The sequence below is a fragment of the Dipodomys merriami genome, unplaced genomic scaffold (assembly GCF_024711535.1).
Source record: "Dipodomys merriami isolate MVZ:Mamm:240054 unplaced genomic scaffold, mDipMer1.0.p SCAF_70, whole genome shotgun sequence".
NCBI lineage: Eukaryota > Metazoa > Chordata > Mammalia > Rodentia > Heteromyidae > Dipodomys > Dipodomys merriami.
In genome coordinates, this window is record NW_027206291.1 from 4,164,679 (window position 1) to 4,300,950 (window position 136,272).

At 53.6% G+C, this 136,272-nt stretch overlaps 9 protein-coding genes across 13 annotated transcripts in view; 4 read left to right on the forward strand and 5 right to left on the reverse strand.

Annotated features, from left to right (window-relative positions):
* Positions 1–6,196, reverse strand: part of Spmap2 (sperm microtubule associated protein 2) — a 13,740-nt gene extending 7,544 nt beyond the window's left edge. The window contains exons 1-6 of one of the 2 annotated variants that reach the window (XM_070007926.1): positions 5,888–6,196; positions 5,554–5,667; positions 4,700–4,761; positions 3,412–3,481; positions 927–1,044; positions 1–19 (exon numbers count right to left, since the gene is read on the reverse strand). The exon at positions 1–19 is cut by the window's left edge and continues 141 nt beyond it. In XM_070007926.1, coding sequence (XP_069864027.1) covers positions 1–19; positions 927–1,044; positions 3,412–3,481; positions 4,700–4,761; positions 5,554–5,667; positions 5,888–6,195 — 691 coding nt within the window. In that variant the 5' untranslated portion in view covers position 6,196. The remainder of the gene's footprint in view (positions 20–926; positions 1,045–3,411; positions 3,482–4,699; positions 4,762–5,553; positions 5,668–5,887) is intronic. The other variant, XM_070007927.1, reaches the window with a different exon arrangement.
* Positions 6,197–21,374: 15,178 nt separating this feature from the next.
* On the reverse strand, positions 21,375–25,423 carry C2cd4c (C2 calcium dependent domain containing 4C). 2 transcript variants are annotated; one of them, XM_070008131.1, is made up of 2 exons: positions 25,254–25,423; positions 21,375–24,764 (listed from the first exon to the last, which is right to left on the reverse strand). In XM_070008131.1, exon 2 carries the CDS (start codon positions 24,717–24,719, stop codon positions 23,448–23,450), a length of 1,272 nt encoding a protein of 423 aa, XP_069864232.1. In that variant the 5' UTR covers positions 24,720–24,764; positions 25,254–25,423; the 3' UTR covers positions 21,375–23,447. The 2 variants fall into 2 exon arrangements, with proteins under 2 accessions (XP_069864232.1, XP_069864231.1); XM_070008130.1 differs by having other exon boundaries at positions 25,106–25,423.
* A 972-nt stretch (positions 25,424–26,395) lies between these two features.
* Positions 26,396–52,948, reverse strand: Shc2 (SHC adaptor protein 2). 3 transcript variants are annotated; one of them, XM_070008632.1, is made up of 13 exons: positions 52,487–52,948; positions 46,746–46,816; positions 43,891–43,951; positions 43,630–43,749; positions 40,903–40,956; positions 40,665–40,716; positions 40,437–40,563; positions 38,526–38,691; positions 37,924–37,987; positions 34,537–34,659; positions 33,139–33,449; positions 30,911–31,044; positions 26,396–30,507 (listed from the first exon to the last, which is right to left on the reverse strand). In XM_070008632.1, exons 1-12 carry the CDS (start codon positions 52,946–52,948, stop codon positions 30,916–30,918), a joined length of 1,740 nt encoding a protein of 579 aa, XP_069864733.1. In that variant the 3' UTR covers positions 26,396–30,507; positions 30,911–30,915. The 3 variants fall into 3 exon arrangements, with proteins under 3 accessions (XP_069864733.1, XP_069864732.1, XP_069864731.1); XM_070008631.1 differs by having other exon boundaries at positions 26,396–30,500; positions 34,537–34,689; XM_070008630.1 differs by having other exon boundaries at positions 34,537–34,689.
* A 2,224-nt stretch (positions 52,949–55,172) lies between these two features.
* Positions 55,173–59,785, reverse strand: Cimap1d (CIMAP1 family member D). The gene is made up of 4 exons (XM_070008068.1): positions 59,659–59,785; positions 59,093–59,200; positions 57,068–57,181; positions 55,173–55,657 (listed from the first exon to the last, which is right to left on the reverse strand). The coding sequence occupies exons 1-4, from the start codon at positions 59,783–59,785 to the stop codon at positions 55,173–55,175; spliced, it is 834 nt and encodes a 277-aa protein (XP_069864169.1).
* Positions 59,786–68,357: 8,572 nt separating this feature from the next.
* Madcam1 (mucosal vascular addressin cell adhesion molecule 1) lies at positions 68,358–74,552 on the reverse strand. Its single transcript, XM_070007889.1, has 6 exons — positions 74,479–74,552; positions 73,951–74,033; positions 73,048–73,320; positions 72,503–72,829; positions 70,497–70,973; positions 68,358–68,648 (listed from the first exon to the last, which is right to left on the reverse strand). Exons 1-6 carry the CDS (start codon positions 74,493–74,495, stop codon positions 68,476–68,478), a joined length of 1,350 nt encoding a protein of 449 aa, XP_069863990.1. The 5' UTR covers positions 74,496–74,552; the 3' UTR covers positions 68,358–68,475.
* Positions 74,553–80,534: 5,982 nt separating this feature from the next.
* On the forward strand, positions 80,535–88,426 carry Tpgs1 (tubulin polyglutamylase complex subunit 1). Its single transcript, XM_070008472.1, has 2 exons — positions 80,535–80,910; positions 87,663–88,426. Exons 1-2 carry the CDS (start codon positions 80,537–80,539, stop codon positions 88,198–88,200), a joined length of 912 nt encoding a protein of 303 aa, XP_069864573.1. The 5' UTR covers positions 80,535–80,536; the 3' UTR covers positions 88,201–88,426.
* Positions 88,427–100,801: 12,375 nt separating this feature from the next.
* On the forward strand, positions 100,802–109,823 carry Cdc34 (cell division cycle 34, ubiqiutin conjugating enzyme). Its single transcript, XM_070008633.1, has 5 exons — positions 100,802–101,208; positions 105,099–105,185; positions 105,467–105,564; positions 105,930–106,064; positions 109,238–109,823. Exons 1-5 carry the CDS (start codon positions 101,032–101,034, stop codon positions 109,449–109,451), a joined length of 711 nt encoding a protein of 236 aa, XP_069864734.1. The 5' UTR covers positions 100,802–101,031; the 3' UTR covers positions 109,452–109,823.
* Positions 109,824–114,006: 4,183 nt separating this feature from the next.
* Gzmm (granzyme M) lies at positions 114,007–124,572 on the forward strand. The gene is made up of 5 exons (XM_070008482.1): positions 114,007–114,088; positions 121,376–121,535; positions 123,214–123,352; positions 123,444–123,707; positions 124,324–124,572. Exons 1-5 carry the CDS (start codon positions 114,034–114,036, stop codon positions 124,495–124,497), a joined length of 792 nt encoding a protein of 263 aa, XP_069864583.1. The 5' UTR covers positions 114,007–114,033; the 3' UTR covers positions 124,498–124,572.
* A 9,739-nt stretch (positions 124,573–134,311) lies between these two features.
* Bsg (basigin (Ok blood group)) overlaps positions 134,312–136,272 on the forward strand; it is a 9,699-nt gene continuing 7,738 nt past the window's right edge. Inside the window, exon 1 of the mRNA XM_070008360.1 lies at positions 134,312–134,453. Coding sequence (XP_069864461.1) covers positions 134,387–134,453 — 67 coding nt within the window. The 5' untranslated portion in view covers positions 134,312–134,386. The remainder of the gene's footprint in view (positions 134,454–136,272) is intronic.

Genomic DNA, 136,272 nt, shown 5'->3' on the forward strand with positions numbered 1-136,272 from the left:
CCCGGGACACCTGCAACACCTGGAAACAGAGATCCGTGGGGAAGAAGTGAAATGGCCCACAATCCCTTGCAGAGTTTAGAGCCAAAGATGCCCCGCCCCCAACCCTTGTCTCAAAGCAGCACTAACAAACAAACAGCAGCAGCTCAGCCAGCACCAGCGGTTCCTACCTATACTCCTAGCTACTCAGCAGGCTGAGATAGAAGAATCACAATTTGAAGCCAGCCCAGGCAGGAGAGTCTGTGAGACTTATCTCCAATTAGTCACCAAAAAAAGCAGAAAGTGGAGCTGTAGCTCAAGTGGCAGAGAGTGAGCCTTGAGCAAAAAAAGCTCAGAGACAGTGGCCAGGCCCTGAGTTCAAGCCCCAGGACACTCTCTCTCTCTCTCTCTCTCTCTCTCTCTCTCTCTCTCTCTCTCTCTCTCTCTCTCTCTCTCTCTCTCTCACACACACACACACACACACACACACACACAGATGCATTTAGCAAAAAGATTATATATAAAAAGTTCCTTTTTGTGGGACATCAATGGCTCATGCCTGTAATCCTAACTACTGAGAGGCTAAAGATCTGCTAGAGGCTGAGATCTGACAATTGTGATTTGAAACCAGCACAGGCTTGAACTCAGAGCCTAGGCACACTGTCCCTGAGCTTTTGTGCTCAAGGCTAGTGCTCTACCACTTGAGCCACAGCTCCACTTGTGGCTTGGTGGTAGTTAATTGGAAATGAGAGTCTCACAAACTTTCCTGACCAGGCTGGCTTTGAACCTTGACCCTCAGATCTCAGCCTCCTGACTAGACAGGATGACAGGCGTGAGCCATCAGCTCAGCCTGTTGCCTTCTTGTCGCCTAACCTGGATGCTTCAAAGTGTTCTCTGTCACCGTACCCACTGTCTGGGCCTGCGCAAGGCAAGTGACAAGCTCCACCTACCTCAGACATGTCCATGTTCCAAATATTAGTACGGATCTTGGGGACTGCCAGTTCCTTCAGCCGATCGGTGGGGTGGTATTCCAATGTGGGCCGAGGGATGGGCCAGATGGGCGTAGTCCTAGGGAGCATCCACAGTTTAGGTTAATCACCAGCCTGTCCCAGGGGATGGGGGTGGAGCGTCAGTGAGCCTTTGTGCATGTGTGTATCCATTACTGAGCCTGTTTCTAGAATAATGGGAGTCTAAGAATTTGCCGGGGGGGGGGGGGGGTGATGAAAATGTCTCTAAGAGTAAGCCAGGCACCAGTGGCTCACGCCTGTAATCCTAGCTACTTGAGAGGCTGAGATCTGTGGATTTCCAGTTCGAAGCCAGCTCAGGCAAGGAAGTCTGTGAAACTCTTACCTCCAATTAACCACCAAAAAGCCAGAAGTAGCCCTGTGGCTCAACTGGTAGAGTCCCTACCCTTGAGCAGAGAAAGCTCAGGGACAGTGCCAAGACAGTTCAAGGCTGGCATAAAAATCAAACAAAATTAAAAAAAAAATCAGCATGACTAGTAGAAGTGTCTCTGTCCATAGGAGACCACTGTAAATTCAGAGACATGGTATAGATGCCTTTCCACACGCGTGTGTGTGCATCGCCACCTTTTCTGTTCATCTCGGTATCTTAGGCTGAGCACAGGTAATTCTGACCCCATGTGTAGCCAGTGATGGTGGATTCAGATTTCTGCGTGTACAGCTACTCAGAACACACGAGTAAGGACAGCTTGGGACTCCTGCCAGCTGGCCTGCCATGTTTATAAGCTATGTACAGCCTCAGTTGGGCCATTGCGAGAGTCAGCCTCACCAGTACCAGTACAGTAAGATTTGCTTTTCATATCTGTGAGAGAAAAACTGTCTTTTCTATCAAAGTGTGTTGCTTAAAAGTTCCTGCTTTGCCAGGCACCAGCGGTTCACACCTGTAATCCTCGCTACTAAAAAGGCTGACATCTGAGGATCATGGTTCAAAGCCAATCTGCACAGGAAAGTCCGTGAGACTCTTATCTCCAATTAACTACCAGAAAACCAGAAGTGGAGCTGTGGTTCAAAGTGGTAGAACACTAGCCTTGAGCAAAAAGAGCTCAGGGATAATGCCCAGGTCCTGAGTTCAAGCCCCAGGACACACACACACACACACACACACACACACACACACACAAAAGAGGTCTGGGTGCTAGTCGCTCACACCTGTAATCCTAGCTACCCATGAGGCTGAGATCTAAGAATCTCAGTTCAATGCAGCCCAGGCAGAAAAGTCCATAAGACTCTTATCTCTCTAATAAACTATTCACAAAATGCCAGAAGTGTCACTATGGCTCAAGTGGCAGAATGCTTGTCTTGAGCAAAAGCAACTCAGGGACAGTGCCCAGGCCCTGAGCTCAAGCCTCAAGATAGGCAAAAGAAAAAAAAAAAAAGCAGAAGGTATGGGTATATTTTGAGATTATCTGTGTATTGTTAATCCTATACATTTTACCCTAGTCAAACTAGCCAATCCTGAGAAGATTGTGAACCTGAGCTCAACCAATCAGAGCAAAGGGGCGGAGCCTTCTGCATAAAGTGATAAATAGGGAAGCAGCCAGCCTGCTCTGGGTGCTTGCTTGCTTGCTTGCTTGCTTCCCAGATTTCTGGCTGATGATGCATATTTTACCTTGCTGAGACAATTCTTTATTTTCCTGTCTATCGTGACTCCAGTAGTTCTAAGCCTCATAGATCAGGTCTCAGTCTCCTGAAGCTAGGATTACAGGCATGAGCCACAGGTGCCTGGCTTCAGTGATGTTATTGAATATTTCCTTACTTGCATAAAGATGGGAAGTTTGTGTGTGCATAGCTCCAAAGACCACTTTCACATGCATGCGAGGTGAGAGAGAGCCACCAGCCATGTGTCCTGAAATCGGAGCATAAGGTAACTGCTCATCCTGCCATTTTTATCTTTAAGTCAACAGAATTGTGGGGCTTGAAGAGGCTTTTTGTTTTATTTTGTTTTGGCAAATGCTAGGGCTTGAACGCGGGACCTGGGTGCCATCCCTGAGCTTCTTTCACTCAAGGCTAATATTTTACCACTTGAGCCACAGCCCCACTTCTAACTTAATTGGAGATAAGAGTCTCACAGACTTTCCTGTCCAGGCTTGGGAACTGTGATCCTCAGATCTCAACCTCCAGAGCAGCTAGGATTACAGGCATGAGATGAGCTACTGGCACCCGGCTTGTGATGCTGCTATTTGAGCTCTCATTCTCGCAGATGCCTGCTGGGCTTCTTGTGTATGCAATCTCTGTAAGCCCCAGTTTGTAGGTGGGGTTAGAGTCACAGGGCAAGAGCTCCTCAGGCCATCATCTAGGAGCCCAGGTGATCCTAGGATCTAGACTCTCTCTGGCCGATCCAATCCAGGGAAGGGAGAAACAGGAAACACTTCCTTGCCCACCATGCAGCACCTGCTCAGCCCTCCTCCCTCACCTGTTGTTGCTATAATACTCCAAGTAGAACCTCCTGGGCCTCGACAGTTCCTCCACTCGTGGGGACACAGCTAACGGAAGAGAAAATGACCCAATTGCCACCGTGATGCTGGGCCCTAGCATGAACCACCTGCCCATCCCAGGGTCTCTGCGTGCTCTGCTCTGTTGACCGTAGACCTAGGCAGGAGGCACGGGCTGAAGACACTGCAGATGCCTCTCAGTACCAGACACATGGCAGACAAGTGGGCTCTGCTGCTCTGGGGTGGGGACAGCAGGCTTGAGGGCTCTCAGGACAGGTCTGAGCGGCTGGAGCTACAGCCCAGCTTATGCCTCCTTTCTAGCAATCAGCATGGACACTGGGAAACTGGATTTAGGTCTGAAGTGTGTGTGAGTCTAGGGTTTCCAGTGTTCAGGGAATCATTGGAATTGCAGGTGAGAGCTTGCACCATTACTCCTCTCCAAAGATGAGCTCTTTGGGATCTTTGGCTTTCTCTTTCTCTCTTTCTCTTTCTCTTTCTCTTTCTTTCTTTCTTTCTCTCTCTCTTTCTTTTGTTCTTTCTTTTTGTTTTGTTTTGTTTTTTTGTCGATCGTGGGCCTGAACTCTGGGCTTGGGCTCTGTCCCTCAGCTCTTCAGCTCAAGGTTAACGCTCTACCACTTGAGCCACAGTGTCACTTCCGGCCTTTTCTGCTTATGTGGTGCTGAGGAATCGAACCCAGGGCTTCATGCATGCAAGGCAAGCACTCTACCACTAAGTCACCTTCCCAACCCCCCCCCTCTCTCTTTCTGATGTTGGGTATTTAATTTGGGGCTCTACGCTTGCTAGACAAGCTCACTACTACAGAAAGCATGTCTTCAGCCCTTTGTCTTCTGAACAGTATCTTCCAATTCTGCCTACGCTGTCCTTAGGTTTGGATCCTTCTACCTCCACTTCCAGAGTGGCTGAGATTACAGGCATTCCCCCACCATGCCTGGCACATTACGGTGTTTCATTAAAGGGAGCCACACCCTCAGAGCAGGGTAGAACCTCTCTTTGTCAATCAAACACTGCTCCCTGGAGATCCTATCCTGTGCCCCTTACACCAGAACTATCTCCGAGGGCTTGGGCTACTCAGGCAATCCAGTCCCTAAAATGGATCAGGGAGAAGAGCCCCCCACCCCCCAGGGGGTCGATCAGAGTAGGGAGGGAAGTGGTTGCCCCTGCTTTGTCTCTGACCCCAGGAAGCCAGGTGCCCAGCACACCACACGGAGATGGAGGCCATCTGGGCTGCCCGGAAATCACCCTACTTACTGGGTACCGTGATGGTCAGAGTGGTATCCTTAAGGAATCGCTCAGTCCAGTACACGGAGGGCCTGGAATACAGCCGGATGGCTCAGAGCAAGGCAAGTAGAGGCCAGAGCCTGCGCCCAGCTGCAGAGGGGAACCTGGGAACGCCTCCCCCACCCCACCCCCCAGCAGACAGGAAGTCCGCGGCCTGGGGAGAACGGAGGGAGAAAGTGGAAGAGCAAGAGGGTCCAGTCAGGGAGGGGAGACACCATAGAACATCTGGAGCTGGCCACTGGTTCAGAGATAGGGGCAGCTGGAACAAGAGAACCCAGATTTCTCAGGGAGCAGCGACTGCCAACGTTGAGAAGAGAGAAGAAATGAGAGCTCTGGGCCCACCCGCCCACCCCTCCCCCCTCCCCCAGTGCCTGAGAGGAAGAGGATGGTGGCTTCAGTGCAGCCTGGGAGGAGGCATTCACGGAGGGGGACAGGACCACCCCCCAACTCACCATTACAGGCAGAACTGTAATGTAATGTCATCTTGCGTGGGGGAAATCCAGGTATAGCCCTTACAACAGCACCCCGGCCTGCGGGGAGACAGGGACCCAGGCCCTGCCTTTGGCTCTGGGTGCCTGACTTGCTCCCCATTTCCTCTTTGTTCTTTGGACACCACCCAGAGGGCACCCAAGGGTCACCTTGTCCCTGGGTCCCCACTTCCAGTGTGCTGGCCTCTCCCAGAAACCCCTTCACTGTCTAGGCTTCCTGACCTGATGGTGAGGGCGAAGGTGTCCATGGTGGGGAGGGTGGGGGGCCAGTGGGGTCAGGAAGGCTGGGGAAGGAGATGAAGGGGTCCCCTCCACACTCAGACTGGCTCCTCTCACCTGTCTGTAACACTTTGCCAGTTGGTCTTGGGCCTTGACAACTCATAGAGCCGTGATTGTCTCCTGTTTCTGGGCCTGGAGAGACTGACGGACTTATCCGTGATGGTCAGCTGACTGTGGGAGAGTTCCTTGTTGGGGGGGGGGCCTGGTCCACACCCCCCAAGGTATCTGGACCCTCAGAGAACTCTCAGGCCTTGCTCAAACATCTTTCCTCGGTCCTGAGCCATGAAACCCACCGCTATCTAATCCTGGCCTGAAATGGGGTTTTCAGATGCTGGGGTATCGGCTTCCTCCCCACACCCAATCGTCCCCCACCCCTCCACCGAGCGCCCACCTCGTCTCAGGAATGTCATCCTCCCTATCCTGCCCCAGGGCCTTTATGAGGCTCTGGACGTCTGGCAGCAGGTCCTCCTGAACCATCTCCTCCTTGGTGATGGACCCATGCTGGGTCCCCAGCTCCACCCCATCAGGGCTCTGGGTCCGGGGCTCCGAGAGCCACTGGCTCTCACTGAACGCACTCGGCGACTCCACAGGGGCATCCTCCGACTTCGTTGACTGTGAGGTGGTGTCTGTGGGCAGACTCAGCTGGCACTCTCCCATGGACAGGGTCCCCTGGGAACCCTCAGCCCTGCTCCCTGACATCCCAAACATATCTGAGCTCACCACGGCAACGGGAGAATGGCCCTCCCCGGCCCTGGGTTCTATCAGCCTCATTCCAAGCCCGAAGTGGAATGTGGCTGTCAGGTGGGATGGGGCAATATGCAGTTCCGTCCTTCCTTCCTTCCTTCGTTCCCTCCTTCCTTCCTTCCTTCCCTCCCTCCCTCCTTCCTTCCCTCCCTCCCTCCTTCCTTCCTTCCTTCCTTCCTCCCTCCTTCCTTCCTTCCTTCCTTCCCTCCTTCCTTCCTCCCTCCTTCCTTCCTTCTTCCCTTCCTTCCTCTCCCTCCCTCCTTCCTTCCTCCCTCCTTCCTTCCTTCTTCCCTTCCTCTCCCTCCCTCCTTCCCTCCCTCCCTCCTTCCCTCCTTCCTTCCCTCCTTCCTTCCTTCCCTCCCTCCTTCCCTCCTTCCTTCCTCCCTCCTTCCTTCCTTCCCTTCTTCCCTCCTTCCTTCCTCCCTCCTTCCTTCCTTCCTTATCTCTTTCTTCCCTCTCCCTCTCCCTGTTCCTCTCCATCCCCCCCCCTCAGATTTTTCTGGTAATGTGTGCTGGTCCCAGGGCTTACCTGAATGCTCTCCCTTAGCTAGAAAGGCCTTCTTGCTCAAGACTGAGGCTCTACCAGTTGAGCAATTTCTTCACTTCTGGTTTTTCTGCTGGCTAATTGTAGATTTGGATTTGTCTGTCTGGGCTGGCTTCGAACCTCCAGCCTTAGATCTGAAACGCTTGAATAGCTGGGGCTATAGGTATGAGCCAATGGTGGCCAGCATGATTCGTCTTACATCTTCTCATGTCAGGAAATGACAGCAAATAGATTCAGGATTTGAAGTCAAAATGAACATTTTAAAACTTACAGAAAAAAAAAAAAAAAAAACTAAAGGAGCCAGCCTGGCTCACACCTGTAATACTAGCTACTCAGGAGGCTGAAATCTGAGGATCGTGCTTCGAAGCCAGCCCAGGTAAGAAAGTCCGTGAGACTCTTATCTTCAATTAACTACCAGAAAACCCTAGCGGAGCTGTGGCTTAAGTGGTAGAGTGCTAGCCTTGGGCAAAAACTCCGGGATAGTGCTCAGGCCCAGCCATGAGTTCAAGCCCCACGACTGACAAAAAGAACAATAGACAATATGAACTGGGAGAGAGTGAATGAAGGAAGGAGTGACATTGTCTAAAAAGAAATGTACTCAAGCCAGGCACAGGTGACTCATGCCTATAATCCTAGCTACTCAGGAGGCCAAGATCTGAGGATCACAATTTGAAGCCAGCCTGGATAGAAAAGTCCCCTTGAGACTCTTATCTCCAGTTAGCTATTCAAAACTTGAAAGTGGGGCTGGGAAGGTGGCTCAGTGGTAGAATACTTGCCTTGCATGCATGAGGTCCTGGGTTCAATTCCTCAGCACCACATAAGCAGAAAAAGCTGGAAGTGGCGCTGTGGCTCAAGTGGTAGAGTGCTAGCCATGAGCTGAAGAGCTGAGGGACAGCGCCCAGGCCCAGAGTTCAGGCCCACAACCAAAAAAAAAAAAAAAAAAAAAAAAAACCCTGAAAATGGCACTGTGGCTCAAGTGGTAGTGTGCTAGCCTTGAGCACAAAGAAGTTCAGGGACAATGCACAGGCCCTGAGTTCAAGCCCCACAACCAACCAAAAAAAAATGTACTCATTACCTGACTTATGAAATGGTAAACGCTCTGTACATCACCTTAACAGCAACAACAACAATAATAACAATAAAAAGATGAGATGGTGAGCTCCATACCAAGAAATTTGGACAGGTTGGAAAACAACTGATATCTCACAAGGTTGAGTACTTTATGCCTAGCCCTGAGTGGGTTCCCTCCTGGACTGTCCCTGGCACCGCAGGGACCTGGGGATGGCTTAGAGCAATGCCATGTGTGTGGGCAACACATGACTCTCAGGGCCTGCTGGAAGGGGAGCACTAGGCAGCAGTGAACCAGAAGAGGTTCATCTGCATGGTAGCGTGTTGGAGTCATTGGGAGCTGACAGTAAAGCTCAAAGGTCATCTTGACCCCTGTGCTCGCTTAAAGGCACGCACAAGGAACTGGCTTACTTAAAAGACACCAAGTGCCCAGGATTGCTTTGCTGTGTCTGTTTTAAATTTTCCTTGTTTTTCTGGACTATAGTAGAGTGGCCTGAGTGTGGGGGCCCATGAGGATGCACCGAGCAGCATGTGTGGAACTCCCAATACCCAGGCTGCTCCCATACTCTGAAGAGGATGACCTTACAGGATACTGACTTTTATATATGCCCAGGAATTAATTGAACTGCTTCGGCCATTTCTAACTGTAGCAGGGCTGATGCTTATTACTGTGCTAGGTGGGGATGTGAGGTAACTGGGATGGGCTCTTGGATCATGCACGAGGGCCCTCCCTATCCTTGTCTGGAGAATCTCGCCCCCCAGAATTGCCTCGAACCCCCTGCATGGCCAATGCTATTCTTACCAATGTAATCCTGTTAAAACAACCTTTACAGAGGAGGGAAAAGGATAACTAACTGGGAGGTGGGTCTGCAGGTGGCTCGGTGGTAGAGTGCTTGCCTTGCATGCCTGAGGCCCTGGGTTCAATTCCTCAGCACCACATAAGCAGAAAAAAGCTGGAAGTGGCGCTGTGGCTCAAGTGGTAGAGCACTAGCCTTGAGCTGAAGAGCTGAGGGACAGTGCCCAAGCCCAGAGTTCGGGCCCCACGACTGGCAAAAAAAAAAAAAGGGGGAATCTGTAGAGCACATGGGCAGCAAAGATGGCACTGAGAGGGAGTTGAGTGGACAGAGCCCGATTTGCTTTACGTTCAGTGCATAACCAGCCCGTGGACGCTTAGGTGCATGATAGGGTGTGACCTTGACAGTGATTGGTTCCTCTTCCTCCCCTGCCATGCCACCCGCTCTTTTTTGCTTTAAAAAAGGCTTGCTCTGTGTTAATAAAGGAGTTTTCCTGCTTGACTTGACTCCCCGCTCCGTCTGATTGTCTCCCGGGCTGAGGGAGGCTGGGAACGGGCAAGCGGACACACTTACCTTTCCTTGGACCAGTAGCATAGATCCAGCTCAGTAATACAGAAGGAGCAGGCCCATGGTCTCAGAGAGCTTTGACTTTCAGCCAGACAGATGGTGAGAACAGTTCCCAAGAGGTGGAAGGGCTTCACAGGGCGGCGCATGCGCAGGTAGAAGCCCTGACACTGGCGGGGAGGGGTTTCCTGCCACCTCCTCCAGGCAGCTGGGATGTGGGAAGGGCTCAAGCCTGCTGGAAAGAGGTGTCAGCAGTATGTACTAATGAAAACTACTTTACAGTGAGCTAACCCATGCTCTTGTAATAAAGATGGGGTCGGAGGCATGGTTCAACTGGTAGAACATCTGTTTAGCAAGTGCAAGGCCCTGAGTTCAAACCTCAGCATTTCCCCTCCTCCAAAAGAAGACTAGAGTGGTCAAATGGCAACAAAGATCTAGGATGGTGGGGGAAGTGATGGCTGGGGTCCCGATGCAGAGCTGAGAAGGAGCGGGTGTGGGCCCTGCGTGATGGCTTGGGTCTGAAATGCTCCCCCTCCCCCACCAAGGGCTTATGTGTGGGAGTCTTGGTCCCTTGTGCGGCGGTGTTCAGAGTTAAGGCTTCCAGGAAGTGCTTGTGACCTGGAGTTTTATTTGGCTATTGCTCAAGGTGGGCAGAGCCTGCTCAAATCACAGCCCTCTGGCCTTGCAGCTGGCAGGGTCACAGCACGGCAGCAGACAGCTCCTGCTAGTGTTACAGGGTTGTCTAGAGATAGATGATAGATAGATAGATAGATAGATAGATAGATAGATAGATAGATAGATAGATAGATAGATAGATAGATAGATAATCGAGGGATAGATCTATCATATCTTTCTTCCTCCTTCCTCCTCCCTCGCCCTTGCCCTCTCCTCCTTCCTCTCCCTCTCTGTCTCTGAGTCTAAGGGGTTTTGATACCCTGAACTGCGCTCACATTGGTCGCTGCTATGCAAATGAGGTATAAGACAACTGGCCAATCAGAGAAGACCTGCTGAGTCACCAGTGAGTCTGCAGACCTGAAACTGTAGTCCTCAATTAGGTCCGCCTCCTACCTCACCCCCCCCCCCAACTAAGACTGAGAGAGGAACTAGAAAGGATGAAAGCAGACATTGTATTCCCCTCAGCTGGGATTTCCAAAACAGTCTAGCACTTTCTATGGTCTGGTCTCAGCTCACTAAGACAGCAATGCATTCCACGGCAAGATGTTATGGAGGGGCAGGGGCAGCCTGGGCCCTGATTTATCTACAGAACCTTCTAGCTTTTTAATTGCTTTTGCCCCCATTCTCTTGGATGCAACCACTGATAGATGGGTGATCTGATGCGATCTCTTTGAGGTGGAAGTAGTGTTGGGAGACGTGGGCCATGGGGGACAGGGGCTTGAAGGATTCTCTCACCCACTCTTGCTCTTTCTCTCCCCTTCCTGGCTCCCCCTCCCCACTGTCCCTGTCCCCTCCCCCCTCCTCAGCACCAAGCTCCACCCCACCCCACTCACCTCAGGCTCAAAGCTCCAGGGCCAACTGAACACAGACAGAGCAAAACCTCCCAAACCAGAGCAAACCTTTCCTCCTCTAAGCTGTTTTTCTCAGTTCTTCTGTGATAGCTAACAAGTGTTCCTCACCTGTTGATAAGCAGACCGCTCTGCACACTGAATTCAGAGCCCCCAAATTTCACCCTGAGCAGAGGATGGAGGAGCAGGTCAAGGAAGAGGAAGGAGAGGGAGAGGAGAAGAGAGAGGAGGAGGGGGGAGGAGAGAAAAGGGAGGAAGAGGAAGGAGAAGGGGAAAAGGAGGAAGAGGCAGAGGAGGAAAGCCTGCGAGATTGTGTGTGTGTGTGTGTGTGTGTGTGTGTGTGTGTGTGTGTGTGTGTGTGTGTGTACCTGTCCTGGGGCTTGAACTCTAGGCTTGGGCACTATCTCTGAGCTCCTTTTTTGCTAAAGGCTAGCACTTTAGCACTTGAGCCACAGTGCTACTTCTATTTTTTTGTTGTGATTCATTGGAGAGAAGTCTCTCAGACTTTTCTACCCAGGCTGGCTTTGAACCACAATCCTCAAATCTCAGCATCCTAAGTAGCTAGGATTACAGGCGTGAGCCAGCAGCACCTGGCTGTGGGGGAGGGGGTTGCGAATTTGAGGGAGGCCGAAGCAGTGTGCAAAATTCTGGAGAAAAACAGAAGTAGATGCAATGCCTATCATGACCACAAGGTGATGCCCTGCTCCAGGTCACAGGAGTCTCCATCAGAGACTTGCCGGTGGACCCACTGTCTCTGTCCTATTATACTGAGGATAGCTGAGCTCAGATAGGCAAAGCAGGGCGCTGGTGGTTGCACAGCAGGGAACTTAAACTCCCTCCAGTTGGGCTGTATTTGCAAAGAAAATGCATAGCAAAAACTCAAGGAAGCCAGAATGGACGGCAAAAGCCTTCTGGGTCTCAATTCCTCCGGGATTCCAGACACTGTGCACTCAGTAACCTTCCACAACTTCCACATTGTGCATAGGCCAGGCCAGACGCTGGCTGTTCACACCTGTAAATCCTAGCTACTCAGGAGGCTGAGATCTGAGGATCACACTTTGAAGCCAGCCATGAGACTCTTACCTCCAATGAACCACCAAGAAGCCAGAAATGGAGCTGTGGCTCAAGTAGTAGAGCACTAGCCTTGAATGAAAAATCTCAGGGACAGTCCCCAGGCCCTGAATTCAAGCCCAGGATTGGCACACACCAGCAAACAAATCTCCTTGGAACCATGCCCTGGTGGCTCAGGCTTTATAATCCTAGCTACAAGAGTCTGAGATCTGTGAATCGAGGTTCAGAGCTAACCCAAAGAGACAAATGTGAGAGATTCCTACCTCCAATTAACCGGCAAAAAGGCGGAAGTAGAGCTGTGGCTCAAGTGGTAGAGCACCATCCTTAAGTTAAAAAAGCTAAGGGACAGTGCCCAGGTTCTAAGTTGAAGCCTCAGTACTGGTACGCGCATGCGCGTGCGCACACACACACACACACACACACACACACACACACACACACACACACACACACACACACACACACAAGTTGGACCTTTTCCAGTGCTCTCTTGTTTGGAAACAGCAGGCTCAGTCTGGTGGTGGCCATGAAACCAAACCTTTCTTCTTCCCAGTTGTCCACACACCTTTCTGGCTGGGCTGCTGTTCTTGGAAACAGGGCAAGCATCCCAGGAAAGTGGGGAGCATCCTGAGGTTTTCCCAACCCGGTGGGGGGAGGGGCAGGGGATGGCCGGCCAGTGGCTGTCTTTTCCCAAACCCCTGGACCCCCCAATGCTCAACTGCCCCTGAGCAAGGTGAAGGCTGTGTCCACCTGTTCCTCCCTCCTCCCAGGTCTTTGTGGGGTGAGGGAGGGGGGACTGGGAACTGCCCAGGTGTCTCCCCCCCCCCCCAGGCACAAAATCACTGTGTGCTTCCTGGGGAGGCCGGGGCCTCTGGGGAGGGGGAGGGGGAGGAGGCAGAGCCCAGCGTCTGTGGCCGTTCAAGGCGCAGTCGGGTTCCTATGGAGATGCCCAGAGCGGAACTCGGAGGAGAGCTAGGCTGCGGGCCACACGCCCTGCACAGCGCTCCCCCAGAGGAGACTAAATTAAGTCCTTCAGGTGTGGGGGGGGGAGGGAAAATGAGCTGGGAGTTGAGTCAGCCCCGGGGAGGTGGGAGGGGCGGGGAGCTGAGGAAGATGGGGGGGCTCAGTCCCCCTGCCCCCACCCCAGCCCAGCCACTCAGCAGGGAAGAAGGAAAAGATGCCAAGATGCCTCAGAGATGGGGGGGGTGAGGAGCCTGGCTGCTTGGCGCTGTCAGCACCCCCCTCTGTTTTGTTCATACGCAGTCTGCAGCCTGAACAAAGCGTGGACATTTGGGATTTTCTCTGTCCCCCACTCCTCCACCCAGGAGCACCCCAGCCAAGACTGCTGCCCACACCCTCCACATAGGTCTCAGGGGAGGAGGGCTCAGGCTCCGTCTCAGGGGATCCTATGCCCCTCCCCCACCCCCAAGTGGTCATGAGCCCCTGTCCTGCTGCTGGAGCCCTGGGACGCTACCCACTCCCCTTTGTAGGGAGAAGTCAGTTCCAGAAGCTGGGGTCCCTCAGCTCACCGTGCCCGGTGAAGACAGAGATTAAACACATATGTTGGGGGGGGGTTGTTTGTTTGTTTGTGTCTGTCATGAGACTTGAACTCAGGGCCTGGGCACTGTCCCTGAGCTGCTTTTGCTCGAGGCTAGCACTCTACCACTTGAGCCACATCCAGCTTTTTCTGTGTCTGTGGTTTTGAGGAATGGAACCCAGGGCTTCATGCAGGCTAGGCAAGCACGCTACCACTGAGCCACCTTCCCAGTCCATTTATTTTTCTATCTATCTATTCTGGTGTTTGAACTCAGAGCCTGTGCGCTGTCCCCCAGCCATTCCACTCAAGATTGGTGCTCTACCCCTTGAGCTTGTTCATTGGAAATAAGATTCTCCTGGGCTTCCCCCCCCCCCCCCCAGGCTGGCTTTGAACTGTGATCTCAGCTCTCAGCCTCTTGAGTAGCTAGGATTACAGGTGGGAGCCACCCAGCTTTGATCTCTTCCTGCGTAATTAACAGGGATTTTTCCCTCTGAGTGGTGGGCAGTAGGCTGGGCTGTCCTCGGGGCCTGCAGGGAATAAAGCAGCATCCTTCCCCCCTCCGCCCCCCAGGATCTGCCCAGTCCCAGCAACCGCACTTATCTCCAACATCAGCCAGACCCACTGCAGTCACCTTGAGGAAGGAAGAGCGAGTGGAAGGAGTCAGTGGTGGGCAGTGGGCAGCCGGGAGCTGCACGGTGGGCTGCACACCATCTGTTCTTGTCTGGAACATGCAAAGCACCCTCCTCTCAGAGCTAAGGAAGCATCAGCCCCAAAGGCAGCTCTTGCTAGGCTCAGGAAACTGAGATCTCAGGATTGTGGTTCAAAGCCAGCCCTGGCAGAAAAGGCCAGGAGACTCTTATCCCCAATGAACCACTGAAAAAAAATGGAAGTGGCACTGTGGCTCAAAGTGGTAGAGCACCAGTCTTGAGCAGCAAAGCTCAAGGACAGCACCCAGGCCCTGAGTTCAAGCCCCACGACTGACCAAGAGAGAGAGAGAGAGAGAGAGAGAGAGAGAGAGAGAGAGAGAGAGAAGGAGGGAGGGAAGGAGGGAGGGAAGGAGGAAGGAAGGAAGGAAGGAAGGAAGGAAGGAAGGAAGGAAGGAAGGAAGGAAAAGAAAAGCAAGAGACACACAGAGATGAGCAGATGAGGACAGAGGTGCCAACAGGCAAGGAACACCCGGCTGGCAGCCACGCCAGAGCCATGAGGGAGGCGTGATTGGAGTCTCCCTCTGGCAGGAACTCACCAAGAGGAGGGGGAGGATGATGGGGGGATTGTGGGAGGACGATAGAGGATGATGAAGAAGAATTGGGGGGAATCATGGAAGATGATGGAACAATGGCGAAGAATAATGAAAAGATTGGGGAGAGATTATAGCGATGGAGAATGATGGAGGATAATGAGAAGATGATGGATGGGGATGGGAGAATGATGGGAGACCATGGGACGAGGAGGGAAGAGCATGGAAGGAGGGTGGAGGATGATGGAGGATGATAGATCGAGGGAAGACGATGAATGGTGGGAGAGCCAGGCACCAGTGGCTCACACCTATAATCCCAGCTACTCAGGAGGCTGAGTTCTGAGGATCATAGTTCAAAAGCAGCCCAGCAAGAAAGTCTGAGAGCCTCTTACCTCCATTAAACCACCAAAAAAAAAAAATGCTGGGAGTGGCTCAGTGACTCATTCAAGTGGCAGAGCACCAAGCGTGAGCAAAAGGAGCTCAGAGACAGCACCCAGGCCCAGTTCAAGCCTGAGGACCAGCACCCAACAAGAAAAGGATTGTGGGAGGATGAAAGGATTATGGGAGAATGTGGAGGAGGATGGAGAAGACAATGGAGGATCGTGGAAGATGATGGGGAAGATCGTGGAAGATTGTGGAGTGGATGGAGGGTCATGGGAAGATGAGGAGGATGAAGGAGAATGAGAGGATGGTGGGTGGAGGAATGGAGGAACTAGAATGACTTGGGCCAAACCCCAGTGGCAGCTACTGAAGGCAGCAGAGTAAAGAGTCCACTTGTGGGGCTGGGAAAGTGGCTCAGTGGTAGAGCGCTTGCCTTGCATGCCTGAGGCCCTGGGTTCAATTCCTCAGCACCACATAAGAAAAAAGAAAAAAGCCGGAAGTGTCACTGTGGCTCAAGTGGTAGAGCGCTAGCCTTGAGCTGAAGAGCTGAGGGACAGCGCCCAGGCCCACAGAGTTCAGGCCCCACGACCGGACCAAAAAAAAAAAAAGTCCACTTGTGAGATGTTTGGTCCTGTTTTTTTAATTATAGTTTTTATACTGGGAAGGGCATGGACCCATAAGTGAACTTTTATTATCGCTCATGAAATCACATTAGCCATTTTACTTACTTATTGTCAGCTCTGGGGCTTGAACTCAGGGCCTGGGCGCTGCCCCTGAGCTTTTCAGCTCAAGGCTAGGGCTCTACCACTTGAGCCACAGCACCACTTCTGGCTTTCTGGTGGTTCACTGCCTGGGCTGGCTTTGAACTGAGATCCTCCAATCTCAGTCTCCTGAGTAGCTAGGATGACAGGTGTAAGCCATCAACACCCACAGACAATCCTCATTTCTTCTGGGGACTGACTAAGGATTCTTGGCTCTCCTTTATCAAGGACTGCCCCCCCAGCTCCTCCCCAGTAGGCTTCTCCCACACTACCTTCTGACCAACGGTGAGGAAGCCTCAGCTTTCCCCCAGCTGCTGTTTACCTCTTTCTTGATTGTAGACATCTCGTGGGCGTGAAGTGCTATCTTGTTGTACTTTGGGACTGCGTTTCCCTAATGATGAGTGATGTCAAGCGTGTGTTCCTGTGCTTGTTGGCCATTTGTGGGTCTTTAGAGAAATGTCTGCTCAATCCTGCGCTTATTTGTAAATGGGTGGTTTGGCATTTTGTGGCTGAGGTGTAATTATATATATAATTTTTTTTTTGGATCTGGTACTTGACCATTTGGAATCCAGTAAGCATTTATAAATAAACTGAGCCCCGCCAGCCACCACCCACCACCCAGCCAGCAGATGAGCTACCCACCACGGCAGTGCTGTCTCCTCCCCCTTTCTGGCTGTGTGCGCTCTGGTTCGTGGGGAGATAAGAGTCTCAGAGACTTCCCTGCCCGAGCTAGCTTTGAACTGCCTCAGATCCTCTGGGTGCGGAGGTCAGCTCTGGGGAGGACACCAACACTCCAAGGATGCCCGTGGAGCTGTCAAAGGATTCGCCATAGGGTCCTAACTTCTGGAAGGAATCAGCAACCAATCAGCGAACAGCCACAGTGGGCCTACTGTGTGCAGCTAGCACACACTGAGCACTTTGTGAGTACAGCTGACACGTAGTGAGTACTTGCTGTGTTCAGGGGCCGTGCTGAGCGCTTAACTGTGTGCTTCCCATGTGCACTGAGGGCTTCCGGTGTATGGGCAATGCTAGGCAGGTCACATGACTTCCCTCCTATCATTCCCAGGTTAAGAAAAATCCAAAGCTTGGAAAGGAGTGAATTGTGGTTGTCTGAAGTTACCATGGAGGCCATGGCTCTCCCTGTAGCCTGGGGATGCTGAGCAGGTCATCCTTGGCAGTGGAACTGCCCAAGATAGCTGATCCCTTGGAGAGCTAAGACTCATCCACCAGACCACACAGTGGATCTTGCTGACCAGCCCTGCCCTGACCAAGAGGTCATCTACATGGAGCCAGGCACCAGTGGCTCATGCCTGTAATCCTAGCTACTCAGGGGGATTGCCATTCAAAGCCTGCCAGGGTAGGGAAAATCTGTGAGACTCTTATCTCTAATGAACCACTAGAAAACTGGAAGTGGCGTTGTGGCTCAAAGTGCACTAGCCTTGAGAGAGAAATGCTCAGGGACAGCGCCCAGGCCCTGAGTTCAAACCCCATGGCCAGAGGAAAGAAAGGAAGAAGGGAGGAAGGAAGGAAGGAAGGAAGGAAGGAAGGAAGGAAGGAAGGAAGGAAGGAAGGAAGGGAGGAAGGGAGGGAGGGAGGGAGGGAGGGAGGGAGGGAAGAAAGGAAGAAGGGAAGGGGAGGGAGGGAGGGAAGGGGAGGGAGGGAGGGAGGGAGGGGAAAAAAGGGAGGAAGGGCTGGGAAGGTGGCTCAGTGGTAGAGTGCTTGTCTTGCATGTATGAGGTCCTGGGTTCGATTCCTCAGCACCACATAAGCAGAAGAAACTGGAAGTGGTGCTGTGGCTCAAGTGGTAGAGCACTAGCCTTGAGCTGAAGAGTTGAGGGACAGCGCCCAGGCACAGAGTTCAGGCCCCAAGACCAACAAAAAAAGGAAGGAAGGAAGGAAGGAAGGAAGGAAGGAAGGAAGGAAGGAAGGAAGGAAGGAAGGAAGGAAGGGAGGGAGGGAGGGAGGGAGGGATCATGCAAGTGTGACAGACAGAAGCCCCCTCTTAGAGGCCAGCTCACGGGGCAGGTGAGATTCTATCCAGAGAATACACTAGTCTCTCACTCATACCCTCCAGCTGGGTTCCTCAGGCCACCAGAACAGAGTACCATGTGTGCACCTGTCTGTGCCAGTATACAAGGGAAGGTGCAGGGTGCTGGAGAGGAAACTGAGTCACAGAGACATGGTGGTGCCTTGCTAGGATTTGAAGGCTAGCAGGAAGAGGTGGCTCTGGGACCAGACTTGAGGACGGGTCAGAGGGTATGAGCCAGGCAGAGGGGCCTCTGGGTGCCCTCCCCCTACGCATGCCTCAGTTTTCCCATCTGAGAGTGAGGCTCAGGGTGGAGGGCCAATTTGCCATCCCACTCACTCAGTGAGAGTTTCTTGTTCATTGTCTTTTTTTTTTTTTTTTTGTCAGTCGTGGAGCTTGAACTCAGGGCCTGGGCACTGTCCCTGAGCTCTTTCACTCAAGGCTAGCACTCTACCACTTGAGCCACAGCGCCACTTCTGGGTTTTGAGTGGTTCATTGGAGATGAGCGTCTGAGACTTTCCTGTCCGGGCTGGTTTTGAACTGCAATCCTCAAATCTCAGTCTCCTGAGTAGCTAGGACTTACAGGTGTGAGCCACTGGCGCCTGGCTCAGTGAGGGTTTAATACACAGGTCCTTCACTATGTGGAGAGAATGTATATAACCCTGGAGCTGGTAACCTTCCCATCACACAGGAGGGGAAACTGAGGCTCAGGGAGCTGTGGAGCCAGGATCCAAGTTCACCTGCTTCTAAGAGCCCTCCCAGGAGAGGCAAGCTCTCCTCTCCTTCCCCCTTTCAGGGAAGGTTTTTTTTGTTTTGTTTTTTTGTTTTCCAATCAGCTGAGCTGGCTGCAATCCCTCTCCAACCCAGAGCAGCTGAGAAGAAAAGCGAATGCTGACTGGGATGCCTAGGTGGGGCCTAGGGTGAAGGGTCCCCTGAGGAGGAGCCGGGCAGCCTGGGGAGCCCACCCCACCCACCCACCCACCCAGAACCAGACTGGGCTCAGATCTGAGGACAGCCAGCTGGTCATCTTGGTCCTAATGCGATTCCTTCCGTTATCCTGGCCGTGCCGTACAGTTCTGTAGAATGATCTGGTGAATTCAATTCAATTAAGCTCTACCACCACAGAGCCTGCCAGCGCTCCCAGTACACATAGCCTGGATGGGGGGGGGGGGAGGCAGGCGGGCAGGGAGTGAGGGGGGACCCAGAGATGCCTCTGGGCTTGCCCAGGGCTACACAGGGAAGTGGAAAACTCAGCTTCAATCCCAGCCATCCCACACAGACCTCCCCTTCCCGCATCGGAGGCTGGGGAATAGAAATGCCCGTAATGTCTTGATCAAACAAAGACAGAGCGCGTGGGCTCAGCGAGAGGCAGGCAGGGCCGCGGGAGCCATGCACGGAGTCAGGGCACAGCCTGAAGGGGAATGGAAGTGGTGGGAGGGGCACAGATCTGGGTGTGGAATCCTGGGATGTCCCCAGGACACCTTGCTACCCGAGGCCCCTCTGTACCTCCCTCTACATTCGATTCTGTTCCTTTCCGTCCATTCACCCCCTCACTCCAGCCTCTCTGCAGATTTGGGTGCACCCAGCTCAGGCCTCAGTAAATGGGGTCCATTTCTTGTGCCTCCTCCAGTCTGAGGGTCCCACAAGGCAGGGCCCCGGGAGGACACTGCGACCAAGCTCTTGGCTGCCAATGGAAGAAATCAATTTGCTTGAGGGGGGAAAAAAGTTGGGGTGGGGGAGGGGGGATTTTCTTGGCCTGAAGTGAAACAATATGCAACCATGGGCTTCAGATCCGGCTGGATCTAGTTGCCCAACGTGAACGGAATCCTCCTTTCTTAGTTCTCCCGTTCCCTGAACTGATTCGACTCTGAAGGAGGGGCATTTATATGTGATGATTTACACCCACTTGCCTGTGGTAGCCTGGGGGCCCAGGACCTTCTCTGAGGGGAGCCAGACTCGGGGCAGAGGGAAACGCTACGCATGCTCCCATGGAAGAAAACCACACAATCCCAAGTACTTGGTGGCAGCCAGGGACATTGTCACACAGAGGACAGAGCTCTGCTCCAGTCAGCATCTTCTGGCAGAGCAGTTACACTGGCCAGGTGTGCAGGGGTGCATCCACTTGGGGGTGTGGCCTGAGGAGGAGGTGGGGGCCCAAAGGGCCAGGGGCTGGCAGGAGGAGGGACACTGCTGTGACCTCCAGAGGATCTGAGGGCAGGGGACAGCCAGAGCCCCACAAATGCACATGATAATGACTCGCCGCCGCCAACATGCTCCCGGTACATGCAGACACGTGTGTACACGGTAACACACAGCTACACATGCGTGCTGGACACACTGCCATCCGTATACTTGTTCGGTCATGAGCCAACACCCGTAGGATACACACACACACACACACAGGCACAGAGTGGCGGCATGAATCTTCTTGGCACACAGATGCACGCACACACACACACACACACACACACACACGCACGCGCACGCACACCCGCACACTGGGGGCCTGGGGATGAGAGGCCGGTGGGGAAGAGCAGAACCCGGTTGCCCTGGCAACACATCCTGGGACCCGCTGGGCCTCGTCGCGTGGCTCGTCTGACAGACAAGCAGCAGGAAAGAGCCTGCTGCGGACCCACATCCTGCTGGACAGTCCATGCATGGTCCATGGTTGCATCCTGAGCGATCTGGGTCTCAGCAGGGGACAGTGAGCAAAACAACCCAGCCTGGAGTCAGAAGAGGTCACCGGGTCCCCTCCTGGGAGGTCAGGGATAAGACCCCAGAAGACCACAGGGGTCACAGCCTGTCCTGATGGCTCAGGTGGGTCCCCTTGTACTAAGCCAGAAGTCAGGAAACAAAACCTGGGCCCAGTTCCCTGCTGCCCAGTGGCTTATGGACTCGGCCAGCCCAGTGGTCCCCACTATAGCCCTAGGACCCCGGGCCTTCTTTCACCCCCTCATCTGTCTAGAGTAGGAAGAGAAATCCTAGAATCCCTGCAGGCAGAAGGGGACATCAGATCCCATCCACAGGCCACAGCATGAGCCCACGGGACTCAGTGGCCAGTGAAGGGGTGAAGGGCAGGGTGGACCTTGGCCGCCCACCCAGTGCCCACCCTTGACATCCTGCAGATATGGTTCTCCACCCAATGCCCCTGGGTTCCCGGTACCAGTGGGGAGTTGGGTAGGCTAGAGACCAGTGTGAGGTGCAGGGAAAATGGGGGGAGGGCAGAGAAAAAGCCACTCCCCTCCCCCACCCTCCCTGCCCAAGGTGGAAGCGAAGTCCAGCCTCCCCTCACACCACCAGACAGGACAGGCCAAGCTGGCTTCTGTCTGACCAGGGGCTTTCCCTCACCTTAACAGTGGGTCGTGTTGGAGGGTCCCCCTGTGGGCAGGAGCCAAGGTCAGCTGACTCCGGCTGTGATTAGAAAGCTCAGCTTGTGATAGGGCCCCCTTGAGGTCGGTGTCCAGCGCCCAGGCTGCTGAGCATCAGGCTCCCCACTGCCCTCACCTCCAGGCAGCGGAGGTGGAGGAGGTAGCCCGAAAGGACTTTCCCTACCCAGCCTCCCGGAATTCAAGGCCAGACTTCCTTCCCTATTACTCCACAGCAGAGCGAGCAGACCGCCACCCCCACATTCCCGAAACACCTTTATTGCACTAAAAACAGCATTTTATAAACAAACACATTTGGGAAGAAGGTGTCATAAAGATTCGTCCACAGTCAACTTCAAACACAAAGATAGCAAACGGTGCAGAGATTAGAAAACGCGTGTGGGGGTGTGGGGGACCCCAAGGGGAACAGGGCAGAGGTCAGAGAATAGACAAGGCAGTTACAGGCTCCATGCAGGGTCCCCCTGCCCACCACCCTGGCCTGACCAGCCCAGGCCCCAGGGGTCCCCCACAACACAGGGACCCATTTCAAGGTCTCCCTCATTCTGTCTCAAGGGGATACAGATTTCTCTCATGGATGTACAGCAGGGGGCATAAGTTCCCTCTGGTCTTGGATGGGGGTCAGTTCCCACAACCCCTCTGTAGTGAGACCTAGGAGTCCGGAGGTACAAAACTAGCAAAGAGATTGACAAAGGCGCATCCTGAACCCCACAGCCGTGGGCCCAGCAGGCAGCCTGTTCCGACCTGCATCCTACAGTGTGGCAGAACTCCAGCGAGAATCCACACAGCCCTGCCCTGCACAGCTGTCCAACTCCCCGAACAACACAAACTCCACCCCCAGGGCCTCCAACCTGCCCCTGAGCCATTCGACCTGCCTGCCATAACCAGATCCTCCATACACAAGTGGAACCAGGGGCACTGGCCAAGGGGGCCGGCTGGCCGGGAGGACAGAGGGGTGGTCCTGAGGAGTGGGGAGGGGAGCTTCTGGCAGGAGGCTTCAGCCAGGCTGGCAGCTGAGGAGCCCAGGCTGAGGAGCTGGCCTGGAGGAGACAGCCCACAGAGCGCCGCCACCCTGAGCAGCTCCGAAGCCTTCCCTGCTCCAGCCTGGTGGTTGTGCTGTCAGGCATTAGCCGTTCCAGCCATGGTGATGGCAAGGGATTGCCCAGAGCCAGGGAAGGGGGGTGAGGGGTGGTGCAGGAAACCTTCTTCAGTCTGGTGAACATCGCAGGCAGAAGATGGTGTCATCAGGAGCTTTCCAGTGGCTCAATGCCTGTTTATCCTAGCTACCTAGGAAGCTGAGATCTGAGGGTCCAGGTTTGAAGCCAGCCCAGACAGGAAAGTCTGTTAGACTCTGACGTCCAATTAACCAGTAAAAAAGCCCAAAGTGGAGCTCTAATTCAAATGACAGAGAGATATCCTTGCAGGAGGGGGGGGAGGGGCGGTGAGCTAGGAGGCAGTGGCTCACACCTATAATCCTAGCTACTCAGGAGGCTGAGCTCTGAGGGTCACGGTTCAAAGCCAGCCCAGGCAAGAAAGTCTGTAAGCCTCTTATCTCCAATTAACCACTAGAAAACCAGAAGTGGAGCTGTGGCTCAGGTGATAGAGAGCTAGCTTGGAGCAGAAAAGCTCAGGGACAGTGCCCAGGCCCTGAGTTCAAACCCTGCAACTGACAACACACATACACACACACCAAAAAAACCAACAATGAGAGCTCAAGGCCCTGAGTTCAAACCCTAGTCCCAGCACACACACACATAAAGAGTTTTTAGGGCATCAGGGCAGAATGGGGTGGTGGCAAAAATGTGGGGAGAAGCTGATACCCACACGTCATCAAAGGGAAAGACTGTGTTCAACCTGGGAAGAGCAATCTTGGTGTACCCCCACAAATCCCTGGGTCCTTCACAACACTTGAAACTCTGGGGCTCTTCGAAAGAAAGAAGGAAAGAAGGAAAGAAAGAAAGAAAGAAAGAAAGAAAGAAAGAAAGAAAGAAAGAAAGAAAGAAAGAAAGAAAGAAAGAAAGAAAGAAAGAAAGAAAGACAGAAAGAAAGAAAGGAAGGAAGGAAGGAAGGAAGGAAGGAAGGAAGGAAGGAAGGAAGGAAGAAAGAAAGAAAGAAAGAAAGAAAAAGAAAGGCAGGCAGGCAGGCAAAGAGGACATTGTGGTCAGCATCAGTGCCCCTAGGGACCCCCCTAGTGCCAAGCCCAGGCTGAGTGAACCCCATCTCCCCACCGGGTCCCCAGCCTGTTGATCTGCCTCCACCGCCCCAGGTACAGGGGACGTGGTCCCCTCCTCCTGCCCCTGGCCGAGGGCACACCGGCCTTACAGGAAGGGGAGCAGGGAGGTGAGGGGCAGTTCCTTCTCCCCGAGCAGCGTGTCCCGCTTCAGGCTGCTGCCCTTGTTCACAACCTTGATCCTCAGGGCCAGCTTCCGGACGCTGGCCGGCCCCAGGCCGTCGAAGAAGAAGTCCTCGTTGAAGACGGGGTGGCGGCTGTTCTTGATGATGGTACTCCGCTGTTTCTGCAGCTTGCCGGGCACCAGGCACAGCCCCACGCAGCAGTTGATGCTGCGGGCGTCGCACGGCCGCTCGTACAGACCCTCGGCGGCCAGCAGGCGCACGCGCAACCGCGCCTGCGCCGCCTCGTACTCGGCCAGCAGCCGCACGCTGCCCCTCACCCCCATCCGCACCGTGTGCTCCCCGCGAGGGGTCTGGCCGGACTCGGGGCCAGGTTCCGGGGTGGCCCGGCGGGTGAGGCGCCGCCGGACCCCGGGGCTGGTGTCGGGCGTGCTGTCATCGGCGGACAGGGACCCGTGGCGGCCCACGGAGTGCTTGAGTTGGCTCACCTTGGCCTGGCTGTCCTGGGCAAAGCCCTTGAGCAGTGACACCGAGCGAGACAGCAGCGGGGACCCGAACGGAGACGACTCGGCCGAGGACCCTGTGTCGCTCTCCCCGCCACTGAAATAGCGCCCCGGGCTCATGAGGGCCCCCCCGGATTCCCGCGGGCCCCCCTCGCCCCCGTTGGCTTTGCCGCCGGCCCGGCGGCGCCCCGCACCCGGCGAGCCCACCTGGGCCAGGGCCCCGTGCTCACTGTGGAAAAGGGACTCCTTGCGGCGAGTGTGCGGGCTCTCCGCCAGCGTGGCGAAGCCGTAGGAGGTCTGCGCCTTGGGCACCGAGGGCAGGGACATGGCGCCTTGCGCCTGGGGGTCGGCGTTCGTGGCCTCCTCGGCCGGCCAGTCCTCCGCGCTCTCTATCTGGATGACATGCCTGGTGGCTGCCTTCAGGAGGCTGCGGCTCTCCGCAGCCAGCTTGGCTGGCAGCCGGGGGCTCCGCGGAGCTCGGCGGGGAGCGGCCGAAGCCAGGTTCTGATCCGACGGGGAGGGGCCCAGCTCGGCCTGGCCCTCGCCCGCCTCCGAGGGGCCCGAGGGCAGCTTGGGAGGGATGAAGAAGTCGGGGATCTTGTCGGGTGTCAGCACATTGCTATACAGAGGCCCCTTGGAGGCCTTGTCCCCGGCCTCGCCCCCTAGCCCCCGACCCCCACCATTCTCCCCAGACCCCCGAATCCGCTCCAAAAACCACATGTTGGTTTTTTTCATGAGGACAGCGAGCCCCGAGGCCGGGGAAGGGGCCGCACACAGCGCCTGGGGAGAGAAGGGGGAGGGGGTCAGGGGCGGGCACCTGTCGGAGGGAGGGGGGCACCTGTCAGGCCCCCCCACACACACCCCCGGCCAGCAGGGGCGGTGGACGGTCACTCTGGGGCGGTGGCCTCCGCTGGGGGGGGGTGGGGCCCGGATTCCTCTTCCCAGAGAGCCGGGGCTCAACTTCCCGGCCGCGGGGGAGGGGGAGGGGGCGGGCGCAGCCCCCCTCCCCCGGCCGCCCGCCCGATCCCAGCGCGCTCTCGACCCGCCCCCCCCTCCCCCGGGGAGGACCCGGGAGTGCGCGGGCCCCAGGTGCCCCGGCCCCGCCCCCAGCGGTCACCCACCTGTGGCTTCTCCCGGATGCGGCGCGGGATGGGGGAGGAGGGCGGTGGGGTCCCGGGGTCCCGGGCGCAGCGAGCCGATCGTCACCCCCGGACTCGCCTGCGGCCTGGGGTCCTAACGATCCGCCCCCGGGACTGGCCCTGGGCTCACCTGCCGGCGGGACCGCGGTGGCTCTGGACCGCTCAAGGCTCGGCGACAGGCCCGAGCGCAAGCTCCGGAGCCCGAGGTGGCAGCGCAGTCGCCCGCTCGGCGGGAAACCGCCCACCCGGCCGTATTCCTCCGAGTGAGGCCGCGCGCTCCGCCCCGCGCCCCCGCCGCAGGGCGGGGCCTCCGGATGGGGGCGGGGCCTCTTTGGAAGGGCGGAGCCTTGGAGGGGCGGTGACCCGGGGGAGTGGCCAGCGTGGGGCTGAAGCTTCAAGTCGGGGGCGGGTAAGAGGGTGGGGCCTCTGATGGGCGGGGCCCAGGGTGGGGTGGGGCAAACGCGGGTCCCATGTCGGCATCAGTGGGGACAGGGGGCGGGGGATGGTCCTTGCGAGGGGCGGGGCCTGTGTTATGGGCGGGGCCAACACGGGGTTGAATCTTAGTATCGTGGGGCGGGGTCAGCACCTAATTGGGCACAGAGGAGGGACCTCCATCACCTGGCCAGGTGGGCACCACTTGGGTACCACTTCCTCAGCTTCTGTGAGCATGTTAGGTATTAATGACCGACTCCCTGCCCAGTCTCCAACGGCCTTCCCCACGTCTGGACTCCAGACCCCCAAGCCCCTCTGCCATAAGTCTATTACTGTCCCCAATATGTAGATGAAGGTGAGTGTTGTTCTCTATATATAAAGATTAAGCCAAAACCTAGGCGCCAAGGCTCATGCCGGTAATCCTAGCTACTCAAGAAGGTAAGATCTGAAAATGGAGGTTCAAAGCCAACCTGGGCAGGAAAGTCTACGATTCTCATCTCCAATTAACCAGCAATAAGTCAGACGTGGACCTGTGGCTCAAGTGGAAAAGTACCAGTCTTGAGCAAATAAAAAGCTAAGGCAAAGCACCCAGGCCTTGATTTTAAATTCCAGTATCAGCATGCACATTGGGGGGGGGGGGGAATGGCGTGTGTGTACGCACACATACAAACTACACCAGAGAAATGTAAGACAAGAAGGAGGGGGCAACCAGCCAAGCCACTCGGGAGAGGAGTAAAGCCAAGAGGGACGTGTCCAGGGCTCAGACCCAAGCAGGCCCTCCAGGTAGCCAGACCTTTCCTGCTAGCCCCAGACTTCACTGCTACCTGACCCTCCCCTTCTCTCTTGCCTCAGTTTCCTCTTCCAGAACCCAGATGGCTACTTCCCTGACCAGCCTTAGCTTGACAAGCCAAAAAGATAAGGTATCAACTGGCACCCAGCAGTCATCTGGTGCTTTATTAATGATTGTCAAGAGCCACCCATATTCCAGAAATGTCCCTAAGTGCCACCGTGACCCATGCTAGGATACTGGCAGGATGAGTGACTGCTTGCCTATCAGCTGAGGAGTGGGTATGGGACCCAGGTCCTGTCCCCTGATACCTCCACACATCCTGGAAGCCAAGTGGGGTTGGAGGTTGATCATCCAGATAGGAGCAGGAGGCCAGAAGGAGCTGAGATCACCCCCAAGAAGGCCATCTCAGCTCGATTCATTGAGAGGGGTCCCACCCACTTTGGGCCAGAAGCCAACAGGAAAAGTACCATGGAGATCTTGTTCCTATAATGTCCCCAAGGCCTGCTCTGGGCAAATTGAGGGGTCTTCAGTAAATATTTGCCAGACACCAAGCATGGTGGTGCACGCCTGTCATCCTAGTGTGCGGGAGGCAGAGATAGGAGGCTTGGAGTTCAAGGCCAGCCTGGGATCCTGTCTCAAAACAAAGCAAAAAAAAAAAGAACAAGTCAGACAATTGTGCAACAAGAAAGATGGTCCTGAGAACCCTTGCTCAGTTCTGCAGTGAACTCCTCCAGGGCTAGGGAAGGGGTTCAGAGCCCCCTGTTTATTGCATAGTTGGGGGGTGACAAGGCCAGGTCTTGAGGATCACAGCTCAGCACTTGTGCTAAGTTGGAAGCAGCACCTCTCCTCCCATGTGGGGATCTCAGCTTCCTGAGTAGCTATGATCACAGACATGAGCCACTGGTGCCTAACCAGCATCACTTTGCCAAGCACCCAGCATCTGCAGAGAACCTGCAAGGTCAGTGTGGGCTACCGTTGTTCCCCAGATGTTCCACAGTGTAATCAAAAGTCTCAGCCATGATCCAGTCCTGGAAAAACTCAGAAGATGACATCACCAACAGGAAGTCCCGCCCCCTACCCCTACCTCCTTCACACCTGGAGAAAGAACCCTGCGATGAAAAGTACCTACTCACCCATACCCGCCCCACCGACAGCTGAGGACGCTGCCACAGAGGGAAGGGAGCCCAGCCCACCCAGCTGGCAGTGGGCAAACAAACACTAAGCAGTCTGGGCTGGCAAGGGTGAGGTACCCCCAGGATGCCCGGCCTTCCTGGAGCCTGAGAGGGTGCTGCAGCTGTAATTGCACACTAAGAAAAAGGGGGCACAGGTGGTATTGACTGGCCCTGAGTCGTGCCACCTCATGCTGGGTGGCTTCAGCGCCAGCCCCAAGCTGGGGACTGGCAGGAGGAGCGATTCTCAGATGCTTGAATCCCATCAGTATCCAGCACAGGCTTAGAAAGGTATAGATGGCTGAAAGAGCCAGAACCCAGGGCCCCAAGACCCAAGATCCAGGGCCAGTCCCAAAGAGGCCATGTATGCTCATGAGGCTCTGGCAGGGACCACTTCTATACTATCTTCTCCATCAGAACAGGGAAGGTGGCTCCAGGAGCTGGAGGAACAGCCCGTCTGAAAACCCCCAAGTAGGATTCCCCTCATTCCCTTAGGATCCTGCCCACAGCTTCCCTGTAAGCTCCAGGTGTCTACAGATAGCAAGGCCCTTGTTAGAGCCTCACAAAGCCTCCACGGCAGGGCAGGGGGTGGGGGAGCAGGACATATCTTGCCTAAATTGCACAGACTCTGAACTTGAACTCAGGACTCTCCTACACCCATCCCAAGTCTCCCAGGACAGGTTGGGCCAAGGAATGTTGGCTGACTGAATAGCTGAGGGTAAAAAAGGGGAGTAAGACTGACTTCACTGGAGTCAGAGCTGAGCTTCCAGCTCCCTGTTTGCATCAGTACCTCAGACTTTTCAGCAAAAAGAAAAGCAGGATGGGATTGGGCTGGGCCACAGCGTGATCTTGCTCTCCTCCTCGCCTGCAAAGCAGGGAGAACTTGAGCATCTGAACTTGTACAGGTAATAGCTGTTCTCACCAGGGCACCAGACACCTGGACTTCAGAGTACAGGATGGAGGCAGGGAGCCCAGGCCTCACAGGACCCAGGGCTAAGGGCGAATGAATTTGTGAACCCATAAAATACACTTAGACCTCTGTCATCAAGAGCTGGTATTTCATGACACTCCTCTGCTCAAGACCCCACTGCCTCCTCTCTATCTTCCCCTCCCTTCCTCATTGGAATGCATGATCTGTTCTTGAGTGTGCTGGGTCCATGTACCACAGGGCCTTTGTACTTGCAGTCTCTTTCGCTGAACTCTACCTCTACTTGGCCTGAAACATCCTCACAGAGGCCCTCCACATGTCCCGGAATATCTGAGTTGTAGGACTTTTGTTTTCATGGTTGTCAGTGCACATTTAGTGGTGATTTGCTCATGAGTACCACAAGGAAAAGTCTGACTGGGCACTTTTGTGTCCCTGTTGTTTACCAGAAGGTGTTTAGGATGCTGAAGGATGTTGGGTGGATTAAAAGATGGATATATAGATGGGTGGATGGATGGGTGGGTGGGTAGATAGATGGATGGAAAGGTGGGTGGATGGTTGAATGGATGGATTGACAGATGGATGGGTGTGTTAGTGGGTGGATGTGTGTGTGTGTGTATGGATTGATGGATGGATGGGTGGCTGGCTGGCTGGGCAGATGGACAGATGTGTGGATGAATGGATGTGTGGACTGATGGGTAGATGGGTGGATGGGTGGGTGGATGGGTGGAAGGATGGATGGATGGGTGAGTGGGTGGGTGAGTGGATGGGTCAATGGTTGGAGGGGTCACAATGAGTGCTGTCCCTGAGCTTTTTTTACTCAAGGCTGGAGCTCTACCACTTGATCGATGCCTCCACTTCCAGATTTTTGTTGGTTAATTGGATATTAGAGTCCCATAGACTTTTCTACCTAGGCTAGCTTCAACCATAATCCTCAGCTCTCCGTCTCCTGAGTAGCAAGGATGACAGGCATGAGTCACCAGCAGCTGGCAGGGGAAGAAAGTGTGGAAGTCTGGGAGGGAAGAGGGACTACAAGATGTTGGAGATAAGCTAGGTGAGGAGGAGCCAGAACATTGGACAGAAAAGCAGAAACCCAATTTATCTGGCAATAAAAATCAGAGGCATGGTGTCAGGATTCTGGAGGGAAGGCCACTTCCAGGGCTCTCCTCCCACCCCAGATCCCAACCCACCTTCTCCTCCTCCAGTCGGTTCCTGAGGACAATCGGGGACTCCTGAGCCCCCTCCTTAGCTGCCCTCTCAGGAACCTCATTCTACCCATGGAACCCATCCCCCAGCCCTGCCAGGACCCTGCGTATACAGGTGGCTGGCACTCGGTGTTGGGTCATTCCAGGTTTAATTACAAACAGAGTCCAATGTCCAGGCTGCATTAACAGCTGGGAGGCAGAGCAGACAGCCATCCCCGGCTCCCCTCCTATTCAGAGGGGGGAGGGGAGGGGAAGCGAACCTCACAACTGGCCGCATCAACTCACCTGGATGTCTCCCCGACCTGGTAGGTGAGCCACAAGGCCCCCTCCGCCCTCCCTCCCGTAGGCCAAGGTCAGCACATGCCTTAGATGAAGACCCCAAAGCACCATAATATCTCCCCTCAAAACAATGGTGCACCCAGTGTCTCTGGTAGGAAAATGGGAGCCCAGCTTGGGAAGAAATCCGCGTCCACACAGGCCTGGGACCTTCTGTTTCAGGGGACAACCTGAATCCAGCTGGGGGCCTAGAGGGGGACACAGAGCCCCCTTCTCTGCCCCATCAGATACCAGAGGCCAGGGCTCCACGCAGAGGCGGTCTGTGCGTGTATCTTCGTTAAAGGCGAGGAGGTCAATGTCTTTGGTATGAGCACCCTCTCTCCAGCACAGGTGGGGGGGCAGGGCCCTTCCCCATTTCCAGCCCAGGCAGATGATGGGAGAAAGATTCCCCAAGCTCATGCGAGAAAGGCGAGATGGTGGCGGTTCTGATTCCAGCGGTTCTGGGCTGATGGGGGTCGGAGAGAAAGGCTGAGAGACGTTAAGACTCAACAGGGACAGGAGCCAGGCTGAGGACGGCGACCTGTGGGCTGATGGGAAGGTGAGATCAGGGTCACCGTGACCACAGCTACAGACGTGGGTTCAGGTCCCAGCCATACCCCTGCTTCCTGTCAACAAGAGGGCTCCCGGGCCAGATGCCACTGGCTCACAACTGTAACCCTAGCTACTCAGGAGGCTCAGATCTGAGAATCCTGATTCCAAGCCAGCCCAGGCAAGGGGGGGGGCGGAGGGGCGGCAGGAGGGGGAGTGTAGGATACTCTTATCTCTAATTAATCACCAAAAAGCCAGACGTTGAGCTGTGGCTTAAAGGGTAGAGCATCAGCCTTGAGGGGAAAAAGAACTAAGCAAAAAAGTGAGGTCCTGGTTTTTAAACATCAGAAGAAATCTATACATGGGCAAAAGCATGTACCCCGGCTGGCACCCAATACCCACCTGACTCAGGGCTCCCGTGAGACCACGCCGCGCAGGTGCAGCTCGCTCTCTGCAGCGACGATGGGCTGTCCGTTCTGGAGGTGGTAGTCGATGAGGTGACTAATGCTCTCAAACAGGACATCCTTCGTCCGCACCTGTGGGATGGGAGGCCTCAGCATCAGTACCGCCCCACCCCCACGCCCACCCCCACCCCGGAGCTCCTCCCAGAGGGAGGCCTGGGCCCACGGCACTGCTGAGCAAGGCCTGCTCCCACCGCCCTCCACAGGACTAAAGTCAGAGTAGGAGGGCTCCAATTAGCCTCAGATCCAACACCATGGGCCAGGAGGCAAGAGAGCATACGCCTGCAATCCCAACATTCAGAATGCTGAGCAGGAAGACCACAAGTTCCAGGCCAGCCTAAGCCACAGAGAGAAACTTTATTAAAAAAAAAAAAAATCTGGGTGCTGGAGGGGCACGCCTGCAATCCCAGCTACTCAGGAGTTTGAGACCTGAGGATCGTGGTTTGAAGCCAGCCTGGGCAGGGAAGGCCATGAGACTCAACAAACTACTCAGAAAAAGCCAGAAGTGGCATGCATTGTGACTCAAGTGGCAGAGCACCAACCTTGAGCAAAAGAATCTCAAGGACAGCGGGCCAAAAAAAAAAAAAAAAAAAAGTTGGTAGGCACCCATGGCAAATGTATCTACTCAGGAGACAGATCTGAGGATGGAAGTTTGAAGCCTGCTGGGGCAGGAAAGTCTGTGAGACTCTTATCTCCAATCGACCACTAAAAAGCCAGAAGTTGAGCTGTGGCTCAAGTAGCAGAGCACCAGCCTTGAATGAAAAAGCTCAGGGACAGTACCCAGGCCCTGAGTTCAAGCCACACACACACACACACACACACACACACACACACACACACACACACACACACACACACACACACACACACACACACACACACACACACACACACACACACACACACACACACACACACCTCCTTGGAGCTAAGACTGGTGGCTCAGGCCTATAATCCCAGCTACAGGAGGCTGAGATCTGAGAATTAAGGTTCAGAGCCAATCTAGGGAGACAATGTGAGAGACTCTTATCTCCAATTAACTAGCAAAAAAAAAACTGGAAGTAAAGCTGTGGCTCAATGGTAAAGCACCAGCCTTGAATGAAAAAGCTAAGGGACAGTGCCCAGGTCCTAAATTCAAGCCCCAGTACCAGTACAAAAAGAACCAACAGGGGGGAGGGAGGATGGGAAGGGATGGGAAGGGGAAACAAAGGAGGAGGCTACAATGCTTGATAAGAAATGTACTCATTATCTCGCCCAAGTAATTGTAATCCCTCTGTACAGTATTTTCACAAAAAAAAAAAAAAAAAAGAAGAAGAAGAACCAACAAACCTGAGACTCCATCTCAATCAATGAACTGGAAAGGATGGCTCACACCTGTAATCCCAGCCTCAGGTAGAAGGACTGAGGTCTAAGGGCAGCCCTAGGCAAAGGCAGACACCCTACCTGACTGAAAAATGCCTGAAGCAAAACAGGCTGAGGGTGAGGCTCAAGGCAGCACTCCTGCCTAGCTAGCACAGGCTGAGTTCAAATCTCAGTACAAAAAAAAGATCCCAGAGGTGTCAAAATAGACAATGGATACTTTTCTCTTTCCTTTTTCTTTAAAAAAAAATTTTTTTTCCCACTCAGTTTGCTTGCTAGGCTGGTATTCTGCCACTTGAGTCACACCTCCAGCCCTACATTTTGCTGGTTCTTTGGTGATGAGTCTCACGGACTTTCCTGAACCACAGAGCCTTCAGATCATAGCCTTCTGAGTAGCTAGGATTACAGACGGGAACCACTGGTGGAGCTGGAGATGTGGCTCAGGTGGTAGAGCGTCAGCCAATGAGAGAAAGCGTCAGACACTGAGTTCGAGTCTGTCTCAGACCAGAAAAAGAAAAAAAAAAAGGGAACCACTGGTGCTTGGCCACATTTTAAAGTCAAACATCCAGTGCCATGCATCTGCTGATGAGGGGGGGGGGGAAATTCGGAGCTTGGTGAACCTGGAAAAGCCTTAAGATTAGAAATGTTTCTGTACACCCCAAATGCTCTGCAGACAGAGTAGTCCCTTGAACACTGGAAAATACTTTGCAATTCTATGGGAGCTGGAAAATGCTCACTGGACCCTGGCATTGGGCCCTGGCAGCCTGTCCCCTCCCTGCCCCCTTCCCAACCTCCCCCCCACCATCTTACCACACCCTCAGGGTCCACCAGCAGCAGGTGCTTGGGCTGCCCGGCTTGCATGCCGGTGAGGACATACTGCCCCGGGTTGGTGACACTGTCTCGCACAAGGAAGTCCCCGTCTGCTCGGAGCAGCTTCTCAGCCGCCCTGCGGCTCATGCGGCCGTGGTACCAGGGCTCCTGCCTCAGTTGCTCCTCCGTTGGGGCTATAGGAGCCCGACGGGTCGGGGGGCTGGGCCACTGGTCCTCCAGGGAGAGTGGGGTTGCCGTCATGCCTGACGCCACCGAGCACTCGTGCAACTTCAGGGCATCCTCAAAGGGGCCTGCGGGGGGGCGGGGAGGAACAGGAGGGTGGGGGAGGCAGGGGTGCGCAGCCTTGCCCTTGTTAAGCAGGTGCTCTTCCAATTGGGCCCCGCCCACTGGGTGGCTACGACTCCCCTTGAGGAACACCCTTGTCAGGACGCCATCTGAGAACCAGGTCCATGTAGGACACGCCCACCATGCCGCCACGCCCACTCTGGAGCCACACCCACCCACATGACACCATGCCCATTAGGGCACGCCCACTGCAGCTCAGGCCTCCTTCCGTCTGCCTTCCCCTGCCAGCATTTCTTTCCTTGGAAGCTCGCACACATTACGTTTTCTTGTCGCCCTGGCCTGCCCACATGTGAGCCTGTCACATGGCTCCTTGCTGTGGCAGGACCTCAGCACACACCATTGTGGCAGGTGACAAGCAGACATTTCCCATCCTAACTCAGTGGAGTGCTCTTTCTGCTCTGAGCTTCCTACAGACTGCCAAAGTAGCAGGGAAATACTGAACGTTGCCCCCCTCCAAGCCACAGGCCCTCACCACCCATGGAGGCAGGTGGCACAGATCTGTCATCCAGTCGCCAACCCTTACAATCCGAGGCTACAGCCCTGGCTCACACAGAACCTGACTTCCAACCCCAGGCCACCAACCAAGCCCACAAGCAGCCTAGCCAATCAGCACATGCCATCCTGTCCTCTGGACTAGGGGTTGGTCAATCCTCACACAGATGTTGTCTTCCTGGCTGGGGATTGGTTGAGGAATGACCATGCTGGGGGCAAGGAGCACTGGCTTGGCCAATCCACACACGTGCTGCATCCTCCTGACTGGAGATTGGCTGAGGGACACACACCATCCCCTTACTCAGCCAATGGGAAGCAGTGGCTTGCTTAGGGAATGTCCACACAAGCAGCTCTCTGGGATCCTCAATCAAGGAGAGGATTCAGCCTCCCTCATCAGATAAGGAAGTCAGTAGGGAGGCCTCCCCCATCAGGCTGTGGCCCACAGGAAGCAAGTCTGGACTCCCCTGGTCCCTTGTGGACTCCCCCCACATACCCCTCTCCCCCACCTTAGGCTGCAGGGGGGTAATAGGACAAACTTACGCATATCAAACAGGTCCTTCTTGGGACTGTCCTCAGGTGGCAAAGAGTCCTCAAGCTCTGGGGCATCCAACCCCTGGGTGTTGACATACAGGTGTTCCTCGTAGTCCCGTGGTCCCCTGGCATCTGCCTGCACATAGCCATCCCCAGGCGGGGCTGGGGAGCGAGGAAGGCCATGGGGTCAGGGACAAGACTCCGGGCAGGGGAGTGGGAACACCAGAACCTTCCTGTGTGGCTCCAGATGGGCAAGATGCAGGAATTTCATGCAAGTCCCCTCCGGAACACCACGATGAGCCCCCTCCCATCAGCACTGAAAATCCACAGGGCCCCCAGCTTGGGACACAAGTGGAGGATGCTCCCAGGTGGGGGCAGCTCCAGGCCAGCCATCCGCAGGCGGGAGGCCGGAGGTGCCGCAGGAAGCGGGCTCAGATGTTTACGTTCAATGCCCACATTTAAGCAGTAACAGCAGCAGCTCTGCCACCCTGTAATTATATTATCAGCGAGGCTTTGTTGGGTCCACCCTCTGTCTGCTCTATTTTAGAACTGACTTGCCTCTCTTCTTTTTAATTCTATTTCTCAATGCATAATGCATCCACATGGTTCAGAAGCCACAAATGCTTCACAAGGACCCTTGAGAGTCTCTCTGTAGGACCCTTGCCCAGGGGCCCGCGTGACAGGCAGGGGCCCACCGTCCCCTCACCCTCAGGCCCCTGGACCACCAGACTGACTTCTGCTTATCTGATGGGTGAGGAAAGGCATTGGGAGAAATTAAATCTGCAGTTTTCTTTCTTTTTTTTTTTTTTGGTTGGTCATGGGGCCTGAACTCTGGGCCTGGGCGCTGTCCCTCAGCTCTTCAGCTCAAGGCTAGCGCTCTACCACTTGAGCCACAGCACCACTTCCAGCTTTTTTCTTTTTGCTTATGTGGTGCTGAGGAATTGAACCCAGGGCCTCATGCATGCAAGGCAAGCGCTCTACCACTGAGCCACCTTCCCAGCCCCAAATTTGCCGTTTTCTATCCTGAGAAGGCTGGAAGCTGGGCGCCAGTGGCTCACACCTGTAATCCTAGCTATCAGGAGGCTGAGATCTGAGGATCACAGTTTAAGGCCAGCCTTGGTAGAAAAAAAAATTCTGTGAGACTCTTATTTATAGTTAACCAGAAAAAGAAATGGAAGTAGAGTTGTGGCTCAAGTAGTAGAGTGCCAGCCTTGAGCAAAAAAAAAAACAAAAAAACAAAAAAAACTGAGAGAGCCCAGGTCCTCAGTTCAACTCCAGTAGCAGCAGCAGCAGCAGCAGCAGCAGGAGGAAGAGGAGGAGGAGGAGGAGGAGGAGGAGGAGGAGGAGGAGGGGGAGGAGGAGGAGGAGGAGAAGGAGGAGGAGGGGGAGGAGGAGGAGGAGGAGGAGGAGGAGGGGGAGGAGGAGGAGGAGGAGGAGGAGGAGTCAGCAGAGCATCTTGGGTATATTCTTCCAGAACCTATTGCTAGGCAGGAAAGTCACAGTCTGAGAACCCAGCCAGCCCAAGGCCTGTGGTTGTGTCTCTGCTGTGTGGAATTGTATCATTAACCTCCAGGGATGTTGATTCCCACCCCAGCTCTACCACTGACGCTGCCAATTACCCAACATTCTGTGCCTCTGTGAAACAGGGAGAGCACTTGTTAAATAGTGAGAGCCAGCCCTTGTGACCATGTCTATAATCCCGGCACTTGGGAGCCTGAGGCAGGAGAAGCTCAAGTTCCAGGATAGGCAACATAGCCAGATCTAGTCTCAAAAGAAGGAAGAGAGGGCTGGGACTATGACTTAGTGGTAGTGCTTGCCTAGCATGCATGAAGCCCTGGGTTCGATTCCTCAGTACCACCTACACAGAAAAAGCTGGAAGTGGTGCTGTGGCTCAAAGTGGTAGAGTGCTAGCCTTGAACAAAAGAAGCTCAGGGACAGTGCCCAGGTCCTGAGTTCAAGTCCCAGGACTGGCAAAAAAGAAAGAAAGAAGGAAAGAAAGAAAGAAAGAAAGAAAGAAAGAAAGAAAGAAAGAAAGAAAGAAAGAAAGAAAGAAAGAAAGAAAGAAAGAAAGAAAGAAAGAAAGGAAGGAAGGAAGGAAGGAAGGAAAGGAGGGAGGGAGGGAAAAAAGGATGGAGGAAGAGGAGAAGAAGAGAGGGAGGGAGGGAGGACAAGGCATGAGAACGACAGCAGCAACTAGAATGATCTGGATGGTTGTTGGGAGTAGAGGGGTTCAAACCCAGTCTTGCCATCCACCAAGAGGAGCCCCTCTTAGAACTATATGGAGAAAGGAAGCAGACTATGGAGTAGACAGGTGGAAGAATTCCCAGATGCTGGAGCTAAGGTTCTGACGTGTTGGCAGGAGTTCTTGGTCAGAACTATTAGAAGGGGCTGGCTGAGCCGACGTCCCGGTGACACAGGATGAGGGGTAGAATCGGCAGTGCCACACAATGAGACCCCACCAGCGACCATGGCTGGACAGGACACACAGCCACACGTGTCAAAAATCTTGGACACCCGTTTGTTAAACATCAGAAATGAAATACAGACATGCCCCAGACATGGGCTGGCAGGCTGAGCCTCACATTCTTCTATAAGACAGGACACTGGGGCAGCTGCTGGCATAGAAGCTGGCAGCCCCTGGAAGGCAGGCCGGGGAGCACACTGTGTGAGTTACCAAGCTGACAGGGGTGGCTGCTCACCTAGGGTGAGCACACAGCCCTTGACTGAAAACCCGGTACCTGCTTGTGGCTCTACCTGTCATAGCAAACACCTGGACTCCACACAGGGAAATTTATATGGAGAAAGACCATGCCGTTGTGGCAAAGGACAAGGCATCTACCGTGCCTGGGAGTATGGGCATGGTGGCTCACGCCTTTAATCCCAGCTACTTCAGAGATGGAGGTCAGGAGGCTCTTGGTTTGAGATCCACCCAGGCACAAAGTGCACAGTTGGATGAAAACTCCATATCAAAACAGAGAGGCTGGGTATGGTGGTGTGTCACTGTAGTCTGAGCTGCACAGGAGGCATATCTGGAAGGATGGTAGTCTGAGGCCAATCCCTGGGGGCCTACTTGAAAAATAAGCAGAAAAAGAAAAGGAGGAAGAGGAGGAGAAAAGAAAAAAGTGTGGGAGTGGGGGGGGGGTGGGGGCGGCAGATGCAAGACACAGGTGGGATTCCCCAGCTTCGAACCTTGCAGGATCTGACCCCCAAATGCAACAGCTCCACCAGTACAGGGAACAGAATGGATGGCTCAACCGGAACAGAAAGAGTGAGGGGCACACATGCAGCCTTGGGGGTGAGCTGAGAAAAACAAGTGGGGAACAACAGTGGTGGTGGGGGACAGGAGAGGGCCCAATCCCCCATGGGCGAGAGGGGGGGTGGCTAGGGAGGGCCTACCTGGACCAGACACACCCAGGTCCCACTGCAGGCCACGGGCATCTCTTCGCACAGGAGAAACTCCCTGAAAGAGAAGCGTGGGTGGGGCTGGGAAGGTGGCTCAGTGGTAGACTGCTTGCCTTGCATGCATGAGGCCCTGAGTTCGATTCCTCAGCACCACATAAGCAGAAAAAGCAGGAAGTGGGGCTGAGGCTCAAGTGGTAGAGTGCTAGTCTACAGCTGAAGAGCTCAGGGACAGCGCCCAGGCCAACTTCAGGCCCCACGACCGACCAAAAAAAAAAAAAGAGAAGCGTGGGTACCCCTGGGAGTGTGCAAGCCCCTTTCCCAGCCTGCACCCCCCCACTGCACCCTCAAATAGTCTGGGGGCTGCTCCCCACCTGGCTCTGAGTACATCTGGTCTCCGCGCTGCCCCCTGGTGGTGGCTGCAGCCCTGGCTTTCTCTTCCTGACAGTGGGTCCTCCCCTGCACCACCTCACGCCCACAACCAGTGCCACTCATGCTCTGTAACACCCCCACCCCAGTCACACCCGGGGTCCAGCCCCTAGCGGCCATGTCAAGAGCGGCCCCAGGCCCCATCCCTCCACGGGGACAGCAGAGCTCACCTGTCCGAGGGCCCCGAGGGCTGCCAGCGCACAGGGCTGGGTGACAGCCAGCCTGGAGTCCACCAAGCCACCCAGGGGCGGCTCCTTTCCCGGGATGCTATTATAGTAGTTGTGTTCTGAAGACTCTTCCTCATCCCCCCAAGCTGACTCCTCCAGCCCGGTCAGCCTGGGGAGACAGAACAAGGCATCAGGGGTGAGGACACTCAAGTCCCCATCTGGTGCTCCACCTGTCAGTAGCACCTGCTCCCCGAGAAAATGTGAATGCCTGGGCTAGCTGGGTGCTGCGGCTCACGCCTGTAATCTCAGAAGGCTGAGATCTGAGGAGCAAAATTTGAAGCTAACCTGGGCTAAAAAGTCCATGGGACGTGTGTGTGTGTGTGTGTGTGTGTGTGTGTGATGGGAGTGTGTGTGTGTGTGTGTGTGTGTGTGTGTGTGTGTGTGTGTGTGTGTGTGTGTGTTCCAATACTGGGGCTTGAACTCATGGCCTTGGCATTGCCCCTTAGCTTTTTCCCCTCAAGGTTAGAACCCCATCACTTGAGTCATACATACACTTCTTTTTGCTGGCTAACTGGAGATAAGAGTCTTGAAGCCCGGGTTGGTTTTGAATCTCACTGCTCAGATCTCAGGCTCCTGAGTAACTGAGATTACAGGTATGAGCCACCAGCACCTGGCTCACCAAGAACCACACAGGGGACAAGCAGCAGGAGCCACCACCAGCAAGGGAAACCCAGGGATGCCCCCAGCCCATGTGAGGGGACAGACATGCCCACGCTGCCCTGGATGCCAACCTCACCACAAACAACGTCCAATGCCCACCCCATAAATTAATGAAGTTATGTTCTTTTTCTTTTAGCAGCACTGAGGTTTGAACTCAGGACCTTGCACTTGCCACACAAGTGCTCTATCATGTAAACTATACCTCCAGCCCTTTTTTGGCTTTTCTTTTTCAGAGTCTCACGTTTTTGTCCCAAATGGCCTCAGACCATGGTCCTCCTATTTACACCTCCTGAATAGTTGGAGTTATACCACCATTCTCATCTGGTTGATGAGATGGGGTCTCAATAACTTCTGATGGTCACAAATTATGATCCTCTCGATTTCTGTCTCCTGAATGGCTTGAATTACAGGCAGGTGCCACCACCCCTGTCCTACAGTCTGAACTTCTGAGAGTCACAAATGTTCCAGGATCAAATCTACCTGTCATCTGTGCTTGCTCAGCTATAAGCTATAAAGGTATGTTCCCTGATTTCAAATCCTAAAACTTCAAATGGTTGAGAAAAAGCCCAAAGGATAATATTTTTTGTTGTTGTTGCAGCATGGGTAAAGTTATCTGAAATTTAAATTTCTGTGTCTATAAATAAAGTTCTGCAGGCACCCGGCCATATGTATCCATTTATGTACATTTTGAGACAAACTGGACACAATTTGCCCTTGAGGTTGGTGACGCTCACTGTCTGGTCCCAGAGCAGCAACAGCCAGGGCTGAGCTCTGGAACTCATCTGGGAGGGAAGGAAGGAGGAAGGGAGGAAAAGATAGAGGGAGGGACTGGATGCTGGTGGCTCACACCCAGAATCCTAGCTACTCAGGAGGCTGAGATCTGAGGATCACAGTTCAAAGCCAGCCTAGGCAGAAAAGTCACTGAAACTCTTATCTCCGATGAACCACCAAGAAAACCAGAAGTGGTGCTATGGCTCAAAGTGATGGAGTGCTAGCCTTGAGCAAAAGTGCTCAGGACCAGGCTCTGAGTTCAAGCCCTACAACCGTGGGGGCGGGGGGAGGAGAGAAATGGAAGGAGGGAAGGTGGGAGAGAGGGAGGGGATATTCTCAGGACCCAAGAGGGACAGATAGAGCCAGGTCCATGGGTGAAAGGCAGAGCTGGCCACCTGGCCCAGCAGATTCCTGTGTATTTACCTTTCGGGGGGCACAATGGCCTTGGGGGGACTGTGCAGATACTGCTTGAAGCGCAGCTCAAAGGCTTGGCCCACGGTGCTGATGACACTCTGGGCGAGGCCCTCACAGCACTCGAGGATGTGACAGGCTGGAGGGACAGGGACAGGGGTCACCGTGACTGTTGTACGGCATCACCCCCTCCCTGGCTATTGCCTGGGCCCTCAGCTCTGGCCTCCCGCCATGGCTCACCTCTCTGGTTAATAGGGTCCTTGGCGACATAGGCCACGTAATCCGCCATGTCCTGGGGAAGAGGGCCGGTGGGAGGGTCAGCGGGGCCGGGCCACCGTCCGGGTCCTGCTCCCCAGCCGTGGGAAGGGTGGGGGTCACGGGCAGAGCAGGTGGGGTCTGGGGAAGGCGAGATGGTCTCGAGGCTGGAAGGGCAGTGGGCACGGGGCCTCACCCCTCCCCAGTCCCTGCCCAGCCTTACCGTGTCACCGCCCGACGCGAAGGAGATAGACTGCATGTGGTGGCTGGCGATGACCTGTGATGGCAGGGGGAACTCGAGGTCACAGGCGGGCAGGGCGGGAGAGTGGGGAGAGGGGACAGGAGGAATAGACCAGGCTGCCACAGGGGGCGGGAGAATGGCTGGGGCAGGGATGTGGGGCTGAAGATGCTCCCCAACTGGTACCCACCACAGCTGTCCCAGAAGAACATGAAACCCCTGGAAGAACTGGGGCCTAAGGAGGGTGTGACAAGACTGGGTCACACAGCTACATGTGTAGCAGGACAGACCACCCACTGGAGACACCGTCATGTGTGCACCTGCCTGAACCCACAGAGACAGAGACACAGTGACACCCCAACACACACACACACACACACACACACACACACACACACACACACACACACAGAGGCAGGTGCAGAGACACACAAACATTCAAGTGAACACATTCACAGATGAGCACACATACACACAGATACACACACATTCCAGGCTCCCATCTCCTGGCAGTGGCATCTGCATGCTCATTTGCATGCTCGTTTGCATACCAATTTGTATTTGTTGGCATACCCCCACTTCATCTGCCACCTGTCTCTGGAATCCCTGCACAATCCTTTGGAAGGACTGGGCCGGCCTTGTGCTCCCCACAAAACAGCTATTAATCAGCTCCGTTACCTTTGAGGCTCTCCAGGGCCCAATTCCCCTGTGGAGAGCCCTAAGGGGGCCACAGAGATCCTTGGTGGCCCGTTTGCAGCACTGTGGGTCAGTGCCATTCGGGCTGCGCCCCACAGCAATCTCCAGCATAGTCCATCATGCCGCAGCTGTGCCCGGAGCCTGGCCTCTCCACCTAGTATCTAATGCCAGCCTTCACACTGTCTATGTCTCACACATCCAGAACCAGCCTGCTGAGCCCCAGCCCCTCCCTACGGTCCCCACTGCCCTCTTCAGCTGCCCCTCCTGGCTTTCACTTCAGGCTGCCACTGGGAGCCCGCTCCTTCACTCTTAGTACCAGCCTCCCTACCTCCAGGAAGCCTCGGGATACCCTTCTGAGTGATTGGGAAGCTGCAGTAGTCTTTACTGTAGCACAGCTCTTCTCCAGCCTAATACGCAGCAGCACCCACGGCCTTCCCATGTGCGCAGGCAAGACGCCAGCCTCCCAAACTCCACTCCCTACACAGGCAGTACGGTCCAGCTAAGAAACTCCCCACAGGCCCTCAAGGCCCAGAGCTCACTCACTGACCCCCAGTGGCTCCCGTGGCAACGTGCCTTATCAGCTTCTCAGGGAGACAGGACTCAGCCCATGACTACAGAGTCCTCCCACAGATGGGGCAAACAAAGCACATTTCTGACAGGAATCTGTGGGCTGATCAAAGCTCAGCCTCAGGGTGTCTGGTGTGGTTGTATATGTCCTCTTGTGCCCCAGCCTTGAGATCTGGGATGGCAAGAGGTCAGGGATGCGCACAGACCCATCAGCCTCCAGCTGAATGCATGCTCACTACCTTGCAGCTGCAGTAGGAACTGTTTTGTTATGCAGCCCCTACTTCACTAGCTGATACAATTCCATTGGCTGTACCACTGGCCTTGTCCATCAATTGTCCCTGATCCTGCTCTCAGAACAGACGACAAACTCCCCTCCATGACCCAGGCTGACCTCTTCCATGAGAAACGCCCCCTCCTTGTCAGTGTGGTCTCCACTGGCCTACCAATGCTCTCAGAACTGATCATTATTCCCTTATTCAGTTGCCATTTTTCTATTTCTCCCACAAGAGACTGGAAGCCTGTCTCCCTCCCATCCCCCACCCCACGCCAACACTGTGGATACTAGGCTAGGTCCTGAGCACTGCATGAAGCTGGGCAGCACCCCCGGCTTCCACCCACCTCAGACCAGGAGATTCTTCCCTGAGTCCTGACAGGGTGGACAGACAGGGCCTGGTGCCACCCCAGTTCTGTAGTGTCCTCTTAGTTCTAAAAGGGGCTCTTAGAACATGTTGATGGTGCCAGGCGCCAATGATTCATGTCTCTGATCCTAGCTACTCAGGAAGATGAGATCTAAGAATTGAGGTTCAAAGCCAGCCCATGCAGAAAAGCCTGTGAGACACTTATGTCCAACTGACCAGCAGAAAGCTGGAAGTGGAAATGTGACTCAAATGGTAGAACACTAACCTTGAGTAAAATAGCTAAGCTAGAATGGAAGGCCCTTTAATCCTCAATACTAGTGTGCACCCACAAGTGCATGCGCACACACATACAGAACACGTCTGTGGTTGATGTCATATGCTCTATAAAGCCTGCACCTACCCTGGCTCCACTTGGGTGTGACATACTTCTACAGGTCAGGCAAGTCACAGGGTTAGATGAGCGCTAAGGGAGGGGGTAGGAGTGTGGCCAAGGGTGGGGCGGGGCTGAGGACAGAACTGGTTGGGGCGGGGCTGGGGCGGGGCTGGGGCGGGGCCAGGCTGAGGACAGGGTTGAGGGCGTGGCTAAGGGAGAGTGAGGCAGGGCTTGGGCGGGGCCAGGCTGAGGACAGGGTTGAGGGCGTGGCTAAGGGGGAGTGAGGCAGGGCTGGGGCGGGGCCAGGCTGAGGACTGGGTTGAGGGCGTGGCTAAGGGGGAGTGAGGCGGGGCGGGGCGGGGCCAGGCTGAGGACTGGGTTGAGGGCGTGGCTAAGGGGGAGTGAGGCGGGGCGGGGCCAATGACGAGCCACACCCACCTGGCGCGTGGCGGGCACGGAAAGGTTGAGTCCATCCACCGATATGTTAACAGAAATGCTCATGCCGGCGAAGCGCAGGTTGCTCTTGCCCAGGATGGAAGTCAGTGTCTTGTTGGGGGCCTAGGAGTGAGGGCCACACAGTGAGAGGCTTGTGTGGGGTACAACTTGGCCTGAAGCCACAAGGGGCTCTTGGGGAGGCCACGCTGCCCCCCACCATGATCTCAGGAGACACCCACCAGCCCGGCCTCAGGCCTCACCCACCTTCTTCTTCCAGGAGCCCCGGACGCCGGGCACGGCCTCGTGGAGCCGATTGATGGCTTCCCTGCAGTTGAAGGGGAGAGGCTCAGACAGGAAGGGACTGGGGGGGGGGGCACAGGGAAGAGGCAGGAGCTCAGGAGGGAGCTGGGGTCTAAAGGGAAGAAGGATAGGGAAGAAATGGGGTCCCGACATGGGGGTGCCATCTGGCGGGGACAGCAGGGACACTAGCCCTACTTTTAGCCCCCAACCTCAGCTCCTGACCCCCTGGCTCCCTTTACCTTCTCTGTGGCTGTGGATCCCTGAGAGAGGGTCAGGCTCAGGGAGCCAGGCACCACAAATAGAGGTCCTGGGCTCTGAGCCTCCCTGAGAGGTCAGGAACCAACCTCTTCAGGACAGGAAACAGAAAAGCTGCTGGTCCCTGGGAGGCAGGATCTGTTCAGAATGCTAGGGTTACAGGAGGGGAGGGAGGTGGCCACAAAACAGGCCCTCAGAGATGTAGGTGTAATGAGCTACTCAGGAGACTGAGATCTGAGGATTAGAGTTTGAAGCCGCCCTAGGCAGGAAAGTCCAGACTCCTTATCTCCAATTAACCACTAAAAAAAGTTAGAAGTGAAGCTGTGGCTCAAGTGGTACAGCACTAGCCATCAGCGAAAGTGCTAAGGGACAGTGCTCAGGCCCTAAATTCAAGCCTAGTGGCAGAGAGAGAGAGAGAGAGAGAGAGAGAGAGAGAGAGAGAGAGAGAGAGAGAGAGAGAGGTGAGAGGTGTCAGCCAGGTACGGTGGCTCATGCCTGTCATCCTAGCTACTCAGGAGGCTGAGATCTGAAGATTGCAGTTCACAGCCAGCCAGGGCAGGAAAGTCTGTGAGGCTCTGATCTCCAATTAATCACCAGAAAACCAGAAGTGGTGCTATGGCTCAAGTGGTAGAGCGCTAGCCTTGAGCTGAAGAGTGCAGGGAGAACGTGAAGGCCCAAAGTTCAAGCCCCACACTGACTAAATAAATAAATAAATAGAAATAGTGTCAGAAATGACCCACCCAAGGGCTGGCAATGTGGCTTTGTGGCAGAGTGCTTGCCTAGCATGCATGAAGCCCTGGGTTCAATTCATCAGTACCACATACACAGAAAAAGCCAGAAGTGGTGCTGTGGCTCAAGTGGTAGAGTACTAACCTTGAACAAAAAGCTCAGGGACAGTGGCCAGGCCCTGAGTTTAAGCCCCAGGACTAGCACACACACAAAAAAATGCAAGAGAGAGAGAGAGGAAGGAAGGAAGGAAGGGAGGGAGGGAGGGAGGAAGGAAAAAAAGAAAAGACCCACCCAAGACTGGGGCCAGAGATGGGGCAGCCACTGAGGAAGCAATCCATGCTTCCACACAAGGGTAAAACCTGTCACCCTGTAACCCAGAAATTCCTCTCCTAGGGGGTCTGCCCAAAATAAGACACCTACACTAAGATTTAGTGTGTGGCTTCACTGACAGGACACATCCAGAACAGGTGGATCAAGACACAAGCAGTGGATTTGTGGGGGAAGAGGGAGGGAAGACAGGGTCACTGAATGGGATTTCCTTTGGAGTGATGGAATGTTCTAGAACTTCTAGGCAGAAGTTGTGCAACTTTATGGAAATACGTAAAACCATCATTTTGCCAGGCACCAGTGGCTCACATCTTTAACCCTAGCTACTCAGGAGGCTGTTAGCTGAAGGTTGCAGGCAATCTTCAGCCCAGGCAAGGAAGTCTGTGAGACTTAACTCCCCCAAAAAGTTGGAAGTGGAACTGTAGCTCAATTGGTAGAGTACTAGCCTTAAGGACAAAAGCTCAAGAATAGTACCCAGGCCCTGAGTTCAAGCCCCAGCACCTGCCAAAAAAAAAAAAAAAGTCATCATATTATACAGTCTTTAGAGATTGAGCTATTAAGAAAACTGATGCCAAGCCAGGCACTGGTTGCTCACGTCTGTAATCCTAGACACTCAGGAGACTGAGATCTGTGAATCTTGGTTCAAAACCAGCCTGGGAAGGAAAGTCCATGAGACTCTTATCTCCGATTAACCACTAAAACACCAGAAGTGGTGCTGTGGGTAGGGTGCTAGCCTTAAGCAAAAGAGCTCAGGGACAGTGCCCAGGTCCTGAGTTCAAGCCCCATGGTGAAAGAGAAAGAAAGAAAGCAAGAAAGAAGAAAGAAAGAGAGGGGGGGGGCTGGGAAGGTGGCTCAGTGGTAGAGCGCTTGCCTTGCATGCATGAGACCCTGGGTTCGATTCCTCAGCACCACATAAGCAAAAAGAAAAAAGCTGGAAGTAGCACTGTGGCTCAAGTGGTAGAGTGCTAGCCTTGAGCTGAAGAGCTGAGGGACAGCGCCCAGGCCCAGAGTTCAGGCTCCACGACCGGACCCAAAAAGAGAGAGAGAGAGAAAGAAAGAGTTGATCCCAATGAAGTAATTTTTAAACCCAGAGCAAGTGCAATCTATGAGTTCCCAACGAAAGAGGTGTGGATCCCGTTCTGCAAGGCCTGGCTAGGCTTCCTCCCCTTACAGTTCCACCCCAGGCAGCTCAGAGCACTGAGCTCCACCTGCCTCTCTGCATCCCCTCCAGGATAACCCTGGCAGTCACAGAAAACAAGCCAGCCTCTGTGGGTCCCAGCTCCGCTCCCCAAATCACACCAGGTTCTGCAAGGCAGGCGGCTGCTCCATCCTTCAGAGGGAAACCGAGGCTGGGAAGGGAGGGTAATTACCATGCACAGTAGATGAGGAGAGAGAAGAAAAAAATGCAGACCCAGGATGCTGTCCAAGCCTGTGCTTGCCCTACATAGCAATGTCATCCGTCCACCCACCTGCCACCTGCAGGAAGCTTCACCCCAGCTGGGTCTCACCTGGTCACCTGGGTCCGAGTGGTAAAATCCAGGGAGCGCATCGATCGAAGAACTTCAATGCATCCCATGTACTGAGGAGAGAGGAGAAAGTCAGCAGGAAGAGCCCCAACCCAAGAACCCACGGTGGTCCCCCTCCCCAAGGCCACCATAGGCCCATCCTCCCTCCCTGGACAATTCCAGCCTCTACCTCAGGGCCTTTGCATATGCAGTACCCACTGAGGCTCCATTCTCCTACCTGCTGGATCTCTCCCCATCCCCACACTCAACTACAAGGTCACCAGAGGCTCCGTGGTGGCCTTACTGTGGTCACCAGCCACATGGGCATGGCAGGCCAGAAAGACAGGGATGTGACAATCCAGTTCACTGGATCCTGGGGCCAGGCACAAAGTCTGAAGGACAGTTTAAGACAGAGAGCTTCCAGCTGATAAATCACAAACACGGTGGCTCACGCCTGTAAATCCCAGCTACTCGGGAAGCTGAGATCTGAGGATTTCAATCTGAAGTCATCCCAGGGCAGGAAAACCCATGAGACTAAAGCCAGAAAGTGGAACTATGGCTCAAGTGGTAGAGTGCCAGCTTTGAGCAGAAAAAGCTAAGGGACAGTACTCAGGCCCTGCGTTCAAGTCCTCATAGTAGCGCACGTGCACGCACACACATGCATGCGCACACAGGTGCACGCATGTGTGCACACACACACAAAACCATCCCTTGCAGACTCTATTTTAACAACTATTTCCGCAGGAGGGTGACTCATGTCCCAGAGGGCAACAAGTAGGTAGAACCCGACTGCCCTGGCATTCTTCCAACCCCATGTGGCTGGTGGCTAGGAGCATGTGCAGCCATATGGCCTCCAGAACACCCAGAATAGGCAAATACAGAGGCAGGAAGTAGACTCATGGGTGCCCAGGGCTGGTGAGATGGGGTGATTGCTCATGGGGACAAGATCTCCTTTAGGATGATGGAATATTCTGGAAATAGCCCTTTATCTTGCTTCCTGTCTACCATGATGAGAATTACACTGTTCTGCTACACCCTTCCCTGCTCTGATGAACGGATACTCATGAAACCATAAGCCATAATAAAGAAAGAAAGAAAGAAAGAAAGAAAGAAAGAAAGAAAGAAAGAAAGAAAGAAAGAAAGAATTCTGCCTTAAAAGAAAAAAACAAAGTTCTTGAAGTAGAGGGTAGCAGTTACACAACTCTGTTCATGTACCAAATGCCACCAAATTGTATACTGGAAAGAGATTCGTGGCTATTTTTGTTTTTATGATTTTTAGTCATTTTCTTATTATGTGTGTGTGTGTGTGTGTGTGTGTGTGTGTGTGTGTGTGTGTGTGTGCGTGCATATGTGGTGCGTGCACCAACCTGGAGCTTGAACTCAAGTTCTTAAACACTTGCTTGCTTTTTTTGTTCAAGGCTGGAGCTCTACTGCTTGAGCTATAGCTTACTTCTGTCTTTTTGGTGGCTAATTGGAGATAAGACTCCTTCCCTAGCTGGTTTTGAACTGTGATCTTCAGATCCCAGCCTCCTGAGTAGCTAGGATGACAGGCATAAGCCACCAACACTTGACTAATTTTTTTTCAGGGTCCAGCCGTGGGGCCTGAACTCTGGGCCTGGGCACTGTCTCTCAGCTCTTCAGCTCAAGGCTAGCGCTCTACCACTTGAGCCACAGTGCCACTTCCGGCTTTTTTCTTTTTGCTTATGTGGTGCTGGGAAATCGAACCCAGGGCCTCAAGCATGCAAGGCAAGCGCTCTACCACTGAGCCACCTTCCCAGCCCTTTATTTTTGAAATGGAATCTTGCTGGTTGCCTAGGCTGGTCCCCAACTCTTGAGGGCTCAAGTGATTGTCCTGCTTTAGTCTCCCAAGCATTAAGATGACAGGCATGTACTACTAATTAGGCTCAGCTTGCTTTGTGATTTTGATCTCAGGGATTTTTGTTGTGGTTGTTGTTGTTGTTGGTGTGTGTGTGTGTGTGTGTGTGTGTGAATACTGTGGCTTGAACCAAGGCCTCAAACTCACTTGCCTTTTTCCTTAAGTGGAGATCTACCACTTGAGCCACAGCTCCCCTTCTGGCTTTTCTGGTAGTTAACTAAAGATAAGAGTTTCATGAACTTTCCTTCCTGGATTGGCTTCAAACCAAAATCCTCAGATCTCAGCCTCCTGAGGGGCTAGGATTACAGGCACAAGCCACCACCCATGTAGAAACAAGTAGTTTTATCTATTTATATGACATCATTTCTAAGACAGTTTTAAGTAGCAAGGTGTAAGGCTGCAGGATAGCACGGGAGTCTTCCAGTGAGAGGGGGAGGAGGACCATGGGGTAGGAACACTCAGATTGAGCTTGCATGAGTGTAAGTGGACTGCAGGGCCCCATGCAGGGTCCCTGCCTCCAGACAGGACCTGGATGCTGATGGAGGATTGTGAAAACAGCCACATGCCACTCCCTCTCAACGGCCCGCAGGTCGGCTGTGCTACCTCTTTTGCCAATGGGATGCCAGAGAACGTCATACATCCTGGGAGGACATCTCGCCTGGCTGTGCCCCTTGCTGCACCCGGCACCTTGCGACCATGCCAGGCTGCCAGGCTAGCCGCTGGATGACGAGATTCACACCAGCTGGCACCTTGCCACACAAGCAAGACTAGGGAGACCACTCAGCCTTTGCCAACTACAGAACCACAAGAAGCAAGTGTCTGTGTCTGTGTCTGCGCTTCCCCCCAGAAATCCATGTGAGCAAAAGCTCACAGATGCAGGCAGTGACAACGAGGAGGAAAGGGCAGCACGTGAGGCCCAGGAAAGGAAACAGTAAGCGCCAGGCAAGAGGCAGGAGCCAATGTGGTCTCCACCATAGCTCATGTGGAGGAGGCTGGAACAGAGGAAGCAAGCAGCAAAGAGAGGAGCGGATGGGGGTGGGAGGCTAGAGGGGGAGGAGTTCCTTCTGAGAAAGCTGAAGAGCCATGGAAGAATTTCAGGAAGGGGAGTGACCTGATTTACCTGTTGGATGGGTGGAGGGTGGATGGATGGATGGATGGATGGATGAATAAGCAGATGGATTAGTGAATATATCATCGGATGGGCAGATGAAGAGTGAGTGGGTAAATGAATGAGTAGATGACGGGTGGATAAAGGGATGAATGGGTGGACAGATGGATGAATACATGCATAAATGGTAAGTGGGAGTACAGGTGAATAAATGGTTGGATGAATAAATGATGGGTAGTTGGGTGGCTGGGTAGATGAATGGACAGGTAGATGGATAAACAGATGAACAGATGTGTGGATGGATGGATAAGCAGATGGACGGGTGGATTAGTGAATGTTGGATGGAAAGATGGGTAAGTGAGTGGCTAGATGAAATAGTGTATGAATGAAATGGATGGGTATGTAGGTGGATGGACAGATGGATAAATGGATGAATGATGGGGGTAAATGGGTGAGTGGATAGATTAATGGATGGATGAACTGGTAGATAAATGAATGGATAGATGAATCATGGTTGGATGGATGGATGGACGATGGTTGGGTGAATGGGCAGATTGATTGGATAGATGTATGGATGGATGAAAGGATGGATGATGGGGATAAATGGGTGGATGGATAGAGATTAATGGATGGATAATTGGCAGATAGATGAAGACCGGATAGATGAATGATAGGTGGGTATGTAGATGGATGGACAGATGGATGAGTGGATGGACAATGGGGGTGGATGGACAGATGGATGTATGGATTAATGAATGGAAGAATGGACAGATAAATGAATAAAATGGATGAATGGATAATGGATGGGTAAATGGGTGTGTGGATGGATGGACAGTCAGATACATGAGCTCAGATGGACCAAATGCCAACCATGTCTCAGACAGGTAGTACTTCAAAAGGACCTGTGGACCCTGCCTCAGACCTGTAGTGGACAGCCTTGGAGGGACCGGGGAACAGGCAGTGCTAATGCCCCTGGTCTGCAGACCACACTCCGCTCTCATTGGCTGAGACTTCTTTGGTGAGCCCTGTTTTCCCCACCACGGTGTAGGAGATACCTCTTACAAAAAGGAAGAGGAGGGAAAGGCAGTCTTTTCTTCCCATGGACATGCTGGGTTCCGAAAAGCAGTGTCTGGAATTATGGCTGCCACTTTGTAACTAGGAGGGAAATCAAACCAGCCTGGTGGGGATAGCCATTCAAAAAGACAAAAAGAAAGCCTAGGCACCTGTGGCTCAGGCCTGCCATCCTGGCTACTCAGGAGGCTGAGATCTGAGGATAGCAGTTCAAAGCCAGTCCAGGCAGGAAAGTCTGTGAGACTCATCTCAACTACCAAAAAACTGGAAGTGGAGGTGTGGGTCAAGTGGTAGTGCACCAGCCTTGAGTAGATAAAAATCAGGGAGAGCATCCTGCCTTGAGTTCAAGCCCCAGAACTGGCATGGAAGGAAAGAAGAAGGGGAAGGAGGGAGGAAGAGGGGAAGGGAGGAAGGGAGGGAGGGAAGGAAAGAGGGAGGGAAAACTCCCCCAAACCTCCCTGAGAGCATGGACCACCTCTTTCTCTTGTTCTCCGCATCACCAGCACATGACAGTACACATACGTTAAATATTCTCTCCATTGATCAAAGCCTCACATTCATATTAACCCCAAACCCTGAACCCCAACTTGAGTATGTGCATTCTGGGGGTGACTTCCAATCCCAGCATCCCACACAGACCTGGCAGCCACAAGTTAGTCCTAAACCTCCAGGTCTGACTGGCCTTGGGAAGTGGCTCCATTCAAAGGAGCACACTTCCACATCCAAGGTCAAAGCCAAGGAGAAAGGGATGGCCCATCCCTTCCCCAGGGCGCAGCAAAGAAGTTTCCTAAACTAGACACTTGGCACAGCAGCAGTGGATGCTCACACTTGGAGAGGCGCAAGGGCAGCTCCAGGTCTGCGCAGAGTGCTTGTTCTCTGACCCTTCCAGGGAGCCTCCGTGTCTGGGGGCTCCCCACCATCTTTCCTGGGTCTGGGGTTGAGCTCCCTGAGTAAAACTTCCTCCTCTGCCTGGTAAAGACACCACATATTGCCTGTCATCCCTGACTACAGAGAAGGCTGAGATCTGAGGATCCTGGTTTCGAAGCCAGCCCAAGGCAGGGAAGTCCGTTGAGAGACTCTGATCTCCAGTGAACCGCCAAGAAGCCAGAAGTGCAGCTGTGGCTCAAGTGGTCGAGCGCCAGCCTTGAGCGCGGACCTGCTCAGCAACAGCGCCCTGGCCCTGAGTTCAAGCCCCAAGCCTGGCACAAAATATGACAAACCAGACATACACAAAAGCACGTGGGGAGCCCCGCCTGTGCTCGCCTGCTTGGAACCCGGGGTTCCAGCGCCCCGCCCGGGCCTGCGCGAGGGGGGGGGCTTCTGGTTGGGGGTCCACCCAAGTCCTCTTTCTCTTGACTCTCCCTCTGGGAACCGCGCGTTGTGTGTGTGGGGGGGGGTGTCCTTCACCTGCGCATGCGTGTCCCGCTCCCACCCACCGCCCTCTCCCCGCCCCTCCGCGCGTGACGCCGTGGGAACCCGACCCCCCCACACACACATACCGGGGGCGGGTGATGAGGGGGGCGGCTGTGGAGCGCGGGCTGGGCGTGGGGGTCCCGGGTGCTGGGGAGAAGAGGAAAGGCGGGCGGTGGCCACCTGGATCTGGGGGTGCGGGACCCCGGGACTGGGGAGGGGGACCAAGCCGAGGGTCGCCCGGCCCGTCCTCCCCCGCCTTCCCGCTGGCGCACTCACCCGCACGATGTAGGAGACGCCGGGCCCCAGGACCCTGGCGTCGGGGTGCAGCCAGCCGTGCGCCGGCTTGTGGATGAAGCCCCCCTTGCGCGCCCACTCGTCGGCGGCGTCGGGGGCCCCGGCCGCCCCGCGCGCCCCCCGCGGCCCGCGCGCCCCCGCCGCCCGGCAGCGGCCGAGCGCGGGCAGCGGGCAGGGCGCGGCGCAGCGGGGCTCGCAGGCGCCCAGCACGGCGGCGGCCAGGGCGGGGACCCCCGCGGGGGTCTCCGCGGGCTCGGGGTGCGGCTCGGGCGCCCCCGCCGCGCGCGCCGCCGCCGCCGCCGGGCCGCGGCCCAGGAACCCCGCGGGCGCCGCGAACTTCCACTGCGGCATGCGCGGCAGCAGCGCGCAGAAGGTGGTGGGCGCCTCGGGCTCGGGGGCCGCGGGTGGCGCGGGCGGCGCGCGCCCGCCCGGACCCTGCGTCATGGCCGCGGCCGCCGGACCGGACCGGACCGAGCCGACCCGGCGAGCGCCTGGCGCGGAGGCGGCCCCGGCGCCCGCCCGCCCCGCCCGGTGATGTCACCGCCCCGCCCCGCGCGCAGCCGCGGGGGGCTGCGCCCCTGGGACCCGCGCGCCCGGCGGGGCCCCGCGTGGCCGAGGCCGGCGATCCGCCCCGCGGGGGAAGCGGGGAGGCTGCGCACCCCGGACCCAGCGCGACACCCCCGTCCCCCCCCCACTCTGCCCAAGTTCCCCCAAACGGCCGGCTGGAACTGGGGCGGGGGAAGGGGGGCGGACAGGGGAAACTGAGGCCGGGGGCGGGGCAGGGGGCGCGGTCGGAGGCGGAGAGAACCCCCTAACCTTGAAGTCAGCCCTCGCCGATCGCGCCCAGCTCTCTTCCGAATAAAGGAAACTGAGGCTTGGGGAGGGAGGAGCGCGGCCCAGGCACACAGCGGGGGGGGGGGTGTCAGCCAGCCGGGCCGAGCCTCCTCGGCCTCAGTTTCCCTGCCCTGTAAGCCTCTCCCCCCCTCGTGTCTGGGGTCCCCTCCCTGGCGCCCCCTCGTCTGAACTCCAAGGCCTCTGCGCCCCGGGCCCGCGGGAGCCCCGAGGGCCTCTGGGACGGGCGACTCGGCTCCAACCCCGGGGAGAGTGCCTGCTCGGAGCGGCTGGGGTGTCCCGGTCGCCGGGGGGGCGTGGGGGGTGCAGCCTCCGGTCTCGGCGCCCCACCCAGGCCCAGCCAGGGCCGAGGAAACAAAGCCGGGGCCGGGCGCGGCGGCTGGAGGGAGGGACGGGGAGGAGCGGGAGCCAGATCGATAATCGGAGAAATGAGATCACGGCGGCGAGCTGGGAGAGGAGAGGGGGAAGGGCGCCCTACGCTTCGGCCGCGCAGCCAGCGGGGCCCAGCCACCGGCCAGGGCCCTGTGGCCGCGGCGTGGGGAAGGGGCAGCGGCCTGGCGCGGCCCGAGCCCGCCCGGGCTCCCCTCCCCTCCCCTCCGCTCCCCTCCCCCTTCCCCTCCAATTCCCTTCTCTTCTCTTCTCTTCTCTTCTCTTCTCTTCTCTTCTCTTCTCTTCTCTTCTCTTCTCTTCTCTTCTCTTCTCTTCTCTTCTCTTCTCTTCCTGTGTCAGTACTAGGGCTTGAACTCAGGGCCTGAGCTCTATCCCTTAGCGTTATGGCTCAAGGCTGACCCTCTACCGCTTGAGTCACAGCTCCACTTTCTAGTTTATTTTTGCTGGTTAACTGGAGGTCAGAGTCTCCCGGACTCTCCTGCCTGGACTGGCTTTGGAAGGAAACCCTCAGATCTCAGCCCCCTGAGTAGCTGGGATTACAGGCGTGAGCCCTTGATGTCAGGACCCTCCAGTCTCTCTGCACTCTGCTTCCTCTGGGTGAGCAGCACACCATGTGTCTTCTGAGATGCTATGCAGCCTGGAAGATCTTTATCAATATCCAGAATATGGTAAGCATTGTTGTGGGAAGGTACTAGAACACATCAGACTTGTATACATCCTTCAAAACCCAACTTGAACCCCCACACCTGGCTCCCAATCAAAGCCTGGGCTCTACCTCTGGCCTCCCCCTGCCCCCCAGCCCTCCTTGGGTCTCATCTGAACACCTCAGCAGCTGGAGAATGTGTGAGGGCAGTGTTCAGGTCGCCTTTCTGCGACACAGAGACAATGAAGTGCAGCCACGTGGTGACGCTGAGGGCACTGAGGAGAGATTTATTGGCAAGCAACTCTAGAAGGTGGAGGCCTGGGACCGGGACGGGCCTCGGGGAGGCGGCCTCCAGCCAAGTCTGGCAGCCACATCCCCGTGAGCAGCTAGGGCCCAGCCAACCAAAGTTTGTGACAGAAACTGGAGCTAAGCTGGGGACCCAGCGGGGCCGAACACTGAGTTCTAGGACACCAGCCTGCGTCTCTGGCTGGGGAAAAGAGACACTTCTTCCTGCCTGGCCCAGCCTGGCCTGGGGTGACCTGTGGGAAAGAAACTGGGGCTGTGGAAGGAGAATCCCTCATACCCCACACAGGGCCTCGGGTCGAGGCCCCCAGGGAAGATCAGGTGGCCAGGAAGGACCTCAGAGGGAAGGACCTCAGACAGCAGAGAGGGGGAGGAAGGAGGCTCCTCTGAGCCTCCTCTGTCCCCCACCCCACCCCCACCCCCTTACCCCTGTCCCAGGACCCCCAGGAGGGAGCTGGGAGGGCCTGTGCCCTGTGGCTGTCAGGGTGTCATGTCCCCAGCCAGCGTGGCGGCCCTCTTGGAGTGGCGGATGCCCATCGTATATGCGGGAGCCCTGGTCTTGTTCAGGGTGACCTGCTCGGGGCTGTGGGTGCCAGGCCCTGGGGTGTCCGCCAAGGGCCGTGGTGCCCGGGGCCGCCCCAGCATGGTGAAGGCCGGCCGGCGGCGCTGGTAGGTGTTGGGGTCCGGGCTGTCGTACTGGCCCGGGCCTGGCATCTCGGCCGGGTCCTGCGGGGGTCGCACTGGAGGGGTGCGGCCCCCCGCCGTGTAGCTGGGGCTGCTAGGCTTGATGAAGACCTGGGAGCCCCAGAGGGGCGGCATGGTGTAGGCATTGGGGGCGGGGGCCGTGGTGTCCAGGGGCTTGGGGCGCAGGCGGAAGCCCAGGGTGAAGGCTGGGGGGTTCCTCTGGCCGGCAGGAGGCACTTTCTCGGGGCTGTAGGCCCCGGGGCCTGGGGTCACCTCCAGCTCTGCGAGAATAGATGGAGAGTTGGCACAGGAGGGGGATCCTCGCCTGCTCCCCGCACCCGCTTCCTCCCGACAGTGACTTCTCACCCCTCCAGCAGGCCCTGAGTGTAGCATCATGTGGGACCCATGGGGAGCAGGGCCTCCCAGCAGCTGAGAGACTCTGCAGCACCCAGCGGGCATGGCGGGGGGCAGACCGGGGAGTGCTGGGGGCAGGGAAAGCAGACTTAGGAAGGCAGAGTGTGTGGGCAGCTAAGGGGGGGAGAAGATAGGGAGGTAGAGGGTGAAGGGGGGTGGATGGGCGGTAGATGGGTAGATAGAGTAGGTAAGTAGATGATGGATGATGGGTGGGTGGGTGGGTGGGTGGATGAGTGGGCGAGTGATAGGTGGGTGGATGGAAGATGAAGTGGTGGATGGAGGGTAAGTGGGGGTGTGGATGGATGGATGGATGGAAGCATGGACTATGGATGGCTAGGTGGGTAGATGGATGGGTGGATGGTAGAGGGGTGCGTGGGTGAATGGGAGGGTGGACGGATGGGTACAGGGATGGATGGATAGATGGATGGGTGAGTGGATGGGTAGATGGATGAGTAGTTGGATGGATGGATGGATGGATGTTCAGTGGATAGACAGGTGGATGGATGGATAAATAGGTGGATGGAGGGACAGATGGGTGGATGTAATGATGGATGAATGTTGAATGGATAGATGGGTGTGTGGATGGATGGATCGATGGGTGGATGCATAGTTGGGTGGATGAAAGGATGGATGGAGGGATAAATTGGTGGATGGATGGATGGGTAGATGGATGGATGATGGATGGATGGGTAGATGGATGGGTGGGTGATAGGTAGATGGATGGGTGGATGATGGGTAGATGGATGATGGATGGGTAGATGGATGGACAGGTGGATGAACAGCTAGACAATGGGTAGACAGATAGGTGGTGAGTGGAGTATGGGTGGACAGGCAGGGATTATGGGTTGGCGGTGGGGAACCAGCAGGGGGGCTGGTTCTCTGTGGGAGGGTAGGGGGACACATGGAGGCTGAGCAGATGGTGGGTAGATGGAGGGGTGCGGGGGGGGGGGACAATCAGATGCTGATGGTGGGGGACGGATGGGACAGTGAGTGGATGTGTGGGACATGGGGGGTGCAGGGTCAGGAATGGCTGGGTCAGTGGGGGTGAGTACGTAGCCACAGGCCAGCAGATGCAGAGGTGGGGTGGGGGGAGGATGGGTGTCTGTCCCTGGGGGCGGGACCAGCCTCTGCCCTCCAGCTCTCACATGGCTGCAGTCATGGGGGTCCAGCCACTTTGCCCGTCAGATGCTCCCAGAGCTCTGTGGCCCCTCCTCTGAGCCCCTGGACTTTTGGGGAGGGAGGAGGGACCCCCCATGAGATGTGGAGTACATACTCACCCCGCGATTTGCCGCGGCCCTGTATGGAGTAGGCGGGAGGACAGATGCGGCCAAACCGGGTGACTTTGGGGTCCAAGAAGTAAACCGGCCCCGGACTGGTGTCCTGGAGAGGCACTGGGAAGACGAGACCAGCGTCCCTCCAGATGATTCCGTACCCAGGCCAGGCCTGAGGTCCCAGGAGAGCTTGACTAGTGTCCCCCCACCCCCACCCCCACCGCGGGAGCTGCCACTACAGAGGTGCTCAGTGGAAAATGGGGGAGACAGCCTGGACTCCCCTACGGGGCTACGTGCAGGGTGGTAAGAATGACGCACAGGCTGAGTGTGGTGACTCAGACCTGAAATCCCAGCGACTCAGGAGACAGAACTCCGGAGACTTGCCATTCAAAGCCAACTCAGGGCAAAAAGAGAGAGCCAGGCATCAGTGGCTCACGCCTGTCATCCTAGCTACTCAGGAGGCTGAGATCCGAGGATCGCGGTTCCAAACTAGCCTGAGCAGGAAACTCCGGGAGACTCTTATCTCCAATAAACCACCAGAAAACAGGAAGTGGCGCTGTGGCTCAAGTGGTGGAGCACTCATCTTTGAGCTGAAGAGCTCAGGGTCAGCGCCCAGGCCCAGAGTTCAAGCCCCACAACCGACAAAAACAAAGTTAAGAGACATACACACACACACACACACCATCTCCATCAACAAACCAGGTATAGTAGCACACCTCTGTCACCCCAGCTACCCAGGAGGCATAGGGGATGCCTGGTCCAAAACCAGCCCTAGGCAAAAAAATGAAACTTCAGGGGGAAAACAAACAAACAGTGGGAGCAAAAAACAGCTGGGGGCATGGCTTAAGTGGTAGAGCACCTGCCTAGCAAGCCTGAGGCCCTGAGTTCAGACCAAAGAAAGAAAGAATAGAAAAGATCAGGGTGATGGGACCCCAGAAGCACACACAGCTTCTCTCTTTAGCCCCAGGGGGGCGTCTCCCAAGGACTGGGGGTGCCTGGGGTCGCCCCTCCTCAGCACATCCCCTTGAGGTAGGCCACAAGCATGCAGAGCGGCCTCTGTCCTGCATTTTCCCCGTCAGTCCGGAAGGCCAGGGAGCCCCTGGCGTTCCCCCATGTTTCAGGAGTCACTGTGGCTCTGGGATCTCTCTGGGAAGATAACCATGGCTCCTGTCCCAGCCTGTCCTCCTGTCCCTCCCACCCTCCGCAGCAGCACTCGATGCCCCAGCCTCACCTCTGAGGCTCCTACCCAACTCCTACTCATCCTACACAGCCCAGATCCCCACGCTACCCCCAGGCCTTCAGCAATAGATTTCCTTTCCCCCTTGTGCCCAAGTTTTGTCCCTCATCCAGGAGGTGTCCGGAGACCAGGATTTGAACCCAGTTCCCTTCATCTTGCCAATGTCTCTAAGGGATGAATTCCTACTGCTAACCTTGTAACAACAAAGTTGTCACATTGCTAACATTGTACAGAGATGGAAACTGAGGCACGGAGCAGTGAAGCAACTTCCCCCAAAGCCAAGCAGGAAAGGGTCACAAAACACAGGTCTTAGCTAGGGTATACCCTTTCTCCTGTCATTCTCCTTTTTTGAGTCTTGGTACTAGGCCTTGAACTCAGGGCCTGAGCACTGTCCTAACGTCTTTTTTCTTTTTTAACTCAAGGCTGGCACTCTACCACTTGATCCACAGCTCCATTTCCAGCTTTTTGGTGGGTAATTGGAGATAAGAGTCTCACAGGCTTTCCTGCCTGGGCTGGCTTCAAACCCTGATCCTCAGGTCTCAGCTTCCTCAGTAGCTGGGATTACAGGCGTGAGCCAGTGGGCCCGGCTTGGCATTCTCCTTATCAGGAAGCAAACAGGACCAGAGAACACAGCAAGTGTGAGGTGTGCCCAGCCCTGCCTTCCTGCCTCATCCCCCTCCCCAGGGAGCCTGTATGTGAGGACTGGGAGGCCCCCACAGGCTCCAGGACCACCTGAAAACTAGGACACCCCTCACCCCCTTGCCCCCCCCCCCCCCCGCCGCCGGCAGCCTTACCTTCACTGGGCCTACGAGCGAGCGAGTAAGCAGGACTGGCTGTCTTGGTGCAGTCATGGTTGATGTAGCCCACGGTGGATGGAAGGACATACAAGCCAGGCCCAGAGCCTAGGACCCAGAACCCAGGTCAAGGCTGGGAACCCCAAGACCAGGACAAGCCAGGGGCAGGAGGGGGGCCACCGAGGTATGACTCCATCTCCAATCACACAGTGGGACAGGACTGGAGACCATACAGAGCATTTCAGGATGAGGAAGAGGCTGTGCAAAGGCCCTGGGGCAGGGGTGAGAACTGAGCCTAGACCTTGACAGGTGGGGCTGGGAGGCGGGGAGGGTTGTCAGGGAATTGAGGCCAGAGGCAGAGAGAGAGAGAGAGAAAGTATCCCAAGTGGGGAAACTGAGGCCAGGCAGCAGAGACTCTGGCCCAGGTGAAGAGCCAGGCTCCTGTCTCCTGCCCAGCTCCAGATCATTGCAGGGACCCCCCAACAGGGCACAATAATGGTTCTCCTCCATCTATCTCTCTAGTCCCACTCTCCCCCCCCCCCCAGCCAGGCCAGGCCAGCACCCACCGTTCTCCAGTGTGGCCATTCCACAGGTCTTCCTCAGACCAGTCTCTGGGATGTGGCCCTCAGCCACGCGCCGGGCCAGGGGCACCGTGGCCCGACGCGTGGCAGGGTCGCAGCTGAGGGTCCCCATGGAGAGACCCTGGAGCCGGCTCCTCTGTCTGCCGCTCTGGCACCTCAGGCCGGGCACTGCCCTCAATCGGTGCTTGGCAGAGGTCTGGCCCTCACCACACCCTTGCATCAACCATACAGACAGCTCCTTGTCCCCCGGCCACAGAGCGCGGGGCCCCGGGGCCCGGGCCAGGCTGCTCGGCCGGACGCTGGCCTGGAAGTGGAGCTGAGATCGAGTGTCACCAGGCCCGGCTGCGTGGTCCAGGAAGGAATCCGGTGTCGGCAGAGCAGGTCCCCAGGGAGCCAGCCAAGCTGGGTGGCCAAGGCCAAGCCAGGCCCCAGGGAGCCCGCTATAAACAAGACACCCACAGCGGCCGCAGGGAAGGCACAGCGTGCTCACAGCTCGGTCCCCAAGCCTCTTCCCTTTCATTCCTTCCTTCCTTCCTTCAGGCTTCTAAGCAGCTACCGTGTGCCAGGCTCTGATGGAGGCCACGGGACAGGACAGGTGCAGACAGGTAAAGGACTGGCATCCCAGGAAGAGGAGACACCAAAGCCAGGCACCAGTGGCTCACGCCTGTCATCCTACCTACTCAGGAGGCTGAGATCTGAGGATCGAGGTTCAAAGCCAGCCCGGGCAGGAAAGTCCGTGAGACTCTTTATCTCCAATAAACCACTTCATTAACCACTTTTACCTCCAATTAACCACTTAAGTGGAGTTGTGGTTCAAGTGGTAGAGTGCTAGCATTGAGGGAAAAAAAAACCAAAAAACGAAACTCAAAGACAGTGCCCAAGACCTGAGTGTAAGCCCACAGAATGGGACAAATAAATAAATATATCAGGAGGAGTGTGGACCAGTATTGTTAGTGTAAGGAAATCAACTGCCTACCCCCCCAACACACACACACACACACACACACACACACACACACACACACACACACACACATTCCTGCTTCCTTTTAGAATGGAATAGGCTTTTGTTTTTGTTTTTTAATTGTATGTGTCAGTCCTGGGGTTTGAACTCAAGGGTGCTATCCCTAAGCATTTTTTTGGGGGGGGGTCTGGTCATGGGGCCTGAACTCTGGGCCTGGGCGCTGTCCCTCAGCTCTTCAGCTCAAGGCTAGCGCTCTACCACTTGAGCCACAACGCCACTTCCGGCTTTTTTCTTTTTGCTTCTATGGTGCTGAGGAATCAAACCCAGGGCCTCAGGCATGCAAGGCAAGCGCTCTACCACTGAGCCACCTTCCCAGCCCCGCATTTTTTTTTTGCTCGAGACTGGTGCTTTACCATTTGAACCACAGCTCTACTTCTGGGGTGTTTTTTTTTTTGTTCTTGGTAGTTAATTAGAGATTAGAGTCTCACCAATGTTCCCACCTGGGCTGGCTCCGGACAGTGATCCTCCTGTCTCAGCCACCTGAGTAGCTGGGATTATAGGTGTGAGCCACGCACAGTGTCCAGCCCTAACACAGATGTTAGGTCACATTTGCCAGCTCAGCCCTCTGGCGATATTAAGATTCTCCAAGCTCTCAAGTGTATGCAGACCCTGCACATCCCTGTCCCCATCCCCCCGTACCCCCTCTGCTCCCTGTCAGCTCTGGGCATGACCTCTGCCTCAGCTTCCACCCCTGCACCTAGGGGGGACTCTGTCAGCCCTGGCAACTCACCCCCCAGTTGCCAACCTTCCTGCTGAGCCCACTGAGTCTTCTCAATTCATCTTTTATCTTTTAGGTGGTGCTGGGGTTTGAACTCAGGACCTTGATCTTGCTAGACAGGCTTCTAGCCATTCTTTGCCTTATTTTTGTTTCAAATAGAGTCTCATGTTTATGCCCCACATACCCAGACCCACGAGCCTCTCCTTTACCCTTCCTGTGTCACAGGCATGACAGGTGTGTACCACCATACCCAACCTTGTATCGATTCAGAAAGGGGTCTTGAGACTTTTCATTATCTAGGCTGGCCTAGAACCTCAATTCTCCAGATCCCAGCTTCCTGAGAGTTGCTAGGATTGCAGGCATGAGCCCTCAGAGCCATCCGTACACCCTTTCCAGCCTGTGTGGCTGAAGCACAGGGAGAAGAGGGAGGAGGAGGAGGGAGGGCTGTGGGGAGGACTTGGAGGGAGCCAGGGAAGATGATGGTCCTAGCAAGGGACCCAATAGGCTGTGCTCACAGGTGCCCTCTGGTGGTGTCTAGCAGAACAGACCCTCAGCAGTGTCCTGAGACCAGGACCAACTACATGTAGGTCCCACTGCAAGTAATGGAAAAAGATGATGCCAAGGAAAGGGGCAGAGGAGGAGGAGGAAGAGGAGGTGGTGGTTTTGTTGTGCTAGTCCTGAGGCTTGAACTCAGAGCCTAGGTAGGCATTGTCCCTGATTTTTTTTTCTTGTTATTGGTTATGGGACTTGAACTTGGGGCCTGGGTACTGTCTCTGAGTACTTTCACTCAAGGCTAGCACTTTCAAACTTAAGCCACAGCACCACTTCCAGCTTTCTGATGGTTCATTGGAGATAAGAGTCTCATGGACTTTCCTGCCTGAGCTGGCTTTGAACCATGATCCTCAGATCTCAGCCTCCTGAGTAGCTAGGATGACAGGAGTAAGCCACCAGCATCCGGCCAATGATAGTATTTCTTATGTACTTTATGTGTGCAAACCGTATGTTTCTTGCTTTAAGACATTGAAAGTTTGGCAAAGTTGTCGGAAGTCGGTGTCTCACGCCTGTAGGCTGAGATCAGAGGATCAAAGTTTGAGGCAAAAAAGCGTGGAGACTGTCTTCAGTTAACCAGCAAAAAGAGGGGCTGGGGGCATGGCTCAAGTGGTACAGCACAACCCATGAGCGAGTCAGCCAAAAGAAAATGCAAAGCCCTGAGATCAAGTTCCAACACAGGCAAATGAATAAAATAATAAGAGGTTTGCCAAACCTGCTTGTGCCCCAGGATTTGTTTCTGTCTTGGTGCCCTCTGCTGGGAGAGTGTATTTGTTCTTGTGGTTGATGTAACCAATCACCGACTGGCTTAAAACAACATAGGTTTAGCTGGGCATCCATGGCTCATGCCTGTAATATTATAACATGTGAACACACAAAGCATAGACACATGTGTATGCACACACTGATGCACATGTAATGTACACAGGAACCACACATGGGTGTGCAGAACACAGGCACCCACAGATGCAGGAGCTGCAGAGCAGGACCCCTGCATTCTGACATTTAGACTCGGCCTGCTCAGCAGGTGTGTCTGTTCTGGACACCATGTCCAGAACAGACGTGTGTATACAGCAGTGTTGCCGAGCCCAGTTCCCTGTCTGTCTGTATTCAGGTGTCTGAACTCAGGGCCTTATGTTCATTTGCTGGTTTGGCTGGTGCTCTACCACTTGAGCCATACCTCCAGCCTGGCTTTTTTGCTAGTTCGTTTGGAAATGGAATCACACAGACTTTTCTACTCAGGCTGACTTCAAACCACAGCCTCCTGAGTAGCTAGGATTACAGAGGGTGTGTGTGTGTGTGCGTGCGCGCGCGCGTGTGTATGCGCGTGCATGCGCACATATACACACATGCGTGGGTCACTTGTACAAAGTTTGATGTCCCATGTAGGCAATGTAGGCAAATTTTTTGGCTTTTTTTGTTTTAGTTTGTTTTTCAGATCAAGTCTCGCACTTTTGCCCAAGGTCATGCCTTGGATCTTTTTCACCTCCAGAGTAGCTGGGACTCCAGGTCACCATGCCCTGCTCCATCTTTTTAAAAAATAATCCATCTGGTGGGTCATAAGCAAAGATGCCAGCACACTGAGGAGGTGTATCCCAGGGGACTGGGTTTCTTGGGTGACCTGTTGTTCCCTGTGTCCCTGGCACGTGGTGGCTGTGAGACTGGTAGAGGCCACGGCTTTGTGGGTGACGCCTCCTGCACCCTGTGCCAGGGCACACTGTGTCACAGCTATCTCCCTGGAGACCAGGCCCTTTGTGCTCTATCCGTACCGGGCGCTCTGACTCAGACTCACGCGGCTCTGTGGCTGCCTGCCCTTTTTGTCCCCTGGGGACTCGAACAAGGGACACTTGTCCTTCCCCTGAGGACACGGAGAACTTGCCGGGCTCCCAGTTCTCTCCTCTCTCCAGAAAGGGCTGTTGTCCCTGCAGGTCAGTGAGGACCAGCGCAAGGCTGGCTCATGATCTTCTGGGAGTCTAAACTCAAGCCCAGGAGCCCCCATCCACAGGAAGGGGCTGTGTGCAGGGAGCGAGAGAAGAATGCCAGCAGGCTCTCCTCTGTGTGTGTGTGTGTGTGTGTGTGTGTGTGTGTGTGTGTGTGTGTGTGTGTGTGTGTGTGTGTGTGCCAGCCATAGGTCTTGAACTCAGGGCCTGGGGGCTGTCCTTGAGTGTTTTTGCTAAAGGCTAGCACTCTGTCCCTTGAGCCACAGAGCCACTTCTGTTTTTTTAGCAGTTAACCGGAGGTAAGAGTCTCACAGGAACTTTTCTGCCTGGGCTGGCTTCAAACCAAGATCCTCAGATCTCAGCCTCCTGAATAGCTGGGATTACAGGCATGAGCTACTGGCCAGAGATTCTTATCTCCAATAAACCACCTAAAAAAGGGAAGTGGTGTTATGGTTTGAGTGGTAGAGCGCTAGCCTTGAGCAAAAGTGCTCAGGGACAGCGCCTAGGCCCTCAGTTCAAGCCCAACAAAGGACAAAGAGAAAAGAAAACCCGAGTGCTGGTGGCTGTCATCCTAGCTATTCAGGAGGCTGAGATCTGAGGATCATGGTTCAAAGCCAGTCCAAGCAGGAAAGTCCGTGAGACTCTTATCTCCAACAAACCACTAGAAAACCGGAAGTGGTGCTGTGGCTCAAGCGATAGAGCACTGTCTTGAGCTGAAGAGCACAGGGACAGCACCCAGGCCCAGAGTTCAAGCCCATGACCGAAAAAAAAGAAAAGAAAAGAGTTGGGCTGGGAAGGTGGCTCAGTGGTAGAGCACTTGCCTTGCATGCATGAGGCCCTGAGTTCGATTCCTCAGCACCACATAAGCAAAAAGAAAAAAGCTGGAAGTGGCACTGTGGCTCAAGTGGTAGAGCACTCACCTTGAGCTGAATTGCTGAGGGACAGCGCCCAGGCCCAGAGTTCAAGCCCCACGACCAGAAAAAAAGAAAAAAAAGCTGAAGCCACTGGCTGGCTGGCTCCTGCAGGTCTTTGCTCTCTCCATCTGCCTGCCCAGTTTCACCCCCATTTCTGCTCTGTGTGTTCACACCATAGGGATGGACACACACTTGGCTCCAGATCAGGACTTTGTGTTGATGCTTAGCAGCACACTCCTGCCTGTTTATCATGCTTTGGCTTGGTTCTGGGTGTCCTAAGAGCTCGTGTCCCCAGCATGGCTCCCTGGTAGGTACTATTGGGAGGTGGTAGGAACTTTACAGTGGGGACTAGTAGGAGGGTCATTGGTCACTGACGTCATGACCTCAAAGGGACCTGGGGGAACCTCCCTATTCCTCATTCATTTTCTCTTTCTCTCTCTCCTCCCCCCTTCTCTCTTTCTCGCTCTCTCTCTCTCTTTATCTGGCCCCTCCATGGCCAGGAAAGTTACACAGCACAATGTATAACTTCACCCACAGGCCCCCCAAACAACAACCCCAACAAATCACAGTCTGGAACTTCCAAACTGTGAGGCAAAATAAATTGATCATCTCATTTTTTTTAATTTATTGTTATTCTAAAGGTTATAGTTATGTAAGTCTGGGAATGAGTATATTTCTTTAGTCTTTCCCTCTACCCCCCAGTCCAGGGGCTTGAACTCAGGGCCTGAGCCCTGTCCCTGAGCTTCTTTTGCTCATGGCTAGCACTCTACCACTTGAGTCACAGCGCCATTTCCGGCTTTTCCTGAGTAGTATATTAGAGATAATAGTCTCACAGAGTTTCCTGCCCAGGCTGGCTTCAAACTGCGATCCTTGGGGCTCAGCCTCCTGAGTAGCCAGGATTACAGGCATGAGCCACTGGTGCCCAGCCTGATGAGTACCTTTCTTTTTGGACAATGTCACCCCCTTTCTCACAATCTCCCAGTTTTTCCCTCCTGTCCACACCCACAAGCTGTATAGCTCATTTAAAATGTAGTGTCTTATTGAGTATCATATTTCTTTAAATGTGTGTATTTGTGTATGTGTGTGTGCCAGTCCAGTTCTAGGGCCTGAACTCAGGGTCTGAGCTTTTTTGGGGGGCTCAACACTAGTGCTCTACCTCTAGAACATCAGCTCCACTTCCAATTTTTTTTGGAGCTTAATTCCTGCCCAAGCTGGCTTTGAACTGCAATCCTCAGATTTCAGCCTCCTGAGTAGCTATGATTACAGGCACAGAAGTAAGACTTAAGTTCCATCAAAACAAACTCCTTGGGGCTTATGTCCATGCACCTCTTACTCTGCTTGTGTCCCTGATGCCTTTAACAATGTTTGTTATATAGTAGACACTTAGTAAATGTGTGCTGAACAGGACCCTGCCCTCCAGGTCTTTATACCAGTCCTCACAAACACCCTCCAAACCTTAAAGCATTCAATTTCCCCAACACCATCAATAAAGCAGGCCAGTTCCTCTTCCTCTTCTTTATTGCCATCCTGGCAATAAAGTCCTGGTTCTTAGCAACCTCATCATCATAAGCCCAGTCCCTAGCAACAGGGATCCCACTTCCTAGCAACAGGACGCAGACACAAGCAACTGAAGCCCATATCCCTAGCAACAGGGTCCCAGACTTAACCAACCTGGTCCCAGCCCTTAGGAACAGAGAGGCTGGCCCCTAGCAACAGGATCCCAGCCTTGACAACCTTGGTCTCAGCTCTAGCAACAAGGCCTGCAGCCTTGGCAACGCGATCTCAGACCCAAGCAATAGGATCCTAGCCCTACGGCCCCAGCACCACGAAGCCCGCTCCCTCCCAACGCTGCAGGGCTCTGGTGCATTTGGCAAAATGCCTGCAGGCCGGAACAACACACCCGAGGAGAGGCCAGGGGTGACTAGATCTCCCCAGGAGCGAACCAGGGGTGACAGCCCCACCGCCCACTGCAGACACCTCCTTCCTGCGGGCCAGTGCGGTGGACTGAGCCCAAGTCAGGCAAGGAGGCGCGAGGATGGCCGGGAGCTGTGGGCGTGGCCCAGGCTTAGAGGGGCTGGGGCTGAAGTGGGGGCGGGGTCCTAGAGCAAAGGGGCGAGGCTTGGGGAATGATGGACAGGATCCTGGAGGAATAGGCGGGGCGGACACGGAGGGGCGGGGACACTGGGACTGGAGGCGGGGCGGGACCTCTGGTGTAGGCGGGGCCTTTGTGCGGGCAGGGCAGAGCGTGAGTTGGGCGGGGGTTCTTGACAGGGAGTGGTTTGTGGTGATTGGACTTTGAGAGCAGTGTTTGTGTGGGCGTGGCTTGTGGTGAAAGGGTGAAGGGGCGTGGTTTGTGGTGGGCGTGGCTTCGTGAGGGTAGGGGTCTGTGTGGGGCTGCTTAAGGCAAGCAGGTGTCTTGGGGCATGGTTTGTGATGGGCGGGGCTTTATGGGAAAGGGCTATGTGTGGTTTGTGTTGTGGGCGTGGCCTGAGGTGGGCGGGCATTGTGGGCGTGGCTTGAGAGGTGCTGTGGTAGAATGCCATGCTGGAGCAGACAAAGCTAAGGGACACTTGGGCGTTGGTAACACACACTTGTGATCCTAGCTACAAAGGAGCCTGAGATCTGAGGATCTTGGTTCAAAGCCAGCCCAGGCAGGAAAGTCCGTGAGACTCTTATCTCCAATGAACCACCAGAAAACCAGAAGTGATGCTGTGCTTCAAGTGGTAGAGCGCTTGCCTTGAGCCTAAGAGCTTAGGGATAGTGCCCAGGCCCTGAGTTCAAGACTCACCATCGGGAGGAGGGGAAGGGGAAGCCAACCTTATCAAGACAGTCAATGAGACTCTTATTTCCAATTAATTACCAAAAAACAAATAAAGTCGAAGTGGAGCTGTGGCTCAAGTGGTACACGCTAGCTTTGAGCAAAACTACTCAGGGACAGCACCCAGACCCTGTACTGTTACACACACATGTTTGAGCCCAGGCAGAGGTTAGCCAGACCTTTGATCTCACCCCATCTCCATCTGTGTATAGCAGGTCTCCTGGGGGAGCCCCTCCCAGTCCACCATCCATCTAGATTGTGGGGTGCTCTGACCCTACCAGGCCAGGCCAGCTCAGCAGCCCGTGTGATGTGTGTGGCCCCAGGACCATCCCCTTATTGACCACTAGAGGGAAGATTCTAGCTCTGAACTGCCTAGGCCTCCCCAGAGCTTCTTTCATTCAGCATCTCTTCATGGACTGACCTCCAGCCCTTCCCACACCCCTGCCCCAGCCACTCCCAGAAATGTGACACTTCCTTCCAGCCGCCTCTCTGTGTCTGCTCACATTCCTCTCAAGTATTCTCCCATTTCTTTGGCGACCCCTAGCTATTCCTTCACCCCCAGTGGCCCTTTTATCCAGAAATGCAAAATGTATAAGTGTTCCCCTGGCCAGCACCAGCCCTGTCAAGTGCACCTGTGTCTAACTATGGGGCTGATGAAGAAGGCACAGGGTTCTGGTGTTTTCCAACAGGACACAAAGCACCCGTGGTGGGACCACACAGACTTTATTCTCCAGCTCTGGATGGGCAGGTATAGGAAGCCCATGAAATGGGCTGCTGTCAGTCCTCTTGTTCCAGAACCCTGCAGCTGGCTGCAGAGAGAGGCTGACTGCTTGTGCCTCTCATTCTGGCAAAGGCAGGAGCCGCAGGGGAGCTGGAAGGTGTGTGTGCTCTTCAGCTTGGGTCCGCCAGTGTTTCCACAGACAATAGGTAAGCATCGCCAGCAGAAGCAGCCCCAAGACCAAGCTGCCTACCCAGGGGGCAGTGGGTGGTTGGACAACCTCAGGACCCGGTGCTGCAAAAGCAGGAAAAAGCATGGTCAGGCCTCTGTAGGCCCCCATCTCATAGTACTGACCCGAGTTTCTCAAGTCTGACAATGGACTTTCTAATTGAGATTTTTCATAGAACTTTACAATTCAGAAGTGGAAGCTGGGTGCTGGTGGCTCACACCTGTCATCCTAGCTACTCAGGAGGCTGAGATCTGAGGATCACAGTTCAAAGCCATCCTGGGCAGGAAAGTCCATGAGACTCTTATCTCCAATGAACCACCAGAAAACCGGAAGTGGCGCTGTGGCTCAAGTGGTAGAGCGCTAACCTTGAGCTCAGGGACAGTACCCAGGCCCTGAGTTCAAGCCCAAGAAATGGAAGAAAAGAAAAAGAAAAAAAAATCAAACAATTTAGAAGTGGGTTCACCAATGAGGTGGCCACTGCTTTAACTTGCATGTGAAATGCAGCCAGTCTGTATAGAAAACAGCCATCCCTTACAACCACACTGCTTCCCAGAGACACAGTGCAAAAACTTCAGAACGTATTAAAAAGAACCAAATGTTCAGTCTCAGATTCACATACTATACATGATATACATACATAATATACTGCAGGGCCCAGTCTTTTCTAGGCAGGCCCACTGACACTGAGCCACCCCTCCAACCCAACCTTCTTATATTTTGTTTATTTGGTGCTGCTCCTGGAGCTTGAACTCAGGGCCTGAGCATTGTCCCTGAGCTTTTCTCAAAGCTGATACACTACCAGTTGAGCCACAGCTCCATCTCCAGACTTTTGCTGGTTAAATGGAGATAAGAGCCTCACAGACTTTCCTGTCCAGGATAGCCTCAAAGCACAGTCCTCACTTATCAGCCTCTTGAGTAGGTAGCTAGGATTACAGGCATGAGCCACAGTACCTGGCTTCCAGTCCTTTTTGTTTTCATTATTTTTGGAAGTGCCTGTTTTTTCAAGGGTCAAGTCAGAATTAAATATGGGTTTGGAACCCTGGACCTTCAGATTAAAAGTCTGATGCACTGCTGACTGAGCTATCTGGGCCCCTTTGCTTTAGTCAATTTGGGATAGGGTCTTGTGCGTTTGCCCAAGCTGGCCTCAAACTCTCTTACAAAATGCTTTGAGATTTACATGATCCCTGGAATCTCCAAAGGATTCACAGCCAGAGGCTCACTGGACAGATGGGGAAACTGAGGCTGCACAGGAAATTGCAACATCTTTTGTTTTTGTTTTTTGTCTGAGACCAAAACTGGAACTGGGTATCTGATGCTTTTACTCGCTGGCTGGTGTTCTACCACCTAAGCCATGCCTCCAACCCCAACAATTTTATTTATTTATTTATTTATTGTCAGTCGTGGGGCTTGAACTCTGGGCCTGCGCATTGTCCCTCAGCTCTTCAGCGCAAGGCTAGGGCGCTACCACTTGAGCCACACACCACTTCTGGTTTTCTGAGTGGTTTATTGGAGATAAGAGTCTCACGGTCTTTCCTGCCTGGGTTGGCTTTGAACTTCGATCCTCAGATCTCAGCCTCCTGAACAGTTAGGATTACAGGCGTGAGCCTGGGCACCCTGCCCCAACAATTTTTTTTTTTTAAGGTCCAGTCGTGGGGCCTAAACTCTGGGCCTGGGCGCTGTCCCTCAGCTCTTCAGCTCAAGGCTAGCTCTCTACCACTTAAGCCACAGCGCCACTTCCGGCTTTTTTCTTTTTTGTTTATGTGGTGCTGAGAAATGGAACCCAGGGCCTCAGGCATGCAAGGCAAGCGCTCTACCACTGAGCCACCTTCCCAGCCCCTCCAACAATTTCTTATGTAAAGTTTTGATATAGGGAGTCTTGCCCCTCCCAATCTGTCCCAGGCACCAGTACTCACAGGTTTTCGGGAACACTTGGCCAGGTACATACAGGCTTGCCACCTGGCCACCTGGGTCCAGGCGACACTGGAACCAGCCCCCGGGGACGGAAGTGGCTGGTGGCACACTCAGCCATGCCCGGGCCCCAGCTTCCTTCCTATGATAGGCAGCCAGGCCCCCGGGAGCCAGGGTCCAGTGCACAGCCGTGCCGGAGCCACAGGGTGCCTCACATAGAAGCTCCCAGGGGGAGTCCTTCTCCACCGTCCTGGAGACCTGGTGGATCTCAGGGTGACAGGTCCCAGAGGAGCCGAGAACCTTGGGGCTATGTGTGGAGCTCTGCTGGGGGGTGGTGGGTAAGGAGGAGGTGGCAGGGTGTTCTGAGGAGACAGTGAGGGCCAAGTCTCTGGAGATGGCTTGGGGGGCGTCTGTGAAGGTCACGCTGGAGGACTCCCAGGAGGTGGCGCCAGGGGGCGCTGGTGAGGTCTGGCTGTGCTGGACTGAAAACAATGATTTTTTTTTTTTTCTTCTTTCTTTCCTGCTGCCCCAGGACCCTTCTTCTCCTGCTACAGCTGCCCCATCTGGACCCTGAGATTGGGCCAGAACCCCTCCACAAACCCCCTTCCACACAGGACATGACAGTGGGTTGGACCAGGCTGGTTGTCCCAGATTCTACTCATTCAGCAAAGCCAGCAGTGGGAGGCTGAGACAGATATTGGAAAAACTAGAGCTTTGGGGCTGGCACCTATAAGGTGAATTAATAAGTGTCTCTTGTGGGCTGGGAAGGTGCCTCAGTGGTAGAGCACTTGTCTTGCATGCATGAGACCCTGGGTGCGATTCCTCAGAACCACACAAGCAGAAAAAGCTGGAAGTGGTGCTGTGGCTCAAGCCTTGTTTGTTTGTTTGTTTGTTTTTTTTGGGGGGGGGGTCTGGTCGTGGGGCCTGAACTCTGGGCCTGGGCGTTGTCCCTCAGCTCTTCAGCTCAAGGCTAGCGCTCTACCACTTGATCCACAACGCCATTTCCGGCTTTTTTCTTTTTACTTATGTGGTGCTGAGGAATCTAACCCAGGGCCTCAGGCATGCAAGGCAAGTGCTCTACCACTGAGCCACCTTCCCAGCCCCGAGCACTAGCCTTGATCTGAAGAGCTGAGGGACAGCGCCAGGCCCAGAGTTCAGGCCCCATGACTGGCAGAAAATAAAAATAAAAAAATAAGTGTCTCTTGTTATCACGTGAGAACATGCTTAAAAAATAAAGCCCAGCCAGGCACTGGTAGTTCACTCTTAAAATCCTAGCTGCTCAGGAGGCTGAGATCTAAGGATGTGGTTCAACAAAGACAGCCCAGACAGGCAAGTCCAAGAGACTCTTATCTCCAAAAGGCTGGAAGTGGAGTTGTGGCTCAAATGGTAGAGCACAAAAGTTCAGGGACAGCACCTAAGCCCAGGGTTCAAGCCCCAGGACTGGAAAAACAACCAAGTCCAGGGCTGGGAATGTGGCTCAGTGGTAGAGTGCTTGCCTACCATGCATGAAGCCCTGGGTTCGATTCCTCAGTACCACATAAACAGGAAAATCTGGAAATGGAGCTGTGGCTCAAGTGGTAGAGGGCTAGCCTTGAGCAAAAGAAGCTCAGGGCCAGGCATTGGTGGCTCACACCTATAATCCTAGCTACTCAGGAGGCTGAGATCCGAGGATTACAGTTCAAAGCCAGCCTGGACAGGAATGTCCATGAGACTCTGATCTCCAATTAACCACTAGAAAACCAAAAGTGGTGCTGTGGCTCCAGTGGTAGAATGCTAGCCTTGAGCAAAAGAGCTCAGGGACAGTGCCCAGGCCCAGAGTTCAAGCCCCATGACACAGAGAGAGAGAGAGAGAGAGAGAGAGAGAGAGAGAGAGAGAGAGAGAGAGAGAGAGAGAGAGAGAGAGAAGCAGCAGCTTCTCAGTGCTGCTCAGGCCCTGAGTTCAAGCCCCATGGGAGAACACTATGACCAGCCTTACAGAAAGTGGGGTTCTGGGTGTGGACCGCAGGCTTACCTGGAAAGGCTCGGCAATGGCTTTGTTCCAGGCCAGGTAATCGCATGGTAACCCTGCAGAGGAGGGCAGGCAAGGTGGAGATTGCCAAGGCGGGCACCAACCAACGCTCCGTCACTTGGAACAGGGGACCCTCTGCTTCCTGGAGATCCTCTTCTTCCTCCTCACGACCCAGGGCCTGGACACCCTCTAGTTCTTGGTCTCCTAGGAGCAGGGTGAAGAAGAGGGTGTCCGGGCCCACGGGGGTGACGTTGTGAGTTGTGCAGGATACTTCTTGGCTCTGTCCAGGCACCAGAACTGTTGGGGACACTGCCAGCTGGTCCGGGAAGGCTGGGGAAGAAGAGGGAAGCCAAGGCTGAACCCAATGGAAAGTGTGAGTCCAGGATGAGGAGGTTGTGGGCCCCAAGTAGCCAGGACAAGCCGGGGCTGGGAGAATTCGGGGGAGAGAACAGTGAAGCATGGCAATCTGGGGAGGGGAGTCTGGCAGGATGGGGAGGGGCAGGGCACAGGGAAGGGCAGAGCAGGAACGGGACTGAATGGGACCTCACCGTACACGAGGATCTGCACGGAATGCTGGAAGTTGCGGGCCCCACAGGAGCCCACGCACCTCCGGGTGCCCGTGGCTGACAGCGTAGCCTCGTGCACAGAGAGCACGCTGATGCCAGGGCTGGACTGCACGGCGCCCTGGGTGATGTCCAGGCCATGCCACTTCACCAAGGCTACCATGCCATCCATGCAGGATAAGCTGCAGGTGAGCTGGCATGACCCACCCATTGGCACAGAGATCACCGGCTCCGGGGGCTCCACTTGGAGGGGCTGGCCTGAGGGGACAGGACGCTCAGTGCTGCACAGGCATCCAAGCCAGGCCCCCCGCCCTGAGCCCCCTCTGCTGCCTGAGTCAGTGGGGAGCCAGAGACCCCCACCCCCCCGCAGCCTTCCTCAACCTGGCTTCTTGGAGTCTCCCCTCTAAGAGCGTCCTCAAGCACCCCCTTTTGGAGCCCTTCCCTTCCCTGGGAATTCTTTGCTTTCCCCTAAGCCACCTCTCCCAGACTCCTCCCTTCTCCAACCCCTTCCTTTGTTTTTTTGTTTTGTTTTGGTGCAGGTACTGGGGCTTGAACTCAGGGCCTAGGCACTGTCCCTAGGCTTTTGTTTTGCTGTTGTTGTTGCTTTTGCTCAAGGCTAGCACTTGACCACTTGAGCCACAACGCCACCTCCAGCTTTTTGCTAGTTAATTGGAGATAGGAGTCTCCTGGACTTTCCTGCCCAATCCTTAGATCTCAGCCTCCTGAGTAGCTAGGATAACAGTAGTGCACATCAGCCTGTGTCTGCCTTTCTCCTGAGCCCTCTCCCCTCCCCAGCTCCACGTGTGTCCTACACCCCCTCCCATCCCCAACCCCTTTCCTTCTGTAACCCCCTCCTAAGCCCCTTCCCCTCCCAGCCCTCACACTTACCATGGCCTGGCTGGAGGAGCCCCAGGGACATGGACAGGGCCAGCACGATGGTTAGGCCGTGCTTCATGCTGGTCCCCTCTGTCCTGCTGCCAGAGCGGGAAGCGGTTTAAATAGCAGGGGCCCCGGCTGCTTCCCCACCCCCTCCCCTTGCTGCTCCCCAGGGGGTTTCCTGGGGGGGCTTTCCCAGCCTGACCCTCCACCCTGGAGATGGCCGACAGGCAAGGGCTGGAGGCCAGATCTTGAGCCAGCACCCCAAGACCGCAGTTGGAACAGACTGGATGGAAAGGTGTGGGCTGGTTCCCAGCCCTGTGTTTTATGGACGGGAAGGCAGAGGCTGAAGGCTTGAGGCGGAGGTGTTGAGCATGGAGGTCAAGTGTATGGAAATCGCAGGCTGCACACTCGCAGCTCCCCCCCACCCTCCCCCAGGTCAGCCAAGCTACACCTTCACTTCCGCAGACAGCCACCCGGGGGCAGCAGAGAGCAGCCTTCAGGACTGCATGCCAGAGAACCTTTGAGACCCTGCCATACCTGGAAAATATCTCCATGACCCTGCACTGCCTCCCTTCATCGTAAGACGAAGATCGGGGCCAGGCTGCTGTGATCCTAGCTTCCTCAGGAGGCTGAGATCTGAGGAGCATGGTTTGAGGCCAGCTGGGAAAGGAAAGTCTGTGAGATCTCCAATGAAGCACCAAAAAGCCAGAAGTGGAGCTGTGGTTCAAGCGGTAGAGTGCCAGCCTTGAGCAAAAGAAGCTCAGGGACGGGCTGGGAAGGTAGCTCAGTGGTAGAGCGCTTGCCTTGCATGCATGAGGCCCTGGGTTCGATTCCTCAGCACCACATAAGCAAAAGAGAAAAAAGCTGGGAGAGGCGCTGTGGCTCAAGTGGTAGAGCGCTAGCCTTGAGCTGAAGAGCTGAGGGACAGCGCCCAGGCCCAGAGTTCAGGCCCCACGACCGGACCCCCCCAAAAAAAGAAGAAGAAGAAGAAGAAGAAGCTCAGGGACAGTGCCCAGGCCCTGAGTTCAAGTCCTAGGACTGGCACCAAAAAAAAAAAAAGATGGGAGACTTATTTAGGGGCCACTTGATGGATAGGACTGGGCCCTAATCTCCCAGCTGCCTTTCCTGGATCTGAGATTGTTTTTATTCCAGTCCTGAGGAAAACCTAAAGTCAGTCCTTCATGACCTGCCCCCATCTCAGGCAACTACAGGGCCTTTGCTCAAGCTGTTTTTGTTCCTTGCTCAGTCTCTGCCCAGATGGCTCAGGCAGTGCCCCTCACCTGCCAGCCTCCTCCTCTGACTTTCTCTAGGTGAGGGCGTGGCTGCGCGTGAGGTCCTTGCGCCTCTACCTGAGGGGTGGCTGTGGTCTGCTTCCACCAGGACCTCACACCTCTCAGGCATGCAGGAAGAGAATAGAGGGGCTCAGGATTGGCCTCGAAGGACCTCTGGTGTGGCCTGTGACTCAGTTTCCCCTGCCTACCAGCCTGGGTCCTTTCAGTTCCTACAGTCCAGGAACATGGGAGCTGAAAGTAGAATTTGGAAACTGAGGCATAGACAGAGGAGTCTGGCCTGATGGGTCCAGGTATGAGGATGCCCCGACCAGGCTCCCTGGGGCCCATCCCCCCCATGCCCAGTGTGGTGCCAGGAAGTCAGGCAGGAAGGCAGCCTCCAGGACACAGGCCCTTCTTCCGGAAACTGGGCCCTTGACCCGGGCGGGGGGCCATGAGCCTCATGAATGGGTTGCTTCCCTGCCCTGAGCTGGCTTCCTGCCACCCTCACACCAGCCCGGGGAGGGGTCAGGCAGCTGGAGTCCTGCAGGCCACTCCTCAGCCTGAGACACGTACCACCACGGTCCACCCACATCCCAAAACCTTCCACACTCACTGTGGTGGGGAAGGGATGGGTGGGCCGGACAGAGGAAGAGCATTTGCAAAGGGCTGGGAGGGGAAGGCAAGGTTGAGAAGCACAGGGAGACAGAGGGATAGAGACAGAGAAGCAGAAGCAGAGAGAGACGGAGACAGAAAAACAGAGAAGCCGGGCGCCGGGGGCTCACACCTGTCATCCTACCTACTCAGGAAGCTGAGATCTGAGGATCTCGGTTCAAAGCCAGCCTGGGCAGGAAAGGCCGTGAGACTCTAATCTCCAATAAACCACTAGAAAACCAGAAGTGGTGCTGTGGCTCAAGTGGTAGAATGCTAGCCTTGAGCTGAAGAGCTGAGGGACAGCGCCCAGGCCCAGAGTTCAAGCCCCACAACTGACCAGAAAAAAAAAAAAAAAAAAAAAGACAGAGATAGTGGCAGAGACAAAAAAAAAAAAAAAAAATAGAGACAGGTGGGCTGGGAAGGTGGCTCAGTGGTAGAGCGCTTGCCCTGCATGACTGAGGCCCTGGGTTTGATTCCTCAGCACCACATAAGAAAAAAGAAAAAAAGCCGGAAGTGGCACTGTGGCTCAGGTGGTAGAGCGCTCGCCTTGAGCTGAAGAACTGAGGGACAGCGCCCAGGCCCAGAGCTCAGGCCCCACGACCGGACCCAAAAAAAAAAAAAAAAAATAGAGACAGAGAGAGACAGAAGCAGAGAAAGCGAGGACACAGAGACCGGAAACACAGAAAATTCCAGGGATAGAGACAGACACAAAGAGAGACAGAGAAAAGCACAGAGACAGACACTGAGAGACAGAATCACAATCAAGAGAGAGAGACATGGAAGGGATGGGCCTGGAGCTCTGAATGAGGTAACCACGGTCACCCATGCCCTCACCCCACCCCCAGCATGGCTGGACCCTGTTTGAGGCCACACCTGAGGCATCTCTCATCCTCAGCCTCTTCCTTGGGAGCCCGGCCTGGCTTCCTGTGGCCCTGGGCCCTGACCCTGCCTTCCTCTTCCCGGCATTGCATTGTCCTGCTGGGAGGAAGTCCTTAGGCCTCCCTCCACCGAGGGGCTAGCCCTCCCTGGAGATCTGACATTCTGGCCTCCTAGTCCACAGTGCAGTGAAGAATGTTTCAGAAGACTGCCATCGTGCAATGAGAAGGGGCTGCGGTGGGGAGCCCGGAGCACCCCCCCGGGACCTGACCCATCCTTCTCACTGGTCAGTTTGACTGATGGCTCCTTCTTTAGGGCTGGGAGACCCCCAAGAAGTGTGGATATTCAGCTGCTGGAGGGTGGCTCGGGCTTCTAGGCCTGTGGTGTGGGCCCCTAACTTTTAGATCTTAGGTAGTGTGGAAGGCTGGATGAGGATCAGGCTGCAAAAAGACATATTTTGTGTGTTTGTTTTCAGTGCTAGTAGTGGGGCTTAGACTCTGCCCCTTCGTTTTTAGCTACTACTTGAGCCACAGCTCCACTTCTGGCTTTTTTGGTACTTAACTGGAGATAAGAGTCTCACAGACCCTCCTGCCCCAGCTGGCTTCAAACTGAGATCCTTACATCTCAGTTTCGAGTAGCCAGGATTACAGGTGTGAGCCACCAGCACCTAGTCAGATGATGATTTGAGGTCAACCTAGGCAGGAAATGTTCAAAGGACTGTTTCTACTAATGGCTGGGCCAGGTGATATCTGCCTGACATCCCCAATGAGACCAGGAGCACAAATAGGCCCAGGATGGCCTAGGCATAAAGTGAAAGCCTACCTCAAAAATAACCAATGCACCTGGTGTTGTTGGCTCACACCTGTAATCCTTGCTACTCAGGAGGCTAAGAACTGAGGATCACAGTTCAAAGCCAGCCTGGGCAGGAAAGTCCATGAGACTCCTATCCCAAATTAACTACTAGAAAACTGGAAGTAGCGCTGCGGCTCAAAGTAGTAAAGCACTAGCCTTGAGCAAAAGAACTCAGGGACAACACCAAGGCCCTGAGTTCAAGTCCTATGACCAACAACAACAAAAATGCATTCAGGCACTGGTGTCCATGCATGTAATCTTAGTTATCCAGGAAGCTGAGATCTGAGATCATGGTTTGAAGCCAGCCCAAGCAGGAAAGTGTATGAGACTTTCATTTCCAATTAAGTACCAAAAAATCCAGAAATAGTACTGTGACTCAAGTTGCAGAATGCTAATTTTAAATAACCCTCAGGAGCAGCACCTGGGCCTTGAGTTCAAGCCCCAGGATTGGCACATGCAAGCAAGTGCCGTGCATGCACACACACACACACACAAGAATACAAAAATGGCTGAAGGCATGGCCCAGGTTGTTGGTAAAGCTTCTGGTTGGCACAAAGGAGGCCTTGAGTGTAATCCTTAGTATCACCACATAAAAGTAAATAAATGTGTGTGTGTGTGTGTGTGTGTGTGTGAAATGTTCACAGTGAAAATTAGGTGTCCTCATGGACATTTATGCAATAAAAAAGTGTTTTTGCTGGGCACAGTGGCACATACCTGTAATCTCAGCATTTAGGATTAGGCAGGAAGACAATGGGTTCCAGGCCAAGTTGGGCTAACAAGACCCTGACTCAGATTTTTTGTTTTTTGGTTGGTTATGGGGCTTGGACTCAAGGTCTGGGCACTGTCCCTGAACTTTTTGCTCAAGGCTAGCACTCTACCACTTTGAGCCACAGCGCCACTTCTGGTTTTCCAGTGGCTATTTGGAGGTAAGAGTCTCACAGACTTTCCTCTCTGGGCTGGCTTTGAACCGCAATCCTCATATCTCAGCCTCCTGAGTAGCTAGGATTACAGGCATGAGCAACTGGCACCAGGCTTGTCTCCGATTTTGTAGTATGTGTGTAAAATATTCAATAAAATACTTATTGTCAATAATGTATAAAAACAATTATATTTGGGTGAAATAAGAGATTTTTGTTTGGTAAAATTTTATTTATATCACTCAAGAAATTTGCTGGGCATATAAGCTGTTTCTGAAAAAGATTGGAGTATTCTTTGTGTCTGGATGGGATACTCCCCATGCCAAGGACACTAGAAAATAAGCACAGCTCTTGGCTGGCAGGGTGCCTGCCTTGGGGTAGCTGACCTTTTAGGGAGGTCCTCTTGTTTTCCAACCTCAGATGGAAACCTGAATGTTCCATGAGCACAATCACCTATCCCCGCTGCCCTATGGAGTTAGGACAGTGAGCCTCACTGGGCTATTTCTGTTCATAGAGGGCAATGTCTAGAAGGCGTTTGTGGAGTGGGTGCTCCTGAAGACAAGTAGATGGAAACTAGAGACATTGTTCTAATGTCTGTAAGGAGGAGTACTGGGTTGGGGCCAGCAAGCCTGTGCTTGGACATTCTGGCTATGCAGAGGGGCAGCGAGCCAGATGCAGGGCTCAGCAAAGGTTCCAGGGCCACTGTGAGGGTCAAGTTCCAGGTCCAAAGATTCTTTTTTTTTTTTGCGGGGGGAGGGGGGGCCGGTCGTGGGGCCTGAACTCTGGGCCTGGGCACTGTCCCTCAGCTCTTCAGCTCAAGGCTAGTGCTCTACCACTTGAGCCACAGCCCCACTTCCGGGTTTTTTCTTTTTGCTGATGTGGTGCTGAGGAATTGAACCCAGGGCCTCATGCATGCAAGGCAAGCACTCTACCACTGAGCCATCGTCCCAGCCCCCAGGTGCAAAGATTCTTAACAACAACAGAAAAGGATCTGTGGAAGTAATTCCAGCACTTGAGCAACTGAGGTAAGATTATGAGTTCAAAGCCAGCCTGAATTACATTGGAAGCTTTAAGTTTAAGCTACCTAGTGAGACCTTACCCCAAAAGTGGGGAGGGGGGGTGGAGGAGGGCAGGGGAGAAGATTTTAACTGGGTGAGAATGACTGTAATCCTACTCAATAGGCTGAGCTCTGAGGATAGTGGTTGGAAGAGCCAGGCCAGGCAGGAAAGTTCATGAGACTCTTAACTCCAATTAACTAACAAGAAAGCAGGAAGTGGAGGTGTGGCTGGAGTGCGGTGGAATGCCAACCTTGGACTGGGAATGTGGCTTCGTGGTAGAGTGCTTGCCTAGCACGCATGAAGCCCTGGGTTCGATTCCGGAAGTGGCACCATGGCTCAAGTGGTAGAGTACTAGCCTTGAGCAAAAGCTCAGGAACAGTGCCCAGGCCCTGAATTCACGCCCCAGGACTGGCAAACAACAACAACACCAATAAAAGAAAAAAAAAAAAGAATGCCATTGAGCAAAAAAGCTCAGGGACAGCACCCAGGCCCTGAGTTCAAATCCCAGGACTGGCACAAAAAGAAAGGAGGAAAAGAAAGAAAGAAAAAAGAGGGGCGAGCGAGGGGTGGGGGGAGGAAGGGGAAGGAAGGAAAAGGAGAGAAGAAAAAACCGAGACCAGGAGTCAGGTTGAGTCCACCACAGCTGCTCCCTCAGCCCGGGCCTTTTTGGTACCCAGGCAGCCTGGTTGCTAGGAGACCATGCTAACGAGATCTCGCCCACAACCAAAATGGCCAGCGAGCCAGCTTCATTCCCGAAACCAAGTCCTTCCCGGTGAGCCATTTTGGAGTCTGGCAAAACTACAGTTTCCGCACTGAGTCCAGGAAACACGGCAGAGTACCAGTGAGGACCTTGGGAAACGTGGCCGGCTGCAGTTATTACCAGGAGTCTTCCCGAGGGAGTGGCATGGGAAAAAGCATGCTCTGCCCTTAGGCAAAATGGCCGCAGAGCGGCCTCATGGTGCCATCAAAGATGGCGGCACTTCCGGTCCTGCTGCCCTCAGCGAAGATGGCGGCAGGAGAGAAGCGGCGGCCGTTGGTAGCCACGGCGGCGAATTACACGGACGGCGGCCGACCCTCGGTGTCGCGGAGCGCGGCGGCCGCCGAGAGCGAGGAAGACTTCCTGAGGCAGGTCGGCGTAACCGAGATGCTGCGTGCAGCCCTGTTAAAAGTGCTGGAAGCGCGTCCCGAGGAGCCCATCGCCTTCCTGGCGCACTACTTCGAAAACATGGGCCTGCGCTCGCCGGCCAACGGCGGCGCCGGGGAGCCTCCCGGGCAGCTCCTCCTGCAGCAGCAGCGCCTGGGCCGCGCGCTGTGGTACCTTCGCCTGGCTCACCACTCTCAGAGGTGCGGGCCGACGTTTGGGCGGGGCGGCCGGACCACAGTTCCCGGCATGTCTTGCACGAGCCCGCCCTTATCTCCAGCGCAGGTTTGCTGGGAGTTGAAGCGCAGGGCATGCTGGGAGTTGTAGTCCGCATCCTCCCCACCCCATTCCCCTTCTTGCATGCATTTCTGACCGTGGGGTGGCTACCATGCTGGGCCTGCAGACCTGCAGCCGAGTCAGGCCCAGCGAAACGGGCGGAGGGGCCCCACAGAATTCACGGCCGTGGGCAGGAGGCCTGGCAGGTGCACTGTTGGAAATTGATCTAGAGCTGGGCACAGAACCCCCACTTCACCTCCACCCCCCCCCCCCCCCCGTGAGGCTCCAGCCCCTAGCTGGAGAGAGCAATCTGGAGTCAGGGATTGTTGGGAGCCTTGGAGGCGGCTAAGAAACGCATGTTCCATATGGATGAAGGGACTTGGGATGTAAACCAGGGGTGATTGACTGGAGATGAGTGGGCTTGTGTCTGCTGGTCCCCAGAAGCAGAGCCTGAGATGGGTATTTGCATGGACCTGGAAGGAAGTGGGAGGAGGGGAAGGGCCTGGAGCTGACAAGAAAGGGTGACTTCCCCCAGTCCCCAAGGGAGCTAAAGTCCAGGGTTTGTAAACAGGTTTTGTTTTGCCTGGTTTTGTTTCTTTGTACCAGTACTAGGGCTTAAAATCAGGGCCTAGATGCTGTCACATAGCTGGGGGGCGGGGGGTGTGCATGCGTGAACATCACTGTTTAAACTCAGGGACTAGGTGCTGTCCCTGAGCTTTTGTTGCTCAAGGCTAGTGTTCTACCACTTGAACTACAACTCTTCTTCTGACTTTTTCCGTGTTTAGTTGGACATAAAAAAATTCAGACTTTCTTGCCCAGGCTGGCTTTAAGTCTCAGTCCTCAGATCTCAGCTTCCTGAGTAACTAGGATTACAGACATAAGCTACCAGCATCCGGCTCCCTTAGCTTTTTTTGCTTAAAACTAACACCCTACTACTTGAGCCACAGCTCCACTTTTGACTTTCCTGTAGTTAACCGGAGATAAGAGGCTCACATACTGTTCTGTGTGGACTGGCTTTAGATTTTGATCCTGAGATCTCAGCCCCCTGAGTAACTAGGATTACAGTTGTGAGCCATTGGCACCCAGCTAGGGTTTATAAATGTGACGATTACCCCCTTACCCCTTGTTAGGGCCTGCCAGAAAACCACCGTGACACCCAGGCACATAGAGCAAGCATAGGGACTGACAAGGCCAGTTCTCACAGGAAGAAGTGCCCGTCTTTGTCTGAGGTGATCTATATAACCTAAGGGACTAGGAGGTGGGGACCTTGGTGCAGAGATGTGGGCCAGGGACTTCATCATGGCGGGCTAGAATTTATAGCAGCTGCCTAAGTAGAGGATAAGGGGCCTGCAGCTGGCCAGTGAAGGTCACTTTAAGGGGGTTCTGTTACCTCATATGGTTGTAACTGCCCCAATGGAGAGTCATCTTAAGGTGAGGAGGAAGGAGGCCGATTATTTACTGCCTCCACCAAATTGGCCTAGTGCTCTATTTGCTCTAAGAAAGGTGCCTGTTGGACTAACATCCCTCCGAAGGAAAGTCTCCTTAGAATCAAAGGTGAGGATACAAACCAAATGGGAAAGGAGCTCCCAAGATGGCAGTGAGGAAGGGAATCTGCGGGGTGTGGGACGCTGTTGGGCCCCAGTGTCTATGAGGACAGAACTGATGAACCTTCCCACTAACTTAGAGGAAGTTAGTTGCAGTTCACTTGGGGCGGTGCTTGGCAAAGAAGGTAGACAGGCTGTGCAGAGACAGGGAGGGAGGGGGTGAACTGGGAGGGCCTGGGAGGTTTCCCTGAAAGAACACAAGCAAAGACCACAATCTGAGGAACCCAAACCTTACAGAGCCTACAGAGAAGGAAGGAGCAGGAAAAAGCTGGCCGGCCACTGGTGGCTTATCCTGTAATCCTAGCTACTCAGGAGGCTGAGATCTGAGCATTACAGTTCAAAGCTAGCCCAGGCAGGAAAATCTGTGGGATTCTTTATCTCCAGTTTACCTCCAAAAAGCCAGAAGTGGAGCTGTGGCTCAAGTAGTTGAGCACCACCCTTGAGCAAGAAAGCTCTGCATTCAAGCCTAGTACCAACATAATCAGAAGTGACTCTTCCAAGGGGGAAAAGTGATCAGTGGCAGCACCATCCAGCCTGGATGGAAATATTTCTTTTTTTTCTTTTTTTTTTTTGGGTCCGGTCGTGGGGCCTGAACTCTGGGCATGGGCGCTATCCCTCAGCTCTTCAGCTCAAGGCTAGCGCTCTACCACTTGAGCCACAGCGCCACTTCTGGCTTTTTTCTTTTTGCTTATGTGGTGCTGAGGAATCGAACCCAGGGCCTCAGTCATGCAAGGCAAGCACTCTACCACTGAGCCACCTTCCCAGCCCATAGATGGAAATATTTCTATGAATCTGCAGCTGCCCTCACAAATTACCACAAATGGAGGAGCTTCCAAAAAACAGAAGCTCATTCCCTCATCCTTGAAGAGGCCAGAAGTCTGGTGTGAAGATAGCAGGGTCACGTGGCCTCAAGAGGGGAAGCTCCAGAAGAGGATCCCTCGGCCTCCACAGCTGGCAGTCCCTTGACTTGTGGTCACATTGCCCCATCTGTGTCACTCCCCACTTGCTTCTGTGTGCCTGATGTCCCTTCTAAGCACACCAGTGCTGGCCTATTCCAGCCGGACCTCTTCTCAGTCAATTACACCTGGAAAGACTGTGTTTGGAAAAGGCCATGTTATGAGGTTGTGTATGGATATGGACTTGGGTGAGGGTGGATTTACTCAGCCGCATTGCATTATTTGGAAGCAACTTGGGAATGTGGCTCAGGTGACAGAGCACCTGCCTTGTATGCTCAAGGACATGAGTTCCATCCCAGTCCAGAGAGAAAGGGAAAGTAGGAAGGAGGGGATAACGGGAGGACCCAGCAGGCTAGCCCTACTTCGTCTCCCAGAGTCAGCCGATGAGGAAGTCGGGAGACAGGTTCATAAGCCTCCGCTGCATCTCAGAGCCACACCTGTCCTCTCCTCCAGAGGACAGTTGGGAGCAGAAGCCGGGGCTGCTCTGTCCTCTCCTGGCTTGGCATGTTATTACCCAATGTTGAGGGGCTGACCAGGCCATCCTGGGGTCTGATATGAAGGCCTATGGTACCCCCAGTTCCCTGCGGGAGTCTGTGGCTACCAGAGCCAGGGACAGTGGCCACGGTCTCCATAGTCAACCTACCCGCTCAGAGCACAAAGGCCACCACAGAGCAGAGCAGGAGTCGGACCCAGATTGCATAGCTCCTGGGGCCAGTGACAGCAAGGACACTGACTAGTGTTTCCAAGGAGAGCACTGCCGGGGAGACACAAGAAGGAGAGGCCAGGCTAGTCCAGGGTGCCTCAGCCTCAGACTGTGCTCTGTGCCCTGCGGGGCATCCTGGACACTCAGGGTGCCAAGCAGTTTCTCTGGCCTCCACCCACTCCATACTGCATACAGCAACCATACAAATCCCTCAGACACTGCCTAGAGTGCCCCCTGCTGGCCAAAGGTAGGAAGTGGCTGCCCTGGCTATGGAGACATTGTACAAATGTATTTCCTCTCTCTCCCTCCTCTGTTTCTTGTGCTGATCCTGGGACTTGAACTCAGTGCCTGGGTGCTGCTCTACCACTTGAACCCAGCTCCACTTCCGGGCTTTTTGGTAGTTTTTAGGTGAAGATAAGAGTGTCACAGACTTTCCTGCCCAGGCTGGCTTCAAACTGCAATCCTCCTATCTCAGCCTCCTGAGTAGCTAGGATTACAGGTGTGAGCACCAGCCCCCGGACCTCATATTTCTTTTTGCTGTCTTTTCTTTTAGCTACTTTGAGCTTAGGGCTTCCTCCTTGTTGCTAGCCTTGCTCACTCAGCTGTTGCCTTGCGACTTGATCCCTGCCCCCATCCTTGCCATTTGCTGTTTGTTTTGTTAGAGTCTCGCTGACTTTTGTGCCTGGATGGCCTCAAACTTCAGTGCTCCAGATCTTAGCCTCCCAAATAGCTAGGATTACAAGCATGAGCCTCCCAGCTTCTGGCTTATTTCCTTATTTCCAAGACATACTTCCCTGGCTGAGGGCCCTGGCCCCATTCTACAGACCAAACCACCCAGGCTTTTCCAAGTCCAGAGCTCACTTGATGCCTGGCGCTGCCCACCTAACACCTGTTGGTGATTCAGCCGCTGATCTCAGGAGCGGATGTGAGGCAGCTTGGAAGGTGGGCGTCCCTGCCTCGTGCCTTCCTTGCCCAGGCCGCTCATTGTTTTACTGTCACAGGGCTGTCATTGCCCAGCTGTGGGTTTTTCTGCCCACAAGACCGGAAGCCGCTGTAAACAGCTTTGGACAGCGAACCTGATCTAAGTTCCCCAGGAGATCAGGACGCAGAGAGGTAGAGACATGCAAAAACCCCACAGGCAATGACAGCAGGCAAACTGCGGAAGGCAGGTCTGGACTGGCACATGCAAACCCAAGGTGCCCAGTAGCTGCAAGAGAGCCAAACAAGAACTGATACTGTGCCCCCTCCCCCCTCCATCCTGGCTGCTGCCACCTCCAGAGATTTCCAGAGAAGTTGGACTCTGCTCAAGAGAATTGATGGCCAGACAGATTTCCATCACATGCAGCCCTGGGGAAAACTTGGCTCCTGGTCCTGTGAGTCAGGATGATCTGTGTCACAGCCCCTCAGTGAGTCGCACAACCACGGCTCTGCTGTGGGCTTACACGACCACACCTTGGGAAGTTGACCCTAGGGAGTGGCTGGTGGCTCTTAAGCCTCAACAGAAGCAGATCGAGTGCTCACCTGCCATAACCACAGCAAATGGCTGGCTTGGCCTGACCTGGGGAGGGGAATGTGTGTGGAAGAAAAACCTGGAAAGGTTGGCTGGACCCGCGTGGCCATCCAGTGGCCCTGGAGAGCCTGGAGGGGTGTTTGTCCCTGGCACAACCCTCAGATGCCAGAGCTATCTGCTCATGATATCCCAGAACGGCACCAGTGGCTCACACCTGCCATCCCAGCTACTCAGGAAGATGAGATCTGAGAATCGTGGCTCAAAGCCAACCTGAGCAGGAAAGTTGGATTCTTATCTCCAAAGAATCTTCCAAAAAGTCAGAAGTAGAGCTGTGGCCCAAGTAGTAGAATGTTAGCCTTGAGTGAAAGCTAAAGAACGATGCTCAGACTGAGTTCAAGCCCCAGCACAGACACACACATATGAAGAAAAACCAAATTTTTTTGACAAGTCAGTGCCCCCCTTGGGAGTCACACGCTCCACCTTTAGGGGAGCTTGGAAGTCTTCAGGGCTCTAGCCACAGCCAGCAAGTCTTGTTTGAGGCGACAAGTCTGAGGGTGACTTGTGACATAGCCACATGCCACTGTGGATGGACCGCTGCCAGCCCATCTACCTCAGGCTTCACAATCCTCTCCCTGGCCTGGGGGCACCTAAAAGGACTTACAAAGGGCACCGGGTACGGATGTTCCCCCCCCCCCCACGGAGCCAGGGTCAACTGAGAGTGACCACCACCTCTGGCTGGCCAGGACAAAGCCTCTGACCACAGGGCGCCTGCCAGTGTGAGCAGATGGCAGGCTGGCAGACGCCAGCCTGGCTCCATGACAGCCAAGAACCAAATCCTCAGGGAGGGATCAGGCGCATCTCAGTATCTGCCGCTCCAACCTGTTTTAGTGCGCAGGCTCAGACCCTGACCTGAGTGGCCATCATGACACAGGTGGCCAGGATTCCTGAGCATCTGCTACCCGTGGGGCCCCAGAAGATGACAGCGCATCCACTTCACAGGAAGGTCAGGGTATAATAGAGATGAACAGCCCCGCGCCCCCAACTGAGGAACAAGTGTAAACCCTGGATTCAACACCTCCTGTCTGGGATCCTCAGCCAGACCATTGGTCTGCGCAGATCCTCAGTTTCCCAATAGGTTGCATAATGCCTTTTGTGCTAACCACTACAGTTTACCTTCAGCAGGCATACAACACATAGTAGGGCCACGGACCCCCCACCCCCTCCGGCCAGGGCTGGCCACAGCATCAGCCAACCTGTGAAGAGCAGGGAGCATAGGAATCTTTGTGACCACCCACCTCCCACCTGGGAGCGTGGTACAACTATAAGTTCATGTAGGACCACTGAGGCTGGGCCCCAAAGAAAATGAACTTCCCAGCCAAGCATGGTGCTGCCCATCTGTAATCCCAGCATTTAGGAGGCTAAGGCAGGAAGATCATGAGTTCAAGACTAGACTGGCTACACAATAAGAACCTGTCTTAGAAAAACCGGTCTAGGTGCTTATACCTGTCATCCTAGCTACTCAGGAGGCTGAGATCTGAGGATCATGGTTCAAAGCCAGCCTGAACCAGATCCATAAGACTTATCTCTAGCCACAAAAAAAAAAAAAGCTGTAAGTGGAGCTATGGCTCAAGTGGTAGAGTGCTAGCCTTGAGCACAAAAACTCAGGGACAGCGCCCAGGCCCTGAGTTCAAGCCCCAGGACTGGCACTAAATAAATAAATAAAAGAGGGGCAGGACAAGAAAGATGACACTGGAACCAAGGCAGGTCTCATGCAGACACGGAAGTCCTTCCAGCAGGGAGCACGGTGATGCAAAGGCCCTGGGGTTGGGGAGGGGGCCAGCAGGAGTGTGCATGGGTGGCCGCCTGGCCCTCCACACTCCCCATATCCGGTTTTCCCCGCCCACAGGACAGCCTTCAATAACAACGTGAGCGTGGCCTACGAGTGCCTCAGCGCCAGCGGGCGGAAGAAGAAGCCAGGGCTGGATGGGCGCACGTACAGCGAGCTGCTGAAACGCATCTGCAGGGATGGCGGAGCCCCTGAGGAGGTGGTGGCACCCCTGCTCCACAAGATCCAGTGCCGGGACCACGAGGCCGTGCCCCTGGATGTCTTCCGCACCGGCATGCTCACCTGCTTCGTGCTGCTGGAGTTCATGGCACGCGCCAGGGCCCTCTTCCAGCTGCTGGAGGACCCAGAGCTGGCGGTGGCTGACCGCCGAGTGGGCCAGGCGGTGCTGGACACCCTGGAGGAGGCCCTGGGCACCAGCGACCAAGCCACCGCCCCCGTGTGCTACCTAGAGGCCGGCTCGCGCCTAGGGCCCGACAGCCTGGCTCTGGCCATGGACAGGGCAGCGGGCGGGCGGCGGCCCAGCTCTCCCATGGCCCGGCAGGAGTTCTTGGAGAAGGCCGTGGCCCTCTTCATCGCCAAAGTCAAGCCAGTGAGCTGAGCCTAGCCTACCGCTCCCCCCCCCCCACCGACTCCCAAAACCAGCCATCCAGCTGCTGCTCCTGGTGCCACAAGGATCTGGCCCAGGATATCCCCCGCATGCAGGTGGGGGCTCCCCACCTTTGGACTTAGGACATGGATGATCCAGCGGGACATGGCTTCTCCACAAACAGCTCCACCACCTTCCATGCTGGCCTGACCAAATAAAAGCTATCTGGAAGCCGCAACTGGCCGTCGTGTGGGGCTGCCGGCCTTGTCTCCACACACCCCTGCCCTAAGGGGGGGAGGGGGTCGCCTCCCACAGCCCGGAGCCCACAGAGGACACGGGGACCAAAGCCAGCCCTGCCACAGACAGGACTCTCTCACCAGCCCTGCCCTGCCCGTAGCTCCTCCCTGGCCTCAGTTTCCCCAGCTGTCAGAGCAAGAGGGTAACTGCAGCGAGCAGGGACTTCTCTCCCCCTCTTCCTAACCATTGCCTAACAGGAAGTAAGTCACAGCCAGTGGGGGGGGGGGAAACTGAGGCCCAGGAAGAGTCCCGTTTAAGGTGCCCAGTGCTTCCTTGGTGATGTTGTCCAGGTGCAGTACCCCCTAGCACCCAGAGATTTCAGAGAGCAGGAATAGGATGGATGGAGAATCCAGGCCATAACAGACCCCATATGTAACTGGCTCCTCACCCCTGAAGCTCAGTGTCCTATTACCTGGGGCTCCTGACCGGCTGTGCTACCTCAGGAGTCCCACATTCTCCAGATTGCCAATGACACCCCACACCCATTCCTACCCAGGCTGAGTTGGGCAATGGGTGCACCAGTAAATGGGTACTGGCCAAATCATGGCAGCTGCCTAGTTTCCAAAAAATCCCACAACAGAGCTCATCCCCACTGCCCAGATCAGCCAGGCACCAGTGGCTCACACCTGTTAATACTCGCTGCTCAGGAGGCTGAGATTTGTGGATTTCAGCTCCAGCCCAGGCTGGAAAATCCATGAGACTCTTAGCTTAGAAAACTGGAGGTGGCACTGTGGCTCAAGTGGTAGAGCGCTAACCTTGAGCAAAAGAGCTCAAGGACAGCGCTCAGGCCCTGAGTTCAAGCCCCAAGATCGACAAAATAAAAGATCAGAGGTAGAGCCTCCGCCCCCTCCTTCAGAGGTACACCTTAGGACCGCTAGGTCGCAGAGGTGGTGGGCCATGTGGCTTTTGTCCGCATCTCTCCCAGCCATCTGCCCTGGGGCCTGGCCTTGTGAAGAAGCCTGTGCAGCTGCACCTGTGCTCAGCCAGTTCCTCTGCATAAATGACTCATCGGCTTGTGGTTTTATGCCACTGGTTTGGGGGCAGTTTGTTGTGCAACATAGGTCACTGGAGTATTAATATGTCCCCTGTCATAGACCCATACCTGAGCCTCACCCACCAGCCCAAGTGGGCTGTGCTTAAGAACAGAAAACAAAATGTGGGTTATTCCCTGTGGAACTCACAGTCAGGTGGCCAAGGGCAGCTTTACTTTGTGCGTGTGCGTGTGTGCATGCGTGTGTGTGTGTGTGTGTGTGTGTGTGTGTGTGTGTGTGTGTGTGTGTGTGTGTGTGTGTGTGTGTGTGTTGGTCCTGGGACTTAAACTCAGGGTCTAGAAGCTGTGTTTGAGCTTTGTGGCACAAGGCTGGCACTCTACGACTTGAGCCACATTTCCACTTCCAGTTTTGGGGGTTTTTTTGATTAGTAATTAATTGGAAATAAAGAATTTCATAGACTTTCCTGCCTGGGCTAGCTGCAAACAGTGATCCTTAGATCTCAGCCTCCTGAGTAGCTAGCATTATAGGCATGGGTCACTGGGGCCTGGCTCCAAGAGCAACTCTAAATGTGGGTCGTCCAGGAGATGGAGATAGGAGGTGGAGTTCAGGCCTTTGTTCTGGGACAGACAGCTAGCAAAGGGAGTGACTGCCAGAGGCCTCTGTCCTCTGTCCACCCAGCTCACCTTCGGCCTCTTGGAGGACCACTAACCCCAAGGCACCCTCCATGATGCCTGCCATCAGCTTCACAGGTGTCCAGGCGTGGGCCTTGCTGACACAGCCAGCACTGGACTGTCTTCCCTGGCCTGCCCTGGATTTACAGCAGTGTTGAACACTTCATCCTGAGTGTGGAGGGGGCAGGCTCAGTTACCTCCTGGTGACCAAGGATTCTCAAGTTCACATTGCAGCTTTGCCATGGAGCCATCCAGACAAGAGAACCAAACACCCTCCACATCTCCGCAGTCCCGCTGAGGACCAAGCCCCCCCTCACCCTCCCTACATGCTGAGCAGAGCGTGGATGCCTCCCATCCTGGACCAGTATCTACTGCGTCCTGATACAAGCCCCTCATCCACTGCCCCTCCCTCTCTCTACTGCCCCATGCTGCAGGGGTGGGGGGGCCGAGGGAGAGACATCCATGGTGTCCAGACAAGGGTAAGACTTCCACTGTCCAGGGCAATGGGCTGGTGGGCTGGCAGGTTCTGGGCTCAATTCTGCCGTCATCTTGTCACCACAAGGCCTGTGAACAGAGTCAACTCAGGAAGCTGAGCTAAGAGACTCCACCGCTGTTTCTTCTTTTTTGTTCCAGTGCTGGGGCTTGAACTCAGGGCCCTCCCCTTCTCATTTGCTTTCACTCAAGACAGGCACTCTATCACTTGAGTCACACCTCTACTTCTGGCTTTTAAAGTCCAGGATGGCTTCAAACTAAGATCCCTAGATCTCAGCCTCCTGAGTAGCTAGAATTACAGTCAAGAGCCACTAGCTCCTCAGTTTGTTTCTGCCTGTTCCCCGCTCTCACACTGCCCAGATACACTGGCCTCTTGCTAGCCTGGCTTGCTGAACCTCAGTGCCTTTGCATGTGCTTTTTTTCTGGAAACACTTCTTCCTCTGGGTGTACATGGCTCACTTCTTCACTTCAGTCTGTTGACTCAAATGCCCCCTCCTCAGTAAGAAATTCTGCTCCATTCTCACCACTCCCTGACCCTTGACCTACCTTGTGTTTCTTCATCGGAATTGTTTTTACCAGAAATGACTTGTCTGTTTATATGCTTGCTCACCCTCCTTGCAGCCCCAGAAGCAGGACTTAACGCTTTTTTTTTTTCATTGCTATTTCCCCTTGACTTGCCCAGACAGTGGGAGTGGAGGAAATGAGGAAGTTAATCAGCTCAGGGTGGAAGAGTGAAACTCAGTGAGAAACATAAGTGTGTTCATCTCCTGTCACTTCTGTAATAAAGTAGACCAGGCACCCGTGGCTCATCCCAGCCACTCAGGAGGCTGAGATCTGAGGATCATGGTTCCAAGTCAAACTGAGCAGAAAAGTCCATGAGATTCTTTTTTTTTTTTCCGGTCGTGGGGCTTGAACTCTGGGCTTGGGCGTTGTATGTGCGCTCTTCAGCTCAAGGTGAGCACTCTACCACTTGAGCCACAGCACCACTTCCGGTTTTCTAGTGGAGATAAGACTCTCACGGACTTTCCTGCCCAAGCTGTCTTTGAACTGTGATCCTCAGATCTCAGCCTCTTGAGTAGCTAGGATGACAGGCGTGAGCCACCTGGCCCAGCCGTCCAGGAGGTTCTTATCTCCAATTAACCACCCAAAAGCTGGAAGTTGAGCTGTGGCTCAAGTAGAAAACATCAGCCTTGAGCAAAATGACAAAAAAAAAAAAGCTCAGGGATAATGCCCAGGCCCTGAGTTCAAGACCCAGGATTAGCATAGAACTAAATTTAAAGAAAAATTACATTAACCCATGCACAGGCAAACTGATCCTCCCAAGTGCTCCCAGGAGGATATGCATGTGGCCTGTCCCAGCTACTAGAGACCCTGCATCGCTAGGCTGGTGGCAGCTCAGTGGTCCCTCTCCCCTTGGGGGCACTGAAAGGCCTCCCCAAGAAAATCACTCAGACACATGGTCACATACAAGGAAAAGGAGTTTAATGTCAGTAACTTGACTGGCTACCTAGAAGGTAAGAGAGTAGCCGCTAGGTAGGACAGTAGCACAGAATGTGAGAGTGGGAAACTGCATTGTGGAAGGGGTTAATATTTACAATTGTAGCTCCACAAACAAGGGAGAGGGAAATTGCATTTTGGGGAGGGGCTGCCATTTGAGATTGCAGCTACCTGGCTTTTTGGAAAAAGCCTGTGTCACCTGCTTTGTGGGAAAGGCCTGTGTCATCTGATTTTGGGGAAAGGCAATTTTGTTTTTGCCAAAGGTCTAAGGTAGAAGACTAGGTAGGAAGATGGAGGAGATTAGGCTAACATTCCTCCCTTTTTGTTTATTTTTGACAGAGGTACCACGTTAGGGTGTAGGGGTGAAGGTCCCTCTTCTGTAACTAGTTCCTGCTGGATAATGGGCAAAGTTACATGGACGTGTTTGGATGAGGAGCAGTGTGGTATTGTCCCAGGGACATTTGATCGACCATCTGGTTGGTGAAGGCTCTTGCTCTTTCTGTGAGGATGTTTTGCAGGCATCTAACAATGCAAGGTAATATTAAAAGTAAACAAAGATGGCTGTAAGAGGACCCAGCAGGGGAACATTCATGTGGCTAGCGGGCTCCATAGGGATAGCTGCAGAGATGAGGGAGGGTTTCCAGCACATAAATCTGTGACAAGCTCATCTAGCGTCTGGATAATTTGTTTACCTGTCCTGACATGTTCACATAGTGGCAACACTTCCAAGAAAATGCATGTCCCACCTTTTTCCATAGTGAGGAGGTCTAGTCTAGGGTTCTCCCATTTTGGAGTGTGACATCAGCCAAAGAATTGAGCTTGTGAAAGGCACAGGGCCTCGGAGGAGCCCTCAATACAGGAGAGTAGACATTCGCTAAGTTGGTTAGATGTTATGGAATGGTAGAGACTTCCACCAGATAGCCCTATGGAGATGATGGAGGATACTAAACTCACCCCCACCAGGACTGGGAGAAAAATGGCCTGTCTCTGTCTGCCTGGATGTGGGTTTGAGATGAGGGTGCTTCAGGTTTTGAACTTAGTGTGGGAGTACAAAGTGGATTGTGGAATTGGAGAGACCAGGATGCGGAGGTTAGGGAGAGACTGGATTGATAGACCTGGTCAAGGAGGAGCTGTACCAAAAGATGGTTCCACTGGGGCTGTCCAGGGACTTAGTAATGGAGATGATTGTTTGCCACATGTTGGGATTTGACTGGACACTGGAGGAGTTATAAGTTGTATGGCATGGCATGGGGAAGTCAGTATAAAGTTGGAAGAGATTTGAGGGCCACGGTGTGATGGATGAGGAGCAGGTTTTATTTTTAGCAGAAATGTGAAGTTGAACCAAGGCCACAGGGGATTTTCGTAGCTGAGCACAAAGAAAGCCATTTGTTGTCATCAAAAGCTTGGAGAGGGCTGGGAATGTGGCTTAGTGGTAGAGTGCTCACCTAGCATACATGAGAGCCCTGGGTTCAATTCCTCAGCACCACATAAACAGAAAAGGCCAGAAGTGGCACAATGGCTCCAGTGGTAGAGTGCTAGCCTTGAACAAAAGAAGCTCAGGGACAGTGCCCAGGACCTGAGTTCAAGCCCCAGGACAGGCAAAATAAATATATAAATAAAAGCTTGGAAAAGAAAAGATTGGTTTAGTAGATTTCCCTGGGTAAGGGCCTTATAGGAGGATAGAGAATTTTTAAGGCTGTGAGAGGATTTTTTTTTAATGATATGGAGGGCTGCTTTGGGATTGATAGGCTCATATACCTGGTAAATCTGAGTTGTTCCCTGAGGTATCTTGGCATTAGTTGTACCCATGACTCTTACTTCCCACTTTGGTCCCACGGGTCATTTATTATAAAGGTAATGTTATGGATGTAGTTTATAAAAAGTTTTATTTTCCACAATAAAGAGTATCTCTTTGGTTTTGCTTTAAAAAAAAATTATTTTCCAGACTTAAAACTAGCCCATAGCAGTGGGTGGAGGCCTCGGGGATCACAGGCATGATATTTGCAGCTCCAGGAAGAGCAGCCATAATAAGTAGTGTCCTGTTTACAATAGTCTCTGTCCCAATCTGAGAGGAAACAGAGGTATTTGGGAACATAGTGGTAAATTTTTTTTTTTGTCGGTCATGGGGTTTGAACTCTGGGCCTGGCCACTGTCCGTCAGCTCTTCAGCTGAAGGCGAGCGCTCTACCACTTGAGCTACAGTGCCACTTCTGGTTTTCTGGTGGTTTATTGGAGATAGGAGTCTCACTGTCTCTCCTGCCCGGGCTGGCTTTAAACTGTGATCCTCAGATCTCAGCCTCCTGAGTAGCTAGGATTACAGGCGTGAGCCACCAGCGCCCAGCTGGTAAATTTCATTTTTGACGTAATTACATCCCGAAGTACAGGCTTGTCCTAGATCTAAAAGAAAAGATTTCATGGAGGGACACTAGGCCCAGAAGAGTACCCGTTGGAAGCGTGTGTGATACTATAAAAATGCCGTGCCTCGAAGTGTCACTGTGGCTCAAGTGGTAGAGCACTTGCCTTGAGCTAAAGAGCTCAGGGACAGTGCCCAGGCCCAGAGTCCAAACCCCACAACCAAATATATATATATATATATATATATATATATCTCAGATCATTTAGCCGGGTACTAATGGCTCATGCCTGTAATCCTAGCTACTAAGGAGGCTGAGCTCTGAGGATCTCGGTTCAAAGCCAGCCCGGGCAGGAAAGTCCATGAAATTCTTATCTCCAATAAACCACCAGAAAACTGGAAGTGGTGCTGTGACTCTAGTGGTAGAGCTCTAGCCTTGAGCTGAAGGAAGAGCTCAGGGACAACACTCAGGCCTAGAGTTCAAGCCCCATAACCGACAAAAAAAAAAAAAAAAAAAAAAGCCAGGCATATGGGGTATATGTCTGGGACTCTGCTTGAATATGGGTCCACAAATTACAGAGAAATTGATAGTAGCAGGATGGGGAGAAAATGGGGGTTACTCATCCATGGAGACCAGGTCCTCAGGATGTTTTCATGTTGGCAGGTGTTTCAGAATATTGGGCAAGCTCAGCTCTACTTCTTTATAATCCGCAGAGACAGAAATCCTATGGGAACTGCGGTATAAGAGAGCACTGTGGGCTAATGGAGCTTTATATTACAGTTGTGAATCCAATGTGGATGGCCCTGGACTTTAGAGGTTGTTGGGGTAGTAAGAATAATGGGGTGAGGAATCATCCCATTCAGTAGGAAGGCTGAAGAAGTAAGTGGAGGATTGGGGTTGTTGGGTATTGGAGACTTAGGTTCAATCTCCAGCCTGTAAGGGTGATGGGCAAAGGTATAGGGAGGGCAAGGAATCTTTTTGGTTACAGAGATAGGCCTCAAGTGTTGAAGAAGTGGTGGGAGCAGATGAGGAGGCAAGGGGAAGTGGTAGCCTGGAAAAGAGGAGGCAGGAGGGGGCGTTGACATTAGAAGTAGAAGGCAGAGTTGTTGTCCAGTCCTGGAGTAGGCTGCAAGTGGCAACTGTTCATTGGATAAAATCTGAAAGAAATCTTACAAGGCAGAGGCTCAGCAATAAGAAAAAAATATTAGAGGGCACACAAATGGCAAAAGGAAGGGTTCAGGGCAGAAAATTAAAAATTGCTGGGCGCCGGTGGCTCACGCCTGTAATCCTAGCCACCCAGAAGGCTGAGATCTGAGGATCGTGGTTCAAAGCCAGCCTGGGCAGGAACGTCTGTGAGACTCTTATCTCCAATAAACTACCAAGAAACTGGAAGTGGTGCTGTGACTCAAGTGGTAGAGGGCTGGCCTTGAGCTGAAGAGCTCAGGGACAGGGCCCAAGCCCTGAGTTCAAGCCCCACAAGTGACACACACACAAAAAATGAGCTGCTGATTTTATACTAGTGTACTAATCTTGACCTTAATTTAAATCACAGCCAACTTAGTTTCATACCAAATTTACTAACTTTACTCATAAACTCTATCTTCTAAAATTGTCACTTTATTATTTTTTTGGCCTGTGGAGACAATTACCAGAAAACCTTTAAAACAATTTTGGTGACAAGACACCTCAGCACATAAATTAACCTTTAAACACTTGCTAGAAGTTGAGATGAGGGAGCGCACATGAAAACCCACCACATGGCCAAAATGGCAAGAAACAAATCAGGATGGTAAGAGAATTTGGTGGCGCTCTATTAAGTGAGCAAGCAATAAAACAGGAGACAAACAGACAAGTAGAAAGTCAGAAAAGCAGAAAAGCAGGGTCACCCAGTAACAGAGTGTGGGTGTACTGGAGAAGAGACTGAGGGAAACAGACAGGATTTTTTTTTGTTTTGTTTTGTTTTTTGTCAGTCGTGGGGCTTAAACTCTGGGCCTGAGTGTTGTCCCTCAGCTCTTCAGCTTAAAGCTCTTCCACTTGAGCCACAGAGCCACTTCCAATTTTCTGGTGGTTTATTGGAGATAAGAGTCTCATGGACTTTCCTGCCCAGACTGGCTTTTAACCAAGATCCTCAGTTCTCAGCCTCCTGAGTAGCTAGTATTACAGGCGTGAGCCACCGGTGCCTGGTTCAAAGGTTTATTTTATTTTATTTATTTATTTTGCCAGTCCTAGGGCTTGAACCAGGGCCTGGGCACTGTCTCTAAGCTTCTTTTGCTCAAGGCTAGCACTCTACTACTTGAGCCACAGTGCCACTTCCAACTTTTTCTGTGTATGTGGAACTGAGGAATCGAACCCAGAGCTTCATACATGCTAGGCAAGCACTCTACCACTGAGCCATATTCCCAGACCAGCTCAGAGGTTTTAAAGTCAGAAGAATTTCAGCAGGGGAGCAGGAGGTTAGTCCTTTAATGAAAAGGACATGTAAGGATCATAGGAGACACCCCAAAGGAGTGTCCCAACTTGGAAGAAATGTAGAGAGGGAGTCTGGTTGTTGTTGTGAGGGAGGTTGGGTTGAGCTGGTTTGAGTGGTAGGGGGGGCCTAAAGGGAGCAAGTGTGGTGCACTCATTGTCAAGAGTGTAAATGGGCCAAATTTGGTTACACACCTGAATGAGCCTGCTAAGAACACATCCCAAAGGGGGAGTGGGAGGGGATGTGTGAGGAGAGAACGGTACCAGTTAGGAGGGACAGTGGGCATCCCCCAAAGTTCCTCAACCAGTAAAAGTACTGAGGAGACAGGGTGCGGGGTTATCACCCGTGATCCTCATATCCTGGGCAAAGGCCTGGAGGACAAAGGCCCAGAGGGAGTCCCAGAGCTTCATACCAAGACTTCTGGAAGTCAGCATCTGAATCTGGGTTTCTGGAACGGAACTCACTCACCAAGGAAGATCAGTAGATGTAGATGGCCACTGTTTGAGGTGAGGTCAGAGTGCTCGGAGATGGGAGAGATTACCTCAGGTGATTTTCTAGGTGGGCCAGAGGGGTCAGGGTTCCCAAAGCAGCTCAGATTCCCCAAGAGAAAGAAGAGCAAGGTCGACAGGAAGGCTTGATCCAACTCACGGCACCAATGAAAGGCTTCCTCAAGAAAATCCCTTGGACACATGATCACAGACAAGGAAAAAGGAGTTGAATGTCAGTAACCTGACAGGCTACCTGGAGGGCAGAGAGTAGCAGCTGGGCTGGATTCATATGGAATGTGAGAGCAGGAAACTGTGTTGTGGAAGGGGTTAACATTTATAGTTGTATCTGCACAAACAAGGGAGAGGGAAATTACACTTTGGGGAAAGGCTGCCATTTAAGATTGCAGCTATCTGCCTCACCTGTTTTTTTTTGGGAAAAGCCTGTATCACCTGTTTTGGGGGAAAGGCCTGAGTCACTAGATTTTGGGGAATGGCAGTTTTGTTTTTGCAGAAGGTCTAAGGTCTAAGCAGACTGAGTAGGAAGATGGAGGAGGTTAAGCTAACAGGCACACGCTCTCACATGTGTCTGCTTTAGCTTAACTTCTGCAGCCCCTTTGTCTCCTGAGACCACCGCTTTCTTCCTAGTAGGACAGGACAGCAGCAAAACACTATTGTGTAGGATTCCATAACATCTTTGATCTGCATGCTAAGAGCATTTCACACATTATTTAACATATTTTTTATAGCTAAGCAAACTTGGTTTAGCATTGGAGATACATGTCCAAAATCACAGCAGAACTTAGCTTTGAATGCAAGGCAGTTCTGCTATATGTGATGGAAGGCTAACTCAGAGTGGCTTAATAGAAAAAGAAGGAATGTATGGGCTTGACCATACGCATATTCTTGACTGTCCAAAGGAGGTCTGATGTGGCTGGAACCAAGCGCATACAGCTTTTTCTCTCTCACCCTCAGGCTCAGCTGTGTTAACATTGTTCATAGGCCTCAGTGACAAGATAGTCCCATAATCCCAGCTCAGGGCCTCTAGGCTCCCAGAAAAATGTCCCAGGACTGCATTGTCATTGGATGCCCACTAGTTCCAAGTTTGCTCCTGAACCAATCCCTGCAGAGGAGGGGAAGCTAGAACTGCTCTGATTGGATGACCCATCCTTTAGTGGGCAGCTGGAAGGCTCTGATTGGATGGTTTATCCTTGCAAAGCAAGGGCTGGGAAGTTAGTTCAACCGGAATCTTTTTTTTTTTTTTTTTGGGTCTGGTCGTGGGGCCTGAACTCTGGGTCTGGGCACTGTCCCTCAGCTCTTCAGCTTAAGCCTAGAGCTCTACCCCTTGAGCCACAGCACCAATTCCAGCTTTTTTTCTTTTTGCTTATGTGGTGCTGAGGAATCGAACCCAGGGCCTCATGCATGCAAGGAAAGCACTCTACCACTGAGCCACCTTCCCAGCCCCCTCAACCGGAATCTTTTAGACAGTGGGGATTCCCCCCTCCCCCGAAAAAAAACAAGTGTAATAACAGGGTGGCAAAAACTTGGTTACAATTTGCACCCACCCCTTTGGATGTTCTAGAGCCTAGGAACAGGTTCTCCTGTGGGCTAGCAAGAAGGGCTGAAAGCAACACCTCCTTCTACCCACTCAAGATTTCCTAGGGTATGAGGTGTTCAGAATAAGATCTTGGGCTATGATTAATTCTAATTATTGTTTATGGACAAGCTCCCTCGTGCCAATTGTATGACATCTCAGCATGGACAGCCCTGTCGTGGAGAATGAAGGTCAGAGAACACTCAGAAGCCCCCCCCTTTTTTTTGGTCGGTCATGGGGCTTGAACTCGGGGCCAGGGCACTGTCCCTGAGCTTTTCTGCTCAAGGCTAGCACTCTATCACGTTGAGCCACAGCACCACTTCTGGTTTTCTGGTGCTTAAGCGTCTCATGGACTTTCCTGCCTGGCGCTGAACCGTGATCCTCAGATCTCAGTCTCCTGAGTAGCTAGGATTATGGACCTGAGCCACCAACACCCAGTAATTCAGAACCCTCTTGAAGATCACATTACTGCCAGATCCCCAGGGCACTGGGAAGAAGGGCCTGAGAGAGGAAGCCAGAGCCATTCAAGGACAGACAAGGTGTGATCTGAGCAGCACAGGAAATAGGGATCTTCCCTGGATCCCACTGTCCACCTTTGGCATTTTCCTCTGGCTAGACAGGTTTACCTCCGGTCCTCAGCTGAGACACCAGTATCACGTGGCCAGTAGCTGGATGCTGGCACACTTGTGAGAGAGAGACTCACCCTCCACCCCAACCTGAGATGTTGATGAAGCTGTTTGTGTCTGGGATTGATGCAGCCACCCACCATTACAGGTCACAGATCCCTTATCCACCCTCCTGGAGAGTTTGCCTAAGCTGCCATTACCACCCCCAACACTCATGACCAAGTGTCCAGGCAAGAAATGAGTAGGTGTGTGGACCAGGACATAGCAGGCCCAAGCTCAGGCAGGGTGAAGCCCAGGGGCAGGGTTCAGCAGAAATCTTAACTAGCCCAGGCCTTTGCTTGTCTGCTTTCTCTTCCCCTGGACGCTTCTTCTTGCATTCTGGTCTGCTTCTGCAGGATTCTGGCTGGTCAAAGAGCAGCCTGAGATGACAGGAGGAGTTCTCCTACAGTCACAAGGTTCGGGTCTCAATGGGGGTCGCGGGCGGGGAGAGGGGAGTAGGGAGGGCAGTCGGTGGGATGAATGCTGAATGGCAGAGGTGAACCGGTTTCTCCTCCAGTTGCCCGGCCCCTTCCCCACCTGTCAGACACACCCCTGAGGAAACTGGGGGAAGCCGGTCCTCGCCACGCCCCCACCCGCCCCAGATCTCTTAGGGCCCAGAGGGACCGGCCCTGAGGGGGCATCTCCCACGCCTTACAATTCACAGAGGACCCGGGGCCCAGCGGCCCCGAGGCCCAGCCCCTACCCCGGCGCCACCCGAACCGGAGCCCCGCCCCCCTCCCCGCCCACGGCCCCACCCCCTACGGGGACGTCACAAAAAAAGGCCCACAAAGCCCAGGCGAGCCGGTGGGATCACGCAGCCTTAGCTCTGCCCGCCTCCCCGCGCACAGGCGACGGCAGAGCTCGTGCAGGCGGAGGTGGCGGCAGCCTCCGGGGAGCCGGAAGCGCGAGGCGCCTGCGCGGCGCGGCGGGGCGGGGAGGAGACTCCGCTTCCCGACGTGCCCCGCGGGCGGGCGCGCAGGCGCGATCCGGACCCGGTGGTGGCGCGCGGGCGCATTCGAAGGCTAGGTGGTGGCGCGCAGGCGCACTCAGGACCCGGCGGCGGCGGCGCGCAGGCGTATTTGGGGTGGGTTGCGGGGGCCGGACCGAGGAGAGCGCCGGGCGGGCGGCGGCAGCGCCAGAGCGAGTGGAGCCACCGGGGGCCCCGAGCGGCGGCGGCGGCGGTGGCGGTGGCGGCGGTGGCGGTGGCGGCGGCGTAGAGGAAGAAGGCGGCGGCTCTCCCGCGGCCAGCGAGCAGCCCGGCCCGTCACGCGAACTCGCGGCGGCTCCGCGGCCCGGTGCGACGCCAGCCCCGGGCCCGTCCACCGCCGCCATGGCCCGGCCGCTGGTGCCCAGCTCGCAGAAGGCGCTGCTTCTGGAACTCAAGGGGTTGCAGGAGGAGCCGGTGGAGGGCTTCCGAGTGACGCTGGTGGATGAGGGAGACCTGTACAACTGGGAGGTGGCCATCTTCGGGCCCCCCAACACCTACTACGAGGGCGGCTATTTCAAGGTGAGTTGGGCCGCGCTGGCGGCGGCTCAGTTTCCCCTTTGTGTCGTGATCACCCTCCCGGCCCTCTGCCCGAGTCCTCCGCGGCCTCCCCCAGGGGTCTCTGGTGGGCCCCCAGTTCTCTCAAAGCAGCTCCAGATTCCCCCATCCGTCTCCGGGAGAGAGGGGGGCGGGACCCTCCCCGTTTGGCTCCGAAATGGGGCGCTTGTTGAATTAACTCTTGGGAAGGCGCTGTCTATGGCAGCTTCTCTTCCCCCCCCCCCAGCCCCCGCCCCATCCCCCAAGGCAAAGAGCCCCACCCCGATCTAGCGAGCACTGCTCTTGGGGAGAGTGGCCCCATGGGAAAGGAGGGGTAGTCGGGGTGAACTGGCTCCACCACTTGCTCGGGTTCCAGCAGAAGCCCGGATGGGGCCTTGGCAGCCGGACCTGCTTGGAAAGTAGCCACCCTTGCCCATAGCAGCTGGCCAGGCCTCTGAGCCTCACCCTGGCTTTATGTAACCTGTTTCCTCGGATCGCCACGCCCACCCCTGTCCCAGGAGCCACAGTCCAGGACCCTGCCAAAGTCCTGGACCCTTGAGTGCTTACTGCAGAAGCTCAGGGCTCCTGTGTCACTTTTGACCAGCCTTTCTCAGGTTCCACTTAATACAGGCAGCTTCTTGGGTCGCCTTTCTTGCCAGTTTCCTCTGCCCTCTGGTGGTTTAAAGCCAACTGCTTGCCAGATTGTTAGAAGCAGGAAGCCTAGGGTGGTTCCTGGACTTGGCTGTGTTTTTGTCTGGTGTGACCGAAAACCAAGACCCCACATTGGGGGAAATTTTCTTAACTCACCATCTCAGCCCAGCGGCGTCCTTGAACTCCTCCTCTGTCAGGGTCTTAGGATCTTAGAAGAGCAAAATAAGGATCTAATAATGCCTTAGAGGTAGGGGTAGATGGGAGCAGGAAGTCACTGCCCTTGACTTCCTGGAAGCTAGGACTCACTGCCCTTGATGGGACCCAGGCAGATAGATAACCTGTCTGCTTTGCACTTGGAGCAGATGTTTTGTTTTCCGGTGATGGTTACTGGGGGTTTAAATTCAGGTCTTAGGTACTGTCCCTTAGCTTTTTTTCCCTGGCATTCTACCACTTGAGCCAGTTTTGCTTTCAGCTTTTTCAAAGGCGGTTAATTGGAGATAAAAGTCTAACAGACTTTTTCCTTTCTGGGCTAGTTCTGAATCACGATCCTCAGTTCTCTGCCTCCAGAATAGCTAGGATTACAGGTGTGAGCCACCTGTGTCCCGCTGGAGCAGATATTTTAAGCCACCTGCTCAGTAGCAGGGAGAGTAGTTGTGTCCTCCAGTGGGGTGTGTTCCTCGTCAGTAGAGGTTCCAGTTATAAGATAGACATGAGCAGGCTGTGGACAACCTTGCCTCCCTACACTGGGACAGAATCTGAGCTGAGAAACTTCTGAGGTTGCCAGATGGTATGAGCAGTAACACCCCCTCCAGTTCCTTTTGTGTATGTTTGGGAGTAGGTGGCTGTAAGGATGAGGGCTCTGCTCATAGCATGGCTAGCTGCATTCCACCTTGAGGCCAGCCCAGAACTCCAGACAAAAAGCCTCAATCTGGCTGCTGCCCACTTGCAAAGGATTGTGGGTAGAGCCTTTAGGCTGGCATTTGGGAGATTATCTATACTTCTAGAAACAGCTGCTGTGGGGCCCTATTGGGTACAGATCACATCATGAGGTAGCATGGCACCCTCCTGTCTTCAGTGTGGGGTGTAGGGTGTGGGGGACCCTCTTGCCAAGTGAGTGTGGACACATGTGAGTTGTGGGTGCCCCAGCCACCATGTTCCCTAAGTACTTGCTGCAGTGCTTCTTCTCATCCAACCTCACCCACTTCCCTGTTAGGAGCCATAGCAGGTCCTTGAGGCAGAGGACAGGCCCCTGGTAGTGCCCAATACTAAGAAAGGGAGAGAAAGCTTTCTCAGGCTCACTAGCCTTGTGTGACTAAGATGATTTTCTTCTCTGAACCTCAGCTTGCTCAGCCATGCGAGGCAACTCTGAGCTGGATGTTGATGGCTCATACCTGTCATCCTAACTGCTCAGGAGGCTGAAATCTGAGCATCATGGTTCTAAGCCAGCCGGACAGGAAAGTCCTTGAGACTCTTATCTCCAATTAAGCACCACAAAAGAAGTCGAGCTGTGTCTCAAGTGGTAGAGTGTTAGCCTTCAGCACAAAAGCTTGGGGACAGCACCCAGGCCCTAGGTGTTCAAGCTTTAGGACACATGCACAGGCAGATGCGCACGTGTGTGTGCGCGCACACACACACATGAACACAAACACTTCTGGGTCTTTTTGTTGTTATTTTGTTTTTTTGGTGTTAGTACTGGGGTGTGAACTGAGTCTTGTTTGGCTTTTCCATGATGGCTGGAGCTCTTCCCTTGAGCTCCATTCTGTCATTTTGCTGCTTAATTGGATATAATCTGCCTGGGCTAGCTTTGAGCCACAATACTCAGATCTCAGCTTCTTGTATAGCTAGGATTTAGGGGTGTGAGGCTAATGATGCCCAGCTGTGTCTTGAGTTTTTTTTGGGGGGGGTCCGGTCGTGGGCCTGAACTCTGAGCCTAGGCGCTGTCCCTCAGCTCTTCAGCTCAAGGCTAGTGCTCTACCACTTGAGCCACAGCGCCACCTCCGGCTTTTTTCTTTTTGCTTATGTGGTGCTGAGGAATGGAACCCAGGGCCTCATGCATGCAAGGCAAGCGCTCTACCGCTGAACCACCTTCCCAGCCCCATGAGATGTTTAGAATAAGTACAGCCAGGCACTAGTGGCTCCAATGGCACACACTTATCATTCCAGTTACCCAGTAAATAGTTGAATTGTGATCTAGACTCAAAAAAAAGCAAGACCCTGTACTCATAGGTAGGTGGGGGAAGTATAACTCAGTCGTAGAAGGGCTGTCCACCAAGTTTGAGGCCCTGAGAGACCAAACCCCAGTACTGCCAACAACAACAAAACAGGTGTAATGGGACTTGGTACAGAGAGGGTATTGCCCTTGCTTGTTGTTCCCAGGGATCCAGGCTTAGGAGCCAAGCCCTAAGCTTGGGGGAACCATTGGGCAGGTTCTCAGGCCCAAATTCCTGGATTACTGTGGCCACAGAGTTCTCCCCTCTTGGGCCTCACTCTCCATGAGAAACCCCACTCCCTGTGCCTTCCCTGCCCAGAGATGGTGAGACCAGGCTTCCACTCTTTCTCTGAAAACATCCCAGGATCCTGGCAAGCAGCAGCTTCCTTGTTTACCTGCTGAGAGCTGGGAGGCAGTGGGTGGTGCCAACCTTGGCCTCAGGCTGAGCAGCTGGCGCCCAGGCAGGTGACTCACATCCGCCCCTTGTGGCCGCCCTTGGTCTGGACAGCTGACCTGGGATGATTCCCTGCTGGCTCATCTCCCCCCTTGGTCAGTCAGCTCCTAGCCAGGTGGACACTCCGCTGAGCTTAAACACCAGGTCCTAGGATAGATTCCCTTAGGGGAATCTACAGTACCCTCCTTGCTCCTACCAAACTCCTTTCACAGATAGCTTTGCTGGCTGGTGCCTGAGGCCTGGGCTGCCTGGGACCTGAAGGTACCCTGGTGGCAGGTACCCATCTTCTAGCCCCACCCCCCACCCTGTGGCTAGACCAAGCCTGGCTCCTCCACGTAGACTTTGAGGGGGCAGTGATCAGCTCTGGTGATTTCCAGGCAGCCTTTTAGGCACTTGATTGCGGGCCTCCTACATGCCTTGACCCAGATGGAGAGGCCCTTAGTTCTCACAGGCAGCCACCCAGCACGCTAGAGCCCAGACAATGCTGGGCCTCTGTTACCCTATCTGTGACGTGTGGGGCTCCACAGGAGGACAAACAAGCCCACTTTCTACCACACACAGGCTCGTCTGAAGTTTCCCATTGACTACCCATACTCTCCACCTGCCTTCCGGTTCCTGACCAAGATGTGGCACCCGAACATCTATGAGGTGAGCCCCACCCCCATCTCATGTGCCTCGCTCACTCCTGCCTCCCCATCCTCCTCCTTGCCAGTGCCTGCCTGCCTGCCTGCCTGCCAGCTTTGCCCTCCTCCAGACACATGCCTGACCCACATGCTTCCTGACATACCTGCCTTGCACGTGCCTCACCGCCCCCCTGTACTTCCCTTCCCACTTCCCTCGCACACCTCCCTGCAGCCTTGCACTCTTGTTAAACCCTGGTGTTGGGAGCCCCAGAGCTGCGTCTGACCTGTGCACCCTCCTCCTCACAGACAGGGGATGTGTGTATCTCCATCCTCCACCCCCCAGTCGACGACCCCCAGAGTGGGGAGCTGCCCTCCGAGAGGTGGAACCCCACACAGAATGTCAGGTGAGGCTGGGCTCCCGCATGCGAGTGTGTGTGTTGCCTGTGTGCACCATGGTGCTGGCTCACCCCAGCCGCCAGCCATGCTTCCTGAACCCCTGGCTGGCCCCACATGTAGAATGAGCTTTCTTCCTCCCCCAAGTTGTGGTAGGCTCCCCATACAACACACTCCTGAGCCCATGCCAGCCGGACCCAAGGAGACCACCGCAACTCCTCCCTGCTCCGCCCCCACTGCCCCGCAGCACTCCCGAGGTGTGAGGCATCAGATGGGTCCTCCTGCCAGATTGGGGCACCGGCCTGGGTGTCCGAGGTTGCCTGTGCCTCTGTCAGCTCTCCCTATGGCCTTGCCCTCTGACCTGCTGCTCCCCCAGGACCATCCTCTTGAGTGTGATCTCGCTGCTTAATGAGCCCAACACCTTCTCGCCGGCCAATGTGGACGCCTCAGTGATGTACAGGAAGTGGAAAGAGAGCAAAGGGAAGGACCGGGAATACACGGACATCATCCGGTGAGCGCGTGCTTCTGGGGCTTCCGGAGTAGGGCTGCCCGCTCCCGCAGTCCCCAGCCCTGCGCTGCTGGTGGGACACAAGGACCTGTCTGCTGGCCCTTAGGAAGACCCTTCTCCCCCCAGGTCAGGAGGGGCCCTGGAGTCCTCACCCCCACCATCCAGGTGGCCACCCAGTGTCTACCATGTTGCCACAGCTTCTCTCACAGCCACAGGCCCTGACTCACGTGGTCATCCCTCTACCCACCTCAGGATGGTGGCCTGTGTCATGCTCGCTCTGTGCTGGCCTGTGTCATGCTTGCTCCGTGCTTGTGGATCCACGCCAGACTCTGCACTTTCTTCCCCTTCTCGGTCTTGTCGCTCAGCTTTGTCTTCACATGTGACCTCAGTCACACACTAGGCAATGATTTAGTACTTTTCTGCCTAACCATCACTAGTTGCAACTTTGAAACTTGGAATGATTTTCAGAAGAGGAATGACTGGTGGCGGGTGTGTGCTTGAGCCGCCCTCCCGCTGTGGAGCAGCACGTAGTCTTGGGGCTCTACAGACCCTCTTGTCCTTGTCACCCTGCCCCATTGCTTCCAGTCTCCCTGCCAGGAGCCAGCAAGTGGCACCCACGAAGTAGGGTGTGTGGGACGGCACCCTGCCCTCCTCTGCCCTCCTTGTTCTGTCTTGCTGCCATCTCTAGCTGCTCTGTCTCCATCAGCCATCATCACATTTCAGTGGGGGTTACTGTTTTCAGTGAGGGTTTTGGTATGTGGTGCTGGGTTTGGAATCAAGGCCTAGCACATCCTAGGTAAGATCTCACCACTGAGCATACCCCAGTGCTACTGGCTTGATTTTGTTGTTGTTGTTCATTTGTTTTTATTTTTTTCATGTTTTTATTTTATTTTTATTCCCAGATACTTTTTTATTTTTTTATTTTTTTTGGGTCCGGTCGTGGGGCCTGAACTCTGGGCCTGGGCGCTGTCCCTCAGCTCTTCAGCTCAAGGCTAGCGCTCTAGCACTGGAGCCACAGCGCCACTTCTGGCTTTTTTTTTTTTCCTGCTTATGTGGTGCTGAGGAATCAAACCAAGGCCTCAAGCATGCAAGGCAAGCGCTCTACCACTGAGCCACCTTCGCAGCCTCAGATACTTTCTTTTTACCTTTCAAACAGCACTTCACACCTTATGTTCCATTCCTTATTGTACCCAAGAGGAAGGGAGGCTCTTCTACACCAGCACTGACCTGAAAATGTGCACAGGGGCTTTGTTGTTCCCATGCTGGCAGCAGCCCAAGTGTAGTTGGCAAGGGAAGCGTGCACAAACTCCTGGCCCGGACCAGCCCATGTGACCCACTGTCGTGGGAAGTCAGGCCAAGCATGTCAGCAGATGGGATGAGGGGGCTGAGTGAGGTCACTGTGTGCGGGTCAGAGCTCCTCACGTACCACAGACATTGGTGGCTCACAGTCTGGGAGTGGCACTGCTGTACGAGAAAGCAGGTCCTGCACGTACAAATAGAGGTGAGGAAATTTCACTCCTAATCCCTGTGCCTGGCAATCAAGACTTTGGAATCTTCCCAGACTTCTCAAAATGTATACATGGTGCTTGCCTCACATTTGTGAGGCCCTACCACCCAAGTGAATAACAATTTATGTATACGTTTCTCCTCAGAAATGGCTACCTGCAATTTTCCTAGTTGTTGCCAGGACTGATGCATGATCTTAGGCGCTGGGGACTGCCCTAGTTATTTTGCTCAAAATTGGCACTCTACCACTTGAGCCATACCATTTTCCTGGTTAATTAGAGAAAAGACTCTAGTATTTGCCTGGGCTAGCTTCAAACCACAGACAGATCTCAGCCTCTTGAGTAGCTAGGGTTATAGGCCAAACCACCAGCACCTGGCATAAACAGAGTATTTTTAAGCTTGAAATACATGGACACCTGTGCTCCACATGCCCTTGCCTACACACAGGGCCCCAGGGCCACACATGTGTATGCATGCAGCAGCTCCAGCCTTCCCACCATCGGGCAGCGTGACTTGGCACCTGGTGTTCTGGGCAGCCATCCCTGGCTGGGCGTCACTGCTGGCAAGCAGGGCTGTGGGTGCAGGGGGCTTCAGAATGGCTAGATGGACGCCACCTGCACTGGTCACCCTGAATGCCCTGCAGTCACTTGCCACTGTGGTACTTGCTCTTGCTCTTGGTCCATGGTCCAGGACAGTTTCCCAGCGGGTCCCTGGCCCGCATGGCTGGCCATTGGCCCAGTTCTTACCAGCTTGCATCTCCCTATCTCCCCACAGTGCCCCCCATCCCCCTCCCAGCAGAAATAAACAGCTGACTATTTTTACCTTAGAGCTCCCTGGGAGCCACTCACATGTCCCCACGTGGCGGGCTGCAGCATGCATGCCTCTGCCCTGCTCAGGCCAGGAGATGGCGCCTGCGGAGCCATGACTAGGTTTGCTTCAAGCTGCTGAGCAGCTCATGGGGTAGAGGCTTGGGAAAGCCAGGGTTGCTGGAGCGTGCCTGTCCTGCTACAGCCATGTGTAGGGCTAAGGAGGGAGCCCCCTCCCCTGGGGGGGGATGAGATCTCCCCCTAAGGTGTCATCACAGGTGCCCTCAAGTGTGGGTCTCCCACTGTTTTCTGTAGGAAGCTTCTGGGCAAAGGCCGGGATCCCTGGGCTCCTCCCATGTTCTGCTGCCTGGCCTCCCAGGTGGGGCTGCTCCTGTTCATAGGCCCTCACCTAGATGTCCTGGCGCTGGGCCAGGCCCATCCACCCTCCCAGCCTTGCTTTTGGCTTTGGTGGTTCTGAGGTGGGGGTCTCACTGTGGTAGCCTCTGTCCTCGTGTGGCATGTCCTGTATTGTGGGCTGAGCGCGTGGGTAGAGTGGCATTAGGCCAAGCCCCTGGCTGCCTTAACTCCTGTCTGCTCTGCTTCCCACCAAGTCTGGATGGGAGTCTGGACAGGGCTGGTGCCTCGAATCTTCACAGCAGGCGGCCATAGCCATGGCCCGCTGCCCAGTCTCCTGCCATTCTAGTGGCTCTGGGGCTGAGTTCACAAAGCCAGCTCCTGCCGTGCCTGTCCTTAGACCCAGCCGCCTAGCTCCTTCTTGCGCAGGGAAGAGCAGGCTGTGCTTAGCACATTTGTGGCTGCACTGTCACTGCCTGCCTGGCGCCCTCACCTGCCCTGTCCCCGCAGGAAGCAGGTCCTGGGGACCAAGGTGGATGCAGAGCGCGACGGGGTGAAGGTGCCCACCACGCTGGCCGAGTACTGCGTGAAGACCAAGGCACCAGCCCCCGACGAGGGCTCCGATCTGTTCTATGACGACTACTACGAGGATGGCGAGGTGGAGGAGGAGGCCGACAGCTGCTTCGGGGATGACGAGGATGACTCCAGCAACGAGGAGTCCTGACGCCGTGGCCCCCGCCCAAATAAACTTACAAAATTTTACCTCACTAGGACGGACCCGTGTGGCTCTCAGACCACAGACTACCTCACGGGGGCGTGGGGGCGCGTCCCCTCCCCGGGTGGTGGCCGTTAGGTTTTCTCCTCCCTCCCGTGTCTGTTCCTGGGTTTTCCTCGGCGTCTGAGAAGAGCAGTGCCCGCCGCCCTCACTCGGGCACCCAGGCCAAGGACGGGGCGGGCGGGCCCAGCCTGGATCCAGAGACTCTGCCCAGCCCAGGAGTGGACAGATCACCCGTGGCCACCTCTTCTCTGCTTTGGTTTGTTTGAAATTAAATAAAACTGCTTTATGAGGAGGCAGACAAGGTCTCCTTGGGGTGGAGAGGTGGTCTCCACACTGCTGACCCGCTCGAAGCCTCGATGGCAGGCTCTTGCGGGGTTTGGGGTCTGAGCAAGGAATCCTGGTGAAGCCAGCCCAGAAGGCAGGTCCCTGCCCCCTGCCTCTCACGTGTGGCCCAGGTCCAATGGCTTGGGGTTGTCAGCAAGCTCCTGGTGGAAGCTTCCGACCTCTAGCCATGGCGGAAGGAAGCGGCTCACTTTGCTTCTTAATCAGCTTGTGCCATGTAAGGGCTGAAGACAGTCTTGAGGTTCCGAGGGCTGGAAAGGATCCTCAGAGAGGTGGCTGCTGCGGCTGCCTGCAGTCCTTCAGCCCTCAGCCTGTGTCTACCCTGGCTGCTCTCAGGAAGCTCCAGGCCTCTTTTTTTGAGTATATGCTAATAGTACAAAAGAGTTTTGTGATAAATGTATACATGTGTGTATTGTACTTGGATCAAATTCATCCCTGTTCCTCCCCACCCCCGCGTCACTCAGGCCTTCCATAACACACCATTAGGACAGACGGGGACTCTCATCGAGAATTGAGCTCAGCCTCAGCTTCCTTGACCGTGGAGGCCTCATGTAGCTGATGGCCAGGGCCATGAGCATGGTTTGGCCAGTTAGTGTGGCAAAGGACTGGCTGCATGGCTGGAGTCTGGGTGGGGGACATGACAAACCTGAGGGCCCTCCAAATGGCCAGGCCCCTGACCACACAATACCACAGGGCTGGTTTTGCAGTTTGGTCACTGCAGTTTTGTCTTTAGGTTGTAAGTTTTGCTCTGTGTGCACACGTGTGTGCACATGAATGCACGTGTGCCAGTGTCAGTGCCAGTCCTGGAACTTGAACTTGGGTTTGAGTCCCTGAGCTTTTGTGCTCAAGGTTGCTGCTCTACCACTTGAACCACAGCTCCATCTGGCTTGTTGGTAGTTAACTGTAGATAAGACTTTCTTGCCTATCCTCAGCCCCTATCCTCAGATGTCAGTGATGGATAGTTAGGATTACAGGTGTGAGCCACTGGCACCTGGCTTGTCCTTTTGAGGTTCTGGGGAAGCAGAGTCCAAGACCAGCCTGAAAATTCTAATTCTGCTTTCTCCCAAGTGTTGGGATTAGAGATGTGTATTACCACACCTGGCCAACAATATTTATTTTTTATTTATTTATTTATTGTCTGTCAGTCACAGGACTTTTATTACCACACCTGGCCAACAATATTTATTTATTTATTTATTTATTTATTGTGTGTCAGTCACAGGGCTTGAACTCTGGAGCTGGACACTGTCCTTGAGCTCTTCAGCTCAAAATGAGCACTCTACCACTTGAGCCCCAACACCACTTCCAATTTTTTTTTGGTGCGTATTGGGAGATAAGAGTCTCATGGAGAGCCGGGCGCTGGTGGCTCACACCTATAATCCTAGCTACCCAGGAGGTTGAGATCTGAGGATTCCGGTTCAAAGCCAGCCCAGGCAGGAAAGTCCGTGAAGCTCTTATCTCCAATAAACCATTAGAAAACCGCAAGTGACGCTGTAGCTCAAGTGGTAGGCCTGGCCTTAAGCTGAAGAGCTGAGGATAGCGCTCAGGCCCAGAGTTCAAGCCCCATGACTGACAAGAGTCTCATGGAGGGCTGGGAAGGTGGCTCAGTGGTAGAGTGCTTATCTTGCATGCATGAGGCCCTGGATTCAATTCCTCAGCACCACATAAGCAGAAAAAGCCAGAAGTGAAGCTGTGGCTCAAGTGGTAGAGCACTGGCCTTAAGCTGAAGAGCTCAGAGACAGTACCCAGGCCCAGAGTTCAGGCCCCACAACCGACAGAAAAAAAGTCTCATGGACTTTCCTGCCTGGTCTGGCTTTGAACCGTGATTCTCAGATCTCAGCCTCCTGAGTAGCTAGCATGGGTGCCCAGCTGACAGTTTTGCTTTTTTTTTTCTTTTTGCTGGTCCTGAGGCTTGAACTTGGGGCCTGGACACTGTCCCTGACCCTATTTGTGCTCAAGCCTAGCACTCTACCACTTGGTTAATTGGAGGTAAGAGTCTCATACTTTCCTTCCCAGGTGAGCTTTGAACCATGAACCTCAGATCTCAGCCTCCTGAGTAACCAGAGTTGTAGGTTTGAGCCACCAGTATTGGGTGAACCCAAACTTTTTAAATTTTGTTTGTTTGTTTGTTTGTTTGTTTTTGGTCCGGTCATGGGGCCTGAACTCTGGGCCTGGGCACTGTCCCTCAGCTCTTCAGCTCAAGGCTTGTGCTCTACCACTTGAGCCACAGCGCCACTTCTGGCTTTTTTCTTTTTGCTTATGTGGTGCTGAGGAATTGAACCCAGGGCCTCAGGCATGCAAGGCAAGCACTCTACCACTGAGCCACCTTCTCGGCCCCAACCCAAACATTCTTTACCTAACTTCTTTTTTTTTTGGGTCCGGTCATGGGGCCTGTACTCTGGGCCTGGGCGCTGTCCCTCAGCTCTTCAGCTCAAGGCTAGCGCTCTACCACTTGAGCCACAGCGCCACTTCCGGCTTTTTTCTTTTTGCTTATGTGGTGCTGAGGAATCGAACCCAGGGCCTCTGGCATGCAAGGCAAATGCTCTACCACTGAGCCACCTTCCTAGCCCCTCTTTACCTAACTTCTGTGTGATTCTTGTATTGCTTAGGTTTTGTTGGCTGTCCCAATGATGGTATATTTACTTCCTTTCCTTCCCTTTCTTCCTTTCTTTCTTGACTGGAACTCAGGGCCTGGGCACTGTCCCTGAGCTGCTTTTGCTTAAGGCTAGTACTGTTGTAGTCATAGCATCACTTCTGGCTTTTTCTGTTTATTTGGTACTGAGGAATCAAACCCAGGACTTCATGCAAGCTAGGCAAGCACTCTACCACTAAGCCACATTCCCAGCCCCCATTTTTCTGTGTTTGTACATGCAGAGTATTCATCCTGGGAAGGTAAGAAAGTTCTGGAAATGGATGATGGAGGTAGCTGCACAGCCTTGTGCAAAAGCTAACCCTTTGAGCTTTATTTGTAAAAATGACTAAGAAGGTAAATGTATCTTCTCACAAGAAAAAAAGCTGAGATGGTGGTATAAGCCATCCAGCACTTAGGAGGCCAAGGCAGGAAGATTTGATTTCCTGCCAAATCAGGGTTATTACAATGTGACCTGTCTCAAAAGAAAAAAAAAGAGGGCCAGGCACAGTGGCTCATGCCTGTAATTCCAGCCACTCAGAGGCAGAGATCTAGAAGATTATGGTTTGAGGGGGAAAAAGTAGGCAAGAGTCCTTACCTAAAAGCAGTAAAGCAAGATAGGGCTAGGGGAGCAGCTCCAGTGGTAAAATTAGTAAAGTATAAAAAGAAAGCATGGGGCTGGGAATGTGGCTTAGTGGTAGAGTGCTTGCTTAGTATGCATGAAGCCCTGGTTCAATTCCTCAGTACCACATACACAGAAAAGCCCAGAAGTGATGATGTGGCTCAAGTGGTAGAGTGCTAGCCTTGAACAAAAAGAAGCTCAGGGACAGTGCCCAGACCCTGAGTTCAAGCCCCAATACTAGCAAAAAAACAAAGCATGTGTTAAAATGCCTAGCAAATGTGAGGGCCTGAGGTCAAATCCCAGAGTTGCTTTAAAAATGGTGCTGGGGGTGTAGTTCTGCAGCACAATTGTCTAGCACATACCAGGCCTTGGGTTCCAATCCCAGTGACCTCCCTCCTCCCCCAAGAAAAATCAAGTTATAGCTATGTACTAGTGGCTCATGCCTGTAATCCAACTACTCAGAAGGCTGAGATCTGAGAATTGAAGTTCGAAGCCAGCCTGGGCAGGAAAGTCTGTGAGACTCATCTCTAGTTAACCACCAGAAAACCGGAAGTGGTGCTGTGGCTCAAAGTGGTAAAGTGCTAGCCTTGAGCAAAAAAGCTCAGGGACAGCTCCCAGTCCCTGAGTTCAAGCCCCATGAATGGCATGCATGCATATGCACACGCATACACACACACACACATACACAAAGTCATACTAAATATCACACAGTAGCATAGGATGGAGGATTTGGACACATCAGATGGTAAATACTTAGGTAATTGTGAGACTGTGACCTTTTGTGGTTGATGAGGATTTTGTCTCCAGTGCAGTGAGCTGCTTGTGAGTAAAGTGAGCCAGCCATAGGTGGAGTTGTCACCTGGTATACAGGGTGGAGCTGTGAATGTCACTTGTGCCCACAGGATGGGGACAGGGGACACAGACCCTGCAGCAAGATGGAGGCTCGCTGGTTCCTGCTGCTGCTGCTCGCCTTGGGGGCACTGTGGGCAGGTGAGGGGGGAGCTGGGAGCATGATGGGGAAACAGGCCTAGAGCTCAGGGTCGGAGCGAGGTGGGCTTGAATGGGAGAGCAGTCGATGTGGGAATCCTAGGTCTGAGTGAAGAAGTGGGAAATAAACCAGGCACCAGTGACCAGGCCTGTAATCCTAGCTACTCCGGAGGCTGAGATCTGAGGATCACAGTTTGAAGCCAGCATGGGTTGAAAAGTTCTTTAGAATTCTCTCCAATTAACCACCCAAAAGCCTTCTGGCTTTTAAGAGAATGTACAAGAAGCCTCTTGTACACCGTTAACATTAAGAACAGGAGGGGTTGAAGGAGGAAAGTTTTGCTTGTACTTTTCCATTGCTTTGCTTCTTGAGCTAGGGTCTCAGTCTGCAGCCAAGGCTGGCCTTGAACTCCAGATCCTTCTGTTGTTCAACCTTCTGGTGATAGGATAACACTCAAGTACCACAAGGCCTGACTCCAACTTGGTGCTTTACATGTTTTTGTGCCATCCACATAAAATACAGGAAAACAGCAGTGGGTTTTTTGTTCTTGTTTGGATTGGATTTTTCTATCAGTAATGAGGCTTGATTTCAGGGCCTTCATGATCTTGCTCAGCTTGCTTGCTCACAGCTGGTATTCTACCAGTTGAGTCATACCTCCAATCAGGCACTTTGCTATTTTGGAGACAGTCTCAGGAAATTTTCTACCCAAGCTGGCTTTGAACCTAGATTCTCAGATCTCACCTTCCTGAATAGCTAAGATTACAGGTGTGAGCCACAGGGTTCAGGGAGTGTTTTTGATATGTGGAGATGAACATGGGGTTTAGAAGCTGTGAACCAGGGCTGGGGGTTGTTTGTGACTCAAAGTAGTAGAGTGCCTGCCCAGCAAGTGTGAGGCCCCAAGTTCAAGTCCCAGTATTGCCCAAAAGGAAAAGTGCCTTATAGCTAAATAGGGATGACATCCAGACCATCAGCTACCATGACAAGAAGCGTAAACTTCCTGACCATGTTAACTCGATTCTGGGCTTACAGAAATTACAGAGCATTGCCTAGTGAGCTCCCTTCACCCTCAGCTGAGGACATTTTACCACAGTGGCACTTGCGTGTGCGTGTGCGTGTGCGTGTGTGTCTGTCTGTCTGTCTGTCTGTCTGTCTGTCTGTCTGTCTGTCTGTCTGTCTGTGTCTGTCTCTGGGTCTTGTCTATTTTGAGCCACTTGAGAGTGAGCTATGGGAGCAAACTACACTCCTCAGTGCTACCATGTGTTTTCTTTTTTTTTTTTTTTATTGTGAGAATACTGTACAGAGGAGTTACAATTACATGGGCAATACCATGTGTTTTCTGAACCCAGACAATCGTGTGTGTGTGTGTTTGTGTGTGTGTGTGTCCCTCCCTCCCTCCTTTCTTCCATCCTTCCTTTCTTTCTTGGCTTGAACTCAGGGCCTGGACACTGTCCCTGAGCTGCTGCTTTTGTTCAAGGTTAGCACTTTACCACTTGAGCCACAGCACCACTTCCAGCTTTTTCTGTGTATGTGGTACTGAGGAATTGAACCCAGGGCTTCAGGCATACTAGGCAAGCACTCTATCACCAAGCCATACTCCTAGCCTTTCTTTTGTCAGTTGTAGCACTTAAACTCGGGGTCTGGGTGCTGTCTCTGAGTTTTTTCACTCAAGGATAGTGCTCTACTACTTCCAGCCCCCAAGGCCACTTCTGGTTTTCCAGTGGTTAATTGGAGATAAGAGTGTCTACAGATTTTCCTGCCCCAGATGACTTTGAACCTCAATCCTCAGATCTCAACCTCCTGAGTAGCTGGTATTACAGGTGTGGGCCACCAGTGTAGCACCCAGCTATCTACTTATTTTTGATTTTGATTTACTTATTTACTTATTTTTGATGGTGAGGTTTGAACTCAGAGTATTCACTAAATCATACCCTAGACCCTTTTCTTGGCTTTGGTTATTTTTTAGGTAGGATTTCATAGTTTTTGCCCAGATTATCTTAGACTTTGAATATCCTACTTCAACCTCCCTCATAGCTGGATTATAGCCATGAACTACAACACAAGGTTTGTTAGTTGAGATGGAGTCTCACTGAATTTTGCTTAGGCTGCCCTGGTACTACCATCATTCACATCTCTGTGTCAAATAGCTGGGATTAAAGGTGTGAGTCTGCATCAGGCCTCAGTGATCCTTTATAGGGAGAGAAGTTGCATAGTTCAGGGCTATAGCTATCACACTTTCTGTCTTCCCTTAGGTGTGGAAATGATGGGCCCTCCCTGCCTGAGGCCCTTTTGCTGCTTCCTTGGAGGGTTTTAGTCTGTGCCAGTGGCAGGATGTTGTGCCCTTACTGCCCAGGTGTCAAGGGTACCCACCAGCTCTCTCTAGCTGAAACTATAACTTGGCTGGTCACTAGTGGCTCACACCAGTAATCCTCACTACTCAGGAGGCTGCAATCTGAGGATCACAGTTCAAAGCCAGCCTAGGCAGGAAAGTCTGTGAGATTCATCTCCAATTTACCTCCAAAAAGCCACAAGTGGTGCTTTGGTTCAAATGGCAGAGTGCTATCCTTGAGTGAAAAACTCAGGGACAGAGCCTAGACCCTGAGTTCAGGCCCCAGGACCGGCACGCACGCACGCGCACATGGGCTAAAAACCCCACTGCTTTCCCTTTGCCTTGGGGAGAAAGGTTGACCTGCAGGGTCCTCTTGTGCTCCCTGGCGCTCCCACAGCTGCTGTCTTGGGTGTCGCAGCTGTCCTTTTCATCGCTGATGGAGGGGAAGCTGAGGCTCAAGGAATAAAGAAAACTGCCAAGGCTGGGCACGGGTGTTCACACCTTGGAATCCCAGCCACTTAGGAGGCCAAGATCTCAGGATTTCAATCCAAAGACATCCTAGGCAGAAATCCATAAGACTTTTCTTTTTTTTTTGTCCAAGACCAGAATCAAACTGGGTGTTTTCTGCTTTGGCTATTTTTTTTTATTTTTTTTGTGGGGGGGTCCGGTCATGGGGCCTGAACTCTGGGCCTGGGCGCTGTCCCTCAGCTCTTCAGCTCAAGGCTAGCGCTCTACCGCTTGAGCCACAGCACCACTTCTGGCTTTTTTCTTTTTGTTTATGTGGTGCTGAGGAATCGAACCCAGGACCTCAGGCATGCAAGGCAAGCACTCTACCACTGAGCCACCTTCCCAGCCCCTGTTTTTGCTCTTTGGTTAACACTCTACCTGGTGCAGTAAACCTCTAACACACCCTCCCTAGTTTTTGTTTTGTTTATTCTGTTGGTTGTGGGACTTGAATTCAGGACCTGGGCACTGTCTCTGAGATCCTCTGCTCAAAGCTAGTACTCTACCACTTGAACCACAATGCCATTTTCAGTTTTCTGGTGGTTCATTGGAGATAAGAGTCTCTTGGAGGGCTGGGAAGGTGGCTCAGTGGTAGAGCGCTTGCCTTGCATTCATGAGGCCCTGGGTTCGATTCCTCAGCACCACATAAGCAAAAAGAAAAAAAAAGCTGGAAGTGGCACTGTGGCTCAAGTGGTAGAGCGCTAGCCTTGAGCTGAAGAGCTGAAGGACAGCGCCCAGGCCCCACGACCGGACCCCCCCAAAAATAAACAGTCTAATGGACTTTCCTGCCTGAGCTGGCTTTGAACCACGATCCTCAGGTCTCAGTCTCCTGAGTAGGCTCACTCCTGTAATTCTATTTTTTTTTTGGGGGGGGGTCCGGTCGTGGGGCCTGAACTCTGGGCCTGGGCGCTGTTCCTCAGCTCTTCAGCTCAAGGCTATCACTCTACCACTTGAGCCACAGCGCCACTTCCGTCTTTTTTCTTATGTTGTGCTGAGGAATCGAACCCAGGGCCTCATGAATGCAAGGCAAGTGCTCTACCACTGAGCCACCTTCCCAGCCCACTCCTGTAATTCTAATAACTCAGGAAGTTGAGGTCTGAGGATCGTGGTTCAAAGCCAGCTCAGGCAGGAAAGTCCATGAGACTCTTTTTGTGTGTGTGTGTGTTTCTGTCGTGGGCCTGAACTCTGGGCCTGGGCACTGTCCCTCAGCTCTTCAGCTCAAGGCGAGCGCTCTATCACTTGAGCCACAGCGCCACTTCCAGCTTTTTTTTTCTTTTTGCTTATGTGGTGCTGAGGAATCGAACCCGGGGCCTCATGCATGCAAGGCAAGCACTCTACCACTGACCCATCTTCCCAGCCCTCCATGAGTCTCTTATCTCCAATGAACCACCAGAAAACTGAAAATGGCATTGTGGCTCAAGTGGTAGAGCGCTCGCCTTGAGCTGAGCAGTTCAGAAACAGTGCTTATGATAAGAGTGCTCACTTCAGCTGCACATACACTAAAACATGATGAGAAATCAGGAAGGTTTTTCAGCTGATTCTCATGATCCGTTTTTATCAATTCCTTAAATGATTGTTTTAAAATAATTTTAGCCAGGCCAAGTGCTGGTGGCTAACACATATCTCAGGAGAATGAACTATATCTAGGTTCAAAGTTAGCCAGGGCCAGAAAGTCTGAGACTCTTATCACCAGTTAACCTCCAAAAGGCCAGAGGTGGCGCAGTGGCTCAAGTGGTAGAGCACTTCCCTTGAGCAAAAAGGCTCAGGGACAATGCACAGGCCTGAGTTTAAACCCTAGGACCGGGCTGGGAAGGTGGCTCAGTGGTAGAGTGCTTGCCTTGCATGCATGAGGCCCTGGGTTTGATTCCTCAGCACCACATAAACAGAAAAAGCCGGATGTGGCACTGTGGCTCAAGCGGTAGAGAGCTCGCCTTGAGCTGAAGAGCTGAGGGACAGCGCCTAGGCCCAGAGTTCAGGTTGACAGGCAAAAATAAAAAATAAAAATAAACCCTAGGACCAACACACACACACTAGAAAAATTAAATCTACAGTTGTGATAGGCTTATGGAGAAATAATTCACATGCTATACAATTCACACATCCAGTTTACAAATCTTATTTTTAGTGCTTTTCTAATTCTAGAACATTCTATCACACACACACACACACACACACACACACACACACACACACACACACACACACACATTCCTATCCCATGAGACCGTATATCAACAGAATAAACCAGACATGGAGGCACTTGCTTGCTGCCCAGGAGGCATAGGTAAGACAGTCATGGTCTGAGGCAAGAGAAATGCAGGCCGAAGCCAGAGGATCAGGGTCAGAGGCTGGCCCTGGGAGCCAAGCAAGAGACTCCATCTAAAACTAACTAATGGACCAAGGCCTGAAGGCATAACTTAGGCAATTTTAAGGCTGTGAGTTCAAACCCCATCTCCTCTCCAGCCCTGAAACCTACAAATCTACTTCTGGTCACTGGATTCATCTGTTCCAGATGTTTCCTGCCAAGGAAGCCCCACATTGCCAGGCTCTCTGTGTCTGCTGCTCTCACGGAGCATTGAGTCCCCAAAGTCCTTTTGCGTTATAACATCAGTCACAGCCTTGCTCTTGTTCAGGGCTGTGTGATATTCCAACGTGGACGGAGTGTGCTATGTGCTTCTTGTCTATGGAGGGACACTGCAGATTTTCGTGACACATGCCACTGTGCACCAGGCTGTTCAGGTGTCCTTGTGGATAAAGCACTGTGTCTTTGGGCACAACCACAGGGCCAGAATCTCTGGGTGTTTGGCACCCACTCTATGACTGACTTTATTTATATTGCTCGTATTAGGGTCTCCTGCTTGTTCAACTGGCACTTAGCCACTTGAGTCACACCTCCAGCACAACTTTTTGCTGGTTAATTAGACATGAGTTGGTTGCCCTCACACCTGTAATCCTAGTTACTCCGGAGGCTGAGATCTGAGGATTGCAGTTCAAAGCCAGCCTGGGCAGGAAAGTCTGTGAGATTCTTATGTCCAACGAACCATCAGAAAACTGGAAGTAGCACTGTGGCTCAAAGTGGTAGGGCACTAGTCTTGAGCTGAAGAGCTCAGGGACAGCGCCCAGGCCCAGAGTTCAAGTCCCACGACCAGGCCCAGAGTTCAAGTCCCACAACCACCACCAAAAACAAAAAAGGAGTGGGTTACCCATCTTCTACCTGCTTGACCTTGAACTGAGATCCTCTGAATCCCAGCTTCCTGAATAGCTAGGATTATATATCAGACCTATTGGTGCCAGATTATGATGGATATAATTGTGTGTGTGTGTGCACACGTGTGTGCGCATATCCATGCACAAATCCATGTACCTGTACTGGGGTATATACTCGTGGTCTCAAGCTCTCCTTTTTTTCTCTAAGTTGGTGTTCTACTACTTGAGCCATACCTCCACATCTGACTTTTTGTGGTGGTTAATTGGAGACAAAATTCTCATGGCTGGGCACTGGTGGCTCACGCCTGTAATCCTAGCTACTCAGGAGGCTGAGATCTGAGGATCACGGTTGAAAGCCAGCTCAGGCAGGAAAGTTCGTGAGACTCTTATCTCCAATGAACCACCAAACAATTGGAAGTGGTGCTGAGGCTTAAGTGGTCAAGTACTTGCCTTGAGCTGAAGAGCTCAGGAACAGCACCCAGGCCCAGAGTCCAAGCCCTATGACTGAAAAAAAAAAAAAAAAAAAGTCTCTATGGAGCTGGGAAGGTGGCTCAGTGGTAGAGTGCTTGCCTTGCATGCATGGGGCCCTAGGTTTGGTTCCTCAGCACCACAGAAGCAGAAAAAGCCAGAAGTGGGGCTGTGGCTCAAGTGGTAGAGTGCTAGCCATGAGCTGAAGAGCTGAGGGACAGCGCCCAGACTGGAGTTCAGGCCCCATGACCACCAAAAAAAAAAAAAAAGGTCTCATGGACTTTGCTGTCCGGGCTGGCTTTGAGCCTGGATCCTCAGATCTCAGTCTCCTGAGTAGCTAGGATGATAGGCATGAGCGTTTTTTTTTCTTTCTGTCAGTTGCAGGGCTTCAACTCAGGGCCTGGGCACTGTCCCTGAGCTTTTCTGCTCAAAGATAGTGCTCTACCACTTGAAGCACAGCTCCACTTAAGGCTTTTTGGTGGTTGTTTGGAGATGAGACTCACAGACTTTCTGTTCGGGCTGGCTTCAGACCGTGATCCTCTGATCTCAGTCTCCTGAGTAGGTAGGATTACCAGTGTGAGCCACCAGTGCACAGCATGATTGACGTTTTAAACCTCACCAGTGGCTGCTGAGCAGAGGATAGGACTTAGAATGGGGAGCAGGTCAAAGATGGAGGCCCTAGGGAGCCCTGGGGGCTTGCTTATGATGACAGCTCAGTGGGGTTCAGGGTCTCTGAGTGGAGTGGGCACATGAGCCCTCACTGGGCCTATCTGTTCTCCTTCCCCAGCTAGCAATTCACTGGAGACCAAAATCATTGGGGGTCATGAAGTCACCCCCCACTCTCGTCCCTACATGGCTTCACTGCAGAAAGCTGGCTCGCACCTATGTGGGGGGGTCCTGGTGGACCGCCAGTGGGTGCTGACCGCAGCCCACTGTCTGAGAGCGCCGTGAGTACTCCCTCCTCTCTGTCCCCAGGTGCTCCATTCTCCATTCCCCCCGGACGGCTGATTCTGAGAGATTTGGTTCCTACCTTGGGGATGGCTAAGGCTGGGGGCACAGAGGGGCTCCATGTTCCCTTGGGCTGGGAAGGTGGCTCAGTGGTAGAGCGCTTGCCTTGCATGCTCGAGGCCCTGGGTTCGATTCCTCAGCACCACATAAGCAAAAAGAAAAAAGCAGGAAGTGGCACTGTGGCTCAAGTGGTAGAGCGCTAGCCTTGAGCTGAAGAGCTGAGGGACAGCGCCCAGGCCCAGAGTTCAGGCCCCACGACCGGACCCCCAAAAAAAAAAAAAAAAAAAAGAAAGAAATTTGTGTTCCCTGTGGTCACCAGAATAATATGGCCTGCCAGAGGGGCAGAGCCAACATCAGAGGAAACTGAATCTCTGACATCATCAAAGAACTACTAAAGAGAAGCTAGGTACCGTGGCTCACACCTGTAATCTTAGCTACTCAGGAGACAGATCTCAAGATTGTGATTTGAAACCAGCCCAAGCAGAAAAGTCTGTGAGACTCTTATCTCCAATTAGCCAGCCAAGTGATAAAATGCAAGTTTTGACCAAAAAAAAAAAAAAAAAGGTGGGTGGCTATAATCCTACCTACTCAGGAGGAGGCTGAGATGTTAGGATCACAGTTCAAAGCCAGCCTGGGCAGGAAAGGCCAGGAAACTCTTATCTCCAATTAACCACCAGAAGACTGGAAGTGGTGCTGTGGTTTAAGTGGTAGAGCACTCACCTTGAGCTGAAGAGCTGAGGGACAGCGCCCAGCCCCAGAGTTCAAGCCCTACAACCAACAACAACAACAAAAGAATCTCGCAGACTTTTCTTCCTGGACTGGCTTTGAACCATCATCCTCAGATATACCTAGAATAACAGGTGTGAGCCACCCCCACCTGTCCTGGTCTATCCTTTTGTTTTGTTTTGTTTTGTCGGTCATGGGGCTTGAACTCTGGGCTTGGGCGCTATCCATGCACTCTTTTTTTTTTTTTTTTTTTTTTTTTGTTGGTCGTGGGGCTTGAACTCTGGGCCTGGGCGCTGTCCCTCAGCTCTTCAGCTCAAGGCGAGCGCTCTACCACTTGAGCTACAGCGCCACTTCCGGTTTTCTGGTGGTTTATTGGAGATAGGAGTCTCATGGTCTTTCCTGCCCAGGCTGGCTTTGAACCACGATCCTCAGATCTCAGCCTCCTGAGTAGCTAGGATTACAGGCGTGAGCCACCAGCGCCCGGCTTATCCGTGCACTCTTCAGCTCAAGGCGAGCGTTCTACCGCTTGAGCCATAGTGCCACTTCCGGTTTTCTGGTGGTTTATTGGAAATAAGAGTTTCACGGACTTTCCTGCCCAGGCTGGCTTTGAACCATGATCCTCAGATCTCAGCCTCCTCAGTAGCTAGGATTACAGGCGAGAGCCACTGGCGCCCAGCCTCCTTTTTTTTTTTTTTTTTTTTTGGCCAGATCTGGGGCTTGGAGCCTGGGCACTGCCACAGCACCACTTCCAGCTTTTTCTGTTTATGTGGTACTGAAGAATCGAACCCAGAGCTTCATGCATGCTAAGCAAGAACTCTACCACTAAGCCACATTCCCAGCCTGGGGTGGGGAGTGGGGATGTCTGTCCCTTTGATTCTGCTCCATCCACAGGATACAGCTGCTGAGGCTGGTTCTGGGCCTCCATGGCCTCCACGATCGCCATGACCCCGGCCTCACCTTCCACATCAAGGCTGCTGTCCGGCACCCAGGCTTCAAGCCGAATCTGGAGAATGACCTCATGCTGCTGAAGGTATGTATGGAGGGGGCTGAGGGCCTGCCATGGGGACCCCGTCTGGCCCCGCCCCACCCCACACATTACTGCCCCTCCTGTCCTGCCACAGCTGGATGGAAAGGTGAAACCCAGCAGGACCATCCAGCCCCTGGCAGTGGCCAGAAGGCGCCGTGCCATACCAGCAGGCACGAAGTGCAGCGTAGCTGGCTGGGGAGTGACCCACCCCACTGGGCGCCTGGCCCTCAGGCTGCAGGAGCTGGATGTCCGTGTGCTGCATGCCAAGATGTGTAACAACAGCCGCTTCTGGAATGGAAACATCACCCACCACATGCTCTGCCTGGCTGCTGACGCCAAGGACCAGGCCCCCTGCAAGGTTCTGAGTGGTGGGCATTCGGGGCAGCCCAGGCTGGCAGGGTTGCCTGGCTAGAGTCCCAGCTGAGCCAAGACCAGACCCTGAGTCTCATTCCTTAGGGAGTCCAAGAGGGCAAGACTTAACAAGAATACATTAAAACACTGGGACCTAGCCAGGCGCTGGTGGCTTACACCTGTAATCCTAGCTATTCAGGAGGCTGAGATCTGAGGATTATGGTTTGAAGCCAGTCCAGGCAGAAAAGTCTGGGTGACTTATCTCTAATCACCAAAAAGCTAGAAGTGGAACTGTGGCTCAAACAGTAGCATACTACTCTTGAATGAAAAAGCCAAGTGATAGTGAAGAGCCTTGAGTTTAAGTTCCAGTAGTGGCCCCCAAAAAACTAACCGAACCAAAAACAAAACCTTTGAGGCACAAGTCACCTAGGGTCTCACCCTCAGGAAACAGCAAAAACCCCAATATGAACTCTAGTACCATAGAATAGACAATCTGCGCAAATGCCCTGGGGTGAGGAGGAGCAGAAAATACCATCAGATTACAAAGAAAGAAAGGAAAAGGGAACAGACTCAGCTGTCTCCTTAGACACAGAGGCTGACCAGGATTGTGTTGATTCCCACAGGGTGACTCAGGTGGGCCGGTCATATGTGACAAAGGCCAGGTGGATGGAATTCTGTCCTTCAGTTCCAAGACCTGCATCAATGTTTTTAGGCCCCCCGTGGCCACTGCTGTGTCCCCCTATGTGCCCTGGATCAGGAAGATCATCGGCCGCTGGTCACCCCAGCCTCTAGCTTGATATTCAGGGCGATGGGAAGGTCGGGCATGGGACATGGGACGGGGCTAGGTGTCTTGGAGGGCCAATAAATGGTGACTGAAGAAGAATGTCTGAGTCTGGAGCTGACTGACGTGGCCCATCTGTGGCCCATCCCAGTGTCCTTGTTGGATGGTTGACAAGATCCCTCTCATGGTGACCCAGCTGTGCAGGTGCCAGAAGGGGGAAGGAAGAGGGCGCTCGCTGGCACAAGGGGCTGCTAGGTGGGCAGGGCACATAGTTGTCATCAGCTACTGAGCCGGGTGAGGACGCTGGCACTCATAAGGAAAAGGAACAGAATGTCCTTCAAGTTTCTGTTAGTGCCCATCCTGGAGCTTGAACTGAGGGCCTTGTCTTTAGCTCTTTTGCTCAAGGCTAGCGCTCTATCACTTGAGCCACAGCGCCACTTCTGGTTTTCTGGTGGTTCATTGGAGATAAGTGTCTCACGGACTTTCCTTCCCCAGGCTGGCTTTGAACTGCGATCCTCAGATCTCAGCCTCCTGAGTAGCTAGGATTACAGGTGTGAGACACCAGTGTCCTGCTTCAGTACAATCAGTACAATCCAGAGTGGAGCAGCCACCTCTAATTCTAGAACACTCCATCACTCCAAAAGCAGCCTATTTCCAGGCAGCAGTGGCTCACGCCTGTCATCCTCACTACTCAGGAGGCAGAGATCTGAGGACTGTAGTTCAAAGCCAGCTTCATTCGACAAAAAAGTCCATAAGACTTTTTTTTTTTTTCGGTCATGGGGCTTGAACTCTGGGCCTGGGCGCTGTCCCTCAGCTCTTCAGCTCAAGGCTAGCGCTCTACCACTTGAGCCATAGCCCCACTTCCGGCTTTTTCTGCTTATGTAGTGCCAAGGAATCAAACCCAGGGCCTCATGCATGCAGGGCAATCACTCTACCACTGAGCCACCTTCCCAGCCCTCCATAAGACTCATCTCCATAGCTGGAAGTGGTACTGTGGCTCAAGTGGTAGAGCACTAGCCTTGAGTGAAAAAGCTCAGAGACAGCTCAGGCCCTGAGTTCTAGTCTTAGGACCCAGTGTGCCTGTGTGCACACATTCAGGCACACTCACAGAGGCAGCTTTTCAGAGCTACTCCCAAGTCTGAAGTCTTCCGAATAAGAAGCTGGAAGTATGCCAAAGCCATGTCAAAGATCAAAATTACCACAATGTAATTTAAACATCTTAATTGGCTTTATTTTGCCTTCTGTACTTTGTTCCAGAGACCCAGGTCTGGCCCCAAGCGGCTTCCTTGCAGGTTCAGGGAGGCCCGCCCTGCCTCTCCCAGCACTGGAAGCTCCTGGTAATTTAGGACAAGTGTTCCAAAGGTTCCAGCATGAAAAGCCAGCTTTAGAGACAGAGGAGTTTATAAAGCAGCCATGGCTGGATACAGTGGCTCATACCTGCAATCTTGGCTACTCAGGAGACTGAAATCTGAGGATCACAGTTCAAAGCCAGCCCTGACAGCAAAGTCCATGAGACTCTATCTCCAGTTAACCACCAGCAAACCAGAAGCAGAGCTGTGGCCCAAAGGATAGCACATTAGCTCCAGGACTGGCACAAACAAAACCAAAAACATACATTGACCACCTATAGTTTTTATTACATGAATGTGTGTTTGAGGTGTCAGATTCTCATCTCCTACACTTTATCTGGAAGTGGCATGTCCTGAGCTCCCAGTGGGAAAAACAGCCCATTGTGGAATCTGGCCGCATAATCCTGGAATTCACAATCTTCCTTCCTCAGCCCCTGCATGCTGGAATTACAGGCGTGTACTACCATGCCCAGCCTCACGTCACCTTTTCCATACACTCATCCTTCCACAGACATTTGGACCCTTTGTACCTCCTGCCATTATACACAGTCATAGTTTTTACTGCCTCTTTCTGAAGTGTAAGCCCAAGACGTGCTTGTGGACAAACATGGAGTTCCCAGCTCTGTGCTTGCTCTGGAGAGCAACAAGAGGTCCCTTGAAGTCCTCTTAGTAAGGCCTGGTTAGAGAAGGTAGAGAAGGAAGCAGCCAGCAGGGCTGGGGCCACTGGCTCCCCCATTCTCCAGCAGGGTCCTAGGAAAGCTCCAGCTGGGTACAGAGGAGTGAAGGCGCAGGCCTGGAATGGGAAAGTAGTTTATCTGGCTGTGTGGTCTTCTCAGCGGCTCCTGGGGCCCAGGATGGTCCCCACCCAACTCGAGTGAGCCGGCTGGAGCCCTGGGGCTGAGAGACAGTGTGGCTGGGCTGGGCTAGGCCACAACCCTGGACTGTGTACAAGACTCCCCTGCCGGGGGGGGGGGGGTGTTCAGTTTTGTTTTGATTTGTTTTGGTGCTGGTCCTGGGGTTGAACTCAGGGCCTATGTACTATCCCTGAGCTTTATGCATTTATTTTTGGTTGGTCGTGGGGCTTGAACTCTGGGCCTGGGCGCTGTCCCTCAGCTCTTCTGCTCAAGACTAGCGCTCTACCACTTGAGCCACAGGGCCACTCCGGTTTTCTGAGTGGTTTATTGGGGATAAGAGTCTCATGGACTTTCTAGCCCGGACCAGCTTTGAAATGTGATCCTCAGATCTCAGCCTCCTGAGTAGCTAGGCAGTGTAGCACGCCAGTGGCGTGAGCCACTGGCGCTTGGCCCTGAGCTTTCTTTTTGCTTAAGGCTAGCCCTCCACCACTTGAGTCACCACCCCACGTCCAGCATTTTTGGTGGTTACTGGAGATAACAGCTTCTCTGACTTTCTTGCTTCAAGCCATAATCCTCCGATCTCAGCCTCCTGGGTAGCTAGAATTACATCATGAGTCACCAGTGTCTTGTTTTTTGTTTTTGAGGCAGGTGGAGACGCTGGGAGCTCAACCCCAGAGGCAGAGGCCCTAGCCCCAGGTCTCAGGTACGCTGAGCTCCAGGAAAGTCCTTCCTGCCTCTCAGCGTTGAGTGTCCCTGGGCTTGTGGCTCTGTCACCCATGTGTACCTCAACTGTCACACCATCTCCCTGTGTGGAGACACTGCTCTTGCATTAGGATTCACCTTCCACCCCTCCTGAGCTCACCACGTCTGCATAAGCGCCATCTCCAACTATAGTCCTGGCTTGAAATGCTCAGGATATCTGAGACTAGGTAGACCCCACTCACCTAGGAGAGGCACAAACACTGGACACCAGGCTCGGCTCCTCAGCCCCATACCACATACCCGGCCGAGCTATGAAGAAGATGAAGGCAGACTGGAACCTGGGCTACCCCACCATGAAGAAGTCCAGAAAGGCCAAAATGGGGGCTGTGGGAGAATCTGGCCTACAGTGAGGTCAGAAGGCCCGGGCTCTGAGCACCTCCGCCTCTGCATCTCTTTCTGATACTGGAGGGACCCAAGCACCAGAGGGTCTGGGCACAGGGTTGGAGCAGCAATGCCTGTCATTGACTTCCAAGTTGTTCTGAAGAAAAGTGGAAATGAGGGAGACAGATAAGACCAACACTCGAACCTAGCACCTGTGGCTCCTGTCTGTCATCCCAGCTACCCAGGAGGCTGAGATCTGAAGACTGGTTCAAAATCCACCCAGGTAGGAAAGATCTGTAAGACTCTGATCTCCAGTTAACCACCAAAAGGCTGGAAGTGGAAGATGGAAATGTGACTCAAGTGGTAGAGCATCTGCCTTGAACAAAAAAAGCTCAGAGACAAACTAGGCCCTGATTTCAAGCCCCAAGATCAGCACATGATAGAAAGGGAGAGAGAGAGAAACAAAAAGAAATAGAGGCAGAGACAGACATGGACAGAAATAGAGATAGAAACAGAGACGGTGCATACCTGTAATCCTAACCATTCAAGAAGTTCCAAGCCAGCCCACGCAGGGTAGTCTGTGAATCCTTTATCTCTACTTATGCACCAAAAATCTGGAGTGGAGCTGTGACTCAAGTGGAAAGCTAAGGGACAAGAGCCAGGCATAGAGCTCAAGCTCCAGAACCAGCATCAAAACAAAACAAAATAGAAAAGTTGGGCACCGATGGCTCATGCCTATAATCCTAGCTACTCAGGAGGCTGAGATCTGAGGATCTCAGTTCAAAGCCAGCCCAGGCAAGAATGTCCATGTGTCTCTTATCTCCAATAAACCAGAAAACTGGAAGTGGCGCTGTGGCTCAAGTAATAGATTGCTAGCCTTGGACTGAATTGCTGTGGGACCGCATCCAGACCCAGAGTTCAAACCCCATGACCGACCAAAAAAAGAAAGAAAAAAATAGAGAAATAGAGACAGATGGTATGGGAATGTGGCTTAGTGGTAGAACACTTGCCTAGCATGCATGAAGCCCTGGGTTCGATTCCACAGTACCACATAAACAGAAAAAGCCAGAAGTGGCACTGTGGCTCAAGTGGTAGAGTGCTAGCCTTAAGCAAAAGAAACTCAGGGACAGTGCTCAGGCCCAGAGTTCCAGCCCCAGGACCAAGAAAGAAAGAGAGAGAGAGAGAGAGAGAGAGAGAGAGAGACAGAGAGAGAGAGAGAGAGAGAGAGACAGAGAGAGAGAGAGAGAGAGAGAGAGAGAGGGAGGGAGGGAGGGAGGGAGGGAGGGAGGGAGGGAGGGAGAGAGGGAGAGGAAAGAAATGAAAGGAAGGAAGGAAAGAAAGAAAGGAGAAATAAAGAAAAATAGAGATAGAGGACAGGTGCTGGTGCTGGTGGCTCATACCTGTAACTTACTTGGAGGCTGAGATCTGAAGATCATGGTTCAAAAACAGTCTGTGCCCCCCATAAACCCGAGACTCCTTTTTTTAAAAAAATCCTATTTTTCCACGTGCTGGTGGCTCACGCTTGTAATCCTAGCTACTCAGGAGGCTGAGATCTGAGGATCACAGTTCAAAGCCAGCTCAGGCAACAAAGTCCATGAAACTCTTATGTCCAATATACCACCAGAAAACCAGAAGTGTTGTGGCTCAAGTAGTAGAGCACATATCTTGAGCTGAAGAGCTGGGGGACAGCGCCTGGGCCCAGAGTTCAAGCCCCTCGATCAAAAATAAAAATAGAAATCCTATTTTATATCACTATTAAGGAAAATGCTTTGCAATGTTTACACAATGAAGTAGCCAAGAGACTCTTCAATTAACCAGCAAAATACTTGGCTGGCAGGTATGTCTCAAATGGTAGAGAACCAACCATGAGTGAAAAGCTGAGAGAGAGCTGAAGGCCCTTCAGTTGAAGCCCCAGTACTGGCCTAAAAAACAAAATCATAAAATAAGGACAGAAGGAGATGGAGAAACAGAAGAGAGGAAGAGGAGGCACATGTGCGGACACAGAACCAAATCCTCCTAGCTAAGGAATCCAGGTGAAGGGTCACTGACCTGTCATTCACTGCATTGATGTTATGATTTCTCTTCAGAGTGAGGACTTTCCGAAGTAAACAGTTGGAAAAAGAAGAAAGCACCTTCCTGGCATTTCCATTTATCAAATGCCTGGACAACTGGTCAACTCTGTGAGGGGCTCCCACGGCCCCCTGCCATTGCTTGGCCAATATATTGGTTCCTTAGAAGAAACACGCTTTCGGGCTGGGAAGGTGGCTCAGTGGTAGAGTGCTTGCCTTGCATGCATGAGGCCCTGGGTTCGATTCCCCAGCACCACATAAGCAGAAAAAGCTGGAAGTGGTGCTGTAGCTCAAGTGGTAGAGCGCTAGCCTTGAGCTGAAGAGCTGAGGGACAGCACTCAGGCCCAGAGTTCAGGCCACACAACTGGCAAAAAAGAAAAGAAAAGAAACATGCTTTCCTGAGCATGGAGAAGGAGAAGATCCCTGATCTGCAAGGCCTGGGAACCTGAGGATGATGGAGGATTTGGAGTGCACATGTAGTCTCTGAAAACAAATGATAAGCCAGGCATGGTGGCGCAGGTCTTGAATCCCAATACTTGGAGACTGAGGCAGGAGGATCTTGAGTTAAAGGCCAGCCAGAGAGATAGCATAGCATGACCCTTATCTCAAAAACAAAAACAAAAAAAGCCAAGTACCAGTAGTTCAGGCCTTTAATCCCAGCTACCCAGGAGTCTGAGATCTGGGAATGGAGGTTTGAAGCCAGCCCAGGCAGTAAAGTCCATGAGACTCAACTCCAGTGAACCAGCAAAAAGCCATAAGTGGAGATGTAGCTCAAGTAGTAGAGTGCCAACCTTGAGTGAAAAAGCTCAGAGACAGTGCCCAGGGCCTGTGTTCAAGCCACAGTGCCAGCACCGCTTTCCCCCACCACACATAGACAAAAGTTGGAAAAGCATTTTAACTGTTGGTTTCAGCCAGGCTCAGAAGTTCATGCTTGTAATCCCAGCTATTTGGGAAGCATAAGCAGGACAATGGTAGGCTGAGGCTTCCCCAGACAAAACTTTTGAGACCCTACATAAAAACAGACTTAAAGCAAAAAAGCCTGATTTGAAGGTGAAGTGGTAGAGCACTTGCCTAACAAGTGTACAAGGCCCCGAATTCAAACCCCAGGAAATACATATGCAAACACCAACATACATCTATAAATAACTTTTATGTGTGTGTGACAGTCCTGGGGCTTGAACTCAGGGCCTGGGCTTTTGTGTGCCACAGTTCCACTTCCAACTCTTCCGTGATTCATTGGAGATAAGAATCTCCCAGACTTTTCTGCCTGGGCTGGCTTTGAACCACAAGCCTCAGATGTCAGCCTCCTGGATTATCTAGGATTCATGACACAAGGCCACCAGCACCCGGCTGGCTCTTTTTTTTTTTTTTTTTACTCCCTTAAACCTGGTTAGTCCTGGAAGGCCGAGGTAGAGCAGAGAGCTGAGGAGAGCTGGGAGTCCGTAGAACATGCAGGGATTATGGAAGGACTCCCAGGGAGGGGACCAGAAAACTAGACCTTGCCAGAGGAGGCAGGGCTTAAGTTTATACACAAAGCCTTCCTGACAGCCCTGAGATTTCTGAGGCCAGGCAGAGGGACACAGGGCAGGAATTCCTCCCAGCCTGGGTTGTTTATGACCTGGGGGCTTTGATGCCAGCTGGCTCTTCCCTGCTCAGCCCTCGATCTGCACGTAGCTTCTCACTGTCCTCTGTGATTTTCAAGCTTGAAGGCCCCCGGGCTGGGGGCATAGCTACTCTCCCATGTACATGGGAGCCCTTTGCCAGCAAAGCCTGGCTCTTCATCACCAAGCTCTGTTCTTGGCTAGGACTGGATGGATTGGCATCTTACCCGGGCTTCTGCACTAAATGCCACCCTTACCCACAATGTATCCTCCTGTGCCGTTCCTGGACTTTATCATGTGTGCCCTCCCTCCCCACAACAGTCCACCCCTCCACTCACACAGGTGCTAAGGCCCTGCTCATATTGTCCTACTTACCCATACTAGGGATTGAACTCAGGGCCTGGGCACTCAGGGCCTGAACTTTTTTGCTCAAGGTTAGCGCTCTACCACTTTGAACCATAGCCTTACTTACAGTTTTGTGTTGGTTAATTGAAGATAAAAGTCTCAAGAACTTTCCTGCCTGTGCTGGTTTTGAACCATGATCCTCAGCTCTCAGCCTCCTCAGTAGCTAGGATAACAGGCGTGAGCCACCATGCCCAGCCTTATTGCCTCTTTCATAGCTGTGATGGTAGATATGTTCCACTACACCAGGCTTGTTGTTTGAGACGGAGGTCTCATTTTTGGTGCAAGCTAGCTTCAAACCATAATCCTCCTGATGTCTGCTTGCCGTTGATCATTTTAAATTGGGTTGCTTTTTTTTTTTTTAATCAGTCCTAGGGCTTGAACTCAGGGTCTGGACACTGGCCCTGAGCTGCTTTTGCTCAAGGTGAGCACTCTACCACTTGAGCCACAGTGCCACTTCCAGCCTTTTCTGAGTAGTTTACTGGAGATAATAGTCTCACCGATTGACTTCCTGACCAGGCTGGCTTCGAACCGTGATCCTCAGATCTCAGCCTCCTGAATAGCTAGTTTTACAGGCATGAACCAGTAGTGCAAGCATGGATACATTTCTTTTTGGACAATATCACCCCTACCCTCGCTCTCTTCCAGTTTTCCCTGCCCTCTCGGTTCCCATACACCTCTGTGTAGCTTTTTTTTTCCCCAGTCCTGGAGCTTGAACTCAGAGCCTAGGCACTGTCCCTGAGCTTCAGTACTCTACCACATGAGCCACAGCACCACTTCCAGCGTTTTCTGTTTATGTGGTACCAAGGAATTGACCCAGGGCTTCATGCATGCCAGGCAGGCACTCTACAACTGAACCACATTCTCATCCTCTATGTAGCTTTTCACCTTGTTTGTTGTAGTTGGTGGTGGTGGTTTTAGTTTGTGCTGGTACTGAGGCCTGAACTCAGAACCTCATGCTTTTTCTTGGCTTTTCCAATCAAGGTTAGCACCTGAGCCACAGCTGTATTTCTGGCCTTTTACTAGTTAATTGGAGATAAGAGTCTCAGGGACTTTTGTGTCCAGGCTGGCTTTGAACTGTAATCCTCAGAGCGCAGCCTATTGAGTAGGATTACAAGCATGAGCTAACATCACCCTTTTTTTTTTTGGCCAGTCCTGGGACTTGAACTCAGGGCCTGAGCACTGTCCCTGAGCTTTTGTGCTTAGGTCTGGTGCGCTACTACTGGAGCCACAGCTCCACTTCTGTCTTTTTGAGTGGTTAATCAGAAATAAGAATCTCATGGACGGGGCTGGGAAGGTGGCTCAGTGGTAGAGCCACTTGCCTTGCATGCTCGAGGCCCTGGGTTCAATTCCTCAGCACCACATAATCAAAAAGAAAAAAGCCGGAAGTGGCGCTGTGGCTCAAGTGGTAGAGCGCTAGCCTTGAGCTGAAGAGCTGAGGGACAGCGCCCAGGCCCAGAGTTCAGGCCCCACGATCGGGCCAAAAAAAAAAAAAAAAAAAAAAGAATCTCATGGACTTTCCTGCCTAGACTGGCTTGGAACCGGCATCCTTAGATCTCAGCCTCCTGAGTAGCTTGGACTGTAGGTGTGAGCCACCAATGCCCAGCCCTTCTTTTGTTTTTATTGTGATAAAATGTACATAAATTTGTTCCCTCCTCCCGATCTTTTTCTAAAAAATACAAACCTTGATTTCACTCTTTTTTTTTGTCGGTTGTGTGGCCTGAACTCTGGGCCTGGGCACTGTCCCTTAGCTCTTCAGCTGAAAGCTAGCGCTCTACCAAAACCCACAAACCTTGAGATCTCATGTCCAAAAATATACCATTTCGCCTTTTCCAGCCTGTAGCTGTGCACTGACTTGTAACCTTTAGAAATAATCCTAGTTACTCAAGAGGCTGAGATCTGAGGATCGTGGTTTTCAAGCCAGCCTGGGCAGGAAAGTCCAGGAGTCTCCAATTAACCAGCAAAAAACTGGAAGTAAAAGTACAGTTCAAGTGGTATAGCACCAACCTTGAGGGAAAATGTTAAGGGGCAGTGCTCAGATTCAGAGTTCAAGCCCCAGGACTGGCACAAAAGAAAAGGGGAAAAAAGGTGTAATCTCCACCCTCAGTAGGCTGAGGCTGCAGCATCCGAATTCAAGGTCAACCTAGGCTACACCAGGAAAACTCACTTCCAATAATCAAAACAACAAGAAAGCAACCATCCAGGCTTTGGCCCCGCCCTCGTTTCCCAGCAACCTCAGGTCCCACCTCCAGTCTTAGAGGCGGGGCCTGGTGTCACGTGCCACGGCTGCGGCTCGACTTCCGGGCTTCTGTAGTGCAAGTCCGCTCTTTCCCTACCTCCCGCCACGGCCCTCCCGGGGCTGGAGTACGTGCGTGCGCGCGCGTTCGCAGGAAATGGCGTCCGGCGCGCTCCTCTCTGTGACGTCACCGGCGTGCGCGCGCCCGCCGCGCTTCGCCCTACTTATACCGCGGCGGCGGTGGCGAGCAGACATTCGGGCGGGCGTTGGGGTGACCGTTTTTACCTCGATCCTCCAAGCGGACCAGCATTATGGCGGCTGCCGTGTTTCTGGCTCTGAGCTTCGCGTTGCTGGGCATCCAAGAAGCAACCGCTACGGGTGAGGAGCGGGTTGGGGGGGCGCGGGGCCGCGAGGGGGGATTAAGGTCCGGCTGGAGGAGGGGGCCCATCTTGGGGGCCGTGACCCGGCCGGAAAGGACCTTTGTTTGGGGGGGGGGGAATCTCCACCGAGAGGACCGGGGTGAGAGGTCACTCTGGAGGTTCTGGGGAGAACACGTTGCCTGGTGGCGATTTTCTCGGGATTTGGAGGATCGAGCTCGAGGAGAGGACTCCTCGCCCTGGGGGGAGGGGGAGGGGGCGCAGAGGGGTCTTTGGGGGTTCTTGGGGAGCCACAGCGCCTGGGGTGACACCCCCCGAGGTTTGGGAAATTATAGGGTGAAGACTGGATGAAAGCTTTTGCGTTGGATTGCGGGGGGGTCGGGGGGGATCCCCTACGGGTGGTAGTGGTGGTGCCGGATTTAGGAGTGACCCTCGGGGCCTCTAGGGGCAGCAGCCGTGCCTGGGGTAACATTCCTGAAGATGGAGGCTGCGGGCCTAGGGGTTGTCCTGGTCCTGAGGAGCCTCGAACCAGGGTGAACGGAAGCCACAGGCTTGGAGGCTCCTCACTGGGACCCAGCAGGGGAAATCCTTGGTGTCCTTTGCCTCCAGGATGTACCTGGAGACAGACGGTGAGCCGAGGGAGTTGCTGGGAGTGGCTCGGGTCAGGGATAAGGTCCCCAGCGTTTGGGGGGAAGTTCCAGCCAGGTGTGTCCCGCCTGGGTGTGTGATCTGAAGCTACTGCCCACTTCTTGACAATGATGATTTTCTGTGACCTGAGAGGCCGAGGGGTGTTAGCCCTGCCCAGCCCCAACCCTGAGCCCAGGGCTTCCCAGGACTTTGGTCACAAACAACTCATCTACCCTTGCTCCTGGTCAGGGAAAAGGAGGCCCAAACCTGGGCATTTGAGGGGGGCTCTTTTGGGCTGAAGCCAGGGCTGGCTCTGGGCTGATCAGGTGCTTGCTTGGCCTGGGTCCACAGGCTGGATCCTGCAAGGCCTTGGGGGAGGCGGGGGAAGGGGAGTGGAGGGGACCCACGTGGTCAAGTAGTGCCAGAGTAAGAACCGACCCATTCTGGAGCCCCTGCATGTGACCCTTGCTGGGACCTGTGCTGCCAGCGTACTGACCTCCTGCTGGGCCTGGTGCTCTCCTCCAGAAAGCCCCTGTTGTCCCCAGATGGACACTGGGTCTGTGTGCTCGGAAGTGGCCCTGGAGAGATTATCATTCTTGGTCGGATTTAGCCACATCTCAATCTGCGCTCACACACTCATGCCCTGAGAGCCTTCTTCCAGTCTGGGCTTCACTGCTCTTACTTTACCTGATTGGAACACAAAGGGAGATGGTTCATCTCCTGCCTCTACAAGTGGGAAACTGAGGCCCAGAAGGGGAGTCAGGTGTTCAAGGTCACAGAGAGGTCATCCTGGCCTCCAGCTCGGAGCAGTTCAGTGCTGCCCACTGGGCTGTACTTGCAGGGTGGGCTCCTTGGAGGGTGATCCGGACAGTTTTTAAGGGAGAAAAGCCAGGTTGCCATCCTTTGCTCGGCAGAGGTGTTTTCTTCATGTACTGGGGGCACCATTAAGATCTGGTTAAAGATTTATAGCGGCCGAGGATGAGAGGCATGCCTCAAGTGGTTGAGTGCCAGCCAGGAGTGAAAAAGCCAAGTGAGAGTATGGGCTCTGAGTTCAAGCCCTAGTACTACCACAAAAAAAAAAAACAAAAAAAAACAAAAGGAAGAAAGAAATGCAAGGCATTAGTGACTCACATCTGTAATCCTAGCTACTTAGGAGGCTGAGATCTAAGGATTGCAATTCAAAGGCCAGCCCT

What these genes read in the sequence shown, in the direction of transcription:
- C2cd4c (XM_070008131.1), bottom strand. Translation starts at nt 24,719, where the DNA reads ATGAAAAAAACCAACATGTGGTTTTTGGAGCGGATTCGGGGGTCTGGG.
- Gzmm (XM_070008482.1), top strand. Translation starts at nt 114,034, where the DNA reads ATGGAGGCTCGCTGGTTCCTGCTGCTGCTGCTCGCCTTGGGGGCACTG. An exon ending in CTTGGGGGCACTGTGGGCAG is followed by an intron (nt 114,089 to 121,375) that starts GTGAGGGGGGAG and finishes CTCCTTCCCCAG; the next exon opens with CTAGCAATTCACTGGAGACC. An exon ending in ATGACCTCATGCTGCTGAAG is followed by an intron (nt 123,353 to 123,443) that starts GTATGTATGGAG and finishes GTCCTGCCACAG; the next exon opens with CTGGATGGAAAGGTGAAACC.
- Cdc34 (XM_070008633.1), top strand. Translation starts at nt 101,032, where the DNA reads ATGGCCCGGCCGCTGGTGCCCAGCTCGCAGAAGGCGCTGCTTCTGGAA. An exon ending in ACGAGGGCGGCTATTTCAAG is followed by an intron (nt 101,209 to 105,098) that starts GTGAGTTGGGCC and finishes TACCACACACAG; the next exon opens with GCTCGTCTGAAGTTTCCCAT. An exon ending in GGCACCCGAACATCTATGAG is followed by an intron (nt 105,186 to 105,466) that starts GTGAGCCCCACC and finishes TCCTCCTCACAG; the next exon opens with ACAGGGGATGTGTGTATCTC.
- Tpgs1 (XM_070008472.1), top strand. Translation starts at nt 80,537, where the DNA reads ATGGCGGCACTTCCGGTCCTGCTGCCCTCAGCGAAGATGGCGGCAGGA. An exon ending in CTGGCTCACCACTCTCAGAG is followed by an intron (nt 80,911 to 87,662) that starts GTGCGGGCCGAC and finishes CCCCGCCCACAG; the next exon opens with GACAGCCTTCAATAACAACG.
- Madcam1 (XM_070007889.1), bottom strand. An exon ending in GCTCCTCCAGCCAGGCCATG is followed by an intron (nt 73,321 to 73,950) that starts GTAAGTGTGAGG and finishes CTGTCCCCTCAG; the next exon opens with GCCAGCCCCTCCAAGTGGAG. An exon ending in CCATTGCCGAGCCTTTCCAG is followed by an intron (nt 70,974 to 72,502) that starts GTAAGCCTGCGG and finishes CATTGTTTTCAG; the next exon opens with TCCAGCACAGCCAGACCTCA.
- Shc2 (XM_070008631.1), bottom strand. Translation starts at nt 52,948, where the DNA reads ATGACGCAGGGTCCGGGCGGGCGCGCGCCGCCCGCGCCACCCGCGGCC. An exon ending in GGGGCTCCTGGAAGAAGAAG is followed by an intron (nt 43,750 to 43,890) that starts GTGGGTGAGGCC and finishes CCTCACTCCTAG; the next exon opens with GCCCCCAACAAGACACTGAC. An exon ending in TCGCGTCGGGCGGTGACACG is followed by an intron (nt 40,717 to 40,902) that starts GTAAGGCTGGGC and finishes CCTCTTCCCCAG; the next exon opens with GACATGGCGGATTACGTGGC.
- Cimap1d (XM_070008068.1), bottom strand. Translation starts at nt 59,785, where the DNA reads ATGGGGACCCTCAGCTGCGACCCTGCCACGCGTCGGGCCACGGTGCCC. An exon ending in AATGGCCACACTGGAGAACG is followed by an intron (nt 59,201 to 59,658) that starts GTGGGTGCTGGC and finishes TCTGGGTCCTAG; the next exon opens with GCTCTGGGCCTGGCTTGTAT. An exon ending in CGCTCGTAGGCCCAGTGAAG is followed by an intron (nt 57,182 to 59,092) that starts GTAAGGCTGCCG and finishes TCGTCTTCCCAG; the next exon opens with TGCCTCTCCAGGACACCAGT.